The 144,179-nt window shown below is 42.1% G+C and overlaps 1 protein-coding gene and 1 pseudogene across 4 annotated transcripts; both read left to right on the top strand.

The window, feature by feature from the left end:
* The first annotated feature begins 4,600 nt into the window (after positions 1 to 4,600).
* LOC308426952 (high mobility group protein B1-like) lies at positions 4,601 to 5,251 on the top strand (annotated as a pseudogene). Its single transcript has one exon. The product of its transcript is annotated as a high mobility group protein B1-like (transcript).
* Positions 5,252 to 46,694: 41,443 nt separating this feature from the next.
* Positions 46,695 to 114,893, top strand: LPGAT1 (lysophosphatidylglycerol acyltransferase 1). 3 transcript variants are annotated; one of them, XM_080920533.1, is made up of 9 exons: positions 46,704 to 46,826; positions 47,057 to 47,219; positions 48,003 to 48,267; positions 82,766 to 82,884; positions 88,027 to 88,122; positions 91,199 to 91,472; positions 94,535 to 94,661; positions 106,795 to 106,901; positions 109,081 to 114,893. In XM_080920533.1, exons 2-9 carry the CDS (start codon positions 47,136 to 47,138, stop codon positions 109,230 to 109,232), a joined length of 1,224 nt encoding a protein of 407 aa, XP_080776659.1. In that variant the 5' UTR covers positions 46,704 to 46,826; positions 47,057 to 47,135; the 3' UTR covers positions 109,233 to 114,893. The 3 variants fall into 3 exon arrangements, with proteins under 3 accessions (XP_080776660.1, XP_080776659.1, XP_080776661.1); XM_080920534.1 differs by lacking the exon at positions 47,057 to 47,219 and having other exon boundaries at positions 46,695 to 46,826; XM_080920535.1 differs by lacking the exon at positions 46,704 to 46,826 and having other exon boundaries at positions 46,959 to 47,219; positions 48,007 to 48,267.
* Positions 114,894 to 144,179: the final 29,286 nt, after the last annotated feature.

Below are 144,179 nucleotides of genomic sequence, written 5' to 3'. Positions count from 1 at the left end.
GATTTGTTTTCTTAATGTTTAGTTTTTTGAACCCTTTATAATATTCTGGACACTACTAATCTTCTGTTGGATGTATGGTTCATAAAAAGATTTCTATTCTGTGTGCTGCCTCTTTACTTGGTTAATAGCATGAGATCCTGTCTGTCAATTGTTTGTCTTACTGGAAAATGCACCTGTGCATTTAAGTTGAAGCACACTCCTTAGTTTTTACTCTAGCAGTTTTGGAGTATCAGGCCTTTTGTTGAGGCCATTAATTCATTTGGATTGAGGATTGAGTTGTGTTGATGCGAAATGAAGATCTAGTCTCATTTTTCTACATGTTGAAATCCAGGTTTCCCAGAACCATTTGATGAAGATGATTTTTCCTCAATGTGGTTTTTTTTTTTTTTTTTTTTTTTTTTTTTTTTTTTTTTTGTCTCTGTAAGAAAAAAACCAGTGAGTTGTAGTTTCATGGTTATGAAGTAGCAATGAAAATAATTTTATGGTTGAGAGCCACAACAACATGAGGGACTGCATTAAAGTGTTACTGCATTAGGAAGACTGAAAATCACTCAGAGAGAGAGAGAGAGAAAGAGAGAGAGAGAGAATGGAGGTTCTTAGGTTCTTTCTATCTTCTGGTGTCTCCAGTAGCGTTTTAATGTTTTTATTGTGTAGGTCTTTATTTCCTTGGTTAAATAACTTTCTACATATTTATGTGTGTGTGTGTGTGTGCATGTGTGTGTGTGTGTGTTTACTGAGATACTGAAAATGGGATTGTTTCCTTGATTTCTTTTGCAGTCTGTCATTGGTATATAGGAAGCTTCCTTATATTAGTGTTTTAATTTATATGATTCCACTTTGCTGAAAAATGCTTACCATCTCTAAGAGAGTTCTGCTGGAGTCCTTAGGGTCTACTATGCACAGAATACTGTAATCTACAAATAGAAGTGCTTAAATTTCTTTTCTTATTTTATTCTTTCCCTTCCTTCAGTTGCCTCTAGCTAAGACTCAAACAGATATTGAATAGAAGTGAAGAAAGTGAACACCCACATCTTGTTCCAGCTCTTAGTGGACATGCTTTAAGTTTTCCTCCATTTGGCATGATGTTTGCTATGGGTTTACTGTATGCTATCCCGAGGTTTCCTCTACCTTCAGCCTTTCCACAGATTTTATCATGAAGAGCTTCTGTACTTTGTTCAAAGACCTTTTCTGCATCTATTGAGATGATTGTGTTATTTCTGTCTCTAACTCTTCTATTTCTATTCATGTGATCAATTACATTTATTTATTATGTATATATTCCCTGCATCTCTGGAATGAAGCTAATTTGGTCACAATAGATGATCTTTTTCATGTGATCTTGAATTAGTTTTATTGAGAATTTTTGTATCTGTGCTCATTAGAAAAATTGGTTTGTAATTTCCTTCTTTTCGTTGTATCTTTACCTGGTTTTGGTATTACGGCAATACTGGCTTCATTAAAAGCCTCTGGAAGCCTTCTTTCCTTCCTTTATGGGATAATTTGAGCAGTGTTGGTGCTAGTTCTTCTGTGGAGTTCTGGTAGGATTCTGCTGTCAGTCTTGGTGCTGGAGTTTTGATATTTGGGAGATTTTTAACTATTGCTTCAACCTCATTGTTGGTTGTAGATGTCTAGATGATTTATTTCACTTGGTTTAACTTGTCTACCCCCCTATGTGACAAGCTCAAGGATGACAAGACTTGATCACCGCTTCTGTGGCTCAGCCTCTGAGTTATGTTCTGATCTCTCTTCACCATTTCCCCTCAGGCCTTTACTATTCACTTTATTAGATTCTCTGTCCCAAGGAGATGGTCAGACATGTGGAGGCACTGACCCAGCCCAAGAAACCAAAACTTTAGTAGATGGCTCTGCTTTGTTGCTCAAAGTGGCAAATGTTCTCTTGGAGAAAGAATGAATCTAGAGAGAAGCTCCTGGTGTGGTAGCTGCCCCGTGTACTCAAGACATAGTACCTGTTCTCTCTTAGGGGGCTGCCACGCTGAAAAGGATTAGGACCACATGCCCAAGAGGTAGAGATTCAGCTCAGTAGTAAAGTGCTTGCTGGGCATGCACAAGGCCCTAGGTTCAATCCCTGGTAAACACCCAAACACACATGCTGTGACTTCCCAGGTTGGTCATGCTCCCGTTTCCTTTGCTGGTAGCAGCAGCCAATTCCAGAAAAGCTTCTGCTACCATCCTGCATTGGAACGACAGATACAGGTAAGCTGGTTCCCTTCTCTTACGAGGTGAGCACTGTCCCCAGGAGAGAAGGCATCTACTCATCTACTCCATCAACCCGCCTTCCACCCCAGAGCTCACAGCAGGCTCCAGCGTTTCCTAGAGGCTAGGGCCACTCTGGATAGCCGTGTCCCACCTTGGAGATCTATAGTTGGTATTTTCCCAAAGGTTCTGGAATTTGAGTCCAAACTGGCCAGAACTAGACTTGTCTGGCTTTGATTTCCACCCTTGTCTATTCTCCACTGCACATTCTTCCAGAAGGCAAAGGATATGCTAATAATGGTTGCTTTTGAGGAAATTCAATATTGTTTTTCATATTTTTGAATGTTACTCTCCATCAACATGTTAGTAATAATTGATAGGGCAATAATCCATAAATATCTATAATTGCTACTTTACAAGGTTACAGTGGGGTCTAAAGGTAATGTGTATAAGTCCATGACACATCAATAATATTTGAAACATCAATGATAATTATGAAATTATTATTGAGGCCCTGAGTGTGCAGTTGAAGTAACTCTGGTAAGATGACAGGCCTTCAGTCTCCTGATCAACAGACGGCAGGAGATAGTTCCAACCTCACACTGCTGTGAAGATCTGCTGAGATAGTACGGAGAGTTATCACTCAGCATTGTGCTCATCATAGCGAACGATGAATAAATAGGCTTTAGTATCAAAATGACTGTTGTTCTGGGGCCCGTGCTATTATGCTGGGCCTGGATGCTTCATACTGTGTCCTTGCTAAGGTTCTATGCATCCTTTCCTGCCTTTTGAGATATGTTCATTTTTGAAATCAACAAATCTATTTGGAAGGATTCTATTGTATTCTTTCTCTCTGATCCTCGGCACATCTATTTTGATTGCTTTTCATTTCCCTTAAGTTCTCTAGGTCATGGCCTTTGCCATTATTCTAGTTCAGAACATTCTTGCTGCAAGCCTGTTAGGCAGATGCAGCACATTCAGTGACTTGGAAGCATTCTGTTCAGTACCAGGCTTGATTATTCAACAGTGCCCTTGATTCTGGTCACAGTGCTTGACTCACACCTTGGTTGTTTTCTGCAGGAGTCTACTTGCCCACTCCAGAGGCACCATTCAGTGTCAGCAACAACTCTCCTTCTACATCCTCTCAGTAGCATCTCTCAGGGTATGTGGTCTCCTCTCCACTGTGCCCTGTCTTGTCCTTGTCTTATGTAAATAGGCCCTTTCTTCCACTTGTGTTTCTTCCTTTTATTTGTAGCCCCCCCTTTGAAGCTGCAATAATATGATTTAGATTTTGTGCTATTCCTCACACCCCTGTTTCTAAAATAAGACTAGGCTAAATGGCCTAGCTAGCAGAAATATCTATTGTATTATTTATATACAAATATACAATAATTATATTTTTATAGACTATAGATTGATGCCTTTGTCCTGCTCCCCATTTTGTTAAGCTTCGTTGTTACTTTAGAGATAGGGATTCAGTATGTGGGTCAGGCTGACCTTGAACTTGTGATCCCTCTGCCCCAGCCTTCTTCATCCTGTGATCTTCAGTATGCACCACTATGCCCAATTTAGTTGAGTTTTCTGAAGTTATATTTTCCTGTAAACATGCAAGGAGAGTTAGCTATTTTCATAGTAAATTCCTTTGTGAAACAGATACTTGCTCACTAGTTTATGCAATACATAAATGCATAAGAATGTTGATTATCTGATTTATAAGCCTTGATAACTTGAGAATCTTTTGCTAAGAGGGGTTTATGAAGATCAGAACTAGACTCTCAAAAGTAGAAAGAAATGAAAGAACATCCAGCTTCCTGCTCCACTGGTCAAAGTTTTTAAATGGTAATGTAGGGGTATGAGAGAGCTTCAGGAGTAGAGTGCTTACTTCCCTAGCACATGAGAGAGCCTAGGTTTGATCCCCAGGACCACACACCACATAATACACTGCAAAAGCATAGGTGGAAACATAGGAGAAAATACAGATGACATTGAATGTGGTAAAGAATTTCTAGGCACAACAACAGAAAAGCCATAACTCATGAAATAAGTATTTGACAAGATGAGCTTTATTCAAATTAAAAATGTCTGCTTTAACAAAGATATTATAAAATGAGAAGACATTTGCTGAAAATATCTGTAGACGACATCTCTGACATATGTGTTCCCTATATAGTTCTTCAAAGCATAAAAAAAGTCTAACAAGAAAGCAACAACCTGATCAACAAAAAAGCAGAAGATAAGGTCTGTGGATTTGAACGCCATGACCCTTACTTTTGCCATTTTAAAACTTTCATAAGTACATTGAGCTCCACAGAGACAGCACCGGGGCAAGCGAGAGCCGGACGGGCACTGGGCGACTCTGTGCCTCTCCTAGGAAAATCAACTAAACATGGGCAAAGGAGATCCTAATAAGCTGAGAGGCAAAATGTCCTTATATGCATTCTTTGTGCAAACCTGTCGGGAGGAGCACAAGAAGAAGCACCCGGATGCTTCTGTCAACTTCTCTCAAGAGTTCTCCAAGATGTGCTCAGAGAGGTGGAAGACCATGTCTGCTAAAGAAAAGGGGAAATTTGAAGACGTGGCAAAGGCTGACAAGGCTCTTTATGAAAGAGAAATGAAAACCTACATCCCCCCAAAAGGGGAGACCAAAAAGAAGTTCAAGGACCCCAATGCACCCAAGAGGCCTCCTTCGGCCTTCTTCTTGTTCTGTTCTGAGTACCGCCCAAAAATCAAAGGTTAGCATCCTGGCTTATCCATTGGTGATGTCGCAAAGAAACTAGGGGAGATGTGGAACAACACTGCCGCGGATGACAAGCAGCCCTATGAGAAGAAGGCCGCCAAGCTGAAGGAGAAGTACGAAAAGGATATTGCTGCCTACAGAGCTAAAGGAAAACCTGATGCAGCGAAAAAGGGGGTGGTCAAGGCTGAAAAGAGCAAGAAAAAGAAGGAAGAGGAAGATGAGGAGGAGGATGAAGAGGATGAGGAAGAGGAGGAAAAAGAGGAAGACGAAGATGAAGAAGAAGATGATGATGATGAATAAGTTGGTTCTAGCGCAGTTTTTTTTCTTGTCCATAAAGCATTTAACCCCCCTGTACACAACTCACTCCTTTTAAAGAAAAAAATTGAAATGTAAGGCTGTGTAAGATTTGTTTTTAAACTGTACAGTGTCTTTTTTTTGTATCGTTAACACACTACCGAATGTGTCTTTAGATAGCCCTGTCCTGGTGGTATTTTCAATAGCCACTAACCTTGCCTGGTACAGTCTGGGGGTTGTAAATTGGCATGGAAATTTAAAGCAGGTTCTTGTTGGTGCACAGCACAAATTAGGTATATATGGGGACAGTAGTTTGGTTTTTTTTTTTTTTTTTTTTTCTTTTTCCGTTTTTTTTTTTTTTTCTTTTGGTTTTATTTTGGGTTTTTTTTTTTTTTTCATCTTTAGTTGTCTCTGATGCAGCTTATAAGAAGATAATTGTTCTGTTAACTGAATACCACTCTGTAATTGCAAAAAAAAAAAAAAAAAATTGCGGCTGTTTTGTTGACATTCTGAATGCTTCTAAGTAAATACAAATTTTTTATTTAAAAAAAAAACTTTCATAAATCCCCCCTAGTGAGAGAATTCCAAGTAATTTATAAATCAGATCCATCAACATTCTCAGGCGTTTATGCATCTGTGTAAACCAGTGAGGATAACCATGATAATCAGCACTGTTGCAGCCACACTGTGGCTGCCATGGGCAATATCACATCCCAAGTACAAGAGTTCTAGATTTATTAGGTATTACAATGGAAACAACATTTACCTTTATTGGGTTTTAGTTAATGCCTCCCTCCAAGTTTTTACTTGAAAACTATTGATAGCAAATATAAAAGATTATGCCTTAATTTGACTTGTTATTTATGCATAATATCATCTTGTGAGAAACAATGTTTTAAAGTAATAAATATCAAATAACTAATTAAATGATAAAGAGAAAAAAGAGCAGAAGAACTGGTACTAACCTCATCTAAGATGATGTAATATGCTGGTACCAACCTCATCTAAGAAGGTGTACATCTAGAGAGTATGCTTAAAAATGATGTTCAACACTATAATTATTAGGCAACTAGAAATCCATACACTGTCACTCTAATTTTAGGATGGCCATTATCCCAACTACTGATAACACTAAATGCATGGGAATGTGGGAATGAAAGGAACTCCTTGCTTGAGGGGGTACAAAAAATATACACATTCAAAGACAGTCTGGTCAGTTCTTATAACATTATCACAAAATCTAGTAAATATGCTTCTTGGTATTAATGAAAGTAATTTAAAGTTTATACCTTCACAAAAAGCTGCACATAGACATTACTAACATTCATAGTATTGTTTATTCACAATAACAAAACTTAGCATCAACCAACATGCTTGGCGACATATAAATAAATAAGCTGGAATATAATTTAGACAATGGAACATTATTCTGCATTGAAAAAAGGAGCTATTTATCCATGAAAGTCCATGGTGGGAGTGGGATTCAAAGGCTCACTATTGGTACTAATGTATGTTTTAAAAAGAAAATCTGAACAGAGTAGACATTATGACTCTAACTCTTAACAACATTTTGGAAAAGGCAAAACTATAAAGATGGGAGAAGAATGGGTAATGTCCAGGCTGCAGGGGAAGGAAGCATGCTAGGCAGACTGCAGATGGGTTTTAGTAAAGCTACTGTATGACACTAGGAAGATGGACCTGTCATTATACATGTGGAAACTCAGAATATGTAACACTGAGGATGGAGTCTAATGTAACTAAGGATTTGGATTACACTGTGTTTGGCTATGGTAACAAATGTACCACTTCAGTGTGGGGTGTAAATAGTAGAGGATTTTAATTACTTATATGTATATGGAGAACCCTTTGCTTCAGATTTGATGGTCCTTAATATTTCTCTTAATGGCTTATGGTACCAGAGTTTTGTTCATAGGATCAATGTCAGGTGCTCACAACCACCTGTAGCTTAAGGGGATCCAACTTCATCTTCTAGCCTCTTTGGGTACTAGTACACATGTACATACACACACAGAGACACATACATGTACACTCACACACACATGCACACATGTAACATGACTTTCTTGGCTAGTGAACTCTCAAATAATGACATTGAGATCTTTTACTAATTATGAATGCTTAGTGCCTTTGCTTATGCTTGTTCCCAACTAGCTCCTATACCTTAAATCTCCCCATATATACAAATCTATGTTTGTCATGAGGCTCATTGCCTGCTGAGTGCCAGCATCTGCTTCATTCCTCCGCTGGAGAATCTCTCCTACATGTCTGACGGACAGATCTGTGCCTTGTTCTTTCCCAGAGTTGCTATCTTTCCCTGGAAGGTCTGCCATTCCTCTCCTGCCTCAGCTATGGAACTCTTTATTAGACCAACCAGAAGGTTGGAGGACATGTTTACAAGATGTGATGCAGCCATATGAATAGCAATACCAGAGTCCAGGCTGCAGTCAACTCTGACAATCTTTCCACAGTGCACGAAAAGAGTTTACCACAGCATCTTCCCCTTTTAGTCAAATAAAAGGCTCTTTCTCTGACATCAACAAATTATATATAATAAAAAACAATTTTGAGAACTATCAGGTAAAATTACATTCATAATGTCCAGTCCATTTGTATTTGGCAACTTTGGAGAAAGTATTTCATTCTCTATTCTATCTTGGTGCATTCAAAGTTCTTGTACCTAATTCATTTTCTATCATAACTTCCATTTATCAACCTAGATTTTTTTAGACCTTAAGTCATTTTTTTAGATATTAACAACTCAAGCTTATATGTGAAACTATAACTATCTAGTATTTAGGCCTATCAGAGACCTGAGAAGGATAAATATTACCCGAGTAAACAGGAAATGCAGAGCAAGCAGTTTTAAACCTATAGAAATGACCCAAGGTTCCTTTGCAATGTTGAAGCATGCATCTTTGGACTACTGGCCCAGTATATCTGACAGACTTTTAGTGAAGCAGGAAATATAAAGGACTGGCCTATCTTGTGATAGAAAGTTTGACAGTTGACATCTTGTGTCCTGTTTGTTCATGGACTGAACAGAATGTTATCAACAGTTGAGGCAGGCCAGTTTTTCCCTGGAGGTTGGCTTTGCCATATTTGATGCAAATATTATATGGGGATTCTTTGATGCTCCTCATCTTTTTTGAAGTGGTATTGGGGTGCTGCCAGAAGCTAACAAATCTCATTGTCATGAAAAGCCTTTTATTCAGCATTTTAAATGTCATATTCTTCAGATCCCTGAAGTATCTGAAGAATATCTATAGTACATCTAAATAGGGAAATGTTGCTTGTTTCTACCTATTTACTACCTGGTTAACTTTGAAAACATCTATCTATAGGAGGCAAAAAAAAAAAAGCTTATTTCTGTAAACAACGGAACTCATACCATTATAACTGTAAGTTTGATTGACTACTGACTTGTATTTCTTAATTATTCTAAACAATTTTTAATAGTAGCTTTCAAGGACAAGATAATCTACCCTTTTATTCTATCATTCTCATATTGCCGCTCCCCCTTTTTATACCCTCTCACCCCTTTTCCCCTAGATAGGGGAGAAAGAATGATAAAGGAAAGAAAATAAAGAAAGAGATCCCTGAATCTAACATCCTTCATTTTGTTTCCTTCCTGACCAAGACCATCAACTTTGTGACCAACGCCCCTTCCTTACGACAAATATCCATAGCCTATTGACCAATCAAAAACCACCCACCCCATCTTTTGGGAATAAGGCATTATTCTCTTAAAAACTTCCAGTTTCCTGTTGTCTTGAGGTGATAGTATCTTTTGGGGGCCCCAAGAAAAACGAGATATTGGATAAGACCTAGTAATGCTACTGTATCCCTTGCTGTCCGGTCTCTGTGATGGGAAAGTGTATAGCTTAACTGAAGTGCTGGCTGGAACAATCTGTGAGGCTGAACCAATGGAGTTAGCATTTGAAAGTTTTCCTGGATGCAGATTTTTGAGCAAACAGAAACTAGGCTTTCTGTGAGGCTGGACCACCCGGGCTATTTGTCTTTTCTTAATTGATGTCTGGTCTTTTTGCTCTGAGAACATAAATTTTTAAAGACATATACATTTTTGTATTAACACAAGTATGGAATGTGTGGTGTGGATAAATCAGTTGATTCTTTGTTCTTTGAGCAGGAAAGGCATCAAACTCCGTATGTTCATTTGGATTATATAGCCAAACTGTAATATAAATTTCCATTCATGGCATTTGAAAGGATGTTATACAATAGAAAGCCCTGTGAACTCTATAGATGTGTTGGCTACACATAGACCTTCATGTCTCAGTCAGTTCCAGAGCTGTTCCCACACAGAGGGGTCAGCATTCACATCACCTGTATTGTTGTTCTTCTAGGTCTCTTCCTTCATGTTTGTAGCCAAGATTTTCAGGAGGTCTCCCCTGGTCAAGTCTGATCTTTATTAACTTTGAAGGAGTTCACAGCTCATTTCCTGCTGAAACAAGGGCAAAACCTCTCCCCCAAAGTAAAATATCTCTTGACTTCCATTCTGAGTTTGAAACATCCTTGAAACATATATATGCTGGTTTAATTCAGCAGTTTTCTTTTTTCATAATCCAATGTCTCTCAGGAAGTATTGTTTTTTGCTCATTAGCATTAAAAAATTTAAAGTTAATAAAATACAATGTAATATATCTTCAGGGGGGTTGTTGCTAACTTTTTCTATTTATTAATCATTTCTTTTAAAGTATGATTAGATCTTTCTATAATTGTTTGTCCTATAGAATTTTATGGTATCCCTGTAATATGTATATGTTAGTATGTATGCATTTTACATATATACTATGTTGTATGTATATAATATGTAATATGTTGTAAGATGCAAAAACGTATTTTATTTTATTAGATATATTTGCTGAAGCATTCTTAATTTAATTTTTACAGGTATCCCCATAATAGCCATAATTTCTCATAAACGTGTAATTATATAATCCGCCTTTTTAGAATTTCAAGCAGCAGTCGATTGAAAAATCTGAATATTTATCTATGGCATGATGCATATATTTTAATTTTCCAAACTCTATAAAATGAAATATTCTCATTTGTCCAATTTCATTTCATTTGGTACTTTAGGGTTACTTATCTCAGGTAATGAAGTTTGGTTATACAAAGAACAAGTAGGACATTTCCTTATAGTTTCCTTGGCTTGTTTTAGAGTGATAGAAAAATCTTTCCTCAAATCTTTGCTGTTAACATGGTGTTTCCTATGAAATTCTAAGGTTTCTGGTAAATTTCCTATTAATAGCTGATCAGTTTCATCATTAACTTGTGCTAGATGGCCTGGGAGACTTACATGGGATCTGATATGTGTTATATACAATTGATTGTTTCTATTTTTGATTACTTGTAGTAGTTGAATAAATAGCAAAGTTTAATTGTGAATCATCCGGAATAAGTTCAGCAGTTTCAATATGCAAAGCAACTCTTTCTGCATACTGAGAGTCAGTTACTATGTTAGGAGATTCAGGGAATTCAAATACTATAAGAATGGCATAGGTTTTGGTTTTGTAATTAAACCATAAGGGCTCTGAGCCATTTTGTTTGTTTGCTTGTTTATTTGTAACCTGCTTCTTTTTATTTATTTGTATTAGTATAAAATGTAGGGGCTCCAGAAATTGGTGTTGCTGTCACTCTAAGAGGGAGAAACCAATTAGTTGTTTTTTATAAATTGAAGTCTCTTGTTTAGGGATATTTGTTGTTAATCTCTCCTAAAAAAATTGCTGCAAGCTTTGTCAATGTTAATTTTATGCCCATACTGAGGCAATTTCAGTATTAGTAAAATGTACCACAATTTGTGCTGGGTCCATCCCTGTTTACTGACATTCTTATGTTCCTTTCGGAATCAATTCAGAATTTTTTTTTTTAACATAGGCTTTTAATTTTGATTCTGTTTCTGTGCTAAAAAATCCATTTAAGAACATCCTCTTCTCTCTGTATAAGAATTCCTTTGGTAGACTGAGTAGAAGACAAAATAACAAAAATACAATCCAGCTTCAGATCCAAGCGATCCTCACGGGTATCCTGTAGTAATTTATTTTCTACCAGAGACAATTCTTCTGCTTCAGCTGAAAATTTCTGGATTAATTAAGTCCTTATTACCTTGTAAGGTTTGAATAAATTACTTAGCTCTTGAATAGTTAATCCAATAGTGGGCCTTAGTTAATTAATGTCTCCCCAAAATTTTTGAAAATCATTGAGTTTGTAATTGATCTCGCCTGATTTGTACTTTCTGTGGTCAGGTTTTCTGTAGACCTATCTTATGTCCTAGATAATTAACAGAATCTTCTCTTTGTATTTTTCATGAGCAATTTGTAATCCTCAACAAGGTAAAATTCTCTTTATTTCAGCAAACATTTTTCTAGGGTATCAGCATTTGAATCAACCAGAAAATATCATCCATATACTGGTAAATGGTAAATTTTAGATTGAGGAAATTGTTTATGAATTTCTTCTAATGGTGTTGCACAAAATATTGAAACAAAGTAGGACTGTTTAGCATTCCCTGTGGACTTTCCAATGACATCTCTTTATTGGACAGCTATGATTATAAGTAAGTACTGAGAAAACAAGCCTTTCCCTATCATGCTGATACAAAGGTATTGTGGAAAGCAATCTCTTAAATCAATTACTATAATAGGGCATACCTAGGTAACATACATTATAGTATAGCATACCTATGTAACGAAGAAGTTAAAGGGGTTCCAGGCTATAAAGAGCCCATTGGCTGAATCACCATTTATATAGATCTTAAATCTGTTAAAATTCTCTATTTTCCAAATTTTTTTTTTTAATGAAAAATATAGGAGAGTTCCAAGGGCTGGTCAATTCTTCTATATGTTGAGCTTTCAGTTGTGCTTGGACTACCTCTTCTATTGCCTGTAGCTTTTTAAAATTTAAGGACCACTGTTCTACCCAAGCAGTTCTCTCAGTCAACCACCTTAGTGGAGGGGCAGTTGGTGTTCTATCAGCAGAGGCTCCTCATATACATTTGAAGAGCAAACCTCTGCTGAGTCCTGTTTATGGACAACTTGACTGTTCTTGATAACACCTTTTAATATCTTTCTCAGAAGTATTTTTTTTTTATTTTATGGTTTATTTCCTAAGTTTGAAGAAATGTTAATCTATGTCTTCCATCTTTGCAACAAATCATGTCCCTATTAATTAATGGCTTATTACCCAAATTTGGCTTTAATGTTCCTATTTAACCTCTGGCCCTATACATTGAAGCCATCTCACATTTTGTTTTACCAACCCATACAAATTGAATATTTACCACATGAAAAGGCCAATTTGAAGGCCAAGATTTAGATAACATTATTGTTACATTTACTCCCGTGTCTACCACATCTACAATTTCAATACCATTTATAAATACTTTTTTTTTCAGTTTTAGCCTTTGTTCATCTATAGTAAATACTTGTTTTTGGTCTCTTTGAGTAATTTCAAAGTGTCTCACCAAGTCTGATGATAACTTTTCAGCTTTTCCTGCTGTTTCCACATGTCTGCAGCTGGTGTCTGCTCTACTCTCCTAGTAGGCTCCTTCTGCTGATCAGTTAGCATATACTGCAAGCTCAAGAAACTGTGGTGTCCAGTTTTTGCAGTGGGTCACAGTGAGTGGTGCCTCCTGCCTAGCAGCTTTCTGGCTTCTTAGGGCAGCATGTGGCTTCGGGAAGTACTCACCTGTAGGGTTGTGCCCTGAGGCTCTGATTCCCTGCTCTATTTGCCTGTTCACAGGCTCCCCAACTCTAGTGTCCAGGGACCAACCATGCTGAACTGTGAGGGGTAAGGTGCCTGCACTTCCATGAGTGAATTCTCACATTTACCTGCTTTTGTTCCTTAGTTTAAAACTATTGGTTAAATAAAAATGGCTACAGCCAATCACTGGAGAGATCATTGGAGGTAACCTGGTTGAGCTGGGTGGATAAGAGTATGAGGAAGAAAGAGGAGTGGTGAGGTACCATGAGTGGTACACCACTGGGGAGGTAGCCAGGCCAACAGTTAGAAAAGTGGATTAGTGGTTACCTCCAGTAAGTGTCAAAGCCAAATAAAATAACCATAGTCTGAATCTCAGTTACCTATAACCTAGTCAAGGTTAAGCTAAATTGGTTGTACTATAAATTGGCTAACAAACTTGAAACAAGAACTTATTTAGAGCCCAAGTTTAGATTACAGGTATACTGGGTATTGTGTTGTATAAGACAGCAGCATGGGGCAGGGGTGCCTTGGTGGGCCCTGCCAAGGTGTCCCCCTGAACAATCAAGCCATGTGTACTGGCTGGTTTAGTGTCAACTTGACACAAGTCGGAGTTATCACAGAGAAAGGAGCTTCCATGAGATCCTGTAAGGCATTTTCTCAACTAGTGATCAACTAGCCCATTGTGGGTGGTGCCATCCCTGGGCTGGTAGTCCTGGGTTCTATAAGAAAGCAAGCTGAGCAAGCCAGGGGAAGCAAGCCAGTAAGTATCATCGCTCCGTGGCCTCTGCATCAGCTTCTGCTTCCTGACCTCTTTGAGTTCCAGTCCTGACTTCCTTTGGTAATGAACAGCAATGTGGACAGTGTAAGGTGAATAAACCCTTTCCTCCCCAACTTGCTTCTTGGTCATGGTGTTTAGTGTAGGAATAGAAACATCATGTAAAAGGGGGGGTTTATTTGGGACCTGGAGGAGGGGTAGAGGCAGAGGAGAGAGGGGACAGAGAAGGACAGAAAGGAAGAGGAGAGAGGAAGAAAGAAAAGAGAAAGAAAGGAAGGAAAGAGAGAAGGAAGGAAGAGGGGAAGAGACTGAGGCTCTTGTAGTGAACAAGGCTTGCGCCTGGCTGTTGCTAGGTAACTGCTGGGCAGAGTCTAGAGAAACCTCCACTAGAGTCACAAAACTCCCCTGCTGCTAGAAGAGATTAAGGCAGTGCTTTGAAGCCCTGGACCAGTTGGACCATAGCCCTGGCTAGAAAGCACACATACTTCTGAGGCCCATGGAGAAAAACAGCAGCCTAATCTAGGCCCACAGAGTCCCATCCCTGTGCTTGGTGAGAGACACTGGCCCAGCCAAGCATGTTAGCACGTGGGCCAGATGCTATTGGCAGATGCCAGAGGATGAAGGCCTAAAACTATGCAGAGGCATAGCATGGTGAACAGGCCTGGCCAGGCTAGCAAGAGGTCAAGCCAGGAGCCCTGAACAACTGGGGTGGAGCTGACACACCATAAGGTACAAACTAAAAAGTTCAAGAGTCTAAACTGATAAGGTATTGAGATTGAAGAACAATAAAAGGGAAGAGAAACTAAAGATTAAAAAAAATGGGGAGAAATATTTAATTTAAATATAAGAAAGTCCTTAGGGAGAAGTTTTGAATTTAAAAAGGGAAAACGTTTTCTATATTTGGGATTGAGGGAAACACTATGACATACAGCATCTGGATTCAATGTGATGTTTCACTGCTTATCAGCATGCAAATGGCTAATTTTAAATCATTTTTCATTGGATATTCTCTTGTATTTACATTTCAAATGTTATCCCCTTCCCCCCCTCGCCCATCCCTCTCCCTTGCTTCCATGAAGATGCTCCCACTCCCACCCACCCACCCCTACCTTAGCACCTTGGCATTCCCCTACACTAGAAAAACGGGCCTTTGCTGGACCAAAGGCCTCTCCTCCCATTGATTCCAGACAATGCTATGCTCTGCTACATATGCATCTGGAGCCATGGGTCTCTCCATGTGTACTCACTGGTTGGTGTATTAGTCCCTGGGAGCGCTGGAGGTTTGGTTGGTTGATAATGTTGTTCTTTCCATGGGATTGCAAACCCCTTCAGCTCCTGCAGTCCTTTCTCTAGCTCCTCCATTGGGGTTCCTGTGCTCAGTCCGATGGTTAGCTGCAAGCATCCTCCTCTGTATCAGTATGGCTCTGGCAGAGCCTATGAGGAGACATTCATATTGGGCTTCTGCCAGTAAGCACTTCTTGGCATCAGCAATAGTGCATGGGTTTAGTGGCTGCATACGGGATGGATCCCCAGGTGAGGCAGTTTCTGGATAAGCTTTTCTTCAGTCCTAGCTCCTCTGTTTGTCCCTGTATATCCTCTCATGAGTGTTTTGTTCTTCCTTCTAAGGACTGAAGCATCTACATTCTGGTCTTCCTTCTTTTTGAGCTTCATGAGGTCTGTGAATTGTTTCTGTGGTATTCCAAGCTTTCGGGTTAGTATCCACTTATTAGTGACTGCCTACCATGTGTGTTTTTTGTGACTGGGTTATCTCACTCAGGATGGTATTTTCTAGTTCTGTTCATTTGCCTAAGAATTTCATGAAGTCATTGTTTTTAATAGTTGAGTAGTACTCCATTGTGTACATGTACCACATTTTCTGTATCCATTCCTCTGTTGAAGGACATCTGGGTCCTTTCCAGCTTTTGGCTATTATAAATAAGGCTGCTACAAACATAGTGGAGCATGTGTTCTTGTTATATGTTGGAGCATCTTTTGGGTATATGTCCAGGAGTGGTATAGATGGATCCTCAGGTAGTACTATGTCCAATTTCCTGAGGAACCAACAGACTGATTACCAGAGTGGTTGTACCAGGTTGCAATCCCACCAACAATGAAAGAGTATTTCTCTTTCTCCACATCCTTGCCAGTATCTGCTGTCACCTGAATTTTTGATCTTAGTCATTCTGACTGGTGTGAGTTAGAATCTCAGGGTTGTTTTGATTTGCATTTCCCTGATGACTAAGCATGTTGAAGATTTCTTTAGGTGCTTCTCAGCCATTTCAGTATTTCTCAGTTGAGAATTCTTTGTTTAGCTTTGCACCCATTTTTTAATAGGATTATTTGATTCTCTGGAGTCTTACTTCTTTAGTTCTTTGTATATTGAATATTAGCCCTTTATCAAATGTAGGATTGGTAAAGATCTTTTCCCAATATGTTGGTGGCCATTTTGTCCTATTGACAGTGTCCTTTGCTTTACAGAAGGTCTGCAATTTTCTGAGGTCCCATTTGTCAATTCTTGATCTTAGAGCATAAGCCACTGGTGTTCTGTTCAGGAAAATTTCCCCTGTGCCTATGTGTTCTGAGCTCTTTCCCACTTTCTCTTTTGTTAGTTTCAGTTTGCCTGGTTTTATGTGGAGTTCTTTGATCCATTTGGACTTCAGCTTCATACAAGGAGATAAGAAAGGATTGATTTCCATTCTTCTGCATGCTGACTGCCAGATGAACCAACACCATTTGTTGAAGAGGCTGTCCTTTTTCCACTGAATGTTTTCAGCTCCCTTCAAATATCAAGTCACCATAGGTGTGTGGGTTCATTTCTGGGTCTTCAATTCTATTCCACTGATCTACCTGCCTGTCTCTGGACCAATACAGTTTTCATCACAATTGATCTGTAATACAACTTGAGGTCAGGGATGGTGATCCCTCCAGACATTCTTTATTTTTGAGGATAGTTTTTGCTGTCTTGGGTTTATTTTTATTCCAAAGGAATTTGCAAATTGTTCTTTCTAACTCTATGAAGAATTGAGTTGTAATTTTGATGGGGATTGCATTGAATCTGTAGATTGTTTTTGGTAAGATGGCCATTTTTACAATGTTGATCTTTCCAATCCATGAGTATGGGAGATCTTTCCAACTTCTGAAATCTTCTTCAATATCTTTCTTCATACACTTAAACTTCTTGTCATACAGATCTTTTACTTGCTTGGTTAGGGACGCGCCAAGGTATTTTACATTATTCATGACTATTGTGAAGGGTATCGTTTCTCTAATTTCTTTCTCAGTCTGTTTATCCTTTGAGTAGAGGAAGGCTATTGATTTGTTTGAGTTAATTTTATATCCAGCCACTTTGCTGAAGTTGTTTATTAGCTGTAGGAGTTCTCTGGTTGGATATTTGGGGTCACTTAAGTATACTATCATCTGCAAATAGCGATATTTTAACTTCTTCCTTTTCAATTGTATCCCCTTGACCTCATTTTGTTGTCCAATTGCTCTACCTAGGATTTCCAGTACAATTTTGAATAGGTAGTGGGAGAATGGGCAGCCTTGTCTAGTCCATGATTTTAGTGGGATTGTTTCAAGTTTTTCACCATTTAGTTTGATGCTGACTACCAGTTTGCTGTATATTGCTTTTACTATGTTTAGGTTGGTCCTTCAATTCTTGATCTTTCCAACACTTTTATTATGAAGGGGTGTTGAATTTTGTCAAATGTTTTCTCAGCATCTAATGAGGTGATCATGTAATTTTTTTTCTTTGAGTTTGCTTATATAGTGTATTACATTGTTGGATTTCCATATATCGAACCATCCCTGCATCCCTGGGATGAAGCCTACTTGATCATGGTGAATGATCATTTTGATGTGTTCTTTGGTTCAGTTTGCAAGAATTTTATTGAGTACTTTTGCATCAATGTTCATGAGGAAAATTGGTCTGATGTTCTATTTTTTTTTTGTAGGGTCTTTGTGTGGTTTAGGTATAAGCATAATTGTGGCTTCATAGAAGGAATTGGGTAGTGTTCCTTCTGTTTCTATTTTGTGGAATAATTTGGAGAGTATTGGTATTAGATCTTCTATAAAGGTCTAATAGAATTCTGCACTAAACCCTTCTGATCCTGGGATTTTTGGGGGGGGGGTTGGGAGACTTTTGATGACTGCTTCTATTTTTTTAGGGGTTATGAGACTGTTTAAATGGTTTATCTGATCCTGATTTAACTTTGGTACCTGGTATCTGTCTAGAAAATTGTCCATTTCATTCAGATTTCCAGTTTTGATGAGTATAGGCTTTTGTGGTAGGATCTGATAGTTTTTTAATTTCCTCAGTTTCTGTTGTTATGTCTCCCTTTTCATTTCTGATTTTGTTAATATTAATACTGTCTCTGTGCCATCTAGTTAGTCTGGCTAAGGGTTTATTTATCTTGTTGATTTTCTCAAAGAACCAGCTCCGATTTTGTTGATTCTTTGTATAGTTCTTTGTGTTTCTCCCTTGGTTGATTTCAGCTCTGTGTTTGATTATTTCCTACCATCCACTCTTAGGTATTTCTGCTTCTCTTTGTTCTAGGGTTTTCAGATGTGCTGTCAAGCTGCTAGTGTATGCTCTCTCCAGTTTCTTTATGGAGGTACTCAGAGCTATGGGTTTTCCTCTTAGCACTGCCTTCATTGTATCCCATAAATTTGGATATGTTGTGCCTTCATTTTCATTAAATTATAAAATGTCTTGAATTTCTTTCTTTATTTCTTCCTTGACCAAGTTATCAGTGAGTAGAGTATTGTTCAGCTTTAATTTTACATGGGCTTTTTGTTGTTTTTGTTGTTATTGAAGACCAGACTTAGTCCATGGTGATCTGATAAAATGCATGGGATTATTTCAATCTTCTTGTATCTGTTAAGGCCTGTTTTGTGACCAACTATATGGTCAATTTTGGAAAATGTACCATGAGGTGCTGAGAAGAAAGTATATTCTTTTGTTTTAGGATGTTCTATAGATGTCTGTTAAATCCATTTGGAACATAACCTCTGCTAGTTTTGCTGTGTCTCTGTTTAGTTTCTGCTTCCATGATCTGTCCATTGATGAGACTGGAGTGTTGAAATCTCCCACTCTTATTGTGTATGGTGCAATATATGCTTTGAACTTTAGTAAAGTTCCTTTTATGAATGTGGGCGCATAGATGTTCAGGATAGAGAGTTCATCTTGGTAGATTTTTTTCCTTTGATGAGTATGAAGTGTCCTTATCTTTTTTGATAACTTTTGGTTGAAAATCAATTTTATTCGATATATGAGTATATGTCCATTAAAACACAACAGTTTTATGGCCATTATTGCATGAAGCCTATTGTAAAGATAGCATAGAGTCCTACAGGTCCATTAAAAAAAAACACCTAATAGGACCTTGGAGGAAAGGCTCAAAGAACAGAAGGTTGATATGATATCTCCCAAGGATGGTTTAAAATATGCTGTGTTGGCTTTAAATCTTTAAAAAGTCAGTGAGATACATATCACAACTGCTGAGATACACTGGATTTTAGAAAGTAATGCTGAATTAGATCAATTTATAAAAGTTCTAATTCCAAAATAGAAGAAAAGAGATATGTGTTGGGGGGGGGTGGACTTTACATTTGTTCCATCAGGAAAAGAAAGCCACATCTTCCATCCAAATTAATGAAAGTAAGATTTGACCAGGGAAGACGCCCCACCCCCCGAAAATCTTGGCTACAGACAAAGACAGGTAATGGATACATTGATCCTGTTACTTGAGAACTGCTCTGAGACTAGCTGAGACATAAAAAAACAGTCTTTGCATCACCGATAGATCTCAACTACAAAATCTTCCAGACTTTTGATACCATTTTTAAATGGCATAGATAAAAATTAATATTCTAATCTGATAAATAATCCAAACAAACTTGTAAAGAAAGACAGATGTCTTTTATTTACTCAACCAAAGAGCAGAAAATTGTCCTTAAGTAATCCTTGTATCACTGCACATTCCATATAAATGTCTTTATAGAGCTATGTATTTCTTGTAAGGCATGTATATTACAGATTGGAAGGCCAGGAGGGTAGCCCTGATAGGATCCACCCTCCAGGATGCTGGGATGAAGTCTGCTCAACAAAGACTTGGTTGGAAAACAACTTCAGGAAGGGCTGCTAATCCCAGATGACCTTGGTTTTTCCAGGCTTTCAGACTGATTTAGTCAAGACTTCACTTAATCAACATACAGAGATTGAACAATAAATGCTTTAGCAAACTTTCTTAAGTCTAACCCTTTTTCTAATTTTCTTGGCCCCCCACTAAAAAAGGAATCCTTAAGAGGGTAGTAGAGGCAGAGAGAGAGAGAGAGAGAGAGAGAGAGAGAGAGAGAGAGAGAGAGAGAGAGAGAGAGAGAGAGAGAGGAGAGGAGTAGAGGCCAGCCATGAGCACGTAAAGAGAGAGAGGGGAAAAGGAGGGGTAAGGGAGAGAGAGCAAGAGAGGCAAGAGGCAAGAGAGCAAGAGAGAGAAGGGGACAAGCAGCCCCTTTTATAGTGTCAGGTCACTGGGGCAGAGCATACCTGGCTATTGCCAGGTAACTGAGGGGTGGGGTTTACAGAATCCCAACAATGGCTGCAATATGATAGCCGTAATGCCAAAATCCCTCTTTCCCTGGTGTAGGGTTATAAGTGACTCTGGACCATCAGAGTGACAACATGCAAGTGGATGGTATTTACCACAAGCACTCAAATGGCAGCTGGTTCCCTCATCAGGATGGCCATTGTTGAATACCCCAACCAGCAGGCCGTCAAGAGACATTTTCATTAGAACAGTTAAGTCTGCCTCTGATAATGGAGGTATTGGTGATCAGAAAGAAAAAGGGAGATCAGACACAGACTGAGGTGGCATTCCAGTCAATGTGGCTGTCAAAGGTCACATTCACAGGGGGGTTGGGGATTGCCCCAGGCCACATTTTTGCAGACCAGTTTATACGAAAATATGTCCCATTATAAAGACATAGAGGGGCTGGACAGATGGCTCAATGGTTAAGAGCACTGACTGCTCTTCCAGAGGTCCTGAGTTCAATTCCCAACAACTACATGGTGGCTCACAACCATCTGTAATGGGATTTGATGCCCTCTTCTGGTGTCTGAAGACAGCGACAGTGTACTCATACAATACACTGTAGCTAAGTAAATAAATACTTAAAAAATAGACCGAGTCTTTAATAAAGAAAGAAAAAAGAGAAAGAAAGAAAGAAAGAAAAGAAAGAAAGGAAGAAAGATATAGATATCCTGGTTGCATTGAGGTTGCAGCCACCTTTTAAAAGAGTAAGGGAGGGGTATATATATCAAGACAATTGGAGGGGCCACATAGATCCCAATTACTCATACTGGAATCTAATGGGATCCCTATTAACATAGGGAGTAATATTGGAAGCATCACGTAAGGTAAACCTCCATATGCCAAGTGTGAACTTCGATGACTATATCAGGCAGTCTCCAGTGACTCTTTCATACCACTCAGCTGTTAAACGTTTAAATGTTAAAAAGGAAATAGGCTTTCACTTCATTCCCATTCTGAGATCTCGATGTTAAAATTGAAAAGTCTTCTTAATGCAAACTTGGGGCCCTTTGACCTGTTTTGTTTGAGGGAGTTTTTTTCACAACGCTTATCTCAAAAGTTGAAGGTGTTTTCCAGTCAATTCTACTTTTTGGAAGAATGAATCATAAACCCAAATACATTGTTTGCATTCAGGAAGTACACTGTATAAATCTATACCACCTGATACATTCCTTCTATATATAAAATAGCATATAAATGTCATACACTATTTGTCATGACAAATAGTCATAAAAAGAGATGTATTGAAAGATGTGTTTAGACAGTCTATATTAGACCAAATTTCTTAAACATATGAAACCATGTAACTGAATGTGGGGACCATGAAAGATAAACTGGCAACAGTAAATGTTTCCCAACTGTGCGATACCCCAAATTAACTGAAAACCAAAATGGTAATGAACCTGAGGTGTTTCCAAAGCACTTGCTTCTGTGGCATCATGAGTTTCACTGCAGCCTTGGCTCTGAACACAGTGTGTACACTCTACATTGTGCATGCAGTCAACCATGCAACACCACTGAATGCTACCGGAAGCACCTCAGCTCAGATGTGAGACTACGGTATGTGCTTTTACTCCAAATGCAAAGTTTTTTGCTTTTATAGAAATAATGGTTTAATTATTGAAAACCAGGTCTTAGTATTTTTCTACTTTCATTTGTTAGAATGTATCAAATTAGTTTATCTTTGTATTATATTGTGATAGAATATTTAATTTATAAAAATAATAATACTTGGAGTTGCTGAGTTAATTTTCATTGAAAAATAATTAGTTTTGGCTCTGGATGAGAACAGAATTTTCAACAATCTGAAATGGCCATAACCCATTTCTGCCATTTTGAACTATGATTTATGTAAAAAGCAGTGTCCTCAGTATTGATGACATAAAGTATCAGTCAGCTCTGAAAAACTGAAGAGCTTATGTGCCCTTATAAAATAAAATATTTGGCCACAATGTAATTATTGATGTTAAAATAAACACCAATTTAACCCATGGCCCAGGTTTGTCATTCCAGATACTTGGGAGATTGACTTAGGAAGATCACAGATTCAAGACTTCCTTGGAATAAAGAATGAGTTTAAGGCCACATAGTAAAACCTTTTTCTCAAAAAGTAAAATAGCTCAGTGGTAGAGGACTTGCATACCTAGGACCCTCAAAATATCTAACATAAATAAGCACACCCATTTCTGGAGGCAGAGTTGCTATTGGCTTCAGTAAGTGGTAAAATTATATACATTCCGAATAATTGTTTGAAAATACATTTTTCTATGATGTATTATAAATAGTCAATGTTCGAATTGTATCCCAATTATTATACCTATAGACCTGGTGAAAGAGGGTCAGGAGGTCATTTAAAAAGTCCTGCACAAGGTAATGTGAAGAGAAGTATTGGCTCTCAAACACCACAGTTAATGATCACAGCAATTTCTAAGGTTGTATTTTGCTACCATGTGCACCTTTATTTGGTTATGTTTCAATGACTTTATTCAGCATATAAAAACATGAAAATGCCCAAGGACAGGAGAGTGAGAAGTGGAAGAGGGAATGTAATGATTGTATCTTTGTTTTAAGCAATTTCGAAGAAATCTATTATTAAATTATTTTGGGTTTTCTCCTGAAGAGATGATAGAGAAAGTTCTTGAAATGTAACTGCTTGTATTAACTGCTTACACAAATGTCTGTACGTAGCTTCTGGAAACCTGCCCCTAGTTGCTTCCAATTGGAAAATAAAAATGCCAACAGCCAATAAATAGCTGGGGAGGTCAGACAGAGGTGGGATTTAGGACTTCCCAGGCTTGGTTGGGACTGGGAGGAGAAAAAGAAGGAGGATACCCACCATGCTGGGAGACAGTGGAGGAGAGGAGAGACACCATGCCTGAGAAGGGTGCAGGACAGACAGCATGACCTCCATGTGAAGGAGCTGGGAGAGCGCAGCCCAGAGGACTGCCCAACTGGGTCTAAGGCAGCCAAGACAGAACACAGAATTTAATAAGCAGTAACTCAGAATTATCAGCAGGAGGTAGATTCTATCAGCAGTGGTGGTTAGGTAGTGGCCCACCTATTGTGCTGTTTAGGGCATGTTAAAATAGAAAGGCTGTGTGTGTGCCTTTCCTTCGGAAACATAAGCCATTAAGACAGGTAGTGAACCCACCATCGAGATTTACTAATAATTATTTCAACATTGAAGTCTCCCAGACATTTTGTAAAGTTGAGTCTTCTTTGCCCTCGAGCTGTGCTGGAGTACTGCCAGGGTCTGTAAGGCAGGATTGAGGAATGCCACTCTCCCCATCCCCCCAGTGTGACCACGTTAGTTGTTTGGTGTGGAGAATGACATTTAATTCTGTTTACTTGTCTATAGAATGGCTCAGACAGATAGTCTTCTCCCGCTATCATGAGACTGCATACCACAGGGACCGGCTGTGACCAGGAATTCAGTGACTGGTAAGACAGGTGAATGAAGGGGAGAGAACTGTACATGAAGGAACCAGGAAACTGGCTAGAAACTTTTTATGGCAATGTAAATCATAAAGTAAACCATCAATTACAGTTCGGGGATATCATTAAGCATAGGACAAAACTGATGAGCCATTTCAAACAGCCATGTCAAAGGAAGCTGTACCCTGTAAAAATGTGGCAAGAAGCAAATTACCTTGTCTCTGCTAACTTCACAGTACCACTGACAGCAAGGCTGGATTTATGTTACATGATCTACTTCTCAGATAGAAACCAGGGTTCAGAGTTCCTAAGGATGCTGACATGGGGTGAACGTAGCAACAACATACAGGAGACATGAAGGTTCTGAGTGGTCCGTATGTCACAGCAGCTGTGGCTAATTGGCAATCACCTTCTGAAGCAGCAGGAGGGTAAGTGCCCTCACAGGCTGGCACACACCAGACAGTTCCCAAGAAGTCTGAAGCCTCATAGGTTAGAAAGTGTCTACTCCAATAGTTCTCAAAGTAGTCAAGTATTTCCTAAAGTGTGGTCAATCTCAGCACCTCGAAGCAAGTGGGTGGTATGCCCACAGAGATGCTATCTGAAAAGGATACAGTATTTATATAGGATCCTAGCCAAAAACACATAACCAAAAATCTAACCACAAAGGCATCAGCCAAACCTGCACCAAGGAATGGCCTATAAAAGAACTAGATTGTATTCATTTAAAAAAATGTCAATGTCATAAAAGAAACAAAGATAGGCTAATGCACAGTTCCAGAACTTTAAAAAAAGAAAAAAAAAGAAAAAAAGATATGTCACTCTAAAGATAATGTGTGTCCCTGAACTGGATCTCAAATTGGGGAAGAGAGGTGCTACAATAGGCATTATTGAATCAACTGATGATTATGCATTATGAATGAGATTAAAGTAGTGTATTAATGTTAAATTTCCTGAATAACTTAACGGTGGTTATTTAGAGACATTGTTATTCTTAGGAAACACTGAATTTTTTAAGGTAGAAATATAATGTGCAACATATTCTCAAATTATATTAAAAAACACTTTGAGAGAGAAAAGGGGATTGGTAAAGTAATGATTGATAGCCCTACATTTTATTCCTTTTCCATTTTTCTAGAAATGTAATATCATATAAAAAATTAAAAGCTGGCTTTTAGGTGCCATGGATTACCTGCATCAGAACCCAGAACTGTATTTTCCAATGTCACTATTGAATAAGACATTCTATGGGAGAGCCTAGGGGAAGGTCATTCGCTGGTGGAGTAATTGTCTAGCACGCACAAGGCCCTGAGATCAATACACAGGATAGAAAGGCCAGGAGAAACATCTGGGAACTGTCATTAAAAATATATTCAACTATTTTGTTTGAAAACCAGTTGGTGTTGATTCCAATCTATGCTCCCATTTTATTTTAGGGGCTAATATATTTTCTTATACTTTACAAATAATATACTTTGAAATCTACCATGACAAGTTAAAATGCATTTTATAGCCAATGATATTAATTTATTCAATTCTCATAATAATTTCTGTAATTATGAACTTCTTTCAGGTGAGGAAAGAGAGCACAGGAAGATGATATTAACAGCTGATTCATAGTTAATAAAGCATAGGAAGAGAATAGAAATCCAAGAGTTTGGCCCTAGACCTTTCTAGGAAACCATATGTCAATATGTTGAGTGGCTTTGGTTATCATAAATTGCTATGCTAACTTAGTTTATAAAATCCATGTTGAGCTACATATTAGGAAGGAGAAAGTTGGGCGGAGTGGTGGTTTGAATAGGTGATGAAGGTAAGGCCCTGTGGACTTAAGTGTTTGAATGCTTGGCTATAGGGAGTGGCTTTGATGGAGTAGGTGAAGGAAGTGTGTCACTAGGAGACAGGCTTTGTGGTCTCAAATGCTCAAGTCAGGTCTAGGGTGACATTCATTTCCTGCTGCCTTTGGATCTGGATATAGAATTCTAAGCTCCTTCTCCAGCACCATGTCTGCCTGCACTCTGCCATGCTTCCTGCCAAGATGATAATGGACTGAGCCTCTGAAACTGAGCTGCTCCAGTTAAATGTTTTTCTTTGTAAGAACTGCAGTGGTCACAGTGTCTCTTCACCGCAGTAAAACCCTAAGACAAGCAGCTAATCAATATACATTGTGATAAGACATGGGGTTCCCCACTAATGTCTGTCCTGGTGGGAGGGCTGTGGCTCTGTGAGCTCTACTGCGATGTTTGTTTGTCTGCATTTACATTTAGTTTTATTTTATGTGTATGAGTATTTGTCTTGCATGTATGTCTGCAACATCATGTATGGGACCTGTTGAAGCCAAAAGAAGGCATCAGATCTCCTGCAACTAGAGTTATAGATGGTTGTGAGCCACTTTGTGGGTGCTGGAGATAGAACCCTGGTCCTTTGCAAGTGTAACATGTGTCCTTAGCTGCAGAGCCATCGCTTTAGCCCCTCAACTATGATTTTTCCCATCACAAACCTCTTGATCCTTTTCAGCCTGCAGGACAAAGCTGGACAACATCTGGATGCACCTTTACCTGAGCCTCAGGGTGGGGCTAAAACAGAGCACCAGAGGGTCTCCTCTCAGAGGGGAATCTTGTGTTTTAAATGAGAAAAATAACTGATCCTGATAAAAACAAGAAAATTATTTAACTGTAATCAAGCATTGCCCTAAGGTACAACTTAGCCCATCCTGCTGGAAATGTTACTCTTCTGAGGCTCTGCAGAGACAGCCAGTCCACAGCAGACAGCCTAAAGCAATATCTCACTGGGCCCTCAACAGTAACTCTGTGAGGTAAGCTAGGCAGGCGTTAGTCTCACTAATGTCTCTGCTGCAATTTTATTTCTTTATTTGTTTGTCTATTTTTACATTTATTTTCATTTTATGTTTATGAAGTGTTTGTCTGGCATGTACATACATGTTTGCACACCATGTGCATGCTTGGTGCCTGGCAGACACCAAAAGAGGTCACTGGACCCCCGGGACAGGAAATACAGATGACAGACAGAGCCGGCTGATTTCAGTCCCAAGGTCAAGGTCTTGCCCTTGAAAGGCTGCCCCCTAAGTGAAGCATGCGACACTGACTGTTAGAATTATTGTCACTGTGTTCACAGGGACCGCTGAGTGCAACTTTAAAGTAAAAGGTAAAAGTATGTTTTCTGTTATATCCAGCTGAAAAGTAATGTAAGAAATCATCGATGACTTTCCTTAAGAGATCACATTAAGTGTGCCAATCTCCTGCCTGGACTTTCCCTATGCTTTGCCAGGGATCAAACCCTGCACAATAAACAAATGTTCTAAACCTATCTCTTCCTCAGCCCTAGGGCTCAGGTGATTGGGGTTCCTAGTGAGAAGAGTAAACAACTCTCAGCACAACACCACACTCTTTGAGAAAGCCCCCCCACCCCCAGTGCAGCTCTGCACTGCACCCCTCGCCTGTGCAGCTGGATCATTAAGAACATGTGACATGATCTGATGTAGTGAACGGCTTGAAAGGAAATTTTAGAACTTACAGCTAAGTTCAGCAGAACTGGAACTTACAAGATTAATATTATTAAAATCAATTGTAAATAAAATGGGTAAAACATATGTTAACAGTCGCATAAAATAAAATACTTAGAAATAAACTGAGTAAAAGACATACAGAAGCTTTATTCTACTGGAATTAAAGGCCTATAAGCACAAGGACTTTATTGTTAAAATGGCCTTGCTGCCAGGGCATTTACAGACATGTCACAATCTTAATCGTAATTCTACCCAGCTTTTTTTTCCTCAAAAACGGGATAATCTGATTGTAAAATCCATATGGAAATTCAATACACTGAGAACAGCTAAAACGATCCTGAAGAACTGAAATTGGAGGACTGATATCTAGTTGTAAACACTGCAGGCAGCAGAAGCACAGAGCTGGCTGGCACAGGAAGGACAGCGGTGGAGGGGATGGAGCTCAGCACCCTTATAGTGCATTGATCAGCTTGCTAAGACCATCCAAGGGAAGAAGAATATTTGTTAGCCAAATGTAGTGACATGATCCTTTAATCCCTGCACTTGGGGATCTCAGTGAGTTCCTGGCCAGCCTGGTTTACATAGAGTTCTAGGGCAGCCACAGCTATACAGTGAGTTGAACATAAACAAACAACCAACATTTTTTTTTTTTTTTTTTTAGGAAAGAAAAAGTAAATGATTCTGGGCAGCTAGATAATGATATACAAACTAACATGGTTGTAGGGAGGGAAGCTCAGGGGCTGGAGGCGAGGGTGAGAAGAGCTGAGGAGAGCCAGGATTCCGGAACAGGCACTTGCAATACTGAGTTTGGCAGCCAACATCTATTTGTCCTGAGTTTCTTTGGGACCTATGTTAGACCTGTGAAAAAACCATTTCCATGACTGTCTGGTTAAAGCAGGCTGTAGACTACTAGCCTCCCCTATGTCAGGGTTTCAGAGAACAGCCCCTCACTGGCCTTTGAGGCTTTAATCCTTTTATGGGGAAAAGTTGGGGTTAATAGAAAACAGCTGTCAAGATAATTGGCACTTAGAAATTAGACAGAAGAGTGGGGAACTCAGGGCTCAAGATTGCCTGTGGGGTAGATACCAGCAAGAATACATCATGTGGAAGGGGCATCATGACAGGTGTACAGGAATTTAGCAAGACAACAAACAAGATGGGTATAAATCATGAGGTTACAAGTTCAGCAGAGGCTGAAAGACATGGTTTGCAGGATACATTAGGCTTAGGAAACAGACAGTTATTCTTGTAAGGTGTGGAGACTTACTAACAATATATAACAATGTTGCTCCTGTTTTGATTTCACACCTAACAACAAATCTTTGCAGTTTTGGAGTAGGCGATAATTTTTTTTAAGACATGGCAACCAAAGCATAGGCAACAACAGAAAAAAATAGATATAAAAAGTAGGATATAAAAAATTGTTTTGTGATATACCATCAAAAATGGAAAATGGGAAAATATTTGCTATATGATAAAGGGGTTTCTTTTAGGATATATAAAATATTATAATTCAACTATAAAAAGAACTTAAAGACAGAAAAAAAGTTTGATGGTTATTTCTCCAAAGAAAATACACAAATTGTTAGCTGGCACATGAAAAGATACTCATCATTAACCTCGAGAGAAATGCAAATCAAAACAAGGATCTACCATTTCACAGCCACTAGGAAGAAGGTGTGTTAGTTACTTTTGCATCACTGTGACAAAATGTCTAACACAAACAACTTAAAGGGAGTGAAATTCCTTTTCATTCTTGGCTTCAGAGGTTCCCTCCATCATGGTAGGGAAGCATAGTGGAGCAAAAGAACAGAAAGGAGGGTGCACAAGAAGGGTGCCTAGTGAGATTACAGTCCAAGGACACATCCCGAAGTGACCTACTTCCTGCAGCTAAGCCCTACCTCCTACTTTAACCACCTGCTCCTAATGCCACCATATTCTGTAACTATCAAAAGGGTAAGTCATTGATTAGTTTATTGCCCTTGTGGTATAACTTGTATTTGGAAATGCCAACCTGATGAGGTGGGCTGCACCAGTCCCTTAGTTTTGTCTTAATCCAATCAAGCTGACAATAGAAAGTGACCATCCTAGATGGCTGTGACCAAAGAGAAAGAACATAAGAGTGTGAGAACCTAAGTCACCATACTTTCCTGAGGGAGGTAAAGTGCAGCATGCTGTCTTAGAAAACACTTTCAAACGGTTAAACAAAGTTACTATCTGTCCCACAATTTCACACTCAGGTATATATTTAAAAGTATTGAAGACAGGCTCACAAAAAAACTAGCTCATTAATGTCTGCAGTAATGTTTTTATAACACCTACAAAGTAGAAACAACCCAAACACCTACCAGTTAATGAACTGATTGACACGTGGTAAATCCAGACAATGGAATCTTTTGCAATACAAAAGGCTGATATTCCAATGCTGTTCACGATACAGATAAACCTTGAACAAAAACAAAGTGAAAGGAGCCAAACCCAAAAGACTGTAAATTCTATGATGCAACTTATTTGACTTGTCTAGAACGCATAAACCTTTAGAGACAGAAAATAGTAGCTCTCCTACAGTTAGAGAATTTGAGGAAAATAGTGAATGATTATTAATGGTCTTGTCGGGTTGATAAAAATACTTTTATGATGATAGTTGTATAACTTTGCGAATGTACTAAAAAGCATGCTTTACATACTTTAAATGAAGGGATCATGTGCTATGTGAATCACATCTCAAAAAAGACTGAAATATGCACTGTACATACTTCTATGTACATATGGTTCTTTATAATTACAATATATTTAATTATATCATGCTATATATTTATTGGTATATCTGTATGATGTGTGTATACACACATACACACACACACATACATACATACATACACACATAGATATTTCTCAGGACTGATTCTTTTCTTCCTTTCCTCTCAGCTGATCAATAGCTATTCTTTATTACTTAGAAATTTGATAGTGCATCTAATTTTTTTCTCCTCTCCTTCTTCATTGAAACAGGGTCTTGACTGTCCACTTGCCAACCTGGAGCTCTCTATGTAATCCAGGCTAACCTTGAACTTTCAGTAAGCCTCCTCCTGCCTCACTGCATCCCCACAGCTCTAGAAGTAGAATCGTGTGCTCTCTACTGAATTTTATACGGCAACATGAACTTTTTATGTGTCTTGAGAGACATGAACTATAACTTGTCTAGTTGATGGAAGCATATAAAGATGGACACGGAGAGCTGCTGTTTGGGGGCAGGAAGACCAGGCTTTAAAGAACAGGCGCACCAGCCCATACATTAAAACGCCTAACCTGTAGATTTCCATAGCTTTAGCAGTACGATAATCTGTGGTTGACTAGGGGTGTCCTGAGTGCCGAGCACTGAGAGCAATGCAATGCTTATCACCTGTCTAGGAACAAACAGACTCAGAACAGGAAGCACTTTCCGCCTACTACACATCCCTTTGTTGTGGATGAAACTCTTCCTCCAGCATTCCAGTGGAGGCTGAAATTTCTTGTGCTCCAGACAGAAAATAATTCACAGCTGGATAAGAATAGAGTGAGAAAATAGTGAAGGTGTGTTTTGTCTACCTAGGGTAGAGGGCAGGTCAAGTCAAGGGGCAACAGTTTGGCCTTCCTCTATCTAGCATCTGCTCCTTTAAGTCTTGTTCTACCATTTCCCTTCCCCTGGTCTCCCTCTAGGCAGTCTACAGTGGTCTCCAACAGGCATGCTTGCTTAGAAAATGTTCTAACTAGCTGGGCAGTGGTGCATGTCTTTAATACCCACACTCAATAGGCAGAGGCAGGTAGATCTCTCGACTTCAAGGCTATCCTTTCGGTCAGGGCTACACAAAGAAACCTAGTTTCAAAAACACAGAAAAGGAGAAGGAGGAAGAGGAGGAAAAAGAAAGAAGAAAATGTTCTTACACACAATTCAGTCTGTGCTAATCAGATGAAAGAACATGTACAAATTCGTAATTACCCATGAAGTCAGGAAGTTTACTAGAGGAAAGGGCAACTGTTCTTTGCAGGCATTTCTTAGGTGGGGGCCTCATGGGAGCTGGCCAGAGCCTGCCCAACCTGGTTTGTTATTTTTCCTAAACCCCTGCTCCTCCTCTTAACTGGTCGGCATGGTTATCTTCATAGCCAGCCAGATATCTTTTCATTTATCTTCTTTGGCATTTCTGCCATCTTAATCCTAATACACTCGTTACCCATAGCAACCCCTGTAACACTGTAACATTTGTAAGCCAAGTCGTTATAAGTTAGGGGTGTCAAGAAGACACTAAATTTGATTTGAGACACATGGAGTGAAAAGTCGGTCAGAACGCCTGAGATAAAAGGATTCCCAAGTGCCTCAGCATGCTGGTTGAGCCTGGAGCCATGTTATACTGTGTAGGGCATCTGCATCACACTGGGAAACTTTCTCAGGTTGATCCAAGAGCTTCATGTTGGTATGATAATTCGGCTGGAAAGTTGCAAAGTACGGAGCAAGGGGGGATAATGAGGGGGACAATGAGAGCCACTGAAATGGCAAGAGAGGCGAGAGGCATAGAGGAAGGGCAGGAGGAAGGAAAGCGAGATGAGGGAGTGAGAGTGGGCGATGAAGGAAGCTGTGCTCAGAGGCTGGTGACAGAGCTGACCTCATGATCAAAGCAGTTACAGCGTCAACCAGCTCCGGGATGGCTTCGGCCTTGGAGGTTCAAAATACTGAGGCAGCGTGTACTTTGTTACTCGTTTGTTTATTTGTTTTTACCAAATCAGTTATTCCCAGGAAGGGAAGCAGGATTTAGTGCTTCCTTTAGAAAGTGAAGAAGCTGGGTATAACACACTTGTAATTCCACAACTAGGGAGGGAGAGGCGGAAGGATTGTGTATGGAAGCCTGATCTGACTAGTGAGAACCTGTGGAAGAAAACTAAACCAAGCAAGGCAGGCAGGCAGGCAGGCAGGAAGAACACACAGGCCTGCACGCTCTCCTTCCTGTTTTCTGTGTGTTTGACTCCTAGTTACTGAACTCATCCTAGCTAAGTCCAGGACTTTCCTTTCTGTACTTCACTGATGTTGCTTTAGTATTTTATAGTGAAATCAATGAATTCAGGTTAAAAATACTAAACGAACAGGGGATAATTGAGCTCTCCTACAATAAAAATACCAACATGTACTTATTATTATCATTATCATTTTGGTTCCTTGGGACATGGTTTCTCTGTGTAGCCTGATTGTCCTGGAACTAGCTCTGACACCACTGGCCTTGAGCTCAGAGAGCGATTCACCTGCCATTACCTGCTGAAGGTTGGGACTATAGGCATGTGTCACCACCTAGCTTTATACTAAGTATTATTTTACAAAGAAACCACACACAGTTTAAATTTCACAGTATATGTTCACTGTAGTTTGCTGGGTTTCATAAGGACAACTTCTAATAAGTACACCATTTTACCCCATATTTACACCCCAGACCTGCCCTTTCTTCTTCCTCCTCTTCCTTCCCTCCTTGTTCTTTATTACTAGTTTGCTTGTAATTTATATTGGTCAAAATAAAGTAAAATCAATGAAAGTCGTTGAAGGTTTATTAGAGACTTTAAGTTAAATATAACCAGAGAAAAACGAATCACACAAAGGGATCAGGCTAGCCTCATACTCAGAGATCTGCCTACTTCTGCCTCTCAAGTGCTGGACCTGAAGATATGAGCTACCATGCCTGGACCACCCTTTGATTTTATAAAATAATTTTCACCCTTGTTTGCTTTGCCCATAACTCTAATCTCCTACTTCTAAAGACACACATTAGTTTTATGGTGTATAAAAGAACACACAGCAACTGAGTTTTATGTACTGTCTGTTAGACTTACTAAAGAAGTGGACTGTCTTATTAAGAATTTTAAAATGATCGCAAATAATAATGACAACCTAAGTAAGCAATAATTTCCTTAAGTGTCTCCAGCACATGAGTTTTTGAAGCAAGACAGAAACAAGCAATTAGTTGGAAGCATAGTTCGTACATCAATAAAACTGAGGTAAGTAACTCAGGAGCCACTTTCTAGAGGGAGGAGCAGCACTTAGAATGGATCCAGGCTGGAAGGCTTTCTTGGCCTCCTTTCCAGTGAATCTGCTTGGGTTACGTGTAGAGTCAGACTATAAAGACTGTTTTCTTCTGAAACACACCGATTTGAAGTGGTCCAGGTGGCTCTTGCCCGAGGCAACAGTTAGGTAGCCAGAACTATTTCATTATGACTCTTAACTCTTAAGCCTGGGTACTAGGCCAGTTTATGATTTTCCCAGGATCTACCACTGTGTTTGATGATCACAGTAATAAAGGGTGCTCTGTGTGGTGAATACAGACTTCCTTCTCATGCTTCAGTTAAGCCATATGGTTTGGGATGTGGTTCTTCCCCCTCTTACCTCCTAAATGTCTATCAAGTTCATCTTCTTTTCAACCCCACTATCCCACTCCTGCATGACCTACAGCATTCTCTCTCCTGGCTAAATGCTCCTGAAAGACATAACTGGTCTGCATCTTATGAGCTGCTCCGCTGCCTTTATGCCTTCAAGCTATTAGTTTTCTTCCGGCTGTAAGGAAGGGGATGACAGGAACCTAAGAGGGACCTCAGGTTGAGGGGATAGACCTGCAGATGTGGCAACACAGTTAAAATTTCAGCACTCTGAAAATTGAGCCTGCAGGGCCATTTGCTTGAGGCTAGCACTGGTTCCACAGCAAGATGTTCACCACCCTAGGATTCTGCTCAAAGCCTACCCAAAGTTCCTTGTCATGCTTAGAATACAGCCTTCCTACTGCCCTCTTGGGCCCCCAGGGCATGTATCCCCTCCAGGCTGTTCTTGTTCTCACAACTCTGGTCTATCCTAGTGGAGGAATGTGCATTCTATCTACCTTCTTTAACTTAGCTTCATCCTCTGTAAGCTGGCTTAATAGGTCCCTGGAATACTGCCCTTTCCCTTCAGGTCTTTTACTCTATTTGCCGTTACATAATTAGTATGACATCTAAACTCAGCATCTTGGTTAGGATTTCTATTGCTGTGATAAGACACCATGACCAAAAGCAACTTGAGAAGGGAAGGGTTTATTTCATCTGGTTTACAGTTCATCATCCAGGGAAATCAGGGTAGGAATTGGAGACAGGAACCTGGAGTGAAGAGTGCTGCTTACTGATTTGCCCAGCTTGCTTTCTTATAGCATCCAGAACTACCAGTCCATGCCTGACACTACCCACTGTCAGCCGGGCTAGCCCACAACATTCATCACCCAAGAAAATGCACCACAGGCCAATGTGATGGGGACACTGTCAGATTGACATAAAACTAGCCAGCACACCAGGCCACGAACTCTGCATGACACTGTGTGGCATCACTGAGCAACACTGCCATCTCCTATAAAGCTCAGTGTAAGAACCACACCTGCTATTATCACTGTGGATTTAAGTTCTAGAATGTGCCTGGCATCTAAGAGGCTAAATAAACATCTATGCTGGTTCTACCTCAAGTGCCATAAGCCAGAGGGGGTTTTGAAGCCTTTTCTGCTTCTAGTCTATTCACCTTCCAAAACACGAGAGTCACTGTTGCCATGCCAGTCTTTCAGATGTGAACGCCTTCGCAGGAGCCGCTGGCACAGGCGTCACTAGTCTGCTGACCTGTCCCTCTGCACAGTCAGAACAGACACTTGTTTTACTGAGAGGAGACAAGGGTTAGAGAGATTAATAATCCACAGGGTTCTGGGCCCAGATAAATCAGCTTATAATGAGAAACGGTTAGTTTTGCTTTGTTGTTCTGGGGATTTCTGCCCATGGTCTTGCTAACTGTGCAGAAACCTGATTTTCAAAACTCTCAACATTTTGATTAAACCCTTTCCCACACTAGGGCCTTTTATCACTTTCTCTCTGACAAATCAAGCCCATTTTCCCTTCTTGTTCCTGATCAGGTGACCCCTTCTTCTCCACAGGGGCTTGTCTGACTATTCCAGTTAGCTTCTTCCCCTTCCTTGAAATCCAGCTGTAGGCCAGATGTAATGGAACAAACACACCTTTAATCTATCTGCAAATGCCAGAGAGCCATGAGGTATAGGGGCATTACACTAGTCCTCTATGTCAGCTTTCTTTCCCCTTAGAATGGGAAAGCAAAGTCCAGATATCTAGCAAAGACCTACTAAGTGCTTATTGATTAATATGTAAAGCAGACCTACCTATTCTAGCACTTGTCTAGGCCTCTGTTTCATTCAGGAGACTCTGTCAACCAGAAGTCTACACAGTGGGACTTCTACACTCCCTCTCCTATGAAAACAGATTCATTTAACGAATATTTATTGAGTGCTTGTTACAAGCTCCATGAAAGAGCTCTCCCACCTCAGTTCAGCTATACATAGCTCTTACGTGCTTCCAGTTTGTGAACTAACAACCTTAAGTACATTGGGATCACATGGGAATATTATTAAATGTAAAGTCCTGCAGTACAGTCTGAAGTTCTGCATTTCTAAACAAATTTCCCTGGTGACTCCATGATGGAAAAGAGAAATAGCAATGCTCTGGAAATGCCACACCATCCGCCTCCAATCACAGGAAGCTATGTCTAAAAGCCAAAGCTCATGAGCTTGCACTAGGCCCTCTAGGAACCAGAACCTCTGCAATGGGGTCCCAGAATCAAGGCTTAAAAAGTCTTCCATGGTATCTACAGAAACACAAAGTCTAAGTTCTAAACGAACTGCAGGTGATTCCTACGGCATGACATGTCTAAGAACCAGATGTGGGGTAGTGGGTTTTTTTGGAAGTAACTTCTAAGACAGAGAAGCTAAAGCTGCCAACACTTGATGCAAGAACCTAACTAAAATGATTCAACTAGAGTGGTTCTAAGATTTAAAAATCCCTTACATGGGGCTACGGAAAGGCTCAGTGGTTAAGAGTACCTACTGCTCATCTTGTTCTCAGCATCCACACTCGGGGACACACACACACACACACACACACACACACACACACACACACACGAGAGGTTCTTAGTGTAATGGTATATTCCAGCACCCAGGAAGCAGAGGAAAGTGAATCTCACAGTTTGAGATTGAGTTTGAGGTCAGTCTAGTCTAGTGAGGTAGTTTCTTAAAGGATAAGTAAGTAAGTAAATCTTTAAAAACCCCATACTTAAACCCATACTTTTAACATCTTTCTTTTACCCAGAGCTTTAATTCTAAGCACTTAAAATTAGAGCTGACCCAGCCCCCGCCCCCAGTCTAATTGGTGGTTTCTCAAGGTTGTTGAGCTGCCAGTGGATGTTTTAAAATAATTTAGATCTCTACTTTAGTGGATACTTTGAAGAGAAAGTTTGTGTTTGTTTGTTTTGTTTCAAGAGAGGGTTTTCTGTGTACCCCTGGCTATCCTGGAACTCTAGACCAGGCTGGCCTTGAACTCACAGAGCTGTCTGCCTCTGCCTCCCAAAGTGTTAGGATTAAAGGTATGCAGGACCATCACCGGGCTAAAGAGAAAGTTTAAGAGAAATAAAGGATTTAAAAGTATGCTTCATAAACTACTCCAGAAGTCATTTCAAAGTTGAAACCAAGCAGAGCAAGCGATGGGGAGCAAACCAGTAAGCAACACCCTTCTGTGGCTTCTACATCAGCTCCTCCCTCCATGTTCCTGTCTGCATGTGTTTCTGCTTTCACTCCTTTTGATGATGAACTGTTATATGTAACTGTGAATGGAAGTGAACCCTTTTCTTCCCAAGCTGCTTTTTGGTCATTCATATGAGGTCACCAATAAATCATTGGCCAGGATTGAGACATTTTCAGGGTTTGAGATTCTCAATGCTAAAACTGTAAAAGGCCTGAGTAAGTAGGTTGTGTTGGTCACTGTAATGACTATTCCTGGCTGTCAACTTGACTATATCTGGAATGAACTACAATCCAGAATTGGAAGGCTCACCTATGATCCTGATCTTGAGGCTGGAAGATACAAATTTCTGACCTGGATCTTGGCATGGAGATCTTGAGGCATAGTGGCTATGAATCCCAGGACACTAAGGAAAGGAGATCTCTGAGTTCAATGTTAGCCTGGGAAAAAACAAGTCCAAGATCCAGGCATGGTGGTACACACCTTTAATATGTGTCACACCTTCTACTGGAGACCTACATGAGGATTGGAGGAAGGTTTACTTACCAGCATATCTTTTGGAATCTAGTCTTGTAGGACTGAGTGACTTGGACTTGCCATTCACAGATGACTTTTGTTGGGGAGTTGGACTACAGACTATAAGCCATCATAACACATTCCCTTACTATATAGAGACTATTCATAAGTTCTGTGACTCAAGAGAACCCTGACTAATAAAGTCACCTTAAGATCATACCGTCCAATTTTGGTACATTCTGTGATGATCTGATCCCCAGTTTCTCCATACCTGAGTTCCCCATTTATAAATGGCATTACTGTATGAACTAGGAATGGTAGTAGAAGCCTTTTATCCTAGTAGTAGAGAGGCTGAGACAGGAGGATCAAGAGTGTCATACCAATTAAGCATAGAAGCATATGCCTTTAATTCTAGCGCTCAGAGATGGATGGAATTCTGTGAGAGCAAGGCCAGCCTGGTCTACATGGTATAACCCTGTCTCATAATAGACAGACAGACAGACAGATGGATGGATGGATGAATATAAAAAAAAAAGTTCCAGGTCAGTCTGGGTTACATTGGGAAACCTGTCTTATCTCAACTCCCACCAAATTGGAATTATTTCTTTCCTGAGGAATTCATTTATATCATTAAATGTCACCAAACGCCAACACTTGAATATCAGAATAAAGGTGGCCCAGAACTGTTTTTTTTTTCTTTTTAATTTGTGATAAACTTGGAGATGTAGGACACTTGTGAAAAAAAAGCTTTCAGAACCTAGGAGTCCATCTGTGCTAGGACTTGCTGCTGTGAGAGAAACATGAGACACGGCATTCTGAGGAAGAGGAATAAGGGAGGCATGAATTAGTTCAAAAGCCTGTCAAGGAACTATGTATAGGAAGAAGTGTGCTTTGGAAATGTCTGTGACTACAGTTCAGGGACATTGCCAAGTTGGAATTTCGGTGACTCTGAGCAACTCAAAGCCCAGGAGGTTGGCAAGAGCCAGCTTTCCCAGAAGCTAGAGAGACTGGGGTAAGATTTGACTTCAAACAGGAAGATGGAGTATGAGCCCGGAGAATGGAATGATTGGAAAGATCAAGATACTGAAGAGCTAGTAGATAAAAAGGTCAGGTGTGGGAAAGAGAGGGTAAAAAGTAAAATGGCAGAAGAGAAAAGACACCAGCAAAGTGGGCTAGAGATGAAGGAGAGAAAACTGAGGTAGGAGGGCAAAATAAAATAAATAAATAAATAAATAAATAAATAAATAAATAAATAAGTAAATAAACAAACAACCAAAAAACCCCATACTGGCATATATGCTTTACAATACCTTATTAAACCCAGTGTTTTGTATGCTAACTTAAAAAAAAAAAACTAATTTCTGGGTTACGCCCAAAAGATGGCTTAAGGGTAAGGGTGCTTGTTACCAAGTCCAATGACTGGGTCTATCCCTCAAACCCACGTGGAAGAAGGGGGAACCAACTCCTGACAGCTGTCCTCTGACCTACACACACACACACACACACACACACACACACACACACGAATGCATACATAATAACTGCAAATTTTTCACAGTGAATTACCTAAAGAGAGAGCAATCAGACATGGTGGTGCGTACTTGTAGACCCAGTACTGGAAAGCACAGGCAGAAAGGCTGTTGCAAGTTAGATGCCAGTCTGGGCTACAGAGTGAGCTCTCAGTCACTCAGGCTTACATAGCAAAATCCTGTCTCCAAAAAAAAAAAAAATCCAAAATTCATAAACTTTTAAAGACATATGAGCATCAGGACTGCTCCTGGTCACAGACTAAATTTCCATCATATACCCCAACTGTTGTTAGAAAGTGAAAAAAAAAATAGTTCAAATAAACTAAATAAGCATTGAATTTAAAATATATTTCTTATTCCCAAACAACTGTGGCTCTCAACCTTCCTAATGCTGTGACCATTTAATACAGTTTCTTATGTTGTAGTGACCCCCAACCATAAAATTATTTTGTTGCTACTATAATTTTGCTATTGTTATAAATTATAATGTAAATATTTGATATGAGAGCCCCTCTGGGGTTGGATATTGCTGCATTCCAGCATTAGAGTAGCTGGAAAAAAGTGAAAAAGAAGTAGGCGTGTGTAAGTGCCCAAGCTTTCCCCGAGGAAGTCAGCAGGGGAGGCAATGAAGAGATCTAGGAGTGTGGAGATGGTGCTGTTGACTCATTAGCTACAGAGGGTGGATTTGACTCATAGGCAAAGGGAAGGGAAAAGTATAAGATTCTAAATGCAAAGTAACGAACCGCATCCCCTCCCTCCATCCTGACCGCGGCTACTACAGTGAGGGACACAGTCAGAGGCCAGCAGGAGATAAGACTGAAAAGAGACAAGGCTGATGAAATGGCACATGGGTGAAGTGTCCCTTGTACAAGCAGGACTTGGGTTCAGGTCTCCAGCACCCACATTAATAGCTGGCTGTGGTGGGACACAAGTGTATCTCAGGGCTCACTGACCAGCCAGTCTAATCAAAAAGGTAAACTCCAGATTTGGTGAGAGACCCTGTCTCAAAAAAATAAGGCGGAGAGCGATTAAGAAACACACCTTGCTGTTATTCTCTGGCCTCCACAAGTGCTCATACACACGCATATTCCACACCCATGTGCTTGTTATCAAGTAAATAAATAAATCATTTTTTCCTCCCAGCTCCTGCTCCCAGAATGATGACTCTAAGACTAATTATTTATTATTGAATGCCTAGGCTATAAATGTTGGCTCATTCCCTGACTAGCTGGAAACTCATTTAACCCATCAAACATGGTTACTTCTCCTTCAGTCCTTACCTGCTTCTTCCTTCGAGGCTCTCAACTTCCCCTTTTATTCTCCCATTATTTCCCAGAATCCTCTCTCTTCCTGCCAGTATCCCACCTCTTATTTCCTGCCTCAGCTCATTGGCCATCAGCTTTTTTTTTTTTTTTTTTTTTATTGATTCCCTGCACATTATCTCAGAGCTGGGAGGTGGAGATGGAAGTTCCTGGGTTTGTTAACCAGCCTGGCCTTCTTGACTGGTCCTTGACCCATCTGAGACCCTGTTTCAGAGTATTTGACACCAGATGTTGAGAGAGAGAGACAGACAGACAGACAGACAGACACAGAGAGAGCATGTGTTGTGTGTGTGTGTGTGTGTGTGTGTGTGTGTGTGTGTGTGTGTGTATGTGAGTGCACACACTTCTACCATCAGCTAGCCCCCAGAGAAGCATTGCAAACTGTGGTCAGGAGCACACCCTTGGAGAGAACTGAAAATTCAGTCCAGACTCTGTCACTTGCTAAGTGACTCAGGGTAAATTGCATAACCTCCCCATTTCTAAAATGCAGGTAACAATAAACCTTATATGAGGCTTAGAAGAAGGAATTCAGGGTGCAATGACACAGACCTGTAATCACAAGCATACCTGAACAGAGGTTTGAAGACTGAGCTACACAGTGAGAAGTTAGAGCCAAGGAAACAAACTTTGAGACGGCCAGTGACATGGCTCAGTTGATCCAGGTGTTTACTGAGCAGGCCAGGTTTGATCCCTGAAAACTTCTTAGGGTGGAAGAAAAGAACCAACTCCACAGAGTTGTCCTTTGACCTGCACACATGAGCTCTGGCCTACAGGCCCCACCCCCATACAATAATAAACAAGATGTATCAAAAGAAGGAACACACACAAAGCAGTGAGAACATGACTAACAACCTTTTGAGTGTGCTCAGTCAGTGCTGGGGTGATTAATTAGCAAACACATTGTTCATTTGTTTCTTACCACCTTAAATCTGCTTTTGTCTTATGTCAATTTGTGGGTTCTGGAGGAGAAAGAACCTGCTGAAATTTAGAATATCTTCCCACTCTATCCCCTAAGAAGCCACCAATAGAAATAGGGTGCAGCTTGGGGCTCGTAAAAAAGTTAACACTTTAGTAATAGGGAACATTTCATAGCCAGAAGCTATGTGTTGTGTGCCTACCTCAGGAGACAGGACAGATAGGATGTGTCTAGGAAAAGCAACACTGGGCAGAAGATTCCGGTTTAGGGTGCTATCTTATTGATGGGATCGTTGTCTTAAGGATTCTCTAGGGCTCTGGGGATAGTTTTAGCTGGGACAGAAGAAACCAGATGGACAGGAAAGGAGCACAGAGAAGACGGAGTTGTTTAGGTCATAAGAAGGCTGTTTGGAGACAACCCGTTACTGAAATGTTTCAGTCAAGACTTGAGGGTCTGACTCACCTTGTCTAAAGGACTTTAAGATGATATCCCCATAGGTTTTATGTAAAATGACTATGGATATCTTTTTGCCCAGCCAGAGGTTGGTGCTGACAACAACTGGAATGCCAGACTCTGCTACTTCTAGGTTTCAGCTGTTTCCTAGCAATCGTGGGCCTGTGCCAAGCACTGCACGGGCACAAAACTGCTGGTGGGTTCCCCCTAGAGAGGAAATAGTTCATTGGAGCCTCATTGTAGAAACCAGCACAGGCAGGTAAAATGTTTTTATAATTGCCACTAGGAAAAAGAGTGGCCCAGGGGGAATCTTCTACCCAAGGGGCTCTCCTCTAGTTATAACCTAATTTGTTGTGTGCAAGTGGATCATGTGGGCGGAATTTATTTTTCTGAGGTGTTAAGTTAGATGATTTTCAAATGCATGGAGACTCCAAGAAATGGAAGTTGCTACATTTCCCCACCATGTTCTATGGTTCAAATGTAAGGTTTTGAGACAGACCTGTTGCCATAAGGTAGGGTCTGTTTCCTTTTTTCCTTATTAGGGTTGTACACAGAGTCTCTGCAGTACTGGAATTGAGGTTTGTGTTTTGTTAGAAAACATTTCTAAGGTGGTGGGACAGGGAACTGGAAGCCAGTTGTCACTGAATTTTCTACAACCATTCTGATCTTCCTGTTAGGATCATTCAGGGAATTTATATCTCTATTTGCATGTGGTAAAGTGTGCAAATAAACCACAGGAAAACCTCAGCAAGTTAGTGTTAAAAAGTGGCAAGGCAAAAACGTTTTCTGGCAAGAAGTTATTACATACAAGGTGGAAAAAATGAACGCAACATGAGTAACTAAAATGAACTTAGAAATATAAGAAATAGTTGTAAACACTATCTGAAATGGTTTCCTGAACAAGTTAGACCAAACACCATTTGTCATCATTTTTAGAGGATTGATTGTCTTAAAGGAACTTAATTCCATCCACTCTTGGCATATGTGTACCTGTAGCATGGTGTGCTGCACAATTTGCTCAACTTCAAGAAAGGCTGCACAGGCAACTTCCCTGTAAGGGCAGGCTCGGGGTATAGCTAGAGCTGTAAAGTGCCTAGTTAGCAGGCATCCAGCCCTGGGTTCTCCCCCCACTAAACACAAACAAACAAACAAACAAACAAACCCTCCTGGATTAAAGCTAATTAACATAATGAGATGACTGAGAGGACTGGCTTCCTGGTACTTTGCCTGAAGAGCTAGTAAACTGACCATGTCTGCAGTGTAGAGAATAGAATGCTATGGCTGAACAGCACCCCAAGAATGCAAATAGACTGGTTATCTTATAAGAAGGTTGACTGAGTGTGGTGACACATGCCTCTAATCTCAGCCTTTGGAAGGAGGATACTTCTGTAGAGCATTGTCTGAGCCAAATAATGAGTTGAAGGGTGGCCTGCTGGGTTTCCTACGGAGACCTGTCTCTCAGACTGAGACAATAGCTGGAGAGATTTGGACAAAGCTAGAGTCGAATTCCTATGGAGAGATAATATGTGAGAACAGGGTAAACCAAGGAAACAGGCGAGAAGAACCCAAACCTGCCCATGCCCTGATCCTTGGCTTTAGCCTCCAGAACTTGATGAATACTAGTGACTGTGAGTTACCAGTCTAGCATTTTGTGTGGCCACCATTGTGGACTAATGCAAACAGAGCAGATATGATCCAGTAGTAATAACTTGCAATTAAAAAGTTGTACCTCTAAGATTCAGGTTGTGGGTTTTTTTTTTTTTTTTTTTTTTTTTTTTTTTTTTTTTTTTTTTTTTTTTTCCTTATAACCTTTTAGGAACCTTGCAAGAGGCCAGCTTTGGTCAGTTATGATGAAAACTACATGCAGAGCCCGGGAAAGTCGAACTGTCCACTATGCTGTCACTGAAGAAACCTGTGTCCCATGTATCCAACACTTGCTGGCAAAAAAATATGCATGCATGAATTAAAGACTGACTTTAGAAGCTCAGTTTTGAATCTACATGTTTAATCTGCCTCTCAGATCCCCAATACCCAGTCACAGAATAAGCTGAAATAATTCAGCCACATACTACAAGACTCCTGGAACACAGGGAGCTTAGGGTCAGGAATCTCACCTATGCTGTTCATTGCTGGGCCTGTTTGAAAGAAAGTGAACAAATTTCATACTACCTCTACATTATCAGAGAGGACAATACACACACACACACACACACAGAGAGAGAGAGAGAGAGAGAGAGAGAGAGAGAGATTCATGTTTCTTAAAGTCTATAGACTATCAACATCAGAATCTCCTATTAGCAATTTTGTTTGTTTCTTTAGTTGGTTGTTTAAATTTCTGAGATAGGGTCTTTCTCTACATAGTCTCATCTGTCTTGAAACTCACTGTGTAGACCAGGCATGTTTCAGACTCACAGAGATCCACCTGCCTCTGCCTCAGCGAACTAAGATTAAAGGTGCCCCCACCATGCCCAGCATTCCTTTAATACTCTGAGAAATGCAGGCCCAAGATCTCCTGTTGTATTGTCCTTTTACGTATCTGGGTTCTTACTGTGGTGAAATGTCACCAATGATGCTTTTGAAATCCAAGCCCTCAGCTCTGCTGCTTGGCAAGCAAGTGCTAATTCTCTAAAGTTAGTGTATCTAGCGTTCAGGCAGATGCTCTACCATCTAGGAAGCAGATGTAAATCTCGCTGTTTGCTTTCAGGTCAGTGGGTACCACAGCATGTGGGAAAGCTGAATGGGTTGAGAACAAATGGAAACCTTGAAGAAATTGGTGTTTATTTCTGGAACTATGGTTCTTTCCTATCTCCCTTAAGAATTGAATGGTCATCTTCAGGACATGTAATTACACTTCTCTCCTTAGGTTTATTTGAAGGTCCAGTATCTTGGTGACTAAACTGACAAAAGAAGACCAGGAAATGAATAGGTGTATCTAACTTTTCTATTACCACTCATCAGTTGAGCCTCTATGGACAGTTCCCTGACATGGCCAATTGCCTTTAATTCTTTTTAGTTGTGCTTTGTCATATGCTGGGCTAGGCCTTGAAAATGAACGTGAGCTACTGTCTAGCATGCCCTGTGCAGTAAAATACATCTGTGAATAAGTAAAGGATAATAGCTATAAAAGCTAAACACACATGGCATGATACATTTATTTCATATAGGTTCTATGTAGAATGGGAATAAGACATATTTCCTATGGCAGAAGGCAGGTTTTCTGTCATTCCTGGATCAAAGTGGGAGGGAAAAGAGAGGGAAGGTTTATAAAGACATGAACTTTTTTTGGTTTGATGTTTTTGTTTTTGTTTTGGACAGGGTCTGACAGCCTTGGCTGGCCCAGGACTCCAGGTGCTGGGATTACCATTATGTACCGCCACACTGGGCTTTGGAATTTTCACAGTAGAGACAAACAATAAGTGACAATTCTTCAAATATGGCAGTTCCCTAGAGACATGTGAAAACTGCCATCCTAGTTGGGCATTGTGGTTCAAACCCATAATCCCAACATTGGGGAGAATGAGGCAGGAGAACTTCTACCTGTTGGAGGCCAGCTTGAGCTATGTTATAAATTACAGATCAGTTCTAAGGTCTATCCCGACGGGGCTTCCCTAGTAGCCACACATCGTTGGAAACACCTCATATATTAACTTGAGGTTTTACTGGACTCACAGGACTGTTTGTTAGGTCTGTTGGAAGGAACTCAAGACAGCTAACAAAGTACAAAACTGATGTGTCAATTTTGGTTTTGTTTTCTTCAGGCACCAGCATTTCCTTCATAAAGATTAGAATTCTGAGTCTTAGAAATAGATATGAGACGCTGGGTGTCGAAAGTGGGTTAGAACGCTAATTGAAGAAGGGTCCCTAAAGTAAACTGGCAGAATCCTAAAATCTTACAGTTAAGAACTTAGAAGTTGTCAGTGACTGTCTTTAAACCGAGGACAGATAAAAAAGGGCTGAAAAGCACTGGATAACCTTTGAGAAAGGGCAATTTTCAGATGGCCTGGATGAACAGCAAAGGAACCAGATACCTTAAATAAAAATGTATTAACTTGATAAATAACTTTATACATTAAAAAATTACAGATCAGCCTGGACTACACAGAAAGTAAGGCCTGGTCTTAAAGAACGAGAAGACAAACTGCTGCTCTAGTCACAGGCTTTACCTATTCATAGACTCAGGGTCTCACTTTGTAACTCATACAGGAACTCATTCTGTACCCCAGGCTAGCCTCCAGCTCACATCAACCCTCTTGTCTCAGCTTCTCAAGCATGATCTACCACGCCCAACAAGAGATACTTGTAAGGACTCTTGGTTTTGGTGGTTTGGTTTGGTTTTCAGGTATGTTGTCTGCATTCCTTATGGTGTCTTTGAACCCAAATTCAGCTAATGTCCTAGTAGTGACCAGGGCTGCCTATGGGTCCTATGGCCATTGTATTCAGTATCAAGCATGTGGCTAATTGTTTTTTAATTCCTTCATTAACTCAGTTCTAGTTCTGTGCAGACCACTGGATTCCCACTAGATCCGCCCCGACCCGTGTGTGTGTGTGTGTGTGTGTGTGTGTGTGTGTGTGTGTGTGTGTGTGTGTGGTGTTGTCATTCAGGTTTCAGGTGCTTTCCAGAAACAAGAATTCTGGCACTTAAGACAATTGATTTAAAAGGCTAGACCGTAATACCTTGGGGAGGTTCAGAAGAAAAGCCCTGAGCGCAAGCGGGTTTCTTTAGGAATGAAAAGGAGAAAGTGTGCCAGCCTGGGGAGCCAAGGAGCCTCAACAATGCAGCGCGGCGGCCCTTTTGGCTGAGAGGGGTCCGGGAGCGCCCGGCGCGCAGGGAGGGCCGGCCTAATTTCCAGACCTTTCCGCGCAGCCTTCTGCCCCGACTCGGGGCTCGGCGAGGTCCGAGGCCTAGGCCGGGCGGCCCCGGGCGCCCTCAGCCGCGCACTAGGGGGTCCGTGGGGCGGGCGACGCCGCGTCTTCGTTAGAGGGCGCTCAGGGGCGCCGCCGCTTCCTCCCGCCAACCCTCCCCGCCGGCTGGCCGGGCGCACGCAGCCGCCGGGCCCTGGGGAACGAGTCTCCACGCCGCCCGGGACCTGGAGCCCGGAGGGCCGCGCCGCCGCCTCCTTCCGCCGGCCATGCATTCTTCCGGCTCCCGTAGCCGGGGCCCGGCCCCGGCCTGCCCGAGGTAACCTGGGGCGCGGCGGGCCGGGCCCGGGAGGCACTGGAGGGGGGGCGGGGAAGGGTGCCGTTGGTCGCGTGGCCTGTGGAGGAGGCGGCGGCGGCGGCCCGAGGGCCGAGGGCGCGGTAGGCCCGGGGAGGAGGCGGAGGCGGGGGCGCGGGGCATCGCCCGCCTCCCCGGGACCCGCCCCGGTGACAGGTCCGGCCTCTGAGTCCCCACCGCGCCTCTGTCCACAGGCAGCCGCGAGGGGACTAGGGCGCCCGCGCGCTCGCTCGCGCCGAGCCTCGGGCCGCCTGGGCCGCCGCAGCCGCGTCCATGACCGCGACCCCCGGGCCAGGGACTCCCGCCTCCGCCGCCGGCCCTCGGCCCTGTCGCCGCTCGCCGCACGCACCCACGGAGGTGAGCCCGCTGAGGAGACCTGGCCGAGGATACCTGGCCGGGGGTGAGGGGAAGGAGCCCTCTGTGGAGAGCCCGCCGAAGGGGGAGACACGGCTGTGGAGACAAGGCTGAGGGGAGCGGGCTGACGGGAGCCCGCCGCGGCGACCCCGGGCCGCCCCGCTCCACACCTGAGGAAACCGCTGCCCGAGGCTGCTCAGCCGGGCGTCGCGAGCTCCGCATCCCTCGCCCCGCTCTGGTCCCGCTCCCCTCCCCCTCCCCGCCGGCTTCCTCTCACCTTCCTCCTTCCTGGGGCCCCTCTCTCCCCACCCCACCCCACCCCCCAATCCCCAGAGGCGAGGTAAAGCAAGCACCCCGCTGCTGCGGACGAGCCCTTGGGGTAAAGGCATGGCGGGGCGTTCAGGACCGGTGTGGCTGGACCTCCAGCCGGCGGGTCCCGGGCAGCGTGCGGGGACGGAGGGTCTGGCGGAAGCGAGGCGACCGCGGTGGGTCGCGGTGCGGGGCCGCCACCGGCTAGCGGGACCGGTCTAGCGTTGGCTAAATATATTCCGCCGTGGCCCGTTCCCCGCGGAACGGCTCCCTTGACCTTGTGCGGCTCCTCCCTCCTCTCTGTCCCCCTCTGGAATTTGCCCTCGAGCTCGCTGAGCGAGCGCTGTCCCGGGAGAGCTTAGACCCTCGGGTTTTCTAGTATTTTTTGGGGGGGGCGGGGGGGATGCTGGAGATTTCTGTGCTGCTGACTGCACCCATTTTCCTTTTTTTGAAATGCTTTTTTCCTTTCATCCCCAGAAAGACAGGAGCGACGTCAATGTGAGAATGGCTGTGACCGTGGAAGAAGCTCCGTGGCTGGGCTGGATCGTAGCGAAAGCCCTGATGAGATTTGCCTTCATGGTTGCCAACAACCTGGTCGCTATTCCATCCTACATCTGCTATATAATTATACTGCAGCCACTCCGAGTGCTGGACAGTAAGCGCTTCTGGTATATCGAAGGACTCATGTACAAATGGCTTTTAGGAATGGTGGCTTCCTGGGGATGGTATGCTGGATACACAGGTAAGCGCAAGAGCACTTTAATGCAAGCAACCAATTTGCAATGCTATGCATAAGTCAGGAGCCATGATTGAATCTGTATTATGCTTTTGGTTGAGAATGCCTTGGCCATTAGGAAAGAAATCGTGTTGTTGGATTTCTCATCAAAACCTCAGCCAATAAGCCTAATGTTTTATAATTAGTATAGAAGTATAATTTTATGGTTAAATATTGTTGATAGTTTCCTTAAATAGTGTATTTTTAATGTGGCTTACTCAAGTTGGTCCTTAAAAGGTTTCATGGAGGGCTAGGAATGCATTATATAGGACTTGCGGACTTAAAGAGTGGAGATGTGAGACACTTAGTCCATAAGCACTGGACATTTGGAAAAGCTACAGAGCCATATCTGTGCTCAGACAGTTTAATAAGTCCCTTTCATGTAACGTAATACTACACTGTGTAATGCTTTAAGCGAAGCCTTCCCCATTTCTGTTAAGTATGTTTCTTTGGTTTTCTAGAACTTATATTTTTATCTCATAAATCCATTATTAAAATTTTTAGGATATGTTATGCTAATTTCCCCTGAGTGTCTTTAAGAGGATTTCTCCTTTTGCTTTTAAACTTCATTTTGGTGAGAAGTAATGCTCTGTTGAAGTGGACTTTAATAACACTAAATGAGACATGGTGTGCATTTTCTACACATATATTTCTCATATTTTGAGTTCTTCTATTTCTGCCCAATGCTGTATCCTTTGTTTTCTTTCGTTGATTACTTCTTTAGGTAATTCAGAAAGGGTGAGGCTCTAGCAGTTGTGAGATGCAGACACAGAACCGGTGGCAGATTCCTCAGCAGCTGCTGCAGTTCATAGCTAGAAAGTGGAGGGTGGTTTTTAAGGATCAGACAGCAAAAATGGTTCTCCATTTTTAGATTCTGTCTCCCTCTTGCCCGCACTGCCTGCATCTGCAGATTTTATCCACACACTAGAAAAGGAGCGACAGCACAGGGGGGCAGCCTCCTGCTGTGTGAGAGGATGCCCTCTGGTCCCAGATAAAGGAAGGGCTTTTCCTTCCCTCATTGCCATCTGTGCTCTGTGAGCCCCCAGCATGGTACCTGCATTGCTTCTTGGTAATGAGCTGTTGAGATGCCAGTGCCTCTTTGGATACTGTGGGTAAGCTCCTTGTCCTGAAAAGCACCTGGTAGCAATAGTAATGGTAGAGAGAAAATGACATTCCTGCCTGTCATACTGAATCTCATCTCAGTTGCCTTGCTTACTTGATGTCACTGGCTTACTAGTAGTCTGTGTAATAGCCAGTAGCTCTATTGTGTGTATAGTACACTTACGTTTGCTTGTTAAAGTGAGCTTATAGGCTTTCAAAAACAGCTTGTATTTTTTCTACTTGAAGACAATGGAATAACTGAAATATCTATACTTACACTGACACATATTTATATGTGCCAGCCTGATGGGATGTATTAGCCATTGACCTTGAGATCAAGAGAGATGAGTGCCACCACCTACAGGCTGTCACCTGTGGCTAGGACTCCCTATAGTTGTCCCTTTTTAGTTTGCTTTGGGGGGGGGGTGCTACTTGTTTTGTTTTTCTTGAGACAGGATTTTGTTTCTATATCCTAGACCATCCCCAAACTTGTCACCCATACTGGCATTAAACTCAGATCAGAGCATTTCTCCTGATGCAGCTCCCCGAGTGCTGGGACTATGCTTGACTCCAGTGTGTTTAAGCAAAGCTTCTTAGGCCATCTTCTTCCTTATTAATTGTCTCTGCAGGCTCTTTTGCCTCCAGCTGATGGTCCCGGTACAACCTCCCTGCTTTAGTCTCTCCCAAACACTTGTTCTTCTTCTGGCCACTGCGTGCTGACAGTTTGATCAGTTTCTCATCAGATTTTAGTTTCCTGTGAGCAGAATACTTGCTTTTGGAGAGTCTGGTCACAGCCTAATAATAACAGAACAGTTAAGAAGTCAAACAAAGTAGGAATTAAGTCTGCTAGAAGACTTCTAGACAATGAACTTCACAGGTGTTGATGAGCTCCTTTTTTTGCATTATGTATCTCATTTCTTCTCTCTTAGTCAAGAGGACAGTAGGCATTTTGTTTTTCTTTCACAGATGAAAAACTGAACCATGTCAGAGGAATTGTCAGGTCTGCTCAGTAGCTTGGTGCTAAAACACTTGGCTAACATTCACAAACATCTGGTTCCAAAAACTAACAAATAGGGCTCCTCGTTAGTGTACAGGAAGATTTACTAAAATTCTATAAAGAGGCAAACATAGAAGTTGCCAAATTTTTATTGAAAATCCACTTAAAGGGAAGTTTTAAATAAAAACTGGTTTTGAATGAGAGATTTCAAACTGGTATTTTAGTGTAAGACAAAACAAGGTTGCTCATCTGAGGACTTACCCTGATGATCTAACCTACCTTGCCCTAGATGGTAGCAACCAGATGGATGTGGATAATTAAAACAGTGTGAAACTGAAATTCAGTTTGCTTATGATACCTACAACACTTTAACTGTTGGTACTGGGCAGCTTAGGGGCTGAGCTGAAAGCACAGCACAGACCAGGCATCTTCATAGAAAATTCTACTGGACAGAGGCAGTAAATAGTGCTTGTGGCTTTTCTCTGTTCTTAGAAAAAATGCATTTTGTTTCTTATCAGGAAAACATCTTTATTTTAAAAGATTTCTGGGCTAGGAATATAGCTTAGTAATAGAATGCTTGCATTATATGTAAATTAATAGACAGGCTCCTTTAGGATGTACAGGAATATTTATTAAATTTCTGTAAAAAGGCAAACAAAATGAATCCTTCAGATGCACCTGTGATTCTTGAGTGAGGAATAATGAGGCCCATAAGCCCAAGACCCTTTTTTATTGTTGTTGATTGTTGTTTGAAAGAGCGTCTCCTTATGCTGATACATAGCCCTGGAACTTCTGGAGCTTCCACTGACAACGAATATTTTTAAACTGTTTAATGTGTTTGAATAACAATCACTTTACCAAAATATGGGGATGAAAGCTGGACTGGACTTGAACCCATGATGATCCTCCAGCTTCAGCCTCTGGTATCCTGTATTACAAGCATGAGCCACCATGCCTAGCTTCCCAGAATTTTGTATTTAGTTTGCCTTCTCAGAGGTGGAGAACTACATGTAGACACAGAAGCTAGAAAGAAGATTTTCTGGTGTGTGTACCTGTTTCTGACTTTGTCTTGTCAGATGAACACATCTCTCTGAAGGAGGGGTTGTGCAGGCTCCCCTGGTACTGGGGAGAGGTGAGCGTTGCTACCGCTAACTCTTCAGTGGCAAATAATGTACACATATTGCATTGGGGACAAGGATACTGCTCTGCTCTGATACTTTGAAGGCAGTCCGAAAAAGATACTAGTTTGCCAGCGACCTACTTCTGCATGAATTACTTGGATCTGAGGTAAATTAGCCTATCTCTTGATTGAATTTAAAACAAAATGTACTTATTTAAAGTATTTTGTTTTGACTTTCATTCACTTATTTTGGTTAAGTCATTATTACCCAAACACATTTAATTAAAGTCTCACTACATGAAGCAGTTTAAAAATATTCATTGTAAATGGAAGCTCCAGAATTTCTATAGAGGACTGAGAGTCTTTAGGCCAGAGTCTGGCTAGCAGGGGCTCGGGGGCTTGCTGCCAAGCTGGCTTTGCTTAGCAAATGCTGCTTTCCTTAGATTGGATATTTACCTCTGCTGGCTTTAGGGAAAGCTGATGCACATTAGGTTTAGTTTCCTCCTGATCCTAGACTTTGATGGCTATACATTTGCTTTGGTGTATCAAATAAGTAGTGTGCATCAGTGTTAAGCTGAGCTGCAGAATGTGGTGAGGTGATTTTTTGTTGTTGTTGTTGTTGCTGTTCTGTTACTTTTATTTTATTTTTACTGTGAGTGCAGAAGCGTCTGAGAAGCATTGTTCTGGAGAGAAGTACACTGAAACTTGTTCTCCATTCAGTGATAATGATCCACTCACTGGTGGGTAAGATGCTTGCCTCTGTCTTACCCATAGGCTCTCTATAACCCTAGAGCCTGACCCATTGTCTGATGGTCATAGGGTGCTTGGTAAGTGTGTTTATATGTACATTTGAGGTAGGGTCTCCTGTTCCAGGCTAGTCCTGCAGCCTTTTTTTTTTTTTTTTTTTTGAGTAACCTCTTTCCTTTCTTTTAAAGGAAAAAAAAAAAAACCTTTTCACTGAATGCCTTCCTGATATCAAGGTGGCTAACCGGCTATAAAATATGAACTCTGAACCAAATCATATTAAATAGGCATTTGTTCATTAACATTCTTGTTTGTTTTTAAACTGTTTTGTAATGTAGTTTTGGCTGGCCAGGAACTCACTATGTAGATGATATCTGTTTGCCTCTGCTTCCCAAGTGTTTGGAAATAAAGGTGTGCACCACTATGCCCAGCCCTCATTTAATGAATAGGAGCAGGTGCCCTGGAATAAGGCACAAGAAATGATTGACTTTAGGAACTCTCAGCAGCATTGGCAGACACTGAATGATGCTAAGGAGATGTGCTGCTGCCTGATGAATGGCCGCAGTAGGGGTGAGGTAAGAGGGAGCTCCCAGGGTACACAGTGCTAGGGAAGGAGAGAGAAGCTTCAGTTTCTCTCCCTTGGGGCTTACCACTGCCCCACAGCAAAATGCTTCTCCTTAGGATCTTTCCCTGATTTTATCATCAGCACTTACAGTAGATTTAAAATACTTGAATAACTTGTCAGTTTGAAATTTATCTTTGTGGCAACAGTATTAGTCAACACTTACGAAACATAAAGCTCAGTGGTTCTGAGCACTTCCTTTTAATGAGTTTACTGTTTTTCTTCACTTCCCTATTTGCTCATGTCATACTCTGAGCAGTTGTGCCTGTCTGGTACTTTTATGATTCCCTCTCCTTTAGTTATTGATGTGAAAATAGAAACAGGGTTTACAGTTACTTCCCCTCAAACATTAACCGAATTGATGTTTGCCACAGTTTGTTTTTGTACTCAAAGAGTCAGTATTGATCTCAAGATCATGTTCCTAGAATGTTTCTTAGTTTTACCTTCCTCTTTGCCCTTTGTTTCAGAGGTGTGAGCTCTCTGAATAATTCTATCATCTGAAAGCAATATCACAACTGGATTTCTGTAAGAAGCTAAATATTGCTACTTTAATTTGTAATGTATTGGAAATTTATAAAATCACACTTTCTCTTTGTTTTATATTCTTATATATATAGAATTTAGGTCTTTAACTATGTTGCCTGTTTTCTTTCCAGATATTTAGGAAACTTTGAATTTTTGTCTCGTTTCTTTATGTTATATTATTAGTTATTTAATAATCCTGATGAAGAAAGGTGAAATTCTTTTTAATCCATTTTCTCATTTCCCATTTCCATCACTTGATTTTAGTTATTTTTGTGAATTTTTAAATTATTTATTGTATATAAGTACACTGTAGTTGTCTTCAGACACACCAGTAGAGGGCATCAGATTCCCATTACAGACAGTTGTGAGCCACCATGTGGTTGCTGGGATTTGAAGTTAGGACCTCTAGAAGAGCAGTCAGTGCTCTTAACCATTGAGCCATCTCTCCAGCTTGTCTCACTATATAGCTCTGGCTGTCCTGAAACTATCTATCTATCTATCTATCTATCTATCTATCTATCTATCTATCTATCTATATCTACAGGCTAGTCTCAAACTCACAGACATTCGCCTGCCTCTGCCTTGCAAGTTAAAGTCTGCCCCTCTATGGCTGACTGCTTTTATTCATTTTTATGCACAATTGTATACAAATTTGTGTTATGTGTGCTTATATTTACTAGTTTGTGAGCTATAAGGCTTATTCATTGGGTCTCAGTTGTTATATTTAGATATCCCTCTTGGGTTTTTCTCTTCACAATTTGTTATTTGCTTTTAGATAATGTTATGCCCTGTAGTATGTTCTATTTTTATGTTTTTGTTTTAACTTTTTACTTAAATTTATGTAATGGTCACTCAAATATCTGGCAGGAGTTTTCTTATAGCATTTCCAGAACTTTATGCTGCTTCACCTGTGAAGGACAGCTCACCAAGTTATGAAATGCTTGCTTCACACTTTGGTGTAGTAGCTTACAATACTGTATAAATGCCTTCTGCCTTTAATAGTACTGCACAGGTGTTAGACACTAACTTGAGATTTTTCTCATTGTTAGTGGTTGATCTTTTTTGTTTATATGCCCAATGGATCCTCTATTTTAATATGTAGTAACTTTACTAAGATATATTGCTGTAGTAGTTGAACTCTGTTTTTTCCTGTGTGATCTTTATAGATTTAAATATTTTTGTTGTTGTTGAAATAGGGTCTTGTAGATATAATGTTATTGTGCAGTGTGTAAAGATTATCCCTGTGTAATTCACATGCTGATTTCTCTGTCCCCATCTGGTTGCAATCCAGACCTGGCGTTGTAATGCTTATTCTAAGAATCTTCCCTCTCCATGTTGTGTCAACACTGCTCCCCATTTATCCCCTGATTTGTCAATAACAGACGATCAGCCAATGGCTGAGCAGGGAAGAGAATAGGGCTGGACTTTGCGTCCCACCCAGGGAAGTGGGGGGAGGGAGGGGGGAAAGAGAGGGACCTGGAGCAGAGAGAGCCAGATCAATATTAAAATGCGAGTACCCTGGGCTGGAGAGATGATTCAGTGGTTAAGAACACTGACGGCTCTTCTAGAGGTCTTGAGTTCAATTCTTAGCAACACAAGGTGGCTCATGACCATCTGTAATGGGATCCCATGTCCCTTTCTGGTGTGTCTGAAGACAGCTACAGTCTACTCAAATATATAAAATAAATAAATCTTTAAAAAAAAAAAACAAACCAACAAAAATGCAAGTATCTCAGGGAATTTGGCTGGGAGGTAGCCAGATTAGCTCAGAGGATTAGAATAGATTAATAACTGCTCAGATATTGTACTGTAAAGCTTGATCAAATAAATCTTATAGTCTCTGTCTCATCTATTTGGGAGCTAGCTGGATTAAAGGGAAAACAATCACTTTATATAAAATTGCTCTAATATGTATGGTCTCACTGTGTAGACCAGACTACTAGCCTGCCTCTGCTTCCCAAGTGCTGGGATTAAAGACATGCACCACTGTGCCCAGCTTGATTCAAATATTTCATTTCAAATTTATATCTTTAAATGTTTATTACAGTTCATTGTTTTGGTTTTCTGTAAGCTTTCTTTGTACATCTCCTATATTAATTATTTTCTATTTAATTATCTTTAAACTTTTTATTATATTTGTGTGTGCATAAGTGTGTGTGTACCATCATTTATATATGGAGGTCAGAAAACAGCCTGAAGAAATTGGTCTTCTCCCTTTACCACACGGGTCCTGTGAGCTCAGGTTGCAAGGATTGAGTCTTGGTAGCAAGTGCCTTTACCCATTATGCTGTCTCTCAGTCCTTTTCCTCTAATTCTTTTGTCTTTATGTGAGACAGAGTCACCTGTAGCCCAGGCTGGCTTTGAACTCTGTGGAGCTGAGAATAACCTTGAACTCCTGAACCTCTCAAGTGCTAAGATACAGGCATGTGACACGTCACAATTGACTTTGCCCTTTGAGATACTGGCGTGTGACACGTCACAATTGGCTTTGCCCTTTGATTTTGACACATGTTCATTCAGTTATTTCTATCTTTAATGTCTGGTTGTGGTTTTGGTTTTGTTTCTTTGTTTTTTGCAATACTTTTCTTTGTGCTCCTTTATATTTCTTCTGTACTTCTATAATTTAAAGGTTTGCCATGTCTCCCTTGAATTCTGCATCCCACACTTACCATATTTCTGTAATCTGGATATTCTCCTTTGAGTCCTTGGGTTTTGTTTTGCTAGTATTTTTTTAGTCTTATTCATAGGGGTAGTAGTTTCATTGATTCTTGCAAATTCATGGAAGGATAGTTAGTTATAAATTTTACTTTTTAATCATAATTCTTATGACTGGTCTATGTACTCCCGTTTTGTTTGTTGCTTAGTCCTATGCCAGGTCCTTTTTGTTCCTTATAATGTAATTGCTTGGATTTTCTGCAATTGCTTTTACAGAAGGTTTGGATGCGGCCACGTAGAGTTCTAGATTTCCTCATGTTGCACATCAGCACCTGGATGTGTTTGTCTATAGCCATAAGTCAGATTGAGCCTGGGAGGCGTTTTATGGCCAAATCTGGACTTCTCAATCCTTCCCTTGCAGCTGTGGCTGGACTGACATAGCCCTTGCAGAAGAGAGTCAACCCCCTTCCTCAGGAAGTTCATTGCCAACGTTGATTGTCTCTCTGTCTGTGTATACATACAATTTATTTTTATCTTATGTTCACTGGTGTTTTGCCTGCACATGCTGCCTATGCAAGGGTGTCAGAAACTCTGGAAGTAGAGTTGCAGACAGATGTGAGCAGCCATGAGGATGCTGGGAATTGAACTCAGGTCCTCTGAAAGAGCATCTAGTGCCCTCAACTGCTAAACCATCTCCAGCTCAGTTTCCTCCTTACCATGTGGTATGATGCTATCTCTATACTTCATCCCAACATGGATATCAGCAGCCTTGTTTCTTTTTAGCCTTGCTCTCGGGTGCTTTATAACTTTTATATTTTTGTGGGTTTTTTTCTGGGTTTTCTAGGAAAAAAAAGGGAGTTTTGTGACCCCCCCCCCCCACTTCTCATTGCTTTGTGTGCTTCCCGGGGAGAGTTATACTAGAAAATTTACACAAAGATCCTTGTTCACCTGTGTGATGAAACTCAAATAGCCCTGTCATACTTTTAATGGACTGTAGTGGGTTTTATAAAATAATAACAAGTTTTGTCATCAAGCTAATTTTCTTCAAAGTCTACCTAAAAGCAAGAAATGTCCTCCAAGTGTGTGTGTGCTTTTCTTTTCTGTGGTCCCGAGCAGTTTGATCCTTGATCATCACTAATTACACAGTTAGACTTTGTGCTCATTTCCTCTTGGCTCAGGTAAGGAGATATAGATCAAAAGGCAGAGATGGCACCTTTGATACCTCAGCGTGGAGTGTGATGAGATGTGAGCTGATCTTCGCCTCAGGTCTGGTCTGTAGGCCACCTTGAAAACTGCAAGGACACCACTGTCCCTAGTTTCTTGTGACTATTCCCAATCTAAAATTTAAGTTTATTGAGTACTTAGCTTTTTTTGGTTGGTTGGATTTTGTTTGAGACAGGGTTTCTCTGTGTAGCTCTGGCTGTCCTCGAACTTAGAGATCCACATGCCTCTGACTCCCAAGTGCTGGGATGAAAGGCATATGCCGCCAGCACCTACCTGGCTTGGTACATGGCTTTCAAGAGTTTGTAAACTAATGGCCATATTTAGCACTTGATATGCTTATTTGACCTCAGTACTACTTAAAATATAATTAGTTATCAAAACTTAAATATAGATATATTTTATAAAATAGTTACTCTTGCAAAATTAGAAATTAAGCAAAACTCTTGGCTGGAGCTGTGTAACCTAGCTCTTTTAGATGAGACAGGGCCTGTATTTTCCAGTTCACCAGACATCACTTCTTAACCTCAGCCTAATTAATCATGTGCATCACCTGCGTAGAGCCTGAGACTTGAAGGATATTCTTTTTTAAAAAAAAAAAAATCCAAACTTACTAACTAGTCTGCTTCTCTTGGTGGTTGTTAATATTTATATGCCGTAATATAATAATATAGTATCAATACTTAAAACCAGAGGACTCATTTACAGTGGACAGTGTCAGTGAGCTCACCTAGTCATTTCATGGAGGAGAGGCATTCAGTGAAGGCCCCGTAGCAAGCCTTGTGATTTCAAGCATGTGTGTATATCACCAATCTGTTGAGTCTTCCCTGCTATTCCTGCATACATTAGTTAGCAAAACGTATTCTTTTTCTTTTCTTTTCTCTGCACCATATATATATGCAGTGTCCACAGAGGCCAGAATATAAACAGATGGTTGTAAGCTATCATATGGGTATGTGAATTGAATCTAGGTGGTCTGGAACAGCAGCCAGTGCTTTTAAGTGCTAAGCCATCTTTCTAGCCCATCTTTTTTTTTTTTTTTTAATAAATATAGTTGGTTAACATGTAGAACATTAAAACTTAGTTTCTCTTTGCTGTTTCTTTTTATTTTAACTTTTGCATAAAAATTATCGTTTGATCAATTTTTTACATACATACACACACATATATAATGTATTTTGATCATATTTATCCCCATTACCTTCTCATATTCCCTGTGAATTTCATCTTCTTCCCAACAAGTCTCCTTTTTACTTTCATCTTTTTTTTGTAAGCAACCTGTTGAATTTTATTAACATTGCTTGTATGAGCATTGGTTTATTAACTGCCAACTTACCAGTGGCTATTCCCTCCCAGCAGCCAGTGGCTGCCAGTTAACTCAGCTAAGAGGAAGGCCTCATAGCCGCTCCACTATTCGGGGCCAATCGTTGCCAGACTTGGTCTGGTGCAGGTGACCACAGCTGCTGTGAGTTCACTGGCCATGTGAGTGCACTGGCCATGCCCTGTGCAGAAGTCTTTGTACTCTTCCACACTCCAGGCTCTTACACTCTCCTCGTCCTTTTTCCTGTGATGCTCCCTGAGAGGATTAGATTACCCATTTAGGGCCTAGCACTCACATTGAGTCTCTGTAGTAATTGCAGAAAGAAGCTTCTCTGACCATGGTTAACAGTAGCCAGATTTATGGGTATAAACATCGATATTTAGAATAAGGCAGTTTGACAACATTCAGCAAAATAATAGTTTCCACTCCAAGAATTATGATCTCCCAGGCCATTGGATTTTGGCTAGGTTCACAGGACCAGGCATGGAATAGGCCTCAAATCTAGGAAGAAAGTAATTGTTCACCCTCATCGCGCTCATGTCACAGATAGTAAAAGGTTAGTTATATTTGCCATCAAGGTTTAGCAGATTTGATGAGATATTGTTTGCAAACACTTTCCCAAACTTTAAAAACTTTATTAACCACTAAGAAATCTTATGAAGGAGCCTGGGGAGATGGGTAAAGAACTTTCCACACAGGCAGGAACATAAGCACAGAGCAGTCCCTGAACTCTCTAGTTAGTTAACCACACAAGCCAGAAGGCGAACTTGGGCTGCAGTGAGGTCACCTACCTCAGTACATAGGGAAGAACCTAATTAAGGAAGGTCTTGACTCTACACACATGTGCATCTACCCACATACAGGTGTTCATACATGTGAAAACATATACACCAGACACTCATGCAAAAAAGCTCCTACTCTATGAATTATGCATGTATTAGCATGCTGTAAGTAGAAGCTTGCATTACTTGATAGCTTAGGGAACAAAATATTTATAACTTAAATATATGAAGGTGTTTCTAACAGGGTAATATATTCGGGAGGCGAAAGCAGGAAGGTTATGATTTTGAGACAAGACTAGGCTACATAGTGAGACCCTCTCACAAAACAAGGTGTGGTGTTAAACTTCTATAAATATTGTAAATTGGCGTATAACTCAACATGCCCTAAAATTCACCGTTTTAAAGTGGCCTGGTGGTCTGAATGAGAAGGACTCCCATGGGCTCCTGTATTTGAATGTTTGGTTCTCAGCTGGTGGACAGTGAGGGAGGATGAAGAGACATGTCCTTGCTGGAAGAGGTTCAAATGAGCACGCCAGCCCCAGTCTCACTCTCACTCCTCTCCGCTTCCATCTTGTCAGCTCTCAGCTACTACAACAATGCCATACCTGCCTGCCTACTACCATGCCTCTGCCATAGTGTTCATGGACTCACCTTCTGAAATTGTGAGCAAACCCCAAGCAAATGCTTTCTTTTATAAGTTGCTTTGGTCATGTGTCTCTTCACAGCAATAGAACTAACTGAGCAAGTGATATCAGTGTAATCACATGGTTATTCATCACCACTGTCTAACTCCAGAACATTTCATCACTGAAAGGAAAATTCCAAACCTATTAGCTCTCACTCACCATTCCTTTCTCCTCTGAGCTGGCAGCCACTAATCTACATTGTGTCTCTATAGATTTTTCCATTTGGAACACTTGATATAAATAGAATCTTATGACGTGTGATCTTTTGCATATAGCTTCTTATATGTATTATAGTGTTCCCATGTTCATCTATATGGTAGCATGTGCCAATCTTTCTGCCTTTGTATAGCTGAGTAATATTCCACTGGACAGATGGACCACATTCTATTTATATTTACCAGGTGATAAATGTTTGGCTTGTTTCTATGGTTTGGTTATTCTGAATACTGCTGCTATGAGCACTCAGATGTCAGTTTTGTTCTGACATATGCTTTCAATTCTCTTGGACTTAGGAGTCAAATTTCTGGATCGCATGGTAATTCTGTTTTTAACTTTTAAGGAGTTGCCAAACTGTTTTTCATAGCAGTTCTGCTGATTTATGTTTTCATCAGAAATGGAGGAAGGTTCCAGTTTCTTGCTTCCTTGTTCACACTTACTTTCTGGAGTTTTAATTCAGGTGGATATGAAGTAGTGTGTTTCAGTGTTTAGAGTTGCATTTCTTATTGACTAATGCTATTTTCATGTACTAGTGGCCATTTTCTATTCTTCTCTAGAGAACTCTCCCTTCATATCTTTTGCCCATTTTAGATAAATTGCTTAACTTTTAAAGGTGAGGTTGTGCTATAATTTGGATGTCATCTCTCTCTCTGAAGATTTGTGTTTTGGGAGCTCAGACCCCAGAGTTAGTGTTTGAGACAGTATGCCCTTTAAAAGGTGGTGCTAAGTGGGAGCCTCAGAGTTCATAGAGGTTGGTATTTATGATATGAGACTGGTCATTCTTTTAGAAGGATGACAGAATGCCTGAGCTAGTCCCATGTGTCTCTTTCACATCCTCTTCACTGTAGTGACTGCTCGTCCATACTGTTGCGATCTGCTATGAGCTAGCACAGGGACGATGGAGCAGCTTGTCCATCCCTGCCATTTGGATCTTCAGCCTCCAAAATAGTGAACATTTCTTTATAAGGTTAGCTTACCTCTAGCATTTTGTTATGTTAATGCAAAACTGACTAATAGTAGATATAAGAGTTTTGAGGCCACAGGCATGGTGGCACATGGGAGACAGAGGCAGACAGATTTCTGAGAGCCAGTCTGGTCTACATAGCAGGCTCCAGGCCAGAGCTACACAATAAGACCCTGTTTTAAAACAAAACAAAATGTATAAATTTGGTGCCTTATCTATTTTTCATTGGTTTATTATATTTTTAGTATTGTGACCCAGTCGTGAAAACTTACGCTTTTTCTGTAAAGAATTTAGCTTTTATATTTAGTTTTGTGAACCATTTTGAGTTGATTTTTCTATATTCAATGAGGTAAGGGAACAGCCCCCCCCCCCTTTTTTGCTTTCTATCTTGATTACTTACATATGTGTGGTGTGCATCCTGTGTAGGGTGCTATTTGCATGTGTGTGGGGTGTGGTATTTGCATGTGTGTGGGGAATGCTTATGGAGCTCAGAGGATGATGTTAGGTGTCCTTTTGGTTATTTTTTACTTTATTTACTGTGGCAGTCACCTGTTGAATCTGGAACTCAAATGATTTAAGAGTCTAGGTAGCCAGCTTGTCCCTGGTCTCTACCTCCCAAAGTGTTAAGATTATATGTGGGCCACTCCTACCTAGTTCTTATGTGTGTACTGGGGTTACCTGAACTTCTGTCTTCACGCTTGCATGGCAACTCTCCAAACCTCATTATTGTCCTCTTATTTTCTGAAAGGACTGTTTTTTCCTAGAGTGAATGAACTTGGTGTCCTATGGAAAAAAAAAATCAATGACCATAGAGGTATGGATTTATTTCTGGATTCTTAGTTCTGTTCTGTGGTTCTGCATTTAATATATGCTACTTTGCCTAGATTGCTGTGGCTGTGTCGTTAACTTTGGAATGTTAAATAGGTTTTGTTGTTGGCTTTCTGTTGTACTGGTTTGGTTTGGTTTGGTTTGGTTTTTGAAACATGATCTTACTACTGTGGGCTATTCACCAGAGAAGATTGGCTGAACATGAATTTAAGCCAATAGGAAGTCTGTATTAGCCTCTCTCAGGATGAGCTTTTAAGCACAAATAAAACATGTTCCGGATTGAAATAGTTTAGTTAAGAACAGTTAGCCAGAAGTGGAACTACAGAAGCTAGAAAGCAAGGTTAGTGCATTTAGGGTCTTTCCCAGAACTGTGGGATTTAATAGATTAGGTCTTTGTCTTCATTTTTGGTAAGTGGTACTGTCTACTTGCTGAGTTTTACAACCTGAATGGCCCTTTCATCATGGAGTCAGTTGTGTTAAGGTCTGGAGTCCTGTTACATTACTATATAACTTGCTGTCCTGGAACTCACTATATAGATCAGGCTGACCTTGAACTCACAGAGATCCACCTTATCTGCTTCTTAAGTGCTAGGATGAAAGGTATATACTACCCACTTGGTTTTTTTGATTGAGTTTGGTTTGGGTTTGGTTTTTTTGAGACATGTAACTCTGGCAGTCCTGGAAATATTTTAATTCTGTAATATGCTCCTTCTGGATAATACATAATTATTCCCAGCATTCATGAGGCAGAGACTGGGCTATATAATATGACCCTGTCAAAAATAAAAACAAAAAAAGAAAAAAGCTTTTTTTTTCTTATGAATTAACAGTTGAGAGAGCCTAACTTTGAAAATGTTTGCTGAGGCCAGGCCTTAGTGGTGCATTCCCTTAGTAACCCAGTACTTGGGAGACAGGTAGGTAGATCTCTGAAAGTCTGAGGCCAGTGTGTTCTACAGAGAGAGTTCTAGGACAGTCAGGGATACACAGAAAAACCCTATCTTGAACCCCCACACATACACCATTTGCTGAGTTATAATAGTAGATTTTTTTGGAATTAATATGCATAATTGAGTTAAATAATCCCTTCCTGTCTCCACTGGGAAGGTGTTTACTAATTTGGTGTTTAAGAGCTGTCTTGAGATGTTGCTGTTACTCTCATCAAACAGAACATCAGTTGTAAAAATGTCTTACATGTTTTTTTTTTTTTTTTTTTTTTTTTTTTTTGACTGTCTGCTACCAGGTAGCAAAGATACTGACTAGTAAAATCCTGAAGAGTGTGATTAAACTTAACTTGTTATTATTGTGTATTTGTGTGTGTATGATGGGGGGATACATATAGAAGGCAGAGCACCTTTTTGTTTTTGTTGTTGTTGTTTTTAAGGACAAGCAAGCAAAGTTTATTGAGAAATAAAGAAATAGGTCCCTAAAGGCAATTGAGAACGCAAAAAGGAGTTGCCCTCAGAGAACAACTGCGAGGCTGGTTCTCCTTTCATTTCTGCATAGGTTCCAGGGATTTGAGCTCAAGTGGTTAGGATCATGTGGCAAACACTTTTATCCACTGAACCAACTTGTCATGCTGGAGTAGATAAATTAATTTCCACTAAAGAGATTTTTGGGGGATGTGGTAGTTTAAATAAGAATGGACCCCATAGGCTCACATGTTTGAATACTTGGCCCATAAGAAGTAGCTCTGTTAGGAGGTGTCACTATTAGGACTTGTAGTAAGTGTGGCCTTAATTGAGGAAGTCTGTCACTGTGGGGCAGGCTTTGAGGTCTCATATTCTCCAACTAGGCCTAGTGTGGCATTCATTTCTGCTGCCTGTGGATCAAGTTGTAGAACTCTCAGCACCATGTCTGCCTGCCTGCCACCATGTTTCCCATCATGATGATAATTGACTAAATCTCTGAACTGTAAGCCAGCCCCAATTAAATGCTTTACGTTATAAGAGTTGTCATGGTGTCTCTTCATAGCAGTAAAATCCTGACTAAGACAAAGGGACAGATTTTTTGAGAATCAATTAAGGTGAAGTTTCCTGATTTTTTTTTTTTTTTTTTTTTAAGAGAGAAAGTATAAAGTTGAGTGGGTGGGAAGAGGTGGGGAAAGCCAGGGAGAAATTAAGAGGGGAGGGGAGAAAACATGATCAAAATACTTTGTATGAAAAGAGTTTTTTAATAAAAATATCATAAAAGAAGTTTTCAGAAAAACAAAGGTCAGTGTGCACATATCAAGCCATTGCATGGTTCCATCTTTGAACATTGATGGCTCAGTGGTTAAGAACACTTTGATTTCTACAAAAGAATGCACAGCTCACCACCGTCCATAATGCCAGTCAGTAACTCTGAGGCTCTGACCACCTCGGGCACCAAACACGCGCATAATACTCATGTCTGTATTATGCATGTGAACAAATAATTCAGATATATACTTAAAATAAATCTTAAAAAAAAAAAGAGAAATCAAAATGAGTTTTTTGCAGAGAACTGGGTTAACTAGAAATACATGTATTTGGCAAAATGAGGTAGATATTTATGAATACAGAACAAAGATGCCATAATGTGTCACAGGCTATAAGGGTGGATAGAATTTGTGTGGAGTAGGTAAGAATAAGTAGGTGCTGGTCCATTGACACATAAGAAAGGGTGTGTGTACAGGCAGGAAATGTTTGTGTGTTTGAGTAGGGGGAGGCCAGGCCAGTTGCACCATGGAGGAAGGAACGGGAGAGGGAGCAGGGAACCTGGCTTGAAGTGCCTGGAAGGATTTGGAACTTTCTCCAAATAGATTTTAAGGGAATGATGAAATCAGAATCTTACTTGTAATTCTGCGCTCTGCTTGCTCTGTGGGAATGGATTAGAGAAATGAGAGAATGTGTGGGAGGGTGCAGGGCGCTCCTAAGGGCTCTTTATAGCCAGGGAAGTGGAGGTGGGAACTCATGAGCTAGGGAGTTTAGCAGGGAAATTGTCAGAACATACATAACAAGGTGGAAGGTTGGTCAGGTAGTGGGATAGGTAATGAGGAAGCCCAGAGAAGGAGAACTTGAGAGGAAGATTTAGAACACAATCAGAGCATTGATGAAGCATATCAATGGAACAGTGGTGTGAATGTAGATGTGCATCTTGGAACTCAAAGGAAATCTAAGCCAGAGACTGAAGTTGGAGAATTATCAATAGTGTTATAAAGTTGTGGAGCTGGGTCAAATCACCTAGGCCAGTGGTCCTCAACCTTCCTAGTGCTGTGGCCATTTATACAGTTGCACATGTTGCAGTGATACCCAGCCATACAATTACTTTCATTGCAACTCCAGAACTGTAATTTTGCTACTGCTATGAACCATAACGTAAATATCCATGTTTTCTGGTGGTCCATGAAACAGTTTGACATCCTCCTGCTGACCTAGGGAAACTAAGACCTAAGGGAGGAAGAGTTTGGGAGTAGACTTCAGGATGTGCAGGTGTCTAGAGCCTGGGGAGGTTGTGGGTACAAACCAGGGGAGGAGCTAGCAGAGCAGCAGCAGAAGGAATGCCTGCCTTGAGTCCAGGGCCCTAGCCAGCAGTGCACTGTGGGGTGGGGTAGGTAGCTGCTGAATGCATTTGTGGAATTTCAGTTTGTAAGATGAGCCCTAACGTCTTTTATTGCATTTGTCAGGAACGGTTTCATTGAGGTGGTAGAGTTGGGAAGTATATTGAACTGTGTTAGAGATGAGTGAGGGGCGGAAGGGAAAATGGAAACAAGGAGTTGGGCTGTGAAGCAGCAGGTGGTGACAGCTGTAGAAGTGGGTGTTCAGGGACAAGAGAAGGCCCCTTTGGCTTCCTTTCTTCCTTCTTTCTTCTCTTCCTTTTTTTCCATTTTAAAGCAGAAAATATATTCTACATTCCAGGCCACCTTGGGTTACACCTGATAGAACAAGGGCCATTTACTTAATACAGCTATGTACTAAGACATTATCTTAGTTAGGGTTTCTATTCCTGCACAAATATCATGACCAAGAAGCAGGTTGGAGAGGAAGAGGTTTATTCAGCTTACACTTTCACATTGCTGTTCATCGCCAAAGGAAGTCAGGACTGGAATCCAAGCAGGTCAGGAAGCAGGAGCTGATGTAGAGGCCATGGAGGGATGTCACTTACTGGCTTGCTTCCCCTGGCTTGCTCAGCTTGCTTTCTTATAGAACAAGGTCTACCAGCCCAGGAATGGCACCACCCACAATGGGCCCTCCCTCCTTGATCACTAGTTTAGAAAATGCCTTACATTCCTCCAGCTGAGGCTCCTTTCTCTGTGATAACCTCAGCTTGTATCAAGTTGACTCTTAAAAGCTCCTCTCCCAAGGCATGCTGCATCTCCTCAGATACAGTCCTCCTATACCTAATGTGTTCTCCCATTTGAAAATTTCCACTTGCCTCTGACCACACTGCATACTTTCTCTACCCAGTTTCCACTATAACCTGCTTTCTGGGCCTCTGTAACTGAGCTTCCTAACCATTGGGCTGAGTCTGCAAGTGTGCAGAGGGTCAGGATTCTGTCCCCACACCATCTGCACACTACATGGGCTTGTAAATGTGTGCTAATATTTCCTCAGCATTTGTAGCTCCTTTCTAATTATAGTACAAAGAGTTGAGTTCAGTATATTTATATTTTGAGTTTTGTCAATAAAAATTCTGCAGAAATATTTTTTAAACCATGAAGTACCCATGCAGGATCTCCAGGCTTACCAGCTCTACATTGTTAGTGTGAGTTCACAAACTTACCCTATCTCAGTTACTTTTCCATTGCTGTCACAAAACACCATGATCAAGGGAACTTATAAAAGAAAAAGGTTGTGGGCTATGGTTTCAGAGGTTTACAGTCTCTGATAGTAAAGGAAAGGCATGGCAGCAGAAACCTCGGAGAGCTCACATTTTGTTTACTAATTTTGTTAGTCTCTTGTTACTGCTCTAATACACTTCCGCACAACTATGAAACAGCAGGCATTTATTCTCTTATAGCTGTGGAGACCAGAAATTCAAATAAAGGTGTCAGCATGGCCAAACCCTGCAAATGCTCCTCTACCATGTACCCCAGATGTCTTGTCTCCTCCTGATTCCTGGCTGTAGCCTATGCTCAGTCAGCCTCTTCCTCCACTGTTACATTGCCATCTCCTCTTTTGTATTTCTTTTTCTTCTTTTTAAAATACAATTGTATGTAAGCTTAAGTATTGTGGAGGCATGTGGGGTGTGTGTGTGTGTGTGTGTGTGTGTGTGTGTGTGTGTTTCCTTAAGCCCTCTCTACTTTTTTTTTTTAAACATCTGTCTCTTACTGGCCTATAGTTTATCATTTAGGATAGACAAGCTGGCCAACAAGACCCTGCATCCTCTTTTCTCCACCTCTCCAGCACACATCAGCACACCTGGTATTTTTATGTCGGTTCTGGGGCTCAATTCAAGTTTATGCTTGTGAGGCAAGTACCTTACTGACTGGGATATCTTTCAAGACCCTCATCTTCCTTCCTTCTCTTTTCTTAATGGTTTGGTTTGGTTTTTTTGAGACAGGGTCTCTCTACATAGACCTGGCTGGCCTTGAACTCACAGAGATCCACCTGCTTCTGGCTCCCAAGTTCTGGGACTAAAGGTATTAAAATTACATTTTAAACCATAAAGGTAGCACCCACACATTCCAAGAATTTACCCTGCACGGGAGGAAGAGGGGTGACTTCCTACAGATCCCGTTCATATACTTACTGTTTTATAGTTTCCTGGGGCCACAAGTCTTTGAGATCTTCATGCATATCGCACAGACTCTAGGTTTGTTCAGTGGTATGCCTGTGCTGTGTGCTCTCTTTAGTTTTGCTCACACATTCTCTATCCTCTTAGATAGTCTTGAAATCACATTTTTTTCTTGTGGCCATAGATTCAATGTATAGTTTTATTCTGAATATACTTAAGAAGTATTAGTCTTTTGTTAAGACTTACTGTTAAGAGAAAAAGCTTTTCTTCCATCCTGCAGTTAGATGAATATCTTAAATGATACATGATTTGTAATACTTCCAGTGAGAGAGAAAAACTTGTGATTGAGTGCTTAGTGTGCCCAGGCTTTTCAGCAGCACTTAAGTTACCGAGAACAACTCTGAAAAGAAGTCACATCAGCCCTTTATATTCTGGACAATGGGGAGGTTAAATAACATACTCAGTGGGTTAGCAGAGTTCAAAGGGTTAGTGCTGTTTTTTGAATGAAGCCCATTATGTTATAAATACACAGCATACTTCAGCTTTCATTAAATGGTTAGTAATGAATCTACATGAACAATCTTTGATTGGTTTGAGGGATCATAGACTTGAATTTCAGTCAGATTTGTGATGCTTATTGATGCTATTTACCTTATAGAAGTATTGTTGTCTGACCCTTAGGTGTGAATCCAATTAATATGTGATTTGTATGTCTTTTAGGTCTGTTTTAGACATTGAGAGAATATGGGTGAAAGACATTGCAAATAGAGAAAATTTGCTAATATGTTTTAGAACACAGTTAATTTTTCATTCTGTTCTGGCCTGGAACTTGTGTAGACCTGGCTGCCTTTGAGCTCACAGAGATCCACTGCCTCTGCCTTCCTCCCAGTGCTGAATTTAAAGGCTTGCACTTGCTCTTTGTTCAGTCACATTCTCACTGTTCTTTTCCTTTCCTGTACTTGAGTTTGTGGGAATATGACCAAAGCCTCCAACTGGGAACTACACTGACTCCAACTATCAATTTCTTTGTAGGGTCTCTTGGGTGTTTAGCTGGTGTACTACACACATTTGCTTTCTGCTCTTTAATTTTAATGGACTTTGCTAAATTGTCTGATTCAGAAGTTTTACTCTCCCCTTCATCTTTCCATTCCTGGGTTTGTTTGTTTTCTGTTGGGTTTCTGTAGTTATAAGCTAATGTTGAGAAAGTTCATCTCTAATAAGGCTACTCCCTGGCCTCCTTGGGCTTAACTTGGCTGTCCTTCCTCTTTCCTCTGCTGTAGTGTGGGACAAGCCTCCTATCAGAGCCACTTCCTTTGTCTGGATTCCATTCCTTCCTGTTCACTTAGGAACCTTTCTTTGTCATTAATCTCTTCTTTAACTTTTAAAAATTCTATTTATAAAATTAAATTTCTAATAATTATGGGTTGCTTAATGATGAAAATGTTTTTGAGAAGTTTGATAATACAATAAACTTTAGAGAAGTTAGGTGATGTGCAAACCTGTATCACCTGAGCCATTGGTTCTCCACCTTCCTCATGCTGTGACCCTTTAGTACAGTTCTCATGTTTTGGTGATTCCCCCAACCATAAAATTATTTTTGTTGCTACTTCATAACAGTAATTTTGTTTCTGTTATAAATAGTAATGTAAATATTTTTGGAGATAAATGTTTGCCAAAAAGGTCATGACCCATAGGTTGAAAATTGCTGATTGTTTAGGTCATATATATATACTTCCATCATATATATAACTCAGTTGGCTAACCTTATTATACAAAACATAACTATACTCTTTTAAAACTTTGTGTATGTTTATGCCTGCTTGACTGTATATGCACCACATATGTACAAGTGCCTGTGCAAATCAGAAGAGGATGTCAGATCCCCTGAACCTGGAGATGCAGATGGGTATGAGCTGCATGATGCAGGAGCTGGGAATTGAACTCTTAACCACTGACCCATCTCTCTAGTCCTATAATTTATTTTTAAAGAATTGGGGGGAGTTTAGGAAACCTAAACTTAGATACAGTCAAGATAGAAGCACCTCAGCATCTGTAGTCCTCCTGTACTCTCAGTCCTCTTGACAGGAGTATAGCTAAGGGCAGCACTGGGAGTAGGAAAACAGAGCTATACTCAGATCTTAAGGCTAGAGAAGTCATGGTTGCTGGAGTCAGCCTGAAGGAGGAACAAGCTGAGACCTGTGCCCATCCACACCATTCTGCCCATACAACACCCACAAGACCCACTGCTGCTACCCACAGAGTTGCCAGCCTAGGTCCATTCCCTTCAGTCCTTCAGAGTCCTCTACCAGCTGTGAGCACAACTGCTGATTCTGCCACTCAGTTCGTTGCACCTCACGGCCACTACAACCTGTCCCCTTGCCTTCACCTGGATGTACTGAATTCACCAAAATTCTGGAGGCCTTCCAGAGACTCTGAGTCACTGTTTCAACACCCAGGTACCAAGATAGATGGCATAGGATGGAAATGACATGGCAGCTGACAAATCAGGCTGTTTCTGAGTCTATATCCTGGGACTCCCATAGACTGCACAGGGCCCACAGAGGCCCAACTCATTGGTTTCTGCCTGTCTAAGCAGATCCTTCAGTCACCTGGAAATAGTAATTCCAATTATCACTCCTCCCCTTCAGAGGTTCCCTGTACCCTGTCAAGCTAGCCGTTTACTCTGTGTAGCAGAGAATGATCCTGATCTTCCTGCATCCACTTCCCAAGGACTGACTACACATCTAGATGACAACTATTACTTTCTCTGATTCTGGTTCTCACTCTGTACCCCAGACTAGACTGGAACCATTCTGTCTCAGCCTGCCTGGTACTGAGATACCTGACTTGCACTGCTAACTTTGTGACATTTCTTCATCATCCATTTTGTGCCTAAAGGTATTGTTTGGTTTTGTTTTTCTGTTTGCTAGTGCTTTCCAAATTATTTCTTAGGGACCTGTTTGGGGTTTTAGATCTTCCACTTTCCCAAGCACCAGATATCGGTACAAGATTGGCACTGAATAGCTGTCCTCCTTGCGTAGGATACACATGGTTTGAATGAAAATGGCCCACATAGGTTCATAACTTGATCCTCAGTTAGTGAAACTATTTGGGAAGGAATAGGTGTGCCCTTGTTGGAGGAGATAGGTCATTGTGAATGGGCTTTGAGCTTTCAAAAGCCTACACCAGGTCCAGGCCCTTTCTCTTCCTGGAACTTACTGACCAGATGTGCACTCTTATTTATTTATTTATTGATTGGTTGATTGGTTGGTTGGTTGGTTGATTGTATGAGTCCACTGTCACTGTCCCTGTCTTCAGACACACCAGAAGAGGGCATCAGATCCCATTGCAGATGGTTGTGAGCCACCATGTGGTTGCTGGGAATCGAACTCAGGACTTTTGGAAGAGTGGTCAGTGCTCTTAACCACTGAGCCATCTCTTCAGCCCCCAGTTGTGAACTCTTAACCACTACCCCAGCAACAGCAGCATACTTGCCTGTCTGTAGCCATGGCCTCCACCATGATGGTCATGGACTAACCCTCTGAAACCATAAGCAAGCCCCCAGTTTAATGCTTTATTTCAGCTGGAATGGTGGTGGTGGTGGTAGTGCACACCTTTACAGCACTCAGGAGGCAGAGGCAAGTAGATGTGTGAGTTTAAGGCCAGCCTGGTCTACAAAGCAAGTTCCAGGACAGCCATGGCTGTTACACAGAGAAACTGTCTCAATCAAACAAACAAACAAACATGCTGTATTTATAAGTTGCCTTGGTTGTGGTTCCTCTTCACAGCAGTAGAACAGTGACTAAGACAGGACCTATACTCTCTGTACTTAGTGCCTGCTTCCTCGCTGTCACCTCCATCATGACATCAGTAAGCACTTTGTGGGACAGTAGCAGGAGGCCCTGAAGATACTTACCTTCTGTGTGAGTTTTCCTTGCAACTGTTCAATCAGGCAAGGAACAGTGGGACTTTTATCTCTTGTGTTTGACTAAAATTTCCTGTAAAATGAAGGGTTTGATCTCTAATCCTAGCACTGGAGAGCCGGGAGTAGGAAGATGAAATGTTTAAGGTCATCTTTGAATATGTAACAAATTAAAGGCAAACCTGAATCTAGAGATAGGATAGAAGAGATAATGTTTATCTGGGAGAGTATGGATCTATTCTGTCTCCAATATGGTGGTTGTTATGAAATACAATGGGCTGTATATGAAAGAACTTTCATTTCTTGCTATAAATTATACTCTTGATTAAAACGCGTAGGAAAACTTACAAGACAATTTTTAAATATTTTCAATACAGTTGATAAATAAACATGGAAGATTTTAGATGTAAATAAATTATAGATGATAGAATACCAAAGGTACATGGGAAAGAGAGAGCAGATATGAACTACATTAGTAACAGGAAGGACAGACAAATCAATAAAAATAAAAGTGACTCTTGCCAAAGGTCAACACAATTTATGAAATTAAATAAAACTAATAAAGGACAAATATAAGTCACCATTGTCAATAACAAAGGGAAGCTGTCATTACCGACACCAGTGGCATGTCAGTAAAAACACCAAAATGCTTGCAATTTGACAATATGGGTTACAGAGGCCAATTCTTTAAAAATTGTAACAGAGTCTAAAATGAAACAGAACAGTTTGTTTCTATTAAATAAATCTATTTTATACATAAGAACTTTAAAAACAGACAATTTGGATGGTCCAGGTGATTTTACTAGAATAGTTGACTAAATGTTTGTTTTGTGCGGGGTGAGAGATAAGGGTCTAGTCTCACTCTTGCATGTGTGTCTGTCTACTTTAACCAACACGATTTCCTGAGGATGCTATCTTCTCTCCAGTGTCTATTGTTGGCCTCTTGTCAGTGTTCAGGTGGCAGTAGGAGCATGGCTTCTCAACTCTGTCCCAGTCATCATAGTGTCTGTTTTTATCCCAGTACCATGGTAATTTATTTCTACTGCTTTGTAATATAATTTGAAGTCTCCAATACTGATAACACTAGTAGTTCTTGCATTACTCAGGATTATTTTGTCTATCCTGGGTCTGTTGTGCTTCCAGATGAAATTTAAGATTTAAAAAAATTTTTTTCTGTGAAGAATTGCATTGGAATTTTGACAGAAATTGTGTTGCATATATGGATTGCATTTGATAGAATGGTTATTTTTAACACTTTAAGCCTACCAAGCCATGAACATGGAAGTATGTATTCTTTCTGTTGCTATGATAAAAAATGTGACTGGCCTTTGGTCCAGTGATGGTCATTTTCCCAGTGTAGAGGGATGTTAAGGCACTGAGGTGGAGAGGGTGATTGGGAGAGAGAGTACCTTCATGGAAACAAGTGGAGGGGGATAACATTTGAAATATAAATACAGAGAATATTCAATAAAATAATTTTTAAAAAAGAAAACCAATTTTCAACAAATTAAGATAGGTAGTAATAAAATTTTCTAATAATTAATAACTAAAAAAAATTTAAAATGTGACCAAAAACAATCTGGGGAGGAAAGAGTTTATTTCAGTTAAAGCTGCAGTCTGTCACAAAGGGAATTCAGGGCAGGTTTAAGACTTATTTTATTTTTAATTATGTGTGTGTCTATGTATGGGTATGTGCATGTCTGTTTAGGTACCTGTGGAGTACCAACAGAATTGTTGAGTCCCCCTGAAGCTAGAATTACAGGAAATAGTCAACCCCTTCCTCACAAATGGCTGTGGAGAGCCAAACTTGGGTCCTCTACAAAAGCAGCAAGCATTTGTAAATACTGAGCACTGAGCCATCTCTCCAACCCCTTAAAACAGAGGCTCTCAACCTCCCTAAGGCTAGGACCTTTAATACAGCTTGTCATGTTGTGGTGACCCCCCCACAATAAAACTATTTTGTTGCTACTTCATAACTGATTTTGCTAGTTATTAATTGTGATGTAGATGTTGGCTATGCAGGATATGCCATATGTGACCCCTTATGAAAGGGTTTTCAACTTCCCCCAAGGGGTCTTGACCTATAGGTTGAAAGCCACTGCCTTAAATAATACTTAGAAAATAGATTTTCTACTTTGTATTTAATTTTATTGTGTTTTAAGTTATAAATATTTATAACCTTTACTATGAATATATAGCTTAGTTCATAACTGAGCTATGTACAAAGTTGTTACTTTTATTTTCCCAAGATATAATATTTTTTCCCATGCTTACTTTATGTGTGTGTACACACTTGTATATACACATGTAGAAATGAAGAGGCCAGGGGTCATCTTTGGTTAACATTTTTCAGGAAGCTGTGCGTCTTGTTTTTTTATGTAAAGTTTCTGTCACTAGGACCCATGCCATCATACCCAGCTTTAACATGGGTTCTGGGATTGAACTCACTTCCTCTTACTTACATAGCACTTGCTTTACCTACTGAGCTACCTCCAACCCCCACTTACTCTTCTATGCTAATTTTCCCCAAGCTCCATGTATGTCTTCATTTGTTTGAACTTGTGATAGTGGTGGGGTTTTTTTGTTTGTTTGTTTGTTTGTTTGTTTTTGAGACAAGGTCTTCTAGAACCTCTGTCAGCCTCAAGTGCCTACCAAAGCCCTGCACTCCTGATCACCTACCATTGCCTCCACCTGTACAGTGCTGGAGTTACAGCCAGAGCAAACTAGCGGGCCAGTTCCTTCTTAGTTTTAGTTCTCTCCTTAAGTCAGTCAGATACGACTGTGAACAATCATCTTTGAGGAAGTCTTTGTGGGAACCCGTAGCATGCTCCATCGTGGACTAGCTGTCCACCAAGTTGGTACAGCTAACCTCTGGATTATCGTTCCCATTTTCCTGGGAAGTCAGCAGATTGGTTCAGAGGGCTTTTCAAAGTTTGAATAGAATATTACGGAGATATGTGTGACTGCCAGCCTGTCTTCTCTGCTGCTTCTTTCTGACTGCTTTGTGACAGCATCTTGCTCTGTATCCCAGGCTGGCCTTGAACTATTTATTCTCCTGTGTCTGCCAAGTCTGAACTTTGTAGCATGTACCACTACTCCCTTTTCTCATAACCACCCTCTTGCTTGACCATGTTCTCTTACCAGTCTACCATCCTACCTTATTTCCCTGTTTATTTTTTTGCATGTTTGTCTGACTGTCTGTGAACCATGTGCATACAGTACCCTCAGAGGCCAAAGGGGGTATCAGATCTGCTAGAAATGGAGTTATAAACAGTTTCGAGTTGTCATGCGAGTGCTGAGAATTGAAGTTAGGTCCTCTGAAAGAGCAGCCAGTGCTGTTACCCGCTGAGCCTTCTCCAGCCTGGGTTAATGAGTTTCCAAGCTGCTTTCACAACTGCTCTTGATGGACATACTCTTTCTTTTGTCCTGTTTGTGCTTGTGATTTTTTAACCTCAGGAAAGTACAGTAGGGTCTGCCTGTGACCTGGGATGCTGAAAACATGGTTGGTTAATAATGACTCTATCTTAGTTAGGGTTTCTATTGCTGTAATGAAATACCATAGCCAAAAAAGTAAAAGGGAGGATAGGATTTATTTGGCATACACTTCCATATTGCTGTTCATCACCAAAGGAAGTCAGAACAGAAACTCAAACAGTTGAGGAACCTGGAGGCAGGAGCTGATGCAGAGGTCATGGAGGAATCCTGCTTACTGGCTTGGTCATCCTGCTTTCTTATAGCACCCAGGACCATCAGCCCAGGGATGGCCCCACTGATCACTAATTGAGAAAATGCCTTACAGTTGGATCTCATGGAGGCATTTCTTCAACTGAGGTTCCTTCCTCTTTCCTGGCTCTAGTTTGTGTCAAGTTGACACACAAAACAAGCCTGTACAGATTCTAAAAATTATATGTCCAATTATCTTAATGGAACAATAAATTATACCTCATTAATTTTTATAAGGTGTTTTAGTATTATTAATAACTAAAGTACAGTGTAGTAAAAGAGTGTGTAATATTAGTGTCCTGGTTGGTGATTGTTAACCTGACACAAACTTAGACATATCTTAGAAAAAAGAAATCTTAATTGAGAAAATGCCTCCATAAGACTGGCCTGTAGGATGTTGTCTTAATTAATGTTAATGTGGGATGGATGTGTCACCCCTGCAGGTTCAAGGGGCTGGAGAGATGGCACAGAAGGTAAGAACACTGGCTACTCTTCCAGGGGATCTGGGTTTGAATTCCCTCGTGGTGCCAGTCATCCATAACTTCAGTTCCAGAGGATTTGATAACCTCTTCAGGCCTCAGGCCTCTGCTGACACGTGTGTCTCTACACACACACACACACACACACACACACACACACACACACACACACACACACACACACATATGCGCGTGAGCACATGATAGAAAAAGAAAGCAAACTGGGAAAGCCGGGAATAAGCCAGAAGCACCATTCCTCCATGGTTTCTGCTTCACTTCCTGCCTTGAGTTCCTGCCCTGCCCTCTGTCAACAGTGTAGTGAGGGTCCTAAGCTGAAGTTGTTTTCTTGTCAGTTCACTTTTGTCATGGTGTCTACCACAGCAGCAGACACCCGAGCACTCAGCCAGTGGACAGGGGACAGGTCTTCGGAAAGGGTGCTTAGGAATGCATGACAAGCATCCTTTTCTCTCCACGTTAATTCCTTTTTGCTGGTCATAACAATGGCTTCAGAGTCACTGGGTTTTTCTGGGATTTTGTTGTTGGTGTTTCTTGGTGTGAAACAGGGTCTTGCTATGAAATCAAGTATGCATGTGGTAGGAGATAATCTTCGGTTTTGTTCTTAAAACTAAATGATTTTTTGTCCAGTTTTTTGTTCAGTTAACCTTCATTTTCTTTAGCAACAGTGGGCTGTCTTAGTCACCGATCTTTAGCTGTTAAAAAAAAAAAAAAAAAAAAAAAAAAAAAAACACCAAGCCCAAGGCAACTCTTATGAAAGAAAACATTTAACTGGGGCTTACAGTGTAGGGGCTAGTTGTTCTCATGACAGCAGGGAGCATGGCAGCAGATGTACTGAAGAAGTAGCTAAGAGTTTTAATCCTAATCTGCAGGCAGCAGAAAGAGCAGACTGGGGCTAGTTCTGAGAGCTCAGAGCCAACCCACTCGAACTCCCTTGAAGCATGCTTTAAAATTGCAAAAACAATGATTTGGGCAGGGGTGGCACATGTCTTTAATCCTAGCTGTAGGAGGTAGAAGCAGGTAGATTTCTGAGTTTCAGGCCAGCCTGGTCTACACAGAGAAAACCTGTCTCAACAAAACAAAAAGTGTAAAAAGTGTATTCTTTCTAGTTCTGGAAGCCAAAAATCTGCAATCAAGGTGCAAGTCAGTCAGCAAAGCTGTTTTCTCTGGGAGTCAAGATTTGAGAGGAAATACGTACAGCCTGACTGTTTCTAGATTCTGATGGTTGCCCACTATTCAGCTAATGCCTATTATATGACAGGGGTGTGTGTGTGTGTGTGTGTGTGTGTGTGTGTGTGTGTGTGTGTGTGTGTGTGTGTGTGTGCTCGAGCTCGCGAGTGCACATTCGAGAGTGCATGCACATACGTGCTAAAGGAATGCTGGTTCAGAACTAGAAAGTTGGCTCAGCAGTTAAAAGAACTTATCATTCTTAGAGGATTCCAGTTGGGTCCTAACACTCATGGCCATCTATAATTCCACCCCCTGCTTCTGACTGCTACAAGCACCAGCCAGGTATGTCCTGCACATACATACATGACTGCAGGCAACACTCATACACATAAATAAGTGTAAGGAAGAGAATGCTGGGCACGTTGGATTTAGGTTTAATGCCCATTCTAATCCATTATGGCCTCATCTTAATATGATGGGCAGTTCAGGTGAATGTGGAATTTGGAAAACTGTAAAATTCAGAAAAGAGTTATCCATCCAAGGGATCTGAGGAAATGGCTGTCAGTGAAGGTCTGAGGATCTGAGTTCATGGGGACCTAAGCTGAAGACTGAGGACTTCAGCTCCCTGTAAAGCTGGCTATGGCCGCATGCACCAGGTCACCAGGTAGCTCATCTGGGGAGGAGAAAGCAGGCTTGCTAGATGCCAGCTGAACCAATTGATGACCTCATGTTCAGTGATGCCCTCTCCCAAAATACAAAATAGAGAATGGCTGAGGAATGCAGACTTTAGTCTCTGGTCTCTACACATGTGTGCAAACTTACACAAATGTGTACAGACTCATATACCATCCATATACATACAGTAGAGAATCTGAATCATCTGAAAGTTGATAATATAAAAGTGACTGACAAGATACATCTTATGTAAAAAAAAAAACAAAAACAAAAATCCCTTACTTATTGCTTATAACACATGCCTGCATTTCTGTTGTGTGGGCCAAGATAGCTGCTTTCCATTCATCTGACTGAGATTACATTAAAGAAATTTTCAGTGCTCAAACAACTGTTTATATGTAATGTACATTTTTATAAATGTTGGACCAGAAAACTTTTCAGATTACTACTTAGCCTATATTTATAAGACCAAGGTGACTTTTAAAACCATTTTCCTTAGAATAGTACTTGAAATGTTTTATTTTATACCCATAACATCTAACAGCACCTGATACTGAGTGAAACATGCATGAAAGAGGAATGTGTGTGTGTGTCCATTGACTTGTGGTCATCAGAACATTAGCATATCTATTGACTTCCTCTCCAGAAAGCCAGGCATCAAGTTCTCCATAATGTCCTGTAGGCTACTTTTTTTTTTCTCAGTACATCATTCCGTGTTAGGACCTAATCCTGTGGTGTGTAGGAGTCCAATGTGTAGATAAAGCATGCCTCCTATAGCTGATTTGTTTTTTAAAAAATTATAATTGTGGTAAAAGTACATGTAACATTTATGGATATTGAGTTTTAATCTTCATATATGTTTAAGCTGTTTGTATGTATGCATGCCATTTGCATGCCTGCTGCCCGCAGAAGCAGAAGAGGGTGTTGGGTCCCCTGAAAATGAAATTACAGCCAGTTTTTAGGCATCACATAGGCACTGTGAACCAAACTGAGAACCTTGCAAGGACATCAAGTGCTCTTAACCAGTGAGCCCCATCTTAACTATTTCAAAGAGTACACATTGAGGCCTTTGAGGTGGCTCAGGAGGTAAGGCCTCTGTGCAGTAGAAGGAGAGAACTGATTCTCACCAGTTGTTCCCGATCTCCACATGCACACCATGGTACATATGCATACATACACATTTTAAGTAAATATATAAATAGTTTTTTAAAGGAAAAGAAAAGCCAAAGAGTGTGCTTCAATGTTATTAAGTGTGCTCACATTGTTGTCGCAAGTCTCCAAAATGTCTTGTCTTGCAAAACTGAAACTATATAATTGGCCCTTCATATCTGTAGGTTCTCTGAATCCAAGTTCACTCAAACTTCTTTCTTTTCATTATTTCCAAACAGTGCAATAGTATTTGCATAGCATTTGTATGGATTATATATCAAGCTGTCTAGAAATTACTTAGAGTATATGGGAGAATACATGTAAGATGTATGCTCGTACCACATCACTTTTTATAATGAAGTGAGACACCTACAGATTTCAGAACCCTTCTGCAACCAGTCTACCATAGATCAGGACGGTCGACTATGTCCATTAAAGAACAATTCCTCATTGGCCCAGACCCTAGCAACCACAGGTCTGCTTTCTGTTTCTATGGATTTAGGCTAGCCTCTGCTTTTGTTCTTCCTGTCTTTGCATTGCTGCTTTAAATAGATTTGTGTACATGCCATTTTGCACATAGTTCAGTGTATCTATAAGGTGAATTCCTAGAGTTACTTAGGTAAAAGGGTTTGTGTACTTCTAAAGTTTGCAATGTATGCAAAAGTGAGTCTCTTAGTCACTGTTGATTGCTATGAAGAGACACCATGACCAAAGTAATTCCTACAAAGAGAAAGCATTTAATTGGAGGATTGTTTATAATTTTAGAAGTTTAATCCATTTTCATTGTGACAGGGAGCATGGCAGCACACACGGTACTGGAGCAGACCTTAAAGCCTACCCTCAGTAACACACATCTTCCAACAAGGCCTCAACTTCCTAATCCTTTAATCCTTCCCAAATACTGGCACTTCCTGATGATTGAAGCATTCAAATATATGAGCCTATGGGGTCATTCCTATTCAAACCTCCTAACACAAGAAGTTTTGTTAGTTTGTTTGCTTGCTTGTTTGGTTTTTAAAGAGTATCATGGGGGCAATGTCTTAGTGGATAAAGCTTACTTGCTGGTCAAGCATGAGGGCTAGAATTCAGATCTCTAGAACCTGTGTAAAAAGCCAGACAGGACTCAGGAAGCAAAGAAAGGTCCCCTGGGACAAGATGGCTAATTAATTAGACTGGCTGAATTAAAGAGCTTCCGATTCAGGGAGGGATCATAGCTCGATAAATAAAGTAAATAGGGATCAAGGTTCTCTGTCTCTCTCTGTGACCAAGCCAGCTCAGTCAGTCTACAGGTTCTCCAGCCCAGGAGTGAGGATTAAAAAGAAGACAAGTAGACAACATTGTAGCATGACCCCAGCCAGTTCTGGGGCTGAGGCAGGTTTATTTTTCCTAGTCTGCTTTTATACCATTTTAATTACACACAAGTAATAAGGTCAGTTCTAGGTTAAGAAAACCAGCAAGACAATAAACACAAATAGTCAGGGAACAAGCAAGGCGATAAACAAAGTTCCGAGATCACTGTTTCTAAGGACTTATGTATATCTGAGCCTACTTCCTTGTCCTAGCCCAAAGTCGTATTATTACCTGAAGCCTACTTCTTTGTTCTAGCCTGAAATCAGATTCCTGCCTGAGCTTACTTCCCTGTCCTAGCCCAGTCTCAGATTCCTGCTTGAAGTAGGCCTACTTCCTTGTCCTGGCCCAATGTCAAATTCCTGCCAAGTGGCCCCAAAAAGTTCTCTCTCTCTCTCTCTCTCTCTCTTTCTCTCTCTGTCTCCCCTCCCCTTCTCTCTCTCTCTCACACACATACCAGACACATATGCACATAAATATATATATTCATGAAAATAATGGGTGCCCACATCTACTTCCCCCAGTACTGAATCAGCTATTGAATATATAGCAGTAAAGTGAGCCACCTGAACTGAGCTGGGAACTGGAACGATACTGCAATTCACAAGAGGCTGGGCTCTTTGAGGCTCTGCCTCTCTTTAAGGAACAAACGGCATCATCTCTGAAGGTAGCTTTTGTAGTACATTAATTTAAAATGTTTAAATAAAAACATTTAATTATAGACACTAGTCTAGTTTTATATGAATGATAGCATCTAATAGAGTAATTGCAACATCTTAATTCAGTGGGCACCACAATTTGGTATGTGTTGACCCTGTCAGAAATTTCTTTAGCATGGAATTTTGAGATTACTAATGTGAAAGGAAAGATGCCTTCCTTGAACTTGTATGAAGAAGTCCTTCATTCTAACAAGTTGGAGTGTACTGGAGTAACAGGAAGGGCTGTGTGTGAGAGAGGAGTGCCAGGTATATGAAGAGGATGCCTCAGGCCTCTTCATCTTTGTATCACCCAGAGCCGTGACCCACAGCAGGTCAAAGTGAGCAGGCAGCTTTGGGCTATTTACACAAACTTCTCTGTAAAGTCCTGATGGTTGAACTGATGCCCAATTTCTTCTCTCTCTCCCTGGAAACTTACCTTTTATTAGAATGTACAAGTAAATTTTGATGATTTTCTTTCCAGAGATTTTTAAATTAATTCAAGTTGTTTTCTTCCATTAAAATAAAATTATATAATTTGGAGATATTCTGATATTTTCTTGTACAGTAAAACAAAAGAGTCTAGGAGTCATCTCCTAAGGGTGACTAATACGTATAGTCTGGAACTCAATGTCTTAAGTAACATGCAACTTCATTCCTTCTTCAGTTGATTCAAAGATATAGTAGAAAAACAAAACTTAACTCCAGGGCTGGGGAGTGTAGTACAGTGATAACGTATCCTTAACATGCAGAAAGCTTGGGTTCTATTACCAGGGCCTGAAAGCATCTCTAATTTTCCTCATTGATGGCCTTTAATGCCTGATGGGTGGGATTTTTTTTCCTTTCATACACTAAACAAGAAAGCAATTTCTCAGTGGAAGACAGCTAGGTGTTTCCTAAATTACGGTGCCATCTACTTGGAGATAGCCTCAGATTTCATGGGTCAAGGAACCAGCTAATCTCTAAGATTGCCTGCCCCCACAATTGCCGTCACAGGTGTTTCTAACCCATGTTTCTGACTGGTTACTCTCAATTAGGGTCCCACAACTTTCTTCTCAGGGTCAGTTAATTTGCTCAAGTGGTTCACAGAACTCAAGACAGTTTGTTATAGAGGATATTACAAAGGATACGGATGAGAAAATACACAGGGCAAGTTGTGGGGAAGAGCAGAGAACCTGCTAGGCGCTCCCATGTCCCACTCTCAGGATGGGAGGTAAACCCCACGAAGCTGTCTGCAGCATTCCTTTTCCAGATGTGTAGAATCTGAACTGTCGAATTATCTATCAGACAAGGAAGGCCAGAAAAGGGTGTGGAGGATTTATTGTTTCCATGAGCAGCTGTAGAATGTGTTTTAGTTTCTGTAACTTGCCCTCAGTATGTAGGTTCTGAGTGAGAGACCTTAACACAATAACTAAAATGTATACACCATAGTTGCACAGTTGGTACAATAGTTTAGGGGGATTTGTTTGTAGAGAACTCTGAATTCTTGCCCATGATTTCTTTATAACATAATTTTTTATCTATTTTCCTGTTGGTAAATATCTAAGGTGTAATAAACATCTTTTATACCTATATTTTTTATTATTTGTACAATGTAGGATACATTAAAAATGTTATCATTTTATATTTTAATGGATATGTTGGGACTCTAAAATGTTGTCAACATTATGACTTTTATAGGAAACAAACCTAGTTCCAAATTTTCAAATTGTTAGCAAGGAATTATCATTAATGTCTACTATTTTTTCTAATAAAGGGTTTCTAGCCACAGAAACATCTTTAAATGACAAATTTGAAATGTTTTATTTGTACAGTGATGGAATGGGGGGAAGATATTAAAGCAATCGCTAAAGATGAAGCAGTGATGTTGGTGAACCACCAGGCGACTGGAGATGTTTGTACACTGATGATGTGCCTGCAGGACAAAGGACCGGTAAGCATCTTCAGTGCTGTGGGTGGGTGTCCTACAGGGATGGAGGTAAAGCCTTGATTAAATTATCTCACTGTTCTTACAGCATCAGTATAGACTTCATAAAATTCTTGGTCAACCCCAGAAGGGAATTTAAAGACTTTAAACGATAAGTTACTGGAATATTGAATATTGATAAGCCAGTATTTGAACTGTTGATTTTGTATCATTTATATTGATAATTAAAATAATCAAATAGATTTAAAATGTTTGTGTTTATCATTCAAGGAATTATTACCTGAGAAGTTAAGGAAGTTATGTTCCTAGAAAACTAAATTAATAGTTTACAAATTATTAGAGTTTGTATTTGAACTTATAGTAAGTAAGCAAAACAATAGATGTTCATTGATTACTTAATAGCCATGAGTGACTATAAGAACTAGAGACACACTGGATGTGGCAGTATACACCTTCAGTCCCAGCACAAGGTAGGCAGAAGCAGGTTTATCTCTGTGAATTTGAAGCCAGCCTGGTCTACAGAGTGAGTTTCAGGGCTGTGTAGAGAGACCCTATCTCAAAATACAAAACAACAATAAAGAATGACACACACACACACACACACACATACATTCTCTCTCTCTATCTCTATCTCTCCAGAAGGCAGCTGTTGTTATAAGGTGAGAGATGAGATCAGTACAGTATGTAAATTCAAAATGAAAGGTATTTGAGGATGAGCTCACCATGGACCTGGTGGACATGGTAACTTTCAGAAGAGAGAGCCCATATACTTGACCTTTGAGTATAGGCCTCCTCTAGTGAAATGTTTTTTGCAAAACCTGAGGTAAGAATCAGTATGAGGTTTTTATGAGGTTTAAAGAATTTTGATTCACCAGGTAAAGTCAGAAAATAAGGTAAAATTAAAAGAAACTATTTTTAGTTATTTCATAATCTGTTTTTCCTCTCTGAAACTCAGTGATATAATCTTGCTGGAATGTGAAATAAATTTAATCCCTCTTTATAATCAGAATCTCAGATAGTTAGAAGAAGAAAAATACTACTGTGTAGATGCATTTGCTCTTACAATAAAATATATTGTTTTTCTTTAAATTCATAATGTTAAAATTGTGTGGGTAGTTCAAACAAAAATCCTATTTGGCTTTCTGTAAAAGCAAGTAACGGTTAATCAGCCAACATTCTTTAGTCTCACCAATAATGGTAACCACACTTACAACAGTTTTTTTTTTTTTTTTTTTGCAAGAATGCAATGTGCTTAAGATGCATATGATCAGTATAAAATATGCTTGCATTCCAGTGCTATTTGTTGAGGATGATAACTCAACATTAACTTAATGTTAGATAGTCATGTGGGCCAAAGAAAAATGGGTTTGTTTGCTTTCAAAAGATTTCACTTAATTTGTTTAGATTTAATTGCTTGTCCTAGGAAATTTTTTAACATTTATTTTTAATTTCATTTTAATTTATTTGTATATCTGTGTGTCTGTGTGAATGTATGCCACATGTACATGGGTGCCTGTGGGTTCCAGAAGAGGGTATATGATTCCTGGAGCTAGAGTTACAGTCATGAGTCATCTGATAAAGGTGTTGGGAATTGAATTCTGGTCCTCTAGAAGAACAGCATCTCTCCAGCCCTTCCTGAGTAATATTGTATAATTCTCTGATATTATCAAATAATTTGAAATCTAGGCACATTTTAAAACTAATTTTATGTAAGAGATAAATTAAAAACTAAAAGGTAGAAGAATTATCATTTTCCTCTTGCTTTATAAGCAGGAGTCAATATTAGTTTATATTGACAAGTAGGAATATTTACTGGACTGATTACTTACTTCATAGTCATTTAAAGGTAGAAGGCTCTTGTCACATTGTATACTAGTTTTAAAAGACCTCTTTGGGCTGATGAGATGTTTCACTGAGTAAAGAAAGATGTTTGCTACCAAACCCAATGACCTGAGCTGAGTTCAATTCCAGAACCCATATGAAAAAGGAGAACTGACTCCTAAGAATTGTACTTTGACCTCCATACATGCATGTACACACACACACACACACACACACACACACACACACACACACACACACACACACAGGGAGGGAGTGAGAGGGGGGATGGAGGGACCTGTTCCTCCCTATCTGGGAATTGTAAGGAGCTCCTCACTTACCTTTTACATTAGTGCTCCTGCTTGCATGGTGTCTTAAGTCACTGCTCTGTTGCTGTGAAGAGACACCATGACCAAGGCAACTTTTACAAGAGAGAACCCTAAACTGGGGCTGGCTTATGTCTCAGAGGTTTAGTCCATTATCAGGATGGGAAGCATGATGGCATGTCAGAGGCACTGGAGCAGTAGCTGGAAGGTACATCCTGAACTATAAGCAGAGGAAGCAAGCCTGGGGCCTACATGAGCTTTTGGTAAACCTCAAAGCACAGGCCCAGTGGTACACTTTCTTCAACAAGGCCACACCTCCTAATCCTTCTGATCCTGTCACTAATGTAATCACTTTCTGGTGACTAAGCATTCAGATCTATGAGCCTATGGGGGCAGGGGCCATTTTTACTCGGATTACCACATGTAATGTTCTGCTGATTATGTGTCAGATTGACACAGGCTAGAGTCATCGGAGAGGAAGGAGCTTCAGTTGAGGAAATGCCTCCATGAGATTGATCAGTGGGGACTGCTGTGGTGGGGCCATTCCTGGGCTGGTGACCCTGGGCACTATAAGAAAGCAGGCTGAGCCAAATAGTAGGCAGACCCCTCCATGGTTTCTATATCAGCTTCTGCCTCCAGGACGCTGCCCTGTTTGAGTTCCTGTCCTCACTTTCTTCAATAATGAAAAGCAATATAGAAATGTTAGCCAAGGAACCCCTTTCCTCCCCGATTTGTCATGGTGTTTCGTGGCAGTAGTAGAAACCCTAACTGAAACACAAGGCAAGGGAGCCATCTCCTCAGTCTTGATTCTTTTATATAGATGTACTTTTTAATTTTTTAAAGCAATCCAGTCTACTAATGATGATGATTGTTAACCGTTTCCTTGAAAACTTAAGGCAGGAGCTGTGTTCTTTTCATTTTCCCATTGCCTTTATAAAAGCAGATGGTGATTGTCAGCATCTAGTTCTTTCCTTTATATGTAAGTTCACACAATTTAACTTTAACACTCGGAGTTATTTATATCTTTCATTTTCTTAGGGGTCAAGGGTAGAGTTCATTACATTCTTAATTGAGCTGTAGCTTTTGCTTTATTTAAGGTTTAGTGCTAGGAATGCTTATTTCCTCAGCAGGAAAGAACAATTAAGCAGTTCATTAATTAGATACTGTTTATATTTAATTTAAAAATTTAAATTTGCTGCAAACAAAGTCTTCTCAATATGAGAATTAACTTGTCAGCAATGGATAATGGTTTGTGTGTGTGATTAAAGATTAAGGCATCTTAAATTTAATACTGGCAGATAGTATGCACTTAAGCAAACTAACAAATTGTGTTAATAACAGAATGTGTCATTGTTTACATTATTTTATAAATATTTTAATGATTTTGTTTTATTAGTTCAGTGTCATTTTACAAGTTATAAGAATCACCAGAAACCTCCTTTAGATAGAGGGAAATTTTGAAATATTGGAAATCTGCAAAAATTCCTTTTCAGGAGAGACATAAGTAATATTTACCCCTCTCAATGACAAACAGGCATGATTCCACAAGAGTTCATTCTGGGGAACCAATGAGTTTGGGGGCATCCTTATAGAACATAGCTAGTGGTTTACTTAAAGGGTTGTGGCTGCTTCCGAAATAAGCCACTTCTAAAAAGCCTCTATCCAGTAGGGATGAGGTCTTCCTGGTAGCCACATAGACAGAAGCCCCTCCCCTCATCTTCCTGGCCTATATACTTTTACCCTTTCCCATGGCCCCTTGCAGTTAAGGAAGTAATCCTTGAGTCCAAATTTAATAAGCTAATTCAGTTACATTTTTTCTGTATACTATGGACTTAGGGTACTAAAGCTAAGAATCAGGACTTATAATTTTTTATGTAAAGCCTATTAGTAACTGCTGAATTTGTAGATACAACATTAGATTTAAAATATTTACAACACTCAATGACTTAGCAGGCTGGATTTATGTATACATATGTATATATATAACAATAACTAAAGAAGAGGACATGACCTTGAGAGGTAGTTGGAAGGAAGGGATGGGTAATTATGTAAATGCAGTATTCATATGGAATTCTCAAAAGAATAAAAAATAAATTAAAAAATATATTTAGTCACTAATTCAAAATATATTTAGATGAACTGGCATGGTGGCACTTGCCTTTAATTCCTCAGCACTGAGAAGGCAGTGGAAGGCTTATCTCTGAATTGGAGGCCAACCTGACCTACAGTGTGAGCCCCAGGACAGCCAGGACTGCTACACAGAGAGACCCTGTCACAACCCTCCCCCTGCTGTGGGGTGGAGGGGGAAGCTTGGATGATTATGGAGACTTTCCTTTCCTCGTGAAAACTGGACATATCCTATTATGTTGGTTTGAATATGCTTGGCCCAGGGAGTGGCACTATTAGGAGGTGTGGCCTTGTTGGAGGAAGTGTGTCACTGTGGGAATTGGCTTTGGACCCTCCTCCTAGTCACTCCGAACAACAGTCTTCTCCTGTTTGCCTTCATAACAAGATGTCTCTCAGCTCCTCCAGCACTATGGCTGTCTGGAGGCTGCCATGTTTTCTGCCTTGATGATAATGGATTGAATCTCTCAACCTAGAAGCCAGCCCCAATTAAATGCTGTCCTTTATAAGAGTTGCCTTGGTCATGGTGTTTCTTCATAGCAGTAAAACCCAGGCTAAGACACTTATTCTTTCAAATCTTTCTTTAATTCTTCACTTTGTCTGCCACTTAATTATACATCACTTTCAAACATGGCTGCTTCCTTCTGCTTTACCTTCATTGTTTGGGCATAAGGGTGTGTACTAAAAGTGTGTTTATACTCTAGCCAGAGGGATTAAAGGTAGGTATACATGTTCAGCCACACCACAACTAAATACAGTTTTTTTCACTAAACAACACAACCTTAGGGTTCACAGTGTGATCAAATATCCTGCAACAGTGTAGCAAGTTTTTTGTCTCCAACAATGAAATAACCATGTCTGCATTTAAATATTTCAGGTTGTTGCTCAGATGATGTGGCTGATGGATCATATTTTCAAGTATACAAACTTTGGAATTGTTTCTCTTATTCATGGAGACTTCTTTATAAGACAGGTGAGTGACGAACATCGTTTTTCCAGTGTTGAGACATTTAAAGTGAGTGATTGTGTTGATTATGACAAAGTGGTATGACAAACTAGTTGGGCTAAGTAGACCCTGTTCTCCAGTCTTGGCTCCTCCTTTGAATCTTTGTTCCGTAAACATTTATTCAATCTCACTTGAAATATACATGATCAAGCACCTGCCACACTCCTGCTCTTCAAATCATTAGCTGAGTGGATTGGGCAAATTAAATGCTCATTTTCCTCATTTTCACATGAGAGCAGTAGGTGGTCTCCCTCAAAAAGTTGTGGGAATCATGTGAAGTTAAACTCGTAGAGCACTCAGAACAGTGCCTGCAGCCTTCATCAGCATTTTACCAGGAGCACACTGTCACTGTCTAGCTTCTGCTGTGACTATTGTTTAAAATACCATGTTATGTGGTAAGAAGATATCTTAGTTACCAGTAGGAAGGTTATTAATAAGTCAGTAAATATAAATAATAATAATAATAATAATAATAATAATAATAATAATAAGAAGAAGAAGAAGAAGAAGAAGAAGAAGAAGAAGAAGAAGAAGAAGAAATGACGAGGAACTTCATAGAAACACAAATGAGTACATCGGATTTCTGCAGAAAATATTGAGAATATAATGTTTGGTATATGGATCAAATGACTGGAGATGAGTTGGGAACAGACTCTCAGGTGTGAGCGTGGTAACTTCTTCCCAGTCAACACTGCACAGCAGCATTCGCACACCCACTGAGTATCACACACTGCCTTCTCCAAAGTAGGGAAATACCAAGTGTAAGCATGTCTATGGCAGGCAGTGCTGTGGTTACTTGGTGTTCATGTATTTAACAACCTTAGTCTTGATTGTATGGTCCTGTGCACATAAGTTCTTAATGAAAACCTGATAGATCAAATGAATCTTGTTCTGAGGAACCACAAATTAAGACATAACGCAGAAGTAGGAAAAGCAGCAGAAAGACCAGCAGCTCTGGAGGGAGGGTCCTGTGGGAAAGCTAGCTAGCCATCTTCCATGGCGAAGTGGGAGGAAAGACTGGCACAGGGTCGTGTAACAGTTGATGTTGACGTGAGCTTCAAGACAAAGTTCAGTTCTCAGTGTGCTCTGGAGTGTAGACATGAAAAGCGTGTACTCAGATCTTTCCATTTAATGGTAGTCAAGGTTTTGAGTCCATACAACTATTTTAAAGTAACTGAAGATTAATTTCTAAAAGAGTAACATTTAGCCCTCAGAGATTAGGAGTAAAAATTCTATAACATGGGAATGAATGGTCTAGAAAAGATGTTCATTTAGTCAAATGTGTTGGTGCACGCCTGTGTTCCTAGCCCTTCAGACAGAAATGAGAGGATAGCGAATTCAAGGCCAGCCTAGGACGTGTGAGACCCTCTCTCAAAAGAAAGAGGACAAGTTTAGTTTAGTTTGTCCATTTTTAAGACAGGGTTTCTCTGTATAACAGCCCTGGCTATCCTGGAACTTTGAGACTAGGCTAGACTCACTCAGAGAGATCCACTTGCTCCGCCTCTTAAGTGCTGGGATTAAAGGTATGGGTCACCACACCTTGCTAAATTGTACTTTTTAATCATAATCTTAATTCAGTGAGCTAGTATTAAATGTCTTAAGTCTTTATTTTTAATTTGTGATACATTTAATCTAAAGACTGGAGTTGTACACAACTCGAGTTGTTTAAGGAGCTTTGTGACAGTGCTGGTTGGCCTGCATTGACAGGATTGAGGCTTCTGATGCTGCCTGGATGTTGGCGCCTTCCAGTACCTTTTCTGGCAGTTTGCAGCCTCCATGCCATCCTTTCTCATAACTAAGATCTAGTCCATGCTCTTGTCCTGTCTGCTTTCAGGATTGTCCTGCATGCATCTGTTCCTCATGTGTACATAGCTGATCCTCACCAGGCCTCTGTTGGCTATTGCAGTATTCCCCTGACTTACCCATCACAGAAGTCAGTAAAACTCAGCTGCTGTAGACATAAGAGTTGGGCTTACTTATGATATAAATAATATTATGGCATTTTCTTGCTCATAATTATCCAACAATTTTGCATTTAAGGCTTAGCCCTGTGGTAGCTGGAGAAATAGTTCAGTTCATATCCTGTTGCTCTTACAGAGGACTTGGGATTGGTGCCTTGAACTCAAATCAGACAGCGCACAACTACCTATGACTCTAATTGCAGAAGATCTAACACCCTCTGCCTCTGAGCATTTGTAGGCAAGCAGTGTACATAAGTGGGGCACAGACTACCGAATGCACATGCGTGTACACAGTGGTGCACATGAGTGGGGCACAGGCTACTCTGCGCACTTGTACACACACACAATTTTTTTAATTAATAAAAAGACAGTAAAGCTCAGCACCATGCCTGAGACCCTTTCCATCTGGTCTCCTGCTTTTTGTCACCTACCACTGTCATCTCCTCCATGTTGACCAGGGAACCACTCTTGTTTGTTTGTTTGTAAGGCATAGTTTTACTGTAAACCACACTAGTCTTGAACTCCTAGAGATCCACTAGTGCTGGGATTGAAGATATGTACTCCCACTGAAGGCTCCAGTATCCCAAGCATCTTCCCACCTTGGGCCTGTATCTTTTTTGATCTTGTCAGTTGCCTTTCACCTTGTGTGGCTTATTCCCTTATGTCACCTAGCAGGTCTTCATTCAGCTGTCACTTCCTGGCATCTGCTTGCCTTACTCACCCTGATCCTCTTCATCCCTCTTATATTTCTCCTCCTAAACCCCTCACTTGCTGAGCTTACCCTCCACATTCAGCACTTCTCCATGTGGTCCCCTGCTTACTCCTGTTTTCTGGGATTGGGACTGTACCTGGCCACACTATGTGGCTACTAAACTGCTGAGTTGCTTTTCCTCCAAAAAGAAGTCCCTTTGTATAAGTTTGAATAGCTCCTCCCCCTTTACCACTCCACTCAAAAAGAGAAATAACTTGGGAAACCACTGTTCTATCCTACAATTGCATTCCAGTTTTGAAGCAGTTGTTTCTATTTGATCTTGGGGTATTTCGATCTCCACCTGTCCTTACTATGTGTGTATACCTTCCAGGGAAGAGCCTATCGTGACCAACAGCTGCTGGTTCTCAAGAAGCACCTTGAACATAATTATAGGAGCAGAGATCGAAAATGGATTGTTTTGTTTCCTGAAGGGGGCTTCCTCAGGAAGAGGAGAGAAACGAGCCAGGCATTTGCCAAGAAAAATAACTTGCCATTTCTTACACATGTCACTTTGCCAAGGTTTGGGGCAACAAACATTATTCTGAAGGCACTTGTAGCACGGCAGGAAAATGGAAGCCCAGCAGGAGGAGACGCAAGAGGCTTAGGTAGGGTGCCTTAGCATTGCTTGTCTTGTTTGAACTGAAATGAACTCTTTGTTTTTGTTTGGTTGTTTGTTAAGTTGGTTTGGGGTTTTAGGATCTCTTTATGTAGTCTTGGGCTGTCCTGGAACTATATAAGCCAAGCTGGTCCCAAACTCAAACAGATCTGCCTGCCTCTGCCTTCTGAGTGCTGAGATTAGAGTTTCACACCCCCAAGCCTGGCTCAGTTCTTTTTCAGTAATTTTCAAAAATTAGAATTGACAGTTGGGGAGAAGGTGAAGTTATAATCTTTTCATATTTCTCTTTAAAGTAGTCGATATTCACAATAATGCACTAAAGTAATTATACTCACAAATATTGTGCACTCAAGTAATTACAAGTGTGTACTCAAAGCTGTCTTCCATACCCACCTGCTCTTAGGATGATTTCTGCCACTAATGATGCAAGTTACTGCGGAAGGTTTTGTTTGCTCTTACTAGACAACAGAGTTAACATAATTTGGCACTATTTATTAAGTGCCTTAAAGTATTAATAAATGACTCAGTTATCCTACTACAAATATTATTAATTGGAAACAATCTGCATCAGACACAATGACTTGTGCTGTAATTCTAGTACTGTGAATCTGAGGAGGAGGAGGATTATCTTTGAATTCAAGATCAGTCTGGAATATGTAGTAAATTCTATGTCAGCCTGGGTTGCAAAATGAAGCTTTGTATAATGAAACTTGTTATAGGTTTACTTATAATAAACAGTCAGAGGAGAACTGGTAAGCAATTTCCATATGTCCATATAACACAGCCACACAAATGATGCATAGTTTGGGTTACTCGGCAAAGTACTTACGCTGTGTTGCAGGTGTGTAGGGGAGGGACAACATATAGGTCTTGTGGAAAGAATGTGAGCTCCAGACTAAACCATCAGACAGCAAACAAGTGACAGGAAGATGCCAGCAACTAGCAGAGATTGTCCCAAAGCTGTACCACTGTGGCTTATTCTCCAGAGCTCTGAAATAATGAGCACATACTGTCTTAAGAGCCAAGAATGTGCAAGCCGTACTCAGTGATGCAGCTCCTAAGGAGGAGGTGAGTCTCAGAAGTGGTTTCTGCAGGAGCAGGAGCAGCCTCATCCAAGCCACCTCTTCTACAAAAGCTTTCTGGTGAACAGTTCAAGGAGATTCCTGAGGCCTATTTCTTTGATAGCATTTTAAATTTCTTTTAGTATTTTAAAATAAATGCTGAAATGGTTGGCCTGCAGAGAACTTTTCAGGTTCCGTACAGAGCAGGTGTAGGAATAGTGCCCATGAAATTGCTCGGCATTTTTCCTTTCATTTGCTTTTTTCAAGTAGCTACTTGGCAGTCAGTGTTCTTCATCTTTTATCGTCTCTTAAAAAGGCAAATTGAAAGAGTCTTTTAATAGAAAAGCAAAGTTCAGAGCAGCTTCACTGCTGGAGAGTCACTACAGTGTCAGGCAGGCCAAGCTGCAAGCAAAGGTTCTCCAAACAGGATTAGTCCAACTAAAGACTGCTGTTTGCACAGCCCGCCCAGGCAGTGCCCAGTGGTGGTCTAGATCTCAAAGAACAATTGTGGTAATAGTTGCCTACTAATAAAGAAAGAGACTTCTCTTAGATAGCCACAGATTCCATTTATAAAAAAAGTTTATTATTTATCCTTAGTTAATACATTTACATCTTAAGTCATCAGAATAACTAAAAAGTACTGTGCTGTTTTCTTCTGCTTGGCATTCTCCGTGGCTTCCTTTGGTTTCCATATTTGCTAGTATTTACCCTCTGTAAACATACGCCTGCCTTTGTGTCTTTAATGTGTGCTCCAGGCGCATGCCAAGATCATATTCTGCCTGATCACCTTTAGAAGTGTCAGATCTTCTGAGTGGTAACTCATCCTGAACTGAACTCTGCTGGCATTTTACACTTCTTTCATCATCAAAGTTTCTAAACATAGAGTTCAAAGAACTGACACTGGCTGGCCGTGAGCTGCCACCGTGCTCTGGGTTTTTACCATCTTTGCTGTAACTTCTCCCTCTACCTTCCTCTCTGTCCACTTGTTCATTTTGTTTGATTGCTTTTGCTTTGCTTTGCTTTGCTTTGGTTTTTGAGGCAAAGTCATATAATCCAACCACCTTGAACCAGTTACCCTCCTGTCTTCCTGCCACAGTCCTCTGGGTGCTGGGACTGCAAACCTGAGTCACTGTCCTCAGAGAAAAGCTGTTCCTTCTTAAAAATTAACCCAGCAGAATGTTTCTCCAAAATCTTTTAAGGAATTTCAAGCTTGTTTTAATGTCTAACAAGGAAAAATAATATATTACTGACTCCTGATATAATTTAGATAGGCTGGAAAATTATTCCAGGCACTTCATGTATAGAGCAGACAGTTCCACCTTAAGCCAGTGTTCTCTGTGGGAATCCCTCTCCATTATTGCTCCATAGTCACTGATGGAAACAAAGCTACATGTGAAGGAGCCGACGAAACCCCTTTCCCATCTCCTCTCACAGTGATGGCTACTGACCATTCCTTCTGAAAGGCAGGGTAGGAATGTTATTTATATGTAACTCTTGCTAAAATTGAGGAAGCTTCCCCCCCATAGGAACAGTAATCAATAATAATGTATGTCTATATTTTTTTATTTCCATTTTTCTGAATTTGTTAATGTCCCTTAAGTATTAATATGGTAAATCATGATTTTTTTTTACATTTATTGGTTTGGTTTTGAAGTCTGTTTTTCATTTTTATGATATATGCTTTACTTTCTGGCCTTTCATAGGCTCTTTTGTGTAGGAGTGATAATATATAATAATACCTTTCTAGTGTATAATTATACTGAAAACTTAAATGAGCTGCGTGTAGCAAATAATAGCGTTCTGTTGTTTGTTCTGAAATAATCTACTTTGTCGTGAGATGCTTTTATTTTGTGCTAAGAGCACTGTTGAACAGCAGGAAAAATGTCCACTTTTCTTCTCAAAGCAAAGGCACATTAGTGTGCTTCAGCTGCTTAGGTGAGTTCTATACTTAAACCTTACCCAATTCAAGGAACTTTTTCTTTACTTCCAGAATGCAAATCAAGAGGCCTGCAGTGGATAATAGACACGACCATAGCTTATCCCAAAGCTGAACCAATAGACATTCAGACCTGGATCCTGGGGTACAGGAAGCCAACAGTTACCCATGTCCATTACAGGTCAGTGTATAACACAGCTGCCTGGGGACAGTGAGAGCATTAACATTTAACTTAACCAGACAGCGGAAATACTGACATGCTTCTTGTTTGTAGCAAATAAAATAATTCTTATGCTGAATTTTTAATATGAAAATTAATTTGAAGTAGTTGTTTTCACTGATGATAAAGGTTTCTAAAGCCAGTGTTGCATGGCCTGTGATTCTTCAGTTGCCTGACACTCTGAAGTTAAAGAGTAAGCATCAAGGAGAAATATGCTCACAGGTGTTAAATAGACATATTAGTAGAAATGAAAATTTTTCAAAATAATTTGTTATATTTCTGAATGTTTTTCTTGATAAGTCAGTTATACTGCACCTATAAATTTTTTAAAATTTGTTTTTAAATTTGTGTGTGTGTGTGTGTGTGTGTGTGTTGTGTTGTGTTTACTCACTTGGTGCACAGTGCTGGTAAAGGTCAGTGGGTGTGAGCTGCCTGATGTAGGTGCTGAGAGTGGAACCCAGGTCCTCTGCAAGAATAGCAAGTACTCTAACCACTGAGCCATCTCTTCAACCTCTACATTTAAATTCTTTAATCTTACTGTGCCCTTGTCTATTGCATATCAGCAAATGCATATAGTAGATATTTTGTGCTTGCTTCTAAAGATTCTTTTCCATACTTTTGAGGGAGTTTTATGTAAATGCATGGAGATGCTTAAGTGGTGTTACTGATCCATGCATAATTGGCCACTTTGCAAGATACTTAGCTTTTCTCTGCTTGTTGGAGATCTCAGTACAAATCAACAGACTTTGAGATTATGGACTCAAACCTCTGGGACAGCACGGTTATCATAAAGCTCCTCCACCCCCAGAATGAGAGGAGCTGCTCTGATTCTACATTGGTCACCAGCAGACACACATTTGCATGTGTGCTTTACATACAGATGGGAGAATTTGGAACTTAAATTTTATAACCAAAATATTGCAGTTTTTAGTTTTTGATGGGTGAGGAGTGACTAAAATGTAGATGAGTATATTGGGTGACTTATGTTAACAAATTAGGAAGTTCATGCATAAGGCAAAAGTATAAATCTTCACTATTCTGATTCCATCTCACTAGTGTTTTCTTTGATTGTTTTGTTTTGTTTTTAAGACAGGATCTGTCTACATATCCCTGGCTGTCCCAAAACTCACTATGCAGATCAGGCTGACCTTGAACTCAGAGAAATCTGCCATCTCTGCCTCCTGAGTGCTGGGACTAAAGGCTGTGCCACCATGCCTGGCAAATTATGTATATTTTATTAAAGGTAGTGAACATTTACTACATTCATAGGAAGAGGCTCTGTCAACCATAGCCTGACTCCTCCATTGTTGTAGGGCAGGGCAGTAAGACATCATTCAAGGATGAAGAAAGGCAGGTTTTAGTTTAGGTTTTTCATTCATTTGGTTTTGTTTTCAAATTTTAAATAGGTGCTGAATATTTCTGATTAGAATCAAAGTTTCAAAATGCAACATTCAAAATTCATTCTCTCTCTCTCTCTCTCTCTCTCTCTCTCTCTCTCTCTCTCTCTGTGTGTGTGTGTGTGTGTGTGTGTGTGTGTGTGTGTGTGTAATATATATGCTGATGGGATTAGGTCCCTTTCTCTTTTGTTATGTGAAGAGATTACAAGGGAAACCAGACCCAGAAAGAAGGAAAGGTGTCTGGAAGCTATGTCATGTGTTTTGGTTTGGTTTGGTTTGCCTTTCCCTCTGGAATTCAGGGATTAAATATATGTGCCACCACACCTTGCAACATGACTAAATTCTAATTGCAGAGTAAGATGTTCACAAGAGTAAAAGCAGAAATAACCCCTATACTGAATATAAATAAATGTCTGCTTTATTTAGAAGTTGAGCAAAATCGAAACTGTAAGCACTAGCCTGAGAGATACTGAAGGCTGAAGCATTGCTGAAGAGGGGTGCAGCACACAGGCCGCTAGACTAGCGCTCTCCCCAGATACAGGGAGCTTGACCGAGAATTTAATTTCAGGGTTTGTTTTTTTTTCGAGTTTTTTTGTTTTGTTTTGTTTTTGTTTTGAGAGGTAACTAATTTAGAAATAATACTTTAAGATAAATATGTAGGCGGAGCATGGTGGCACACACCTTTAATCCCAGTACTAAGGAGGCAGAGGCAGATACATAGCTAGTGATCTACAAGGCCTAGTCTACATTCCCAGTTCCAGACAGTTAGGGCTTCATGGAGAGACCCTGTCTCCAAAATTAAATTAAATTTAAAAGCTATTTAGCAAAAGCATATGGATGTTAACATTTTGACTTATTTGCTTTAGGTCTTTTTTAATTAACAAAACTAATAGGCCTGTTCAAGCCAAAAAGATTTGACATTCACAGATGATGCCTTTGGGCACTAGAGGGATGGCTTAGCAGCCGAGAGTGCTGGCTGTACTTGTAAAGAACCCGGGTTCAATTCCCGCACCTGCATGGCAGCTCACAACTGTCTAACTCTAGTTCCAGGGGATCCGACACACTCACACACACACAGCAGTGCACAGAAACAATAAAAAAATTGATATGATAGCTTTGATCTTACATACTGACCATGAGATTGTGACCGTCTGTGACTCCATAGTTCTGATGCAGGGTATATACATACCTTACTTTGGTATAAAGAATATTATTAATATTGCATCTCTATAATCAGTGATTTTTCTGTTACTTAAAAACAGAGCTTGTATTTAGTAATTATATATATAATACATAAAAATAATATATTAGTCATATGTATTTATGACTAATATATTATTTTGGTTTTTCCTTCTACTCTTATCTCCCTAAAACAAAACAAAACAAAGGCCCTGCATTCATTCTTATCACTGCCCAAAACAGAACAAAACTCAAAAAGCAAAATTATAGTATGGGAAAAGTTTAGCTGGATTTGGTGACACACATGTGCAGTGCTTAGCTCCTGAGAGAGTGAAGGCGAGAGAATCACAAGTTCTCATTCAGCTACGGAGTAATGTCTAGGCAGTTTGACCTATGTGAGACTCCATCTGAAAGTAAGGGAGAGAGAGAAGAGAGGGGAAGAAAACATTTACCACCAACATTGCTATGTAGAGCCAAACTGTCTGAATCTGTGTGACTCAGGAAACATTGAAAATTGGGATGAAGTAATGGCTCTGGGGTCATTAATATACAGTATGGAAGTAAATGCACTTCAGTTCAGTACTGCTGTGGTGCCTATAGTGGGAAACTGAGGAATTTGGAGAAAATGTAGAGGACCTTGTACAGGCACCATTCATGCATGTGCTACACATGTACACACACTCAGGAAGATACTCATTCACATAAAATTAAATAGATAAATCTAACCAAAGAAATGGGTACAATCAGTGGGGTTACGGGGACATTAATACATGGCCATTGCATCCAGCTTGAAGAACAGTTTGTCAGTAAAACCGCTATGTTTTACCTAAAGTGTTTACCAGTTCTAGTGAAGCAGAAGGTGTTAATTGTGGGTGATTTTATACCTGACTCCCAGAGAGCTGTGCTACTGTACCAACGGAATCTCTCTTGTAGCTTTCCTAACAATACCCACATGTCCACCTTTCCTTCCTGTTACCAGTGACAGGGCCCACCCTCCAGTTTTCAGATAAGAAGTCTCAGAGATGCTGGGGGAAATCACTCAGTAGTTAAGCACTTGCTGCACAAGCTTTAGGACTGGAATTGAGATCCACAGCACACGGGTAAAGGCCCACGTATAATTCCAGCATCTGGGAGAGGGCGATGGGATCCTCTCAGCAGATCTTCTCATTACGTCCCCTCAGAGAAAGCTGGCTGGCCTGATGTACAATGTCATTGCTCGCTGGGTTCTAGAAAGACCCTGCCTTACAGAACGAATTAGAGAGTGATTGAGGGAGGCCATGACATCAGCCTCAGACATCTACATGTACACACATATATCCTCACACTTGTGCCACATAATGGGAACATACACACACACATACATGTGAAGTGGAAATAAAAGAAGTCTTGGAGTCATCCTTTCTTCCACACCTCATATCTATGTAGTCAGGGAATCTTTGGTTCTAAATTTCAACATGTATCTTGGTCCAGCTATTTCTCTCCACTCTGGCCGTAGCCACCATTACCTCTAGCCTTCTGTATAGCTGTAAGCAATTCTTACTGGCTTATCTGTCTTCACCTTTGTCCTTTGTGGTGGTTCGAATGATGAGTGTGTACCCCCAGCCCCAATGGGCTCATGTATTTCCAGCTTGGTCCCCAGTTGGTGAACTCCTTGAATGAAAGGAGGTGTGGCTTGTTAAAGTGGGTATGGCTCTGTTGGGGAGGTGTGTCACTGGGGGTACAGGATGACCAGAGTCTCATTCACTCTCTGCCTGTGGATCAGAATGTAGAGCTCTCAGCCACTGCTCCAGTGCCATGCCTATCTGCTCTCCACCATGATAATGGAATAACACTGTGAAACTGTAAGCAAGATTAAATGCTTCATTTTATTAGAGTTGCTTTGGCTATACTGTCCCATTGACAGCAATAAAACAATGACTAAGACATTCCTGTAGCATGCATTTCCAATCTGATATCCAGAGTGATCCTTTTGAAATCTAGATTCTATCAACCTGTAGCTAAATGTCCCATCCAAAGCCTGGAGGTTGTACAGTGTGTGACTGGCTTCTTCCCTCTGAGCTCATCAGCTGGTGCTTTTCCTTCCCCCTGTGCTTTTCTTGTTATTACATGAAACATGCACACACATATATTATATATGCCAAACATGTACAGTTTGCTTCCTCTTCCCCAGAACTCTGCACAATGAGTTCCTTTACTTCCTTTAAGTCTCCCTGCAGCCAATTTGCATAGCAGTAGATTTGGAATAATTTTCTAGTCGTATGTCTTATATTTGAGAGTTATAATTATCAAAATTAAGTTTTAAAAACAATACAAAAGGGAAAAAATTATGTATCACATATCATAAATTATAATGCATATCTTTATATTAACATCTCTAAAACTGGAAAACATCCCGAAAACGATGTGATAAAACATTGTTTGTAGTTGGTTGGCAAGCAGCATAGGTAGTACCATGCAGATGGTATCAGCAGAGACACTCGCACTTCTAATTGAACTACTGAGGTTCTTTTTACAATATGTATACATCCTTCAATTTAAAACAATCAATTGAAAAAAGAAACTACCCAAAAACTAGGAGTTTGGGTTTAATGATCATTTGATAATTGCAGCAAAAGTTATATTGTTATATAAGATTTATTACTATATTCTGATTATTGTGAAAAATTAGGAAGTTTGTGTTTAGATGTAAGGATATTGACATCCCCAAATGATATAATCTGTATTTTCATGTTCTGATATTTTCCTCTGTAATTTAAAGGTGAGCTTTAAATGTATGTAATAGCACTGAGGTGAGTGTCAGACTAGAATTAACATGGAAACAGCCAGCTGTTCTATATGCGGCACCAAGTTTTAAGTCAGTTTTTCCAATACCCATAGTGCACTAGTACTAAAGTGTCACCCACTTCAGCTAGGCCCAGAGTCTCTCTCATAAGGAGTGTGAGGTCATCTGTGAGCTAAGGTAGCATTCTAGTTTCTCTTGTGCTGCGGCTTTGCTTTCTTGTTGCTCTTAAGTATTGCTCATTTTGTCCCAACCTCCCTCTCCAGTTGTTTCTTACATCTTCCTGACTTTTTTGCCATTGACTCTCTGGGTTCTGCTTTTCCCTAAAAACAAAACAAAAAGAAGGAAGAGGAGAAGAAGAACTTCATGTTTTCATCATTATAGTTTCCAGTTGGAAGGTTACACATAAATCACAAATTTCAGATGTTTAGTTCTGAGGCTACAGAGTTGGCTTAGCAGTTGAGGATGCTTTCTGCCACCTGATAACCTAGGCTTGGACCCACATAGTGGAAGAGAACAGATTTCTATAAACTGTCTCTGATCTTCACACACATGTACTCTGGCAGATGGAACAACTGTTTTTTAAGAATAAAAAGGTGAATAAGTAGACCTAACAAAGGTCTGATCCTCCTTTTATAGTAAAGTCAAGTATGTGAGGTAAGTGAGTCATTTTCAAACACAGTAGATCTTCATCCTCTGTGCCAAATTTCTTCAAATGTAAACAATTTTACGTGGAAAAAAAAAAAACATGTTATTGTAGAATGCTAAGAGTTCTCCAGGCTAAGCAGTGGTAGCATGCACCTTTAATTCCAACACTCAGGAAGTAGAGGCAGGTGGATTTTAATTTGAAGCTAGCCTGGTCTACAGAGAGTTATAGTACAGACAGGTCTACACAGAGAAACTCTGTCTTAAAAGAAAAAAAAGTTCTCTAGAGAAGCAGAACTAATAGACTATATTAGTTATGACTGCTCAGTTGGCCATGAATGCTAAGAAGGCCAGAGTCTTGTAGACTTCAAGCTGAACACCCAGAAAAGCCAGTTGAGTAGTTCCAGCCCAAGTCTAAAGGCTGACCATTCAAGAGCCAATGTCAGAGGTCCTGATCCAAGCCTGAAAGCCCCACCACAGGGGGTCAGATCGTGTAAGCAAGCCCTACTACCAATATCAGGGCCTGAGAACTAGTAGTGTGTAGTTCTGCACCTAGTCTAAAGCTTGAGGAACCTCAGAAATTTAACCATATACAGTAAAGAACCGCAGTCATAGATAGCCATTAAAGCTAATTCACTGTGGTGAGAATATGCAACTCTAGACATCATATGGTTTGAGGCGTGGTCTCAACATGTAGCCCTTGCTGGGTTGGAACTCACTTGGTAGACCTCTGTCTGGCATCTGACTTACAGAGACCCACCTGCTGCTGCCTCCCTAGTGGTGAAATTAAAGGTATACACAACCATACCTAGCAGTATTCAATATGTTTGTTGTTAACACATTAACTATGGTTTTTATTGTGACATGTTCATGCACATACATAATAAATTTGATACTGTCCCCTTCTGATATCTTCTCTGAGTCTCACTCCCACTGACCCAGTGTCCTCTTCCCAGCTAGCCCCCTTCTCCTCTCATATCTTTATTTAATTTTGTGTGTGAGTGACCTAATGAATTTCATTAGGGTTGGTTACAGGAGCATGGGTACCTTACCAGTGGCTACAGGACTCTCCCTCGCCTATCAACCATGAACTATATAAATCCTCAAGGAGAGTAGAGCCTCATGAGCTTATGTTAGTTTTATTGAAGATATTATGTCTGAAATATAAAAGTCTTAGGGCTTATGTTCTGGTTGACTATTGGTTCACATAGCCCTCACTGCTGACCATTGTTTAACCTGAGCCAGCATGGACACAGGGAGATAGAAGCAGTCTCAGCTACAGAATGGGATCTTGTTTCAAAAAAACAAACAGCTATCAGGTGATATGCTATCTCAAAACACATGAAGGTTTATTTGTTTTATGCATATGAGTGTTTTGACTACATATGTATATTTGTACTTTGTGTGTGCCTGGAGCCTATCTCCATGGGCACTTAGAAGGGGGCATCATAGAGCTGGAGTTACAGATGATCGTGAGCTACCACGTGTCAACCAGGTCTTTTGTCAAGAGTTAAGTTAACCTCAGTAACTGAGGAAAAACTATACAATGTGTATCAGAAAAGCTTATGTAAAATAAAGTATCAGAGAAGACAGTTGTCTACAGGTGGCACCCACTGCTGTCAGTACAGCAGACCTAGGTGTTGACACTGCACTGTATTTTATACTGTGTGTATGCAGAAGAGTTACAAGTCACCTGGACAGAGACACACCAGAAAGTGTGGTATAGCCATGGACTGGAGGAAAGAGAGGAGGGCATGATATAAGACAGCTAGATCCTTATTCTCAGTGGGAGCTCAGTAATCTGCAGTGAGAGACTTCATACTTATAAACCACAGGGCAGTGGTGGTGAAGGAGTTGGAAAAGCTTATGTCGGGAGCCAAGGTTAGTGGAGGGAAGGTACAGAGATTTTTTTATTGTCTAACTTACAATTGCTTTAACTTTTGAAAACTAAGCTTATGTTACTTAGACAAGACATTTTTAAAGTTCTGAATCTTATTTTTCTAGATTGCACTCAAGTGGTAGTTTTTCCATGACCTTTGACAAGAGCAATGGTTCATTCCCTCATTTAAATTCAGTCAGTGGTTCCTCAAAGTACTTACATATTCTACTGGCTTGCTTTTCTTGCCCCTCTGCTAAACAATTAGCTTCATAAAACCAGGAGATACTGTTTATGTCAGAATCTCTCTCCATGATTAGCCTCTCCCACGGTGGGAGACTACCTGCGTGGGAGTATTGATATGACTGAACTGAGGGTGAATCACAGGTTTGTCAGCTCAAGTTTCGCAGTCTGGATGGCTTAAAAATTCAAATATACCAGCTCAGATGTGAGAGTCTGTCTAGCTAAACATTATTTTATGTCTTTTTTAAAGTATAATCTCATGTAATGCTCTTAGATAGGATTTTATGGATTTGGGGAAAGGCTTTTTATTTAAAAGTACATTCTAGATTAAAGATAATAAGAACTTTCATTCCTTTAAAAAAAATGACAAGCTTGTTTATCATTTGGGTAGCTAGCTATTGGAATTGTAAAGGTTTATATCTGGTAGATCTAAGTTTATTTTCTTTACTTTCCCAAAAAGTCCTCTAATTTTTTTTTGAGAGAACAGGTATTTAGCACATTTGATCCCTTACTTTATTAGAAGATTACTCATTTATTATTTTCATCCCATGGTAACGTAACCTAACAAGCAGAGTAAAGTAGACTGCTCCTGAGAGGGAGCATTTGCTCTGCCCTCCTGACTGTGCTTTAGTTAAGAGAGCGTCCAGGCAGCTCTGGGCAGATGGTAAGATAAAGTCTTAGGCCAGTACTGCCTTGATCTCTGTGCCAGTCCCCATTTAAAGTGACAGATAACCCAGCAGTCACATTGTTCTTCAAGAATTCATTTGTCAAACCCAAGCTTTTGCTATATAACTCAGTCTTCTTTTTAATGCTAACATTCTCCTCATAAGAATATAGACTACTTAAGACTTTTGATAATATGGCTCCTGCTAACTCATTCTTGAGTTAATATGGCCTGGTTTTAAATGGTCACAAATTAAATTAATCTTATATAATACAGCACATACTGAAAATGTTAACTGATGTGATTCAACAATTTTTTTAATCTCGTTTCCAAAGAATACCTAATCAGAAATAACCACTGGTCACATGACCTTCATAGAACAGAGAACGCTGTGATTGCTTTGTGCTGGGTTTTAAAGGGCAGTGGGTAGAATTTTATAGGGAAAGATGGAAAGGGTAGATGATGGGTGTCTTGTGAAATAGTTACTGTGAATAAGCAGGACTGTGAAATAGAGCACACATACAGCAACTATTAATCTATAAGAGAACACAAAGAGAAATAAGAAATAAAGTTGGAAAGTTGAAATAAGATATTGGGGTACCCAGAGCTGCCTAAAACACAGTCAGAAGGGCAGACCAAATGCTCCCTCTCAAAAGCAGTCTACTTTACACTGCTTGTTAGGTTATGTTACCATGGGATAAAAATACTAAGTTACTTTCTGCTGCTGTGGTAAAACATTCTGGCCAAAAGCATTCTGAGGAGGAAAGGGTTAACGTTGGTGGTGGTGTTTTGTTTCTCTTCAGTTTTCACTTCCAGGTCGTATTCCATCCTTGAGGGAAGTCAGGGCAGGAACCTGAAACAAGACTGCTTGCTATTCCATACTGCATTACCTCCAACCAGAGGATAAATTGCTTGCTGTCTGGCTCACCTGCCTTAGGGATGACGCCACCCACAGTGGACAGGTTCTCCCCACAGTATCAATCATCACTCCCAACAGTCCTTCACAGACACGCCCACAGGCTGGTCTGATCTAGGCAGTTTCTCAGTTGAGGTTCCCTCTCTCCAGGTGACTCTTTGTTGTGTCAGGTTGACAGTAAAAACTAACCAGCATGTATACCTTAAAAGCTAGCCCAAATATTTATATCTCTAAGTAATGAAAAGCCCAGTTCAAGATATTATCATCTAGTAATCAGGGAATTGGCTCACATAACTGACATCCATCCAAAACAGGTCAAGCAAGCTCTGTGATACTGGGGACCAGCTCTGGCTCCCTCCGTTAGTGCCACTCCACACAGTATTGGCTTTAGTCTTACCAGCTGAGTGGCTGAGAAATCCAAGAGCTCCTACTTCCATGAAAAATCAAGACAAGCAACAAAGTAGGGTGAATTTTTCCAAGAAGCTCTCTTAAGCTTCCCTTAAGCCATAACATAACTCCCATTATCACAGCCTCAGTACTGACTTGAGCCTGCTGTACCTGAAAGAACGTGTCTGAGGGCACTAGAGCTATAATTGGTTAAAGGTAGCATGTTTGCAACTTTTGCTTTGAGTAGCTTTTTTTTTTTAAATCTAGAGACTCCTTTTCCATTATACTAAATTGTGAGGGTTAACAAGGTAGAAATATAGAGGTCAGTTCTTTAGAGGTAAAAAGGTAGTGTAAACATTTGGGTGCTCCTGTGCTGTCGAAGTCAAATGGCTGCTAATGCTGCAGTCATGTCAGGAATTATTAGGTTATCAGAAAGCTAAACTTCAGAAATGTATGGCAACCTTCACTTTTAAGTAAAACCTGATTTTTTTTTCAGTTTTAACTTTTAGTTTTAAGACATAACTTAGTCCAAGCAAAGTTAATGGACATTTTAAGGCCATTTACATTGGAAGAAAGAAAAGAACCCAAGGGCTGACTTGCCTGTGCCCAGAACTATGCTGGCTAAGAATTACCGCTCTTTAATCTGCTTGGACTCTGCCACGTTGACAGAGGTGTGGTTGGGTTTGTACTTGATCTGTGGCTTCTGCTCTGCGGTTTCTCCTTCAGGGATTCCTCTCTGTGCTGTGGCAGTCCTGTCTTCACAGTTCTAGAGAGGTTTAACCCCTCTTTGTCTGTTAACTGAGAACTGATCCCAGGTGAAAGAAGGGCTGTGAGGAAAGATTTCCTCTGCCCTAGTGCCAGCTGCTACTTGCTCTTCACCTTTTTTCCAGAATTTATCATTGGAAACCATGCTGCCATTATAAACAGTAAATCTGAAAGTCAGCCTCTGCTCACGGCTAAATTCTGAACCTTACATACATTTTTCTCTGGAGGATGCTGTTCACTGCCCTGGCCTTTCCTTTACTTCATAGACCACGTGATGGCAGGATGCACATCGGAATCACATCATATTACTCAGTTGTGATTATCTTTAGGATTGCAAATATTTTTGTTATGATTAATGCTAAAATGAAAGCACATGGTTGCTGGACACTGAAAGAACGCATGGATGCTCTCCCAGGAGCTGGCCTAGGCCACTTGGGACACACTGTTGACCATGGTTCACACTAAATGCTAGTCTTCCGGGTTTGTTTCTGTTTTGTTGTTTGTTTGTTTGTTTATTTATTTATAAAGAGTATTGTCCTGCAGTCTACACTGATCTGGACACCACTGTGTAACCCGGGCTGCTCTTGAACTAGAGTTAACCTTTCTGCCTCAGTTTCTGGAGGGCTAGGATTACAGACATGAGCCATCACACTCGGCTAAGATCCTTCCAATTGCTGTTTTCTACTTTAAAAATCTCTTTGTTGGGGCTGAAACCATAGCTCAGGAGTAGAGTGATGACCTAGCAATTCAAAGCCTTGGGTTTGATCCCCAGTATCACAAAAACAAGAAGAGGTCTAGAGAGATAGTTTCAGTTAAGAACACTTGTTCTTGCAAAGGACCCATGTTTGATACCAACACTCACATGGCACCTTACAGCTATCCATAATTACAGTCCCAGGGAGCCAATGCACTCTTCGGGTCTCCGTAGGCTCACACATGGTCTGCAGACAGACATTTAATCAAAACTCTAATACACATAAAACAAAAATAAATAAATCTTAAAAAATAACCAAAAACCTCTTCCCTGTTCAGTATTTTGATATACTTAGTGAAAAGACATCAGTTTAGGCAGATTTTGCCTGGTTTTCACTTTCTCATAAAGCAATATTACTAAAGAACATTCTTTGCCCTAGCACTTAAATCACTTTGTGTGTGTGATTCATTAATAAATCTAAGTTAGGGTTCTGAGTAGTTTTCACTTCTGAATTAAAGCAGTTCTTTTCATCTTTCTGAATCTTCACAGGATTTTCCCAATTGCAGATGTGCCCTTGGAGACTGAGGACCTCACCAGCTGGCTCTACCAGCGCTTTATTGAGAAGGAGGATCTCCTGTCCCATTTCTATAAGACAGGTACACAGCTCCTCCTGTCCCACCTCTCACCCTGTCCATGCACACTCTCAAGTTCTCAGAGATTCTGAGTATGTACTTCAGACAAGACAAACATTTTTCAGTTACTCTCTTTTATTTATAAAAGATTTAGTTTTTAATTATGTATGGGTGTGGTGGTATATCTCAAGAGTACAGGGTCTGGGGAAGGCAGAGGCTTCGGAACCCCTGGAACTGGAGTTAGAGGTGGTTGTGATGGAAGTAGAGGTGGTTGTGATGGAGGTAGAGGTGGTTGTGATGGAAGTAGAGGTGGTTGTGATGGAGGTAGAGGTGGTTGTGATGGAGGTAGAGGTGGTTGTGATGGAAGTAGAGGTGGTTGTGATGGAGGTAGAGGTGGTTGTGATGGAAGTAGAGGTGGTTGTGATGGAGGTAGAGGTGGTTGTGATGGAGGTAGAGGTGGTTATGATGGAAGTAGAGGTGGTTGTGATGGAGGAAGAGGTGGTTGTGATGGAAGTAGAGGTGGTTGTGATGGAGGAAGAGGTGGTTGTGGTGGAGGTAGAGGTGGTTCCCAGCTTCATATGGGTGCTGAGAACAGAACTCAAACCCTTTGAGGAACAGCAGGTCCTCTTTAACTGTCAACTACCTCTCCAGCTCCCTTCTCAGTTACTCAGATCAGAAATCAAAGCCATTCTGTATTTAAGAATTTCAACTTAGAATTTATGGAAAGAGAAATTGGTGTTGATGCATTCCAGTTCTTACAACATTGTACAGCATTGAGTGCCGCAGCTCAAGGACACAGTGACAGACAAAGGTGCAGACATTGGAGGGTGGAATAACAAATGTTATATAGTCATGCTTGACACTGTGCTCCATGCCTAATAGTCACTTGAGGTCATTTGAAGCTCCATTTTTACATGCCCCCTCTCTTTCCAGGGGAGTTACACTGCTACGTTAGTCTGCTTCAGTCACTGGGCCCCACTGCTGTGGTGGCAGCAGATGCGTGAGGGCTATTCTGTCTACAACAAAGGACATGGTTTACTGTTTTCAAGGGTGCAAAGTTGTTTCTAGGGAGGGAAAGGAAATCTATCCTTGCTCCTTTATTTCTGTGTATTCTGTGTGCTCCTTAACTACAGAGTCCTGATAGCACAGGCCTGGAAGATTGAAACAGGAGTATCCCAAGTTCAAATCCTTCTTTGGTAACTTCCTGAGACCTTATCTCAGAATAGGAAGTACAGCTCAGGCTGGGTGAAGCTCTAGATTTAGCCCCAGTACTAAAACACAAAACAAAAAATATAAGGAGAAAAACATGTGAAGGAAAAAGAAAGGAATTTGGAAAGATGAAATTTAATATGCTTTCACAAATTGCTGTGCTATAGGCAAATTTTTTAAGAACCTAAGGAATGGAGAAGTTATATAAAGGTGGCTGTTGGGGTAGGGTACTCATACAAAAGGCTTAGCAGGCAACATGGGGTGATCAGAGAGTAGCAAGTCTCTCAGTCTGATATTTGCCTTCTGATATTTGGCCTAAACTGTAGCAACAGTGGTGAGCATCTTGAAAAAGACTACCCATGCACCAGACCTTCAGACTGGGAAATGCCCCTGTGAATTGCTTGTGAGCAGCAAATCCCACTATAGGCATCTTACCCCAGATATTATCAGCAAGGACAAAGGCTGCTGAAAGTGTCATAGATGATCTTGGTAGACTGCACCAAAGTCATGTAGCTTTCCTTTCCAGAAAAAGTAGACTTGTTCACTCTGTATCATCTTTCTTATTGTGAAGATATATTTTGTAAAGCTTGCTATATTTTGAGAATATCAATGTTACACAATTACTTTTGTGCAAAAAAAAAAAAAAAGGCTTTTCAGAAATTATTGATGTCAATTTCACAGACCCTTTGTCTGGCCATGGTGGAAATGTGAATGGGAAGCAAGGCACTGGGCGCAGTCAGTCGGCAAACCACAGAAAGAAAGCAGATAGGACCACTGAAGATGGGAAGACAGGGCCAAGGCTAGAGAGGGATCCTAATGATAGGCATCACCCAGTGGGCAGAAGAGTGTTTGGCAGAGGTCAGGTTGCTGAGCAGGATGGCAGCTGAAACAGTGTGTGTCCAAGGAGTCCCTGCAGAGAAGGGCAGTGCACAGGAAATCCTAACTGTGGGAACCAGCTCATCTCGTATTTCACTATGTCTGTCTTGTCTTCTAGGAGCCTTTCCTCCTGCCCAGGGCCAGAAGGAGGCTGTTTCCAGAGAGATGACCCTCAGCAATACATGGATCTTCCTCATTCAGTCCTTTGCGTTTTTGTCAGGCTATCTGTGGTACCACGTCATTCAGTATTTTTACCATTGTCTATTTTAGGAATTGACTTGGACTTGATACATAGGAGTCAGACTTCTTCATACATGTGCATTATTTTACATGTACAAATCAAAATATACAAATCAAAATATATAAAAAGAAAAGGAAATTCAATGGATGGATTAATATTTATCCCCCTTTGGGATATTTTAAAACTCTACTACAATGAGGATCAGTAGTACAATGATGTGCTAATATATTTTAAGAACTTTTCATGTTTTAAAGAGATCCACTCTACCATACATTTACGCAAGCATCACACTGGGAGAAGAGGAAATCATAACATCATCCTAGAAGACTCCGAAAGAAAACTATCACCACCAGATGCACTTAGTCAGCCCCTGTGACTTGCTTGTGACCTTTAGTTCAGGTTCAGAAGCTATGCTCCTCTTTCCTAGGACAGAGCACCACAACATTAATGTGTCTACCCTTCATGCTGAGGTACTGGTGGCCTGGAGAGCTGGCAGGCACATCCTGAGGAGTGGTCTCACCATCCAGCAACCCTGGCTAAGGGGCAGCATTGGCATTCTCTGGGGAGCAGTGTCCACTGTCCACCTGACATCACTGTGTCCCTTGAAAGGCTAGCTCAGCCCAGTACCATGTTTACATGTGCTAGTGCTTTCCCTCAGGGGAGGGGAGCACCCACTTTCTCTTTTTGTATAGAAGGCATACCGTAGAATGATAATTGTATTTTACAAAATGCACTTTTATCAGATGCAAATATAGCAAAGGATAGTAACCTAGCCTAAAACAAAGGGAAGCCTCATCCGTGAGCAGGCTCCCAGGAGGCTTTCCTGTCTGTGTGCTTGCCCATGATGCTCTAGCAACACCCTTGCTGCCCACCTCCCTGACCCCAATCCCCTACTGGTAGCTGGATCCCCTCCCCCAGTTTTGATATTATAGCACCAAATGTGTTTGGGGGTGGTTCAAGAAAATTAACATAAAACATTTAAACGACCAGTTTCAGGGAACTAGAGTAGCTTATTAGGAAATAGGAGGTAGAACCAGACCTTGGCTTGCAACATCGACAGGGCTTCTTGTGGACCCCAGGGTCCATATGTTCTGTCATTACATCAAGCAGCTGCCCCTCTCAGGGTGGCAGGACCAGGAGACAGCAGCTCAAAAACACTTCCCAGCCTCTTGCAGCTGTCTTCTAAGAGGGCAAAGTCAAGCGAATTTCTGCTCATTGTAAAAAACTTGTTAAAGATTTGTCATTTTGTTCATATGATTTACCTCACAGGAGAACCAGACTTTACAAAAATACAGGCTCTGCATCAGTGTTGAGACAGAGGGTGGCTTTGGTTTTGGACCGTAAAACTTGACAAACAGTAAGTCAGCAGTTGTTTTCTGTGGCTCGGCCACTATAGATCCCCTGTTGTTACTAACAACACAAATAACAATTCTGAGAAATAGGTTGTAAAACAAAAGTAAAGACTAATGTTTTCTGTTTTCAAATGAACCAAAAATAAATAAATAAATAAGGAAAGATGTGAATTTTCCCCAGTTGTGCGGGAACCAAATAAACACCAAATAAAAGCCCATAGCAGCTTCATCTTTAGCAAACCCCAAGCATGTACACAAGAGAATGATATTACCTGAAATACCTCACTGGTACCACTCCACTGCTGGTAAGCTGAGGAAGGCATTGGGTTTGTTAACAGTTGTTATTAAAAACCTAAGCATTGTACTCTGGTCTTCAGGGACAGTGAATATGTGAAAGTCTTGATCTAGAAATGAAGGGAAGCCAGAGAGAAGCTATTCAGTGCCTCTATATGAGGCCAAAAAAACCTATTCAGTTTCAGAAGAATTGAATTGAGACATTAGTTGTCTGGGGGAGAAGTTGCTTATTGTCAAGTATAGCATGTAGTTGTAGCTAGCAGACCATTTCTTCATTTCAAAGCAAGCCAGACTATGGTGGCCAGTTCCTATAAGGAGATATATGTATATGTCCTTATATATATTTGCAAACTGAAACATGACTGGCCCACCTTTACCACTGCTGTGCTCCAGAGGAATATGACAGCTAAGTATACTGTGTGTGCTAAGCTCATTCTTCTAAGATGTTGCTTTCAAGTGCAGTTTTGTTTCCACTATGACAATAACTGTAGATTTGTGAGCTGACTTTGATAATAGAAGATGAGCTGTAAATAGATGTGTATTTGGTCTGTCCTACACCTCTCCAGTTCAATGTCTTCTGTGTACAAAACATATTTGTTTGAGAGTATTGGTACTGCGTTCTTATCAGTAACTGGAGTCCACCTGCTTGTACTAGGGATATGAAGAGGGAATAAATAGGCGTTCTTCATGGCCACCTCGGGAAGCCACACTATGCCACTGTACAGAGCAGAATAAACTCCTCATTTGTACTTAGTGTGTGAAATGGGATGCAAGGGAGGTTATTGCATTAAGTTGGGGGGGGGCGGTAAACAAAGCCACGCCGGTTTACACTGGCATCCTTTAGGGCTGCAGCTCTTTCTGCCCTCAGCTGGATTGCCTGGCTTCCTCCCACAGACAGGCTGGGCAATGCAGTGCTGGGGTCCTTGGACCACAGGTGGGACCAAGCAACAGCTCACCTCATTTCATGGCTGTGTGCAGTGACAAGGGAAGCAGTGAGCAGAGGAAGTGGGAAAAGCAAGAATGGAATGAACTCGAATAGATAAATGAGTTAGATGAGATTTAATAGGAAGTTTGAAAATGATAGCTGTGGGTTCAAATCTGTCATGTTATTAGTTCTTGGTATTACAACTCTTAATTTTCTACAGTAGGAAATTAGGGAATGCTGAAGAAGTAATCAATTACAGGGTAGTTAATCCAGTATTAAGTCATAGGAAGCCAAAAATTCAATTTTCTGTGGGAATTTCTGATTCTTTTACTCTCATTGAACTTTTTCTTCTAGGGATACTTACTGCTTTAGAAGTTGACTTTAGTTCCTTCCCTGATTAACCTTAGTCTGTGCATTATGAATGTGTTAGTGAGTAGTTAATTAACAGGAAGTCAAGACAGCCAGCAGGAGGAGAGAGCACCAAAGCCATTGGGCGCAACCTAAGTAAGGGCTGGAAAAGGCAAAAGTTGGTGCAGCTGGAATTGTCTCGGGGGTGGAGTCTTAAGTCAGCCATTGTGGCCCTCGGTGTGGCTGTGGTGTTGCTGTCTGAGTCAGTGTTGGGAATGCTCCCTCACTCAAGCCCATGTGGCTTTCTTCTCTTAAGTTGTCTTAGTGATGTATTTTGACAATCGGTACCTTAAAGACTTGCTAACTAGTTGTTCCTAGTTATAATCACAGAGGATAGTCTTTGATCAGAGGTAGTCTTCTGTATCCTATGTGTGTTTTAAAAGAAAATGTTTGTTTGCATTGTGGAATAGGAAGGGTTAACTGTTCTTTTCTGTAGTTTTTCATCCTTTTCTTTGAAGTCACTGCACAATAATGAACACAGGATTTCTCCAAAGTTGTCATTACAAAAAGTGTATTTGGCTCTGGTCCACAATGGGTCTTTGGTGGGATGTTTGCCCTGCAAGTGCTCTGAGCCATGGATCTATCAGCAGGCAGGAGAGAGCCCGAGGAGCTGCACAACTGCTGCTCCTTCCCATCGTGAGGGGCAGAGACTAATGTGCCTGGGACCACAAAGAGCCTGGCATGCTCTGAACAGCCACTGGCTGGTGCTGGCTGGTGTCAGCTTACACCAGCCCTCAGTAATTTCAAAGTGGGCTCTGAGAGTATCCCACAGGTTCCTAGTTGTTGGGAGAATGGCCATAGTCAAATGAAAGATGCAATCTGGAGTTTTCTGCAGAAGTTCCGTCTGAGGATTTTTACATTTAATATTTTTTTAAAACAATCTAAAGAGCAAAAAAAATTACATGTATTCTAGTTGCAAAGTATGCAGATGCTTTGGATGGCTTTGTTTTTATTGTGTAAAACTGTTGAACACAACTGTGGAGCACACAGTCTTTCCATGTAAGGAGTCTATGCATTTTACAGTGACATATCTTATGACTGGGTAATGAGACAGTTACACATTCAACCACATTATTTTTATTAAGTGCTTTCAGTTTCCTCACAGTTATTACAAGGTTATATTTATTTTCTACAGATGGATTTTTGTTTTCATGATGCTGTAATGTTTACTTTGGCTTGTTGAGCTTTCTTTGTGATCTGCATGTCACAATGTGTGTTCTGAGGTGACTGTGAAGGCTGTGACAACTGTAATTCACTTCTGTAAAGGGCTGGTCACCTGTGGATCTGGTTTCTGAATGCATTGGGATGATTTCACCAGATCACTTTTTCAGAAATTTAGATGTTGTAAACACCAAAAGAAGCATTTTCTCAGCAAAAATTAATAGCTGGTTCTATTTTTTTTAATGTAGAGAAAATAAAGTTGATTTTCTTTTTTTCAAACAAAATGCTTTTAATTCTTAATAGTGGGGTGGGCGTCTGCTGTGTGGCGCTCCCAGGCACTCACTGCCGAAGCTCTGCCTGGAGCTCAGCATCCATGGCCGGTGAGAAAAGCCATTGGGTTCCTTCTTGGACTTAAAAAGACTTGCCCCTTTCTTTCTCCAGTCTTCTCATTTGGTGTGAGCTCTTGGGAAAAATTATGTAAATGCACATCCATGTGTAATAAATTTTGCTGATAACATATTTAATGCTAATTAACAAATAATAAAATATAATTATCATTGCTGAACCCTCAGAGCCAATCTGTGACAATATCAACCATGATTGGATTGATAGCATTAAGCCCTGATTCACTAACCATCTCCAGATAAACTCAGTCTGTCTAGTGTATGATTTAATATTAAACTCCTACCCTTGTACAGAGCCTCCTTTTAGTTTCAGTATTAATTAGAAGTTTAGATAATTTATTTTTAATTATATTAAACCCTAGAATTAAATGATCAGCTCTTAGAAGCAAGCTAGAGCTATCTTCATCACACCACTATCCTGGTCTTTTGTGTTTTGATTTAATTACTAGTGTTGAATAAAATTCTCAGAATTGATTTGCTCACTGGTCCAAGAAAACTCCTATCATTGGCCCTTGCAGGTTTTAAAGTGGAAAAGAACTGAGACCGGAATGAGCAAGGGAGCTTTCAGTCCTGGAAAGTCTGAGGAAATTAGGCTTTCCAGGAAACACTGGGGCCAGCATGCAAGTTTCCCAAAGCTCAGTAAAAGTGTACACCTGTCACTAGGATTTTTCTTTACATTAAAAACATTAATGGTTTAGTTGCTTGTTTGTAGAATGTTTGACCCATTGAAAACTTTTAATGTATTAAAATATCTTGCACAATCCTACCAAATAAGTTAAATAGTTACAGTTGAGTCTACCTCTTCTTTTCCTGGCTGGATTTAGGATGCTGGTTGGGTGAGGCTGCAGTTTTTATTTCCCCTCTAAAGTACTCTTTATGTGGAAGACAACAGATTAAGGGCATGAAAGCAGATTTGAGGCTTTTTGAGATCTGTTGCTGACCAGCCCTATTCCCTATGAGTTTGGGGAAAGCTGTTGTTTTTAATGCCCACTTAATATGAAAAATGTTTGTTTTGAAAAAATGTTTCTTGCTGGTGAAAAATGTATTTTTAAAAGGAGAAACCAAATCCTCTTTTGGTCTGAGAAGTCAGCTGTATGAGCAGCTGTGACCACTTCATAACATGCTGATGTCATAGAAATCAATAAATTCTTACCTCTCAGGAATCGGGTGGCCTTGTTTTTAACTCTTAAAGGCTAGAAATACAGACTAGAGGTGTCTGCAGTTCAGGATGCACAGATACAAACACAGATGCAACATGGAGTTGGGGAGGAGCTGACTGGCCACCAGAACTGAGTGGGCCCCTTTCGTAGTCAAAAAAACTCTTCAGTGGGTGCAACTGAGCCAGTGTATGAGGAAGAAACTGGTAACGCAGGAGCAGCACACAGTGCCTGTGTGCTTGCGACTCATTGTTTGGCTGAAGCAGGAAGAGTTACTTACTTTTTTGTGTATGGGTGCTTTTGCCTGTGTATTCATGTTGGGCCCCTGAGGTCAGAAGGAAGTACCTGCTCCTCTGAGACTTGAGTTATAAACAGTTTATATATATATATATGTATATATATATGTGTGTGTATATATATATATATGCCATGTGGGTGCTAGGAATTGAATCTGGGTCCTCTGGAAGAGAAGCCAATACTTTTGGGGGGCAGGAGGTAGCATTCAAGACAGGGTTTCTCTGTGTAGCTATGTTGGTCCTGGGTAACTGTAGACCTGCTGGCCTTGAACTCAGAAGTCTACCTGCCTCTGCCTCCGGTGTGCTGGAACTAAAAGGGTGTGCCTCAATGCTGGGCTCAAGAAATCAGTACTCTTAACTACTGAGCCCACCTCTGCAGCCCCACTTGATCTTATTGAGGAAATGTGGAACTGATCGAGACAGCATGAATATACCAATTACTGGTTTATGTTCCTTTGTTTCCCTTTGGTACAAAACCCATCAGGTCTTACCTGCAGTTTCCTATCAGTTGATACTATATCAGGACCAGCTGATAGATAGTTGAGGGTAAAGAAAGTAAGTACCCAAAAGGGGAGTGATCTGAAGAACTGGGGTACTGAGAAGAGGAACCCAAACTATTGGCTAATAAAGGGAAGAGCAGGCACTGCGGTCCACAGCAGGTGTGCACACTCCAGAAACACACAGACTGCAATGAAATTAGGACTAGAAAGTCAACATCTGTTCCTATATGTCTATCTGCATTTCTGATGACTGTCCCCTAAACAGGAGAAAGGCATACCTAAGTCACCAGGAATCACCCTCCAGAGACTCAGCAAGGGGACGGTTCGCATGCTGATGACTCAACAACTGCTTCAAACAGCCAGCAAGCAATGCTAGTCACAGGAGGGAAGAGGACCGGACTGGCTATGAAAAATGCCAGGCAGGGAAAGGGCTGTACAGACACTTCAAGAACCATGTGGTATTTACCCTAGGCCTATGCTAGAGGAAACAGGATCAACCAAAACATGAGCTCTACACCTATTCCAACTTGTGAGGGCAACTAGCAATACCAGCTCTTTCACACCTGCTGTCTCAGGCACCTTCCAGTTCCTTTTGTAGTCTACACTGATCCCCAAGTAAGGATAAGACAGACCCAACCCTGCACTGCCTACCTCCTGTGCCTCCTCAGTCCCTTAGAATTGAGACCCAGCACAGTACTTAAGTGTAAAGTGTCAGATTTCTAGACAACCTCAGGGACTTGTACCACAAGACAGAAGAAAGCTTTTCAGGATCATGCTGACCTTTCTGAAGTTTTAGCAGCTTTCAGTGCCATGACTACCATAAGAAGTGTGCAGGAAGAACAGAAATATTTCTCTCCCTCTGTTAATGAGTTCAAGGTCCTCACCACAGATGACATCACGTCTCAGAAGTAAAAAACAGGTCTCTATTAAGAGTGTGTAATGTCTTCTGTCTAGCCTATCTGGTTTCCTCTATGTTCTAGACTCCTTTGAGTTCCTAATTGTTTCTGTGACCTCAAAGCTCATTCCTGCTGTCGTCTGAGGGTATTAGAACAGTTTATGTGGAATCAGCAACATGGCCTTCCTCATTAGCTTTCCTTCAATACAAAACACACCCACTCTCTGTGCCCCAGATACAGTATCTCTTTTAATACTGAAAACCATTCCTTGACAGCTTCCCATCTTACATACAAGGAGTGAAACTGAGAGGAAGTAAATTTGTCAGTGGGCAGAGTCCCAGGCCCTGGTCCTGGTGGGCCCTGGCGGTAGATGGAAAGACAAGGCACTACATGTTCTTAGTTGCCCTCTGTCAGTTTTGGACCTAGAATTCAGAAAGAACAGGAAATATGAGACCAGAGTCTCTTCCCTTCAGTCTAAAATGAAAGTGCCCCCCCTCCCACCTCACACTGAATAGGGCAACACACAGGTCACCTCCACATGAAAAAGATAAAAGCCCCAGACCTCAAACTTTTTTTTTAGTGGTGAAGGTGTCTCTATTAGAGCCAGGGGCATTCTAGCACTTGGGACTATTATGTTTACTTCAAAACCCACCAGCACTCTAACCTCAGCACACGGGAGGCAGTTGTGGAGAACTCTGGGACCCAGCTTGGTTTTTCCTCCTCTAAATAGATGTCTATACACACATGGAAAATCCACTTTGGCTCCTACCGTCTTAGAACTGTCACTCAGTTCTATGTGAGTACACCTGAGAGAAAAGCACTCCACAGCTTTTCCCCAGAGGAGGAGGCTGCTCAAGCAGGTTTGATGGTTTCCTTGGAGAATGCTCACCATGCTGCATAGAGAAGGGAAAATAACTTGAATCTTGAAAGAGCTTAGGGAGCCTCAGAACTCCTCACAGGAGTGGAGGCCATGGGGACAGGCACTGTTCTGTCACTGGAAGAGGTCACACAGGCTGAGCTAGATGGTGCCAGGGTGAGCATGGGTTGGAGACTCCAGCTGGTGAGGGTGGGAAGAGCCCTTTCCCTGCTCCTCCCCCTTCCCCATGTACCCTTGTCACAGAGTCTGATCAAAGCCTCCACTGTCCTGGCTTTTCTCAGAGGAGGGAGGAGCAGTGAGCTCAGCCTAACCCCAGCACAGAGTTTGTAGAGGACTCTCACAGCTTAACTCACCAGAAACGACCATCATTAGTGTGACCCAGTGCAAAGTGAAACTGCCAAGTTCCTGCTTCAAAACAATAAGAATTGTGACAATGTTCAGATCACCAAAACTAGGGGAGGTCACACTCTCAAAATGTCAGCTTTCAGGGTACCACTGACACGGCTTTTGGAGAAAACGGATTTTCTCTGTGCTAGCAGGTGGCTTCTGGGTTAGATTTGGGTTCCTGTGTCCATTTTGCCTCTCAGTGCTGGTACCCGGGGCAGTCAGCATGCCAGAAACTATCAGTCTGTATCCCTTATGATCCAGAAGTGAGCTCCTGTCTCCTTGTTCCCCTGCTGTGCGGCGGTCTTCTCAGTACAGAGAAGGTATGTAACAGTGAGCAATGGGGCTTGCTGTTTGCCTCTGCTGGGGCAAACTGTAGACAGGGCTAGAGACCTTGTGGGGAAGGGGTGCGTGCCCCAGCATCATTCCTCCAGCATCCCAAATTAGTGGGAAGGAAGGCTACACAGGCCTCCACAGCCACAGCTCCCTGACCTCTGCTTTCTTTTGCTAGTTTATTTTTTCACCATTCCCCAGTAGAACTCACTGCTGCCTTACTCGGCCTCCTGGGTCATTGGCCTTCAGTTAGGCCCAGTCTCCTGGGTGCTGGCCGGAGTCCAAGGTAATCCTTGAGATCACTCTGAGTGTTGTTGGTAAATGATCCAAGAGATTAGGTTACTGCCGGATAATGTTCACTGCCTTTGTTCAGATCCACGTGATGGTGCAGGAGGCGGAACATGGGTATGAATTATTGAGGGAATTTCAGGTTCTCACCGATTCCCTAGTGATGCTGATATGCCCTGAAACCTGAGAGGTGTGGCCCTCAGGTACTACAGCTGGGATTGAGCAGGAGTTAGAACCACAGATTGAGACCCAGAGTCTAGTTCATCGCAGCCCCAGGTGGGAAGCCCTGTCCTGCTAGGAGTTCCCAAAAGGTCTGCAGAGAGGAAGAAATGGCCCCTAGATAGAAACCAAGCTGAAAATCACTAGCTTCAAGCACTGTGAAGACAAAGAGAAAACAGACCTTCCTTCTGCTGGAACAGCTCAGAGAAAGCATGGTCACCCCAAAAAAGGATATTCAGTCCATTGTGGGAACCCTGATAACAAGGTCCAGGCAAGGCATAAACACCAAGCAGGAGGCCAGTACTAGCCAAGCTGCTGTAGGGGCCCAGCCCAGGGTTAGTACCCAAGCAGCCCCACTCCCCTGAAGCCTCTGTGCACTCCATTGCAGGGCTTTTGCAAAGCATTCTGGGAACTAACTTGGTTCCTGCTCCCTCGGTGCATCCTGAGATTGCTGTGAGAAGCAAGGGTCTTGCAGGTCATCTTAAGTCCTGGAAGACAGGATGAAGGAAGGAGAGATGAGAGGCAGCTCAGTCTCCATTTCCCGGTTTCCTTCGCTTATCTGAAGGCAGCTCACGTGTTTGCTCAGGCTTCTGGCCACCTGCCCTTTGACTCATACTATCACAGACAGCTATGTTGCAAAAAAAAAAAAAAAAAAAAAAAAAAAAAAAAACAGATCTGAGATACAACTCTACAAACCTGGTATTTGTACACGTGTACATCAGTGCATGGGTGTGGCCACCTGTGATGTCCTGTTTTGTCCAGGTGGTCCCTGTGCATCTGACCTCGAGTTGTGTTCATGATCTGCATCTTCTTTAGCAAACACAACTGAAAATTTACTCTACAGGTTCAAAGTTCAGAGCTTGATGTTGTCAGTTGAATATGGTGGTCACTGAACTGAGTGCAGCCACCTTCCTTCCTAGGTTTGTCCAGAAGCTGCTATATGAACCTGATGTCCAAACTCCCGTCTTCTTTATTAATAGGCCATGTGCCCTGGAAGGATGTGTGTATGTGTGTGTGTGTGTGTGTGTGTGTGTGTGTGTGTGTATGCATGTGTCTGTGTGCACCCACATGTGTGCACACACAATCTATTCACATGTATGAGTGCATGCACACATATATGTAGAGGCCAGAGGTCATCCAAAGAATACCATCTACCTTATTTTCTGTCTAGATATAGGCTCTTACTGGCCTGGGGTTTGCCAACCTGGCTGTCTAGTGAGCTGCAGGGATCCATCTCCACGTCCCCAGTGATGGACTTCCAAGCCTGCACCACATCTGGCTTCCATCCCTTTCAGCTTCTGCGTGGTATGCCTGACAATCTTTCCCAGAATAGACGGTGCCTCCCCTTCTGCTCGTCCATTGCTCAGACCAGCTGTGTGTCTCTCAAGCCACTGTGGGTCAAGAAGCAGAGAGGAGTCAAAGCTGGTTTCTGTCTTGAAGTGCACACTCTTTAAGAAAGGCCTCAGCTCCACTCCGATGCTCAGAGGCAGACCCTGGTAAATCCCAGGGACACAGGGAAGGAGGTGCACCCCTCCCCCCACTGAGACACAGAGGAGGGGACACAGATGGCTGTGAGTACATGGGGAGGGGCAGCTGGTCACACGTTGCAGATAAGTACGAGATCTTCCACAGCTTTTGGCACATACAAAACGAACTCAAAATGGGTTCAAACCTAAACAGAAGCAGAGTGCTGACACATGCCAGTAACCCTGACCTTCCGGAGGCAGGCACAGGCAAATCATGAGTTCAAGGCCAGCCTGAGCTACATAGCTGCGGTTTCTTGTTGCTTCCTAGGACTTAGGCTGATTGGCAGAATGATGTCAGCTGAGACAGACACACATGCTGAGGCAAGGCACATAGTGGGAAAAGACCTGTAGAACACACCACCAGAAGTTTTTTTTTGATGTATTTTTCTCTATGGAGTCCCAACATGGAGTTCAACTACACAATGTAAGGCAGATCAATACATATGTTGTTAGTGAATTCTTCATCACGAGTCCTTTCACGTGTTTGCTTTAGCAGAACATTTTTTCACCTGTGTCTGCTTCAATAAAACACCATCCAACACTTTCCAAAGAGTCCCTACGTTTCCACTCCATTCTGTCCTTTATGAGTCACCGCTAGAAAAACGAAAACCCAATCACAGATGAAGGGGTTCGGAACAAATGAAGAAGATTTGATTATATTAGAGAAAAACTCTCAGGTTCAATAATAAATAATTAACCCTTTAAAACCAGCAAGAGATTTTACTTTTAAATTTGATTATTACTGAGACAGGAGCTCACTCTGTAGCCCTAGCTGACCTCGGTCTCTAAGAGATCCATCTGCCAGCCTCCACCTTCCTAGTGATGAAATTAAAGACAGAAACTATCTTGCTTAGCTACTTTTTAAATATGTATATGTGTGCATACCTGGGAGTGGGTATTCACTCACGAGAGCAGCATCTGAGGAGGCCAGAAAAGGGTATCAGATCCCCTAGAACTGGTCAGACAACAGGTTAAGAAGAAAGACACTGTTAGTAAAAATTGCAACATGACTTCAGCTTGAGGCTGAAACCTTGAGGCAGAAGCAAAGCCTTGTTTGTTTAGGTTTCTTTTAACCCACTTTAATTACATGCAGAAAGATAACAGGAGTTCTGAGACAAGGAACAAGCAAGTTAACAGTCAAAGATCCTATAAACGTCTTTCTGGAGGCCCGGTGTGAAGATCAGAGACACAGGGTGATCAAAGAGACTGGCCGCCTCCATCCTCTGAATCTGCCCTGTCCTTGAGCTTCTAATGCAGATGTACTTCCCTGGGCTTCAATCCTAAGTGTTCTGCCCCAAACTTCAGGTGCAAATATACTTAATTCTAGCCCTTCCAGGGAGTAACAGTGAAGCCAGGTTCCTGCCTTGGTCAACTTCAGTGTCCTGGTAAAATAAGATTACCCCGCCACCAACTGTCCAGAGGTACCAAAAATTCTCTGCACAGGTTGGGAGCTGCTAGATATAGGTGCTGGGGACCAAACCTGGTTCCTCTGCAAGAACAAGCGCTGCTCTTAATAGTGAGCCACCGGTTTTTGTTTTTTTGTTTTTTTGTTTTTTTTTTTAGCCCCAGGCAAAAGGATTTTTAAATAAATTTGTCATCAAATAAGGCAAGCCACAGGAAGCTGTATAGAATCTTAAGCATTTAGGAAATGCAAATCAAAACCACAGGGTGCTAAGACATCCTGATTAGAACACCAAAGCCAGTGAGAAAGAGGACAGGGTACCTGCACCTCTTATGTTGATTTGATTTACTCTTCACCTCTCCTTCCCACCCACTCATAAAAGCAGTGCTTCTCCGACAGCAGCAAAGGGGAAAAACATCTCCATTTCAAGAAAGACGTTTTCTTTTAGCAATGGCTTAAGAGGCATTTTACCTGAGGAAGCTTTAAGACCCTCGGGCTAGCTACGTTCTACAAGGTGAGTGGCAGGCACCTGCATTGCCGAAGGGAATGCTATGGGTGCAGCCCAACACACTTGTGACATCACACACTGAATGTTTCCAGCATTGGGGTGATGGCTGGTGGAGGCAGACATAGATCTGGGACCAATAAATATGCTTCTAGTCCTCAGTCCCAGTCAGCCCTGGAACCTCTGCAACACTCCCAGGCCAGGATGGACCCAGCAGGTTCCCATCCCACCTGCTCTCGGCACCTTTGCTGTGTTGGCTCTTCAGCCTCTGGAGGAAGCTCTGACCTTGCCGTGCAGGGACCTGTGAAGGAATGTGGGGAACATGGTTACAGAGTCTCCCCGAGAAAAACCCTATTCTCAGTGTGAGTGGCAGAGAACACCAGGCCCGGGGGATCTGTGACCCTCTCAAAGCCGTCGTCTTCTCTCATGTTTTACCGTTTCCATTGCTGTGGAAAAACACCACAACCAAAAGCAGTTTGGAAAGGAAATGGTTTACTTCAGCTTACAACTCTAACTCTCAGGTCACACCCTATCACTGGGGGAAGTCAGAGCAGGAACTGGAGACTGGGATGGAAGCAGAGGCCATGCAGGGTGCTGTTACTGGCTTGGTCTTGTAACTTGCGCAGCCTGCTTTCTTATACAACTCAGAACCACCTACCTAGGGGTGGCACTACCCACAGTGGGCTGGGCCCTCCCACATCAATCACTGATCAAGGCAGGCAGTACTGCACAGACTTGCCCACAGGCAGGTCTTACCAAGATATTTTCTCCAGAGACCCTCTTCTCAGATAGCTTTTGAAAAAAATATTTATTTATTTATTTGTTTGTTTATTTAATGTGAGTACACTGTAGCTGACTTCAGACACACCAGAAGAGGGCATCAGATCCCATTACAGATAGTTGTGGGTCACCATGTGGTTGCTGGGAATTGAACTCAGGACCTCTGGAAGAGCAGTCAGTGCTCTTAACCACTGAGTCATCTCTCCAGCCCTCAGACAGCTTTAAGTCTGGGTCAAGTTGGCAGAAACTTGCAGCACAATTGAGCCCTCATCATCTTACCCACAAACCCACTTATTGAGCCATAACCCGTTGGCTTAGATTTTTCAATGACCTACTTCTAATGATGGTTCTTAAACGCTTTAACCTCCCTTCCATCCCATAACCTACCAGAGGTAGTGGAAAAGAAAGGTTATTAGGATTCAGGGGAAGTGGACCTGTTTAGAAATTATTCTTTGGAGCAAATCCCATCTACGTTGTCAGGAGATCAGCAGTTCAGTTCACAGGATTCAATAGCGGCAGCTCGATCTACTCACAAATCCACCAGTACTCCAATTTGGTAGAGTCTGGATGGCAAACACGAATCAGCAGTGGTGGTGTGATCTAGCAGTTGAACTGGCATGAATCAGCAGAAGGGACCAGGGACACCAGGGACACTAGAAGTCCTTTGCTGTGCCTCTCTCAAGGAGAAGATCAAAGACACAAGGCCAAGGAGCATTGCAAAGCTAGCTATGCAAGAAAACCAACCCCCCCTCCCCTCCTCTCTCCACCTCATCCTTCCCCTTCTCTTCTCACCTCTCCTCTCCCCATCCCCTCCCCTCCCCTCCCCTCCCCTCCCCTCTCCACCACTATCCTATCACTAGTCTTAGAGTCCTATTTATACTCCCTCCAAACATCACCCGTCCTCTCACAGGTCTCGCTTCAGCTCGTGTCTCGCCTCAGCACGTGGTGGGCCTGTCTCAGCTGACATCACTGCTAATCAGCCCGAGTCCTCAGAAGCAGCAAGAAACTGCAGCACACCACTAGAAATCTTTCGGTGTGGTTTCTCTCAATGGAGTCCGGACAAATGGAGCTCAGCTAAGCAATGATGGACCAGTACATGTGTGTTGTTAGCAAAACTTCCCTTCATCTTGTGTCCTTTCACATGTTTGCCCCAGCAAAACACCGTCCGACACAACGGGCTTTCCAAAGAACCCTTAAGTTTCCACTTCAACAACCTTTCCTTCTTGTTCTCCCCCAAGATCACATATTGATCGATACTGCTATCACAAGATAAAACATTCTAACTTTTCCAAGTCCAATCATCTTTAAAACCTCAGACACTTTAAAAGGTCAGTATCTGCAGTCAGGGACTGTGTTAATGTCTGCAGCCCATGTTACCACCATGGAAGCCCACTGGATGTCTGTGGGTGGTGAGAGCTGGCCCCACCTCTCCTGGAGCTGATGGCTTCTCACATGGATGCAGGCAGAGAGAGGGGACTGGCCACTAGGAATTTGACCATGCTCCATGAGCATATAGACAGCATAGACTGGACTTTCTTTTTCCTTTTTAGAGGGGAAGGATGCTACGGGGGTGAGTATGGGAAGACCAGGAGCTGAGCACAATCACATGACCGATGTGAGATTCCCAGATAATAAATAAATAAATATATCCCTCAAAAAAAAATTCAGTATCTTTAAAACATCTAAAATCTCTTAATTGTGGGCTCCTTAAAATTATATATATATATATATATACATACATACATACATACATACATATATATATACGTTTTTCATACTTCCTTACTCCAAAAGGAGGATACTAGGACCCAGTTACTTTCCAATCAAAGCAAAAGCAAAATCAAAACAAAAAAAAAAAAAAAATCAAAAACAGTGTGAAGCTAAGTAAGTGTCTGGCTCACCGTCTCCTAGGCTCCCAAGAGCTCACACAGCACACATAGCTTATCTCCTAGGCTAAGCGAGCTACAGACCACAGCTACTGTTCTTGGCAATTGTCTCATGATATTTCCAAAATGCTGAGGTCTGTACTGCTGTTGAGTCACATCTTTAACAACCGCCACTCCTGGGCTTTCTTTGGGGACTCTAACACTCCCGCGTGGTACCAAGTCTCAGATGTTCCCCATGACCCCTTCAATCCTATTTCCACTGAGGCTCCCTATTCGCCAATGGCCTCTCCCAGCCCCTCAAGGTACCAAGCCTCAGCTGCTTCTCACGACCCCTTTAAGTTTTCAAAACCAGCACCACCTGGAGACTCTCACGTACAACCAAATCCCAGTAGCCCATCAAATTACAACCCTTTCCGATCTCAGCCCAAGACACATAAATGCTGCATTTTTGTGTATTATCTGACACAGCAAACCCTTACAGTATTCCTGTGGGGAGATTTTGATGAGTTCTCATTAAGGGGTGAGGAATAAAGAGAGGGTATTGTGAGAAAGGGGTTTCTGGTCTCAAAACACACTAGGCAAATGGTCTACCATGAAGTCACACTCAGTCCTTAAAATGGTGTTCGCTGGTGGGAAAATAAACATAACATACAGTTTGTTATCCTGACAAGTCGTAGTGTAGAGTGGACAGTGCTGAGTGTATCCACTCTGTGGTAGATCCGATATGCAATCCTTTCTCATCTTCCAATATGGAGACTCTCCACCCCTCACCCCTCTGCTCCGCCAATCACCATTCTGCCAATCTGCATTTCCACAAATTTGAGAAATCTAGATACCTCTTGTGAGTGAAGTGTTTTTCTTTCTTTTCTTAGCCAGGGTTTTGTGTATCCCAAGCTGCCCCTGAACCGCAGCTCCTATACCCCTTGAGTGTTGGGATCAGAGACCAGCTTCACCACACTTGTTATAAGGAGTGCTGGGGACCGAACCCATGTCTCTGCATGTTTTACAAACATTCTAACAACTTAGCCCAAATACCTCACTTGCCATTTGTGACTGGCTTGTTTTATGTAACTCCTTGAGGTTAGTCCCTATTGGAGTATATATCAACATTTTCCAGAGTTTCCTTTCGGTGAGACATCTATAGACAGGCAGTACTGACTGCTACAGCATAGTGAATCTTCTTCCAGCCTCAAAAATGCAGCATACCCGTAGTACCAGCTCTTAGAAGGGTTGAGGCAGGATTGTGAGTTCAAGGCCAGCCTGGGCTACATAGTTGTAACCCTTCCCCCCCCCCAAAAAAAAAAAAAAAAAAAAAAAAAACCTCTCCACAAGATCTCCTAGAACCAACCAAACACAAAAGAGATTTTTTTTAAATTAATCCTCAAGCACCTAGAATAAAGGAGACTGAAGCTCAGGCAGTGGGAACACGGTTCTGATGTGATGGGCCCTCCCTACCCGAAGGTTCAGCCAACCCTAGACAGACACTCTTCTATATGTGTTATACATTGATATGTGCGAGGTTACTCCTGAACTCTTTCTTACAATCCCCCTCCCCAATGTGAATGTAGTTTTACACTGCATCAGCTTTGTAAGTAGCCTAAAGAATATTAACATATGCAGGAGGAAGCAGGAAGGTAATATGCAAATATAATGCTAATTTATTTATGTTAGCAACTCAGGGCTTGGTGTGGCAATCCTGAGACTAACAAGGGACTGTTCTGGGAGTTATGAAGCTGTCGGGACCCCTAGTCCTTCACGACATTCCACAGGGGGTCAGCATGGATGATGTTTGTGTTTTCAGCCCCCACACACCAGACTGTCTGTGGGAGAAAGAAATGTACTGGTGGGAATGCTGTGGGAAGGAAGGAAGGGAGAGGAAGCCACTTGGGGCAGTGGAAGCTGGACCTCTAGATACCTAGGGTCAACTGAGGGGCAAGAGACTGGATGTGCTAAGTGTGTCAGAAGCTTGTGTAAGGTAGAGCAACAGAGTCAGTTCTGTCTGTGAGGCTTTCTCAGGAGCAAAGGGGCAGGGAGGAAGACCTGTCCCCAAGTGACATCTGACCCTCTTCCAAACAGGTGTAGCAAGTATTTCTAGATCTGAGTGCTCAGAGAGGCTGACACATCACTAACACCCTCAACTTCCCATGAGTCTTAGCTATGACTTGGGAGAAATTTCCTGACTTGGGGGGAATGTCCTCTCCACAATCACAGTTCACACCACATCTCTTCTAGATGATTGTTCAAGACATCTCCCTTCTTCATAAGAACCTTGGGTGACTTTCAAGAACCCAGACAATGGAACCAGAAGAACCAGGGAGCATTTGTAGCTAAATGTTGTGTTCTGAAAGAATTAAAACTTTCTCTCCCCTCTGCTTGGCCTGCAGCTCACTGGAATACCTTCTCAGCCATGTGGGAAGCCCTAGTGGGGAACTCAGATATGCTGGAAGCCTGGCCGGTTCTCTGTGCTGAGGTAGAGGAAGGGTCAGAGCACTGTACAGGGAGCCTGCCTAAACCCAGCCAGGCAAGTGCTCTGGGGCTGCACATAATCCCAGGACCTAGGGAAGATCTAAGGTCCGTTCCTACCTAGGGCCTCAGCCTAGAATGCAAGGTCCTCACATTGGCCTGTGTTCTTCCCCTGTGGGAGAGCTTGGGTCTGACACTAGCCAGTGACTCAGCCATCTGCCTCAGGGGAATTCTTGGAAGGAGGTGAGGAAACTGCTTTCTCTGAAGGTTGTGCCTGGCCCTGATGTAGGAGGCTGGAGGGAGGCTGCAGAAAGCTGGTGCAGCCCCTCCCCCTCCCCCAAAAGAGCATTAAAGACAGGGAGGTTCCCTGCAGTATCACCCTTCGAGAGTTACTGGCAGGGGAGTTGGTCAAGACACCCAAGTTCTGGAAATGAGATCATGTGGGTTTACAAATCTCCCTTGGCCTGTCTGACCTGCTTGGGCAGTTGTCCCCCAGCATCAGAAGCTTCATTCAGGTCTCAGGCTCAGAGGGTTCATGATGCTTGAAAGCCATCTTTTATTTGGGTAGTCGGGTTGGAGTGCTTAGCGGGACATTCAGTGAGGTAACAGGAAGCACTCAGGTTACACTCATGACTTTTGCAGCACAAGAAGACCTTGGTGGGTGTGGGACAAACTCTGCTTTGGAAAATCACGGGTCCTTTCTTCCACAAACATCACTTTATCATTTCACAGAGTACCTCGTCTCTGACCTTGCCCACCCACACTCTTCCTTGTTCAGATCACTCCAGAACAATGATATACTGTCTGGTGTCTGGTGACCAATTAATTGCCTGTGTAACTTGACTCACAGGCTGCCACTCCTAGGCCATGTTGAAGTCCAGATTCCTGACAACCTTTGTCCCATAAACCATCACATCTAGAAGGCTGAGAGCCAGGTAGCGTTATAACCTTACCATTTATCCAAAAGACTTGATCGCTCAAGTGTCTGATGATGTAGATGGGGAGGGTCATTGTTGTAATAAAACTGTAATTGGCCAGTGTTTGTGGTTCTTGACCAGGGCCCCAGCACTTGACAAGCATTACCAAATGTCATCTCTACAATTTTTAGAAGTCAGTACTGAGATTGGGACTATTTCTACCCCTTTAGTAAAGAAAAACCAAGCCTCAGTAAACCAGACGCTAATCCTCAAACATGACTGCTTGTCCCCAACCTGTGTTTCTGTCCGATAGTGTTATCAGTCTGCAGGGTCATCCTTATGCCCAGAAGGATGTATAGAAACTGACCATTGGGCCAGACAAAAGAGTTCCTGATGCAGTAGGTCTGGATGTGGTCAGAGCCTGAAATTCTAAGAAGCTCCCTCTCAGGGCTGCTGCTCCAGGGCTCAGCCCCTGAGGGTGCTACCCTACAGTACTGGAGGAGGGGAGAAGGGGGATCCAGACATCCAGCAGACAGACTGGGTCTCTCACATTCCTCTGCCATGTTCGTTCTGGAAAATCAAGCTTCTGCAGCCAGCGAGCCCTCCAGAGGAGGCAGACATCAGCACCAACAGTCACACTCAACAAACAGCTTCCAGGGCAACACACACTTAACAGCATATAAGGTCACTCTAGGCCTAACGAGCTAAGCTGCCTCCTCCCCCGGGACACAGCCTTCAAGCACACTGGGGTCAGGGCTAAGCAGGAAATAAAGCCACAGACAGCTCATATCATGTCATGGTTCTTACTCCGGTTTCAGCTATGTGCTGGATGGCCTTTCTTCTCACCCCTGAAGACAAGATTCTCTTATTTCAGACCCCCACTGTGTGCCCAACATTCAGAACAGTGGCTGACACCTGTGATGAGAACAGGGAAGCAAATGGATGGAGGGCTGAGCAGATAAAGAAGCTGGGCGGGGTAGCATGCAGCTCTCAGCATGCAGGAGGCTGAGGCAGGTGGATCCCTGAGTTCTGGGACAGCCTAGTCTACAGAGTGAGCTCTAGGACAGCCAGGGCTACACAGAGAGACCCTTTCTTGAAGAAGTAAAATAGAAGAGGAGGGGGAGAAAGAGGAAGAGGAGGACCAGGAGGAGGACCAAGAGGAGGACCAGAAGGAGGACTAGGGGGAGAACCAGGAGGAGGACCAGGAGGAGGACCAGGAGAAGGACTAGGAGGAGGACCAGGAGAGAAAGAGGGGAGCTGAGGAAGACAAGATGAAGGAGGTTGGTTGACTGAAGCTGTGGTAACTTGGTGGTGGTTCCTAGGAAACCCTGCCTCCCTTTCCTGCATTCTATGACCCAGTTCCCCTGAGCAGGTAAAAGGTGTGGCCTGTGGATTCCCAACCTCAGCTCATCTGGACTGAGGAGCATTCTAGTGTCAGCACTGCCGAGGTAGGTGGGTGGCTTAACATGACAGAAGTGTGTGGCTTCAAAATCAGAGGCTCAGGGCCAGCAGGGTTGACAAGGGCAGTGAGGGAGCATCCTGGATCTCTCTCTGCTGGACATCTCTGGTGTGATGGTAAATATTGACTGTTAACGAGGCAGAATCTTGAATTACTCCGAGGACAAACTTCAGGCATACCTGAGCGTGTTTCTAGACCAGATTGGCTGAGGTGGGAAGACTCACTAGTGGGAGGCAGTGTTTCGTGGGTGGAGGTCCTGGGCTGAACAAAAGAGGAAGGCAAGCTGAACACCAGCAGGCAAGCTGAACACCAGCATGCGTTTCTCTGTGGTTCCCAACTGCAGATGCACGGTGACAGCTGCTCACCCCCATCAGGATGGACTATACTCTCAATCTGGGAGCCAGACAAACCCTGCCATGCATAAAGCCACTTCTGTTGGGTACCTTTTGGGAGCACAGAAGTAACTAACACACCTGGCTGCATTGTGGTCTGTCTTCCTGTGTATTTCTTCTCGAGTGTGATACTATTTCCGAAAGGCAACAGTCATTGGCTGAGAGCCTACCAAGAGCGTTATATGACTAAATTAACTAAATGTGGGCAATATGTTCTGAGTCAGGTCACATGCTGAGGTCCTGGGGTCAGGGCTCCATACATCTTTTTCTGTGGATAAGATTTTTATATCTAGGAGGAAGACATGTTGGAAGCCAGAAAGGGGAGGACCTGGGGAGATGTCGCAAGGAGGTGGTCTCTCATGCTGGAAAAAAAAGAGGTGCTGGGGGCAATAGGCTTCCACACCCTGGGATCCCTGAGGCTAGAAGAGAAAAGTTGAGGGTCCAGAGGACTGAAGCCAACCCCCAACTCCTGCAGGTGCTACCGGTGAGGGGCCCACTCCTTGCAGGAGGATGCATAGATGGGCCCTGAATGCTGCACCCCAACAAGAGCAAGAACTTTTCAGGGAAGAAAACCATACTAGAATCTCAATCTTCCCTTTCTGGAAGTTTCCATCATGGTTAAGAATACAACACTCTTTACTTCCTTTCTGAGGCACAGGAAGAAAAGAAAGTCATTCGGGGCAGCACAGGTCTCAATGGTCCAAACATCATCACTCAAACACCAGACCAGCTTCCTTTCATCTTTATTTGTTTTCACTTAACAAAATGAAATTTTGTCCAACCTAAAAATGCGTATGTGCACCGTGTGCCTGCAGTACCCACGGAGGCCAGGAGAGGGTGTTAGAGCTGACGTTACAGATGATGGCAAGGGACCAGAGCCTGGGTCTTTTACAGGCTCGGTAGTGCTGTTGACTGCTGGGCTGTTTCTCCAGCACTCTTTCTGCTTATTAAGAATGTCTGTGGGTTTTTATTTGTGTGTTTGTTTTGAGTCAAGGTCTAAGTAGCCCAGCTGGCCTTCAACTGACTCTATGACCTTACATTCCTCATCCTCCCGCCTCCTAAGTGCTGGAGTTACAGGACTGAGTCACCATGTCTGGTTTGTGCGATACTGGGGACTGGACGCCGGGTTTCTTCCTGCGCACTAGGCAAGCACTCTGTCAACTGGGCCAGGTACTTTCATTTGAAGCTCTTTCTCAACCCATCCTTCCTTCCCAGGCCATCTCTGGAGGCAGGCTGCTTCTAAGTACCATCAAGAGAGAGGGAAATGGCCTTTCTCAGTTTTAGCCTGGCTCAGGCCCTTGGTAAGAGCGGCCGGTGTAGTTCTCTGTCGGGGCATGTGTGTGCAGTGACCTCAGGCACACACCCTTCAGAAAACTCTGGCTTTGTGAAGCCGGAGAGCATCGCAGAGGCCAATCTACAGCACAGGGAAAAACCTGAAGTCAGAGAGGAGCAGGGGGTCCCTGTCTGCTGAAAAGCCTGGGTTAGGGGAAGGTCTCCTGACTTGTCCCCCCGTCTCTCAGCTTGTGACCTCCCTAAACTGTCTGTCCTCTTTAGGTGCACCCCTACAGTCTGATTACTGCGAGCCCCACTTTAAGCTTTGGTAAAGCCCCTACGGGCAGATTAAGGAAAGCTCTATTTTCAGTGTATGTGGAAAGTGTATCAAGCATGAGAAGCCCACACCCGGAACTCCATCTTCACCTTCATGGACTCACATCAAAGTCATGGTGGGTGAGGGGGAAGAAAAGAGGCAAGCTCAGAACAAACCGTCCTAGGTTATCCAACCTATCGGTCCCAAAGCCCCTTCTGGAACATCTCCGTCACGAAGATCAGCGTTCACCTATGGTCCAAGAAATGGGGTCAGCCTTTCTATATTCAGACACCAAGCAATCTCAGAGTCTCCTGAGGGCTTTTCCCTCTGCAAACTCTAATAATGTACATGTCCCTACACACACACACACACACACACACACACACACACACACACACACACACACACACACACACGGCTCCACAGTCCACTAAAAGATCTCTGAACTAATTCTAGTCTCCTTCAGTGCCTGGAAGGTGCAAGTTCCCTATGTGACCACAAAGCTCGCTGAGCTGAGGAGAGGCATAAGGTCCTCTTGCCCCCGGATGCTCATCAGACCCATCCAAGGAGGCCCCCCCAAATTATAGGAGCCCCAATGTCATTATTAGTCACAAATGAGGAGGTGGCAGCCCAGGCTTTCTTTTCTTCTTTCTTTTCATAAACTTTAGGGTACCACTGGAGTGAAGGTAAGCTGTTAAGAATAACTTCTTCATCTTCTCTAGTTTTTGTTTTTTCTTTTTATTTTTATTTATTTTATGTATATGAGTACACTGTGGCTGTCTTCAGACACACCAGAAGAGGGCATCAGATCTCATTACAGATGGTTGGGAGTCACCATGTGGTTGCTGGGACTTGAACTCAGGACCTCTGGAAAAGCAGTCAGTGCTCTGAAACAATGAACCATCTCTCCAACCCTTGTTTTGTTTTGTTTCTAGATGGGGTTTCTCTGTGTAGCCCCGGCAGTCCTGGATCTTATTCTGTAGACCAGGCTGGCCTTGAACTCAGAGATTTGCCTGACTTTGCCTCCCAAGTGTGGGGACGGTGTGTGTCACCACCCTCCGGCTGAAAAAAAAATTGATAACGATGCTCCAGCTGCCAAAACTTACCAACTATTAGTCCCTTTAACATGCAGATCAGAGTAGGTTTACGGCTTATCTAATACCGTTTCCTGGTACTCTCAGAGAGAAGGGCTGTGTGCTCTTCAAATCTACTGCCCATAACCAAGGCTGGCAGCTGCTCACAGCCGGGACAGCTTCCAGCTGGCCTCCCCAAACACCAAATGTTAAAGAGGGGTGAGCTTTAAAGAAAAGAGATTTGTTTTGGCTCACAGTCTTGGGCTAAGCTAAAGGCGCTGTGTCTGATGACAGCCTTCTTGCTGGCAGAGCCCCAAGGCAGGCAGGGCATCCCAAGCTGAAAGGGGGGACTCCCTCAGAAGTGTGTCTCAAGAGAAGATGGAGTCCACATTGGGTACCTTGGCAGGAAGCCACCTCCCCTGAGTGACTGACTGGCAGGGCAATTTTCAGGACCACACTGAAGACCAGACTTTGATGGAAGAGAGCCAGAGCAGGCCCAAGCTGCTTTCCTGACAAGGGCCCAGTAACACACGCGCTGCTGGCCGAAACACCAACTGCCTGCAGACATGCCAGCATGGGGTGTTGGCCCAGTGTGGGGTGTTGGCCATTTCAGGCTAACCCACTTGGGCAAGTGCACACACAGAAAGGCCTGGCTGGTCTTTCGTCCCTCTGTAGTAGCAAGTCATGACTACCCCTGCGGGGAGCACATGGCCAGAGCCACGGGACGTAACTCCCTTTCCACCATTTATACAGTCCACAGACTCACAGGACTCCGCTGGAAGTGCTGTCCCTAGCTTGGACTCCCAAGTCCTATCATTTCTTCTTTTCCTTAAGATTTATTTTTATTTCTATGTATGTGCATATATGAATGCATGCCATGTGTGTAAGTACAAGGCCAGATCCCTTGGAATTGAAGTTATAGATGATTGTGAGCCACCTGAGGTGGATGCTGGAAAGAAAACACTGTGTGTGTGTGTGTGTGTGTGTGTGTGTGTTTGTGGTTTTTTTTTTTTTTAAAGATTTATTTATTCTAAGTGCACTGTTGCTGTCTTCAGACATACCAGAAGAGGGGGGTATCAGATCTCATTACAGATGGTTGTGAGTCACCATGTGGTTGCTGGGACTTGAACTCAAGACCTCTGGAAGAGAAGACAGTGCTCTTAACCACTGAGCCATCTCTCCAGCACCTTACTGTGTGTTCTTATTCACTGAGCCATTTCTCCAGCTCTTGGTGTCACTTAACACAATTTCCCAATAAAACCCTTTTGTTTGGCCATTCCTTCTGGTTTTCACTAACTTTCAAGGGTCTCTTGTGCATTTAAAAAGTTATTTTATGTATATGAGTGTTTAGTGTGCATCCAAACTGGAGTGATGGGTGGTTGAAAGGCACCATGCAGGTTCTGGAAATCAAATCCAGGTTCTCTGCAAGAGCAACAAGTGCTCTGAACTGCTGAGCCATCTCTCCAGACCCTTTCCATGTACTAATACATGCATTTTTTCCTGCTGATCTTTCTTGTGTCAATTTGGCTCCTTGGTCTAGCCCAAGATCCTAAGACCAACAGTGCTGTCCAGCTCCTAGAGGTTGAGGCTGAAGGATTCTGAGTTCAAGGCCAACCTGGACAGTATAGCAAGACTCTAGATGGAAACCAAACTTTTATCATCTATTTTCTGTGGACAATAGCTACCTGAAGTGGAAACTTAATGGTGCTGTAAGACTTGACGTGAGTCTTAAGTACTGGGGAACCCCCAAGTAAGACATGAGAATGGAGTTTGATGCAAATGCAAGAGGTTTATTTTCCAGCACATCAGGTCAACCCTCAATCAGTTCCTCACGGTGAATGACTAGAAGGCAACCCTGAATGGCTCTAACAAGCAGTTTTTATTCCTTTTAAAGGTACAGGTTACATTAGCAAGGTTACAGTTTGAACTTATTGGCTAATCATATTGATCTTTGAGCCTATTACTAGCAAGCACAGGCAGATATGACATGTATCCAAACTCTATCTGGGACCAGAGGGTCAGGTAACTGTCAGTCAGTACATTCTGCTATTTTTTATTAATGTTCCTGCTTCTCCAGAGAACTGTGTGTGGAGAATGGAACTTGGCCTAACCTTGACTGGAGGCAATGGGTGTAAGCTCCTATGGTTCTGCAATGCTTTGGAAAGTCAGTTGGATGATGTTTTGTTGGGGGCAAACATGTAAAAGAACATTTAGTGGAAGTGGACACACATATGAAAGACTAAGGCAGACTCATTAAGGAATGTTTTGCTGAAGCAGAAAAAATGATCTACTAAAGCAAGCACATGAAAGGACATATAATGAAGGGTTCTTTGCTAACAACATGCACGGATTGGTCCATCTTACATTGTTTAGTTGAGCTTCATTTGTTGGGACTCCACAGATTGAAACACACCAAAAAAAAAAAAAAAAAAAAAAAACCTTCTGGTGATGTGCTGCAGTTTCTTGCCACTTCCTTGGACTTGGGCTGATTGGCAGAGTGATGTCAGCTAAGGCGAGACCCTTGGAGGACACGTGATGTTTGGAGGGAGTATAAAAAGGACTTGATGGGCAGCTAAGGGCTTTCGAGGTTCCGCACTCCCCAAGCAGGAGTGTTTCAACCTTATCTGGGAAGCCCCTCGAATGAAGGAAAGAGTTAAGACCCTGGCACAACACTTCCCAGGGGGAGTTACCTTATCTGGGCAGCCCTGGAATGTACGGCATAGGCCCTTAGATGCAACCCATGTTGGCAGCAGCCAATCGACTTACCCAACCCACCAGTGCTTGCATGCCTGGTCATTATTAATGTAGCCCACCCTTTACTAAGTGCATAAAAAACTGTACAAATGGATAGCGGGGGTCACCTCTCCTCTGGATGTAGGCCACCCCAGTGCACTAGACTAATAAACCTCTTGCTCTTTCATCAATCCCCGAACTCTTGTCTCATTCATGGGAGCCTCAAATCGATAGGACTCAGTTTGGGTCTTATACAGTGATGGAGGCGGGGCTAGGCTTGCTTACAGAGCTAGTTGTGCAATGCTTGTAGGTCCTATGTCGTCTTTGTTGATCTTGCTTCCCTGAGAGAAGCACAGCCAGAACTTCTCCTGGCATCCCTCTGGGTCCCTCCTGCTGATTTGTGCTGAAGCTGAGGCCTGGCTGTCTCTGCTGGATGCCACCGCTGCTGCTAACCCAACTCTGCTGAACTGAACTGCTGGTGTATCCATGAAGTGTTGGTGAGTGGATCAAGCTGCCACTGCTGACCTGTGCACTGGACTGCCGATTTCCAGTCAACACAGATGGGAGTTTTTCCAAGGAACCTTTCTAAAAAGATCCACTTGCCCCATATCCTTTCTTTTCTACTACCTTTGGTGGGATGTGGGGGTAAAAGAGAGGTTAAAGCATTTAAGAATCATCATTAAAAATAAGGTAAAAAATTTAAGTTACAGATACCGCTGGGTGAGTTTTAAAGAAAAGTTTTGTTTTGGCTCACAGTTCTAAGGTTAAAGATCATCAGCCAATGATGGCTGCCTTACTTCTAGAGTCCCTGTAAGGAAAAGATGACGGGGCACCAATGAAAGAAAAAGTTACAGGGCACCAATGTTGTGAAAGGATAACGATCCGAGTCACGGCACCAATGTTAGGGGAAGGATGAAGAGAGTGGGGGGCATATGGCCCATGGAGGTGCGGCGAGGCCTGAGGGCAAGGGAGATGCCTCTGAGGGGTCCATGTTGGGAATCCCTTCCCTGAGGGACCAGCCACACAACAGTATAGTACGGAATAGAGTTTATTCAGGTCATGGGAGAGTTAAGAGGGTGGTAGAGGCAGAGAGAGAGAGAAGTAGAGGAGTAGAGGCCGGCCATGAGCACGTGGGACAGAGGGGGAAGGGAAGGGAAGAGGGAGGCTGCAAGAGCACAAGGGCAAGAGAGGCCAAGAGAGAGAGGAGGGGTCAAGCAGCTCCTTTTATAGTGTCAGGTCACTGGGGCGGAGCATACCTGGCCACTGCTGGGTAATTGAGGGGTGGGGTATACCTGGCTGTTGCTAGGTAACTGAGGGGTGGAGTTTACAGAATCCCAACAGTCCCAAGGCAGGGAAGGCTATCATGGGGGAGCGGCGGGGATGGGATGAGGAGATTGTTTGCATTAATACACATGAACATGCATTCTCTGGTTGTCAGTTCTCCTTGGTGTCCTCACTAAATCTTGGTCATCACAGAAACCATCTCTGCCCCAGCAAAGACTTGATTAAATTTCCACCCTCTGAATATACTTTGTACCTAGAGATCATTGCAGCTCTTCAGAGAGGACAAAATATATTCGAGTCTCAGAAAGGGCAGAGGTGAGCAGGTGTGGTTGTTAACCTTCTTCTTCTGCCCACCCAGGACTACAACGGGAAGGCTGACACAAGTCGCTGCTCAGCACTGCTCCTCGGTGACAGGGCCCAGAGCTTATGCAACAGAGCATCTCCTTTGTCTGGACCTCAGGGCTTTCCTGGAATGCAAACTTCTAGTGTGATGATGTGGGACAGTCCCAGGGGAAGCAGGGTGCTTAGCAATGTCCTGGTGAGGTGAAATCTTGAAACAGATGGCTGGAAAAGCATCAAGGGTGCTTGTGAGGGGACAAGTGTTAAACTTTATGAGTCTGGAGAAGCACTTTGAAGTGCTTGGAACAGCTACACAAAGATCATGGGCACATGCTCATGGTACCCAGGGCACTCAGAGTGAGTTTGTGGGGATGTGCTTTCAAAACACCAAGGACCCTGTACATTTGTTGTGCCCAAATTGTAAGAACCCCAAAGAGACCACCAGGAATCACAACGCCGCTGTAAGCACACCAGCATCTTTATTCAAGCTGGAGCTTGGGCCACCAACCTTCCTGATGGGACAGGAAGGAGAGAGAACCCCCAGGTCTAAGTGAAGGGGGTTTATAAAGGGAAAAAACACAAGCGGGGGGGGGGGGTTTCCAAGCCTTGACAGCCCATGAGAGGATAAAGGAATGTTGGTCTTTAAGCTAATTGGTTTACAGCACCTGGTTAAACCACCAGGCGGGAGCCTACATCGAGAAGGAACATCTTGACCTGGAAAAGACATATTTTCTTAGCCCACTCTTGTTTTCAGTCAGCTGCAGCTGCTGTGTCTGTTTTGTAGCTTCCAGGAACATTTTGTGATTTTTTTTTTTCTCAGACCTCAAGGGAGGGGGCCATGGCTCTCTGAGGGCAAGTTAACTTAGAATGGAGTCTTAAGAACAAAAAATGGAGTTTATTCTGCACCTCAGTCCCTTCAGACTAAATTTATGGTTGACTGAAGTGGGGTTTTAACTGGTGAACTGTGGATTGGATGGGAAGAAAGGGGGTCAGAGAATGGCTTGTAGAGAGGGTCTGGGGAGGGCTTCCCACACAAGCAGGCTTTGGTAGTCAGACCATTACAGTCGGGCTCTGTGTACCGCGTGCTCAGATATTTATATTGCAAACCTACATCTGCTGGTTGTAGGCTCCTTCTCCCCTCTGCTCCTCTTCCTTTCCTCAAAGGCTGGTAAAAGAGCCAGACTTCACCCAAGCCTGGCAGGTGCTCGCTCACTGAGCCCTTGCCCTAGGGCTTTTAAGCCCCTTCATTGCCTCCCTAATTGTTTAGGGCTGGCACTTAGGTTTCCCTGGCCTTCCTGCCCAGGTGGCCTAAGGGATCATTGTCCTGAGATGGGTTTGGTCTTGTCCCCACCCTGTGTGTGCTGTGAGTATGACACTCTGGAGTGTGGCTACTCTCTCGGCTACGGTTTGGTTCTGAGAACTTGAAGTGCATGTGTTTCCCAAGTACACAGGATCCTGAGGTGCTGTAATAAATCGTATTCCTGGGGTGGAGTCCAGGGAAGCTTTTGACACATAAACTAGATGGAAATACGGGTGCCTTCTTTTTCCCTGTAGAGATTTGAGCACTGTGACTTGGGCAAGCTGAGGCCCAGCCCAGCTCTTCCATTTCTGAGAAGTCTGGTCTCACCTACTTGGTATCCTTGGTCAAGATGCTGAATCTGGGCCAGGTCAGGGAGCACAACATTCTGTTCTAGCTCAGCCTGTAGGAGCCCCTCAGGCCTTCCTGTTTGGGAACTAGCTGTCACAAACACACTGCCATCCATTGGAGGCTCCCAGGATGACCACCCCTACATAAAAAAGATGTGTTTAGAGAGCCATGTGATCTTTGGCTCACCGAGTTTACAAGGAGATTGTGGATGGATTCCCTCTGCTTCCCCTGCACCACCCCATTCACCTGTCGTCTCTATTGTTTAATTTGGATGCTCAGCATTGAAGTGGGGGGCGGGGACGCATGCCAATGCCCCATGGAGTTTATAGGATAATTCTGTGGAGTACAGTTCTCTTTCTCTACCTTTGCATCTGTCCCAGGCCTGAGAGGCAAGGGCTTTATCCACAGGGCCATAGGGCGAGCACCCCGCATGCTTTGCTTTTGAGGAGTTTTACATTTAAAGGAAAGTTGTGAAGAGGGCGTAGAGAGTTTCCATTTTTCCAGGTGAGTCCTGAGGGGCTTCCTGCTGGGTGGGACCCATCAGTTTGGGTTTTGTCCGACTTCCCTTTTCAGTGGCAAACAGTCATGCTGAAAGTGGGTTATGAGGTTATAGCTTCTCCAATGCCCCTGGTCCTCACCTGCCTTCCTTCCCCTGTGTACACACAGGCCCATCTGCCGCCTCTGTGAGGAACACACCCACTGAGCCAGGCTCAGGCCCTTGGCTTGGATGTGGGGGTGGGGACAGGACTAGGAAGAGGCTTCCTTAGTAGTGCTTCTTATGGGAGGTAACATAGGGCCTGGGGGTGAGAGTTGACTAGTTTCAGCCTTGTTTTTCTTTTTAAAGAATTGTTTATTTAATGTATATGGGTACACTGTAGCTGTCTTCAGACACACCAGAAGAGGGCATTGGATCCCATTACAGATGGTTGTGAGCCACCATGTGGTTGCTGGGAATTAAACTCAGGACCTCTGGAAGAGCTGTCAGTGCTCTTAACCACTGAGCCATCTCTCCAGCCCCCAGCCTTGCTTTTTCTTTCCTGGAAAATGGGAGCATGCAAACTCCAAGCTCGGCCATGGTAAGTTGTGGGGCATGCGAGCTACCAACATGAGCTGTTCTGCAGACCACCAGGTCACGAGAGCTCGTGGGCTCAGCTCTCTGACGCCCTGCCCTCTGGCTGCCCAGGGAAGTGAGAAGACTCTCCTTGGTACCATGGTCTAGAGAGGCCTGGATAGTCATGTCTGACAGTCACCTTCTCAAACTTCTGGATACACTAAAATACCTCACTAAAAATATGGCTTTTGCATATTTATTACTTCTTAGCAACTTGTTTGTGTGTGTGTGTGTGTGTGTGCCACGTGCACATGATGGGTACCACAGAGTTCAGAAAAGGCTGAGAGATCCCTTGGAGCTGGAATTACAGAACATTTTAAGCCTCCTGATGTAGGTTCTTAGAACCAAACTTGGATTCTCTTGAAGGACAGCAAACTCTTATAACTGCTGAGCACTCTCTCCAGCCTCTAAAAATATGTTTCCAGCCTGCTGTGCTGTTATACATTTGTAGTCCCAAACTTGGAAGACTGAAGCGGGAGGAGCAAGAAGCCAGCTCGGATTACATTGTGGGTTCAAGGCCAGCCTGGGCTCCGTGAAAAGCCTATCAAAGTTTTGTGTGCGTGTTAGAAGAGTGGCACTGAACGCTTCGCCAGTTTCTCAGGGCCATCTTTTCCCGTTTCTTTGTGCTTTGGGTTTGAGCTGTGAGTTTAAGAGAGGAAGATCCAGCCACCTTTTCTTACCTATGAAACAAACCAACAAGCGGAGGCAGGAGTCCAAGTTCACTGGAGGTTTTGAGGCAAAGCTTCTCCGAGGACTTTCTACCTCTTTCCTGGAAGAGAGGAAAGGGCGTGTTCTTCTTGCTTGAGGCCAGCAGTGAGTCCTGGTGACAGGGAGGGACACAGCAGGTCTTCAGGCTGGTCTCCGTGCTCTCTGGCACCCCAGCACAGCCTCTGACCTGCACAGACAGTGCAGAGTAGTGGATGGGGAGATGGGAGAGCAGTGGAGAGACGAGGAAATGAAAAGGTAGGAGGGAGAAAATGCCCACACGACACGGGCGTTGGGGAAATAGTGACCCCTGTCTCTCAGTGGGGAAATAGAGCCGTGTCTGTTCTCTTCAAGTTTTGTCGCGCTGAGACTGACAGTCCAGGCTCAAGAGTCCACTAAGCTCAAGCCAAGCAGAAGCTAGAGGACAAGCCAGAGCAGTTGGGGATGTTTGCCCTAAGAGATGCCTCACTGATGTCAAAACAAGTTCCCAGTTCAACTTTCTCTGGCCCTCTTCGCTCCGAGCTGTGTTTCCTACACCACCCCCGCCCTCCTGCTTTCTTCATCATTTGGCCCCTGTTCAGATCAGCAATCAGCAGAGATATGCAGGTGTGTGCATCCTCGTAGTGTACATATACAAGTATGTTACATGAAATTACCTAAGGGTTAATGTCATGGGAGGGTAGCAGTGAGGGCAGGAAGTCAGTCTCTGAAGCCGGACGAAGGGCCAGACACACACACACACACACACACACACACACACTCACACACACACACACACACACACATACACACACACCCCTACACACACACCCCCCACACACACACTCACACACACACACACATACACACGTGCACGCATGCAGGCACCTCCTTTAGTCTTACTCACTGACTTTTCTTCCTCCCCACCCCCAGCCCCCCACCTCCCTCACCTCCCCACCCCCCATTCCCCCACCCCCTCGTCCACAGCAGCCTCTGGCCCAGCTCCGCTCTCTCCTCTGCTCACTCCCACATGTCCTTAAGCTCAGGTTTTTTTCTTCACCTCTCTCCCATGCCACCACCATCTGCTTGGTCCCCTAAGCCAGCTTCCTTGCTTACGAATCTCATGGCTCAGCTGACCCCCTCTGCGAGGCTGCTGCACTCTCCAGGAGTGGTCTCTCCAGAACACACATCCATCAGGTTGTGCTCACTGCTGCCCTGGGCTCCACCCCTTTTTGGGGGTACCTCAGCAGAGGGCCCTGGCGCAGCATCTGGTTCAGTGAGTGGTAAGCCCTGAGCAGCTAACCCCCACCCAACCCACAGGCCCCTGCATACCTTCCACACGGTTCCTTCTCATCCCCAGTCTTTAGGATTAAGTGTCACCTCTCAGGGAGAGTCTGTTTCTGCTGTGGGTCTGGGCAGAGCGCCTGCCATACTGACTGCATAGAGGAAATGGCTTGTCACATGTCCCCGTCCCACTGGAGCCCCTTCTAGGTCAACGCTGACTTCTCCCTTTCCTTCTCCAGCACCTGCCACTGACTGTAGCCCCTGAGTACTGAAGGCTACAGTCTAGAATGAAGAAAATAGGGGTTGTTTTCCTACAGTGCCCAGGTTCGACTCCCAGCACCCAGAGGTGGCTCACAACTCCTTTCAAAGGATCCAAGCACAGACACACATGCAGGCAAAACACCTATATATAAAACAACAAAGACAATTTTCGTTTGTTTTTGAGACAGGAACACTCTTTCTTTACTGTTTTTTTTTTAATTTATTTTATGTATATAATTACACTGTAGCTGTCTTCAGACACACCAGAAGAGGGCACTGAGTCCCTTTATGGATGGTTGTGAGCCACCATGTGGTTGCTGGGAATTGAACTCAGGACCTCCAGAAGGACAGTCAGTGCTCTTAACCTCTGAGCCATCTCTCTAGCCCCAGGGTCTCTCTGTATGTAGCTCTGGCTGTCCTGAAAGTTGATATGTAGACCAGGCTGGCTTTGAACCTGCAGAGTTCTAACTGCCTCTTCTAGGATTAAAGGTGTGTGCCACCCTGACATCTAAACAAAACAGAGAGGGGGAGGGGGAAGGGAGAAGAATGGCCATGGAGGGAGCTACTACTGATGCAGGGGCATGGCCGGCCTGTGCTCTGGCCCTGTAGCAGCCTCGGAAATGTGAGCACAGAAGTGAATAGCATCTAAAGCTGGAAGGGTCATTTAAGGTCTTCCAGATTAAAGTCTTTATTTTCACAGAGCCCAGAGGTGGGTTGGGCCGCACAGCTCCCAGTCCCAGGATTGCAGGTCCTGTCCCTGTGATTTCACAATGCCTCCTCCTGAAAGCTCTGCACATTCCTGCAAACACAGTAGCTGCTGCCCACGGTCTGGGCTATAACACCATGCCTGGGACTTGGTGAGTCATACGTTTATTCCTCAGTTACAGGGCCGAGAAAGCTGATGCTGGCAGAACCACTCAAGGACTGCCCTCCTTGATGACCTTAACCTGTCCTCACAGGGTGCAAGAGACCAAGCCCCTCATGTCCCAGGGGAACCAATCCAACCACAGGGCACAGCCCTTGAGACCTAATTCTCCTAAAGGTCTAGCTCTGCACCTTGGAGGCCAGGTTACAGCATGTGAATTTGGGGTGGAGAGACCCAATACTCAGACCATAGGAGCCCTTACCATCTGTGACTGGCTTTAATGTTCTTATCCAATTGATATGATTAGTACTTCAAGATAGGGCCTGGAGAAGTGGCTCAGTAGCTAGGAGTGTTAGCTGCTCTTGCAGGGGATCAGGGTGTAGTTCCTAGCACCCAAGTTTAGTGGTCACAGCGGCCCCTTACTCCAGCTCCAGGGATGTGACACCTTCTTCTGACCTCAAAGGGGACCCCCACACATGTGCGTGCACACACAATTTGTAAAAATATTTTTTAAAGTTATAGTACTGTAAACAACATAAAAACATGTATGATTTCTGAAAAGTTATCCATGTGTTAAACAGAAATTTGTTCTTCCTTGATTTTTATTCTTGTGTACAAGTCTGAAACTCTGCCTGTTTAAAACACTGTGGCGGGGCTGGAGAGATGGCTCAGTGGTTAGAACACTGACTGCTCTCCCAGAGGTCCTGAGTTCGATTCCCATCAACCACATGGTGGCTCACAACCATCTGTAATGGGTTCCAATGCCCTTTTCTGGTGTGTCTGAAGACAGTGACAGTGTACTCATAAATAAAATTAAAAAAAAATAAATCTGAAAAAACAAAACAAAAACCACTGTGACGTTCTGACCACACAGATGTCAGCAGGCTTTTCCATAGCTGCCTGTCATCTGCCCCAGGTTGCGACGTGTCCTGTCGGCAGGACAGTTGTCTGTCCTGCTGCTATCAATATGTCTCTCCAGCACTCCTTTCTTCAAGTTATTACTGAACATATACTGGGCTTTACATTTCTAAAAAATGCTTTAAATTGAAACAGAATCTCATTGCTTCCCCCTCATTTGTGCCCCTTCCATGGCCCCCACTTTCATTTGGTAGACCCTTTCTCTTCATTACTGTTACACACATACAAATGTGTGTGTGCTTGCACAGATACCTGTAAATACACCCTTCTGAGTCAGTTGCTGTTGTCTGTGTGTGTACAGTTCCGAGTATGACCACTCAGCACTGGACAAACAATTTCTGGAGAGGCTAAGCCCCCCCACAGG

This window comes from Micromys minutus (assembly GCF_963924665.1).
Source record: "Micromys minutus genome assembly, chromosome: 1".
NCBI lineage: Eukaryota > Metazoa > Chordata > Mammalia > Rodentia > Muridae > Micromys > Micromys minutus.
The sequence above is the reverse complement of the archived record's forward strand: the minus strand, read 5'-3'. Positions and strand labels throughout refer to the sequence as shown.

What these genes read in the sequence shown, in the direction of transcription:
- LPGAT1 (XM_080920533.1), top strand. Translation starts at nt 47,136, where the DNA reads ATGACCGCGACCCCCGGGCCAGGGACTCCCGCCTCCGCCGCCGGCCCT. An exon ending in GAGACTTCTTTATAAGACAG is followed by an intron (nt 88,123 to 91,198) that starts GTGAGTGACGAA and finishes TATACCTTCCAG; the next exon opens with GGAAGAGCCTATCGTGACCA. An exon ending in GTTACCCATGTCCATTACAG is followed by an intron (nt 94,662 to 106,794) that starts GTCAGTGTATAA and finishes GAATCTTCACAG; the next exon opens with GATTTTCCCAATTGCAGATG.